The sequence below is a fragment of the Lytechinus variegatus genome, chromosome 10, assembly GCF_018143015.1.
Source record: "Lytechinus variegatus isolate NC3 chromosome 10, Lvar_3.0, whole genome shotgun sequence".
Lineage (NCBI taxonomy): Eukaryota > Metazoa > Echinodermata > Echinoidea > Temnopleuroida > Toxopneustidae > Lytechinus > Lytechinus variegatus.
The window spans coordinates 31,628,445-31,738,450 of record NC_054749.1 but is presented as its reverse complement, the minus strand read 5'-3'; the positions used below and the strand labels follow the sequence as shown (position 1 = coordinate 31,738,450).

Below are 110,006 nucleotides of genomic sequence, written 5' to 3'. Positions count from 1 at the left end.
ATTTGTTCTCCCCCCATATTTTGTAAACAAAGTAGTACTTCAGGTTGATATATTGATTGATCCCTCTTACCATCAGTCTTAGATAATGCATATAGAATGGAATGTACATAATCCAGAGTCCATTCCCAGATGTTATAGTAATAGTAAATGTACATTTGTTCAATTGGCATGTTACCACATCGTCAGTATCAAGTGCTGTATACGATTTGGTTTGATACAACCGAATTTGATACAGCCAGATGTTGGGTTAAAATACAAAATTGAATAATGAAGATGACCTCGTGAAAACCATTTGCAATGAATCGATGCAGAAACTCAAATTGCCTGTTTTGTAATTTATTAATTTTATTTGTACATTCTAAAATAATATGAAATTCTGAATTTGACTTTGAATTTGATTTTGAAGAATTTGAATTTTGATTTTAATTTGACTTATCCAAAATACATGTAGGTCAAAACAAAATTGGATTGCCTATTATTGCCTTATAAATAATTTTCGAAAAAGTTAAATCACATATGAAGTATTCTATGTTTGCAGGAAAGGTTGGGGGATAGTGAATCACATTAAAAAAATGAAAGGAAATAAGATTAGATTTTTAAAACATGAAATGTAGGTGTACTTTTAAAGTTGTAAAATTTGTTTCAGCCTTTAATAGATCAACCTATGATGGCATTGTACTCTTGGATTAAAAAAAATATTTTGTTTTAAAAAAGAAGTGATATGCTGGTCCCCAGATTGAATGTGATCTAGAGAGTTATTTTCATATCAACGGTACAGAGTGAGTGTCAACTTTATACCAATGCTTTTTGCTAACAAGTTTCAATTGAAATAGTGATTCTTGATTGTATTTTCAACTTTTATATACTATTGAAATACAGTAGAACTTCCAAAGATGTAAGTATATTTGTCTAGATGAGCAGGACATGGTCATTGAAATAAATACTAGTAGTTGATTGGTGAAATGATATGTATAAAATGAAATTTAAAAATCGATATCTTTTTAAAGTAAGTAGGTATTTTTTTTTGTAATGGAGCTTTGATATAGATATTGTCTTGTAGAAGAAAAATTTGCTGTTTGATAATGGAAGGTTCTTGGATTATTCCTTCAGCATCTCAGGATAGTAATTGTTTCTTCTTCGCTTTCATTGTACTTGTGCACAACTGTACATTTGACATCCTCTGCACTTTACTCTCATCTGTCCAGTCTCTCTCTAATCTTCATGCCTCTGTATTTACCACCCTATCAGTCTCATATTTGTTTTTTTCTTCTTCACTTTAGCATTTTTCATATGTCTTTCTGTCTGTCTTTAGTTATCTACCCATTTCTTTTGCTCATTTCAGCCTGTTAAATTTCTTGCTTTGTCCTTTCTAACTTTTCAATTTTCTTCACCCTTAACTATGTATTATTTTTTTGTCTTATCTTGAGCATCCTACAATCTTTCAACAGTGTGCTTCAGCAAGTACTGTGTCTATCTTTTCCTCTCTTTGACAGTAACTTCAAAGTTTCATATTCTAAAGGAGGTACTCTCTCATGATTTGTTTTCGATATTGTTTCTGCTTGGCAAGTGATGGAGAAAAATGATGATGCTTCTTAAACAGGGTGCTGTATTTGTCAAGCAACAGTGTGTCCTGTTATTTTATGTATCAGTAGCACATCTTTCAGTGTTTTGTTGGTAAAATCTATGTACTCAGTATTGTTTAGCATTGGTGTTGCTTTATATTGGTATAGTCATTCTCCTTTCCATGTTTATACACATTCTAAGTATCATTTAAATAGCTAGTTTCTTAAATTTATGATTTTACTATCAGTATTATTTCTCTTTTTTTTCAAGAATGAGAAAGTATAATTATAATGATAATGATATTTACGATAATGATCTTGTATAGCACATATACCCACCAAACACTACTCCGTCTTGGGTACCTATTACATGACATGACTCACAACATAGTAGGAATTTCTCTCTGCCTTTAACCACTTCCACCTGGGTGGAGAGTGGCAAATGTAAATGAATGTTTTGCCAAATGACATTGGTGCTGCTGTGTGATATGAATCCCAAACCTTGTGTTTAGGGTCTTATCTACTGAACCATAACACTTCTGGCATATTAAATATTGATCGAGTCATATAATGTATACGAAGAAATGATGAAGAGTCCGATATTTTAATAATGAAAAAGAAAATAACAACTGGATGTTGTGGTATGCGTCTTTACTCCTAGCTATAATGGATAAGTTACAAATTGATACAGAGGTTCAAGATTCAAGCCTTGGTACCATCTATTGGATGGTGACATTAAAGTTCGGTAACATATTTAAATAATCATGATTGATATACCTCTAACAAAGCCCAATCACACACACACACACACAACCTTTATCATGTTTAACAATAAGGAACTCTTTCTGATCCACGTCAGTGTGGATGGCAAAGTTAACCTTTAGGTGTTTTTGAAAATTCAATATTGAATAAGTTGATGATACCCCATATAATGACATTATGTTATACATGTCATGAAAACAGCTACAATATTCACATTTTAGGGATATCCCTTTAAATGTAATTATGAAAATAACACTCATATTTAATTGATTCATTGAAATTTGTGACTGTGTTAAGTAGATCTCCCTCAATAATCATGAAATTAAAGAGATTAATTATGAATACCTGTCTATGTTGGAGGGTACAGTAGTATTTATCAAGTGTTATGTCTAATTTGTTTACTCTTACATCCAATGTATTTCCCTGAATAGAATTCTTATGGTGTTGTATGGCTTCTTTTTGCCCCTGTTTTTCTGTGTTTGAAATGTTGATTCAAAGTTAGCAATGTATATGAATCATGAAATGTGGAGATACACTGCATGTAGAAGATAGTCTTGGCTGTATACAGTCTGTATGGAGGGTTTTTTTTGTCGTTGGTTGTTGTCTATATAATTAGCATTTCATACCAAATGCTGTTTTGTATCAATTAATATACAGTATGTATTCTTACTTACAGATGGATTTATACGTGCATTCTTGTACGCTATTGACTTGGGTAGTTTCTGGTTGAATTTACAAGGTATATTGATGAAATTAATGTTTTATTCAATTCAACTGATCTTACATTTAAAAAAGATGTATAGAAAGTGTATAATATATATGAATATCAGGTTTATCTATGCACTGCTTAATAGATTATCATTGTTCATGAGATAGGCCCCCAATCAAAATACAGGGATGTGAAGATCCCAGTCCCTTTATTATACAAAATGCTTCATTTTCCATAAATCATTGACAACTGGTATATTAGCTATTATTACCTATACAAGGAATTTTAGGAGATAGATTATTCATATTTTGCTCGCTACTTTCAATCAACGATGGTAAACATTTGCCGTATTTTGCTCGCTACTTTCAATCAACGAGGTAAGCATTTGCCATGTTGCCCTCCCTGGGCTTTGCCCATAGGAATACTGTACAAAAACAGAGGGCAATATTGGCCATATTTCTGCTAGTGCAGTAGGAGCAGATTTTGGTTGCTAATTTCAGTATTTCAGAAATCTGGCTGGAACCAGTTTATGAAAGAACGCATTGTAGATAATGCGCGGCGCGGCCAGTGCATACACAAACGTAACCCAAGCGCTAGATTTTTATGCGTTGAGTGTATGCGCGCCATGCATGATGTGCGACTGCAAGATAAAAGTTTAGCAAGGGTTACTTCGCTAAGTTCGTAAATAATCTGAAATCAAAAGTAGTGATAAGCAAATAAATTGTTCCAAATAATAGCTTGAATTACACATTGTACAGCCTTGGGTAATAATGATAATATTAACTGGCTCTTCTTTCGGGAAACATCAAATATGTCACCCTTAAAAGAACCATATTGCCCTTGTCTAAAGACTCGGCCAATATGATTCTTTTGCTGGTGACATATTTGTTCCCTCAAGGCCAGTCAATATTATATAAATGATATAGATGCCAATATAATTGAATGGTTCCTAGCTTAAAATCTTGATTTATATAGCATTGATAACCATTATCCTAACTGCTTATTAATTTTGATTATGTTACATATCAGTTGTTGTATGTAAATTTACTATATTCTAGCATATTGGTTGATCTTTTCTGCTGTTGATTAAACAGTTTATTTTGAAAGGCATGAATAAAATATATTGTTTGGAAGTGTGATCCTAATTAATTCTACATGAAACAAAAGTAATGTTTCAGTTTTAACAATCTCCCTCCCCTTACATTAATGTATTCAATCCAAACACACTTTATACAACTCCATTAGAAACTTTATATCTCGTGCTGTTCCACTGTTTATATATCATATTATTTCCTTTTATCAATTATATACATTGAAGTATCTTGTTGTTTTTGTTATGTATTATACATTTTCCACTACAGGTCTATATTAGAATGGTGGTGTCCCAATGTAATACTCTCTTTACTTTTCTTAAATATATTTTCCTGATAGCTTTGTACTCGATTTCATTCTGTTTGCTTTTTTTATCTCATGTTGTGATATTTAACTGTCCCATTGATGTCCATCACCAGTGTTATATATTTGCTAGATTATGATAATTATCATTTTATGTAATATGCCACCTATAGGCACAGGCTTTAAATGATTTATATAAATTCTATATGTGATCCATTCATAGCAATAAAGCAAATGATAAAACTATATAAAGTCTGAAAATGGCAGAAATATTCTCTGGAATTATAGATTCAATTGAGACCTCCTTTGTAATTTTTTGAAAACTCCTGTTTATGATTACAAATGTGATTTTTTTTTAAATGGAATATGATGTAGATATCGGTCGTTTCCTGCTAAGCAAGTGTGCTATATAGTGTTTATGCATTTTGAATCATTCAATACTGAATTTTTAATAGTGATTGCTGTAATGTACTGCTTGGTTTCATATTTTGTGAAGATAACCTTACTGGCAGTGAACTAAGCAGATAGCAGTTTAAAAATAGCAACTCCTGCCTTGCAGTGGTTTAAATAGTTGGACAAAACAGGCTATGCTTTGATACTATTTGTGTAGCAAAGTTCAAACTGCCCATTGATGATATAAGTGGGTTCATATACTGTATAGTACTCAGTTATGTCTGTTTAATATGACACTTTCTCACTTAATAGCTATGTGATTTATATTTTCTTGTCATTTTCAGTTTCTTTTACCCTGGGATGGTAGCATGGGTGGAGGTAATTTAGAGGGTAATAGAAACCTAAGTTATAGAGCATGTACAATGTATATACATGTATACAGAATTCAACAAGAGTACATGTAATTCTCTGCATATTTAATGAGGTCAATGTAAATGCAATTAAACATTAAATTGAGAATCAAGTAGATATTGATTTTTAGATGAAAAAAGTGCTAGTATGAATAATTAAATAGAACTGTATTTATTTCTGTACTACATACTAGCATAAATTCGAGCTGTGAACCTATTACTCGGGGGGGGGGGGGGGGGGGGGGGTAGTGGATGGTAATTTGTGTCATTCCCAAACTCCAGTAATACGACGACTCATGTAACTGACTATTTCAATTTTAATTACTGTTTAGGTTTTGATGGTGCTTAAATCTGAAGAGGCTTGTTTAAGAACATCCACAGTAAAATAATAAGTACAATAGACTGGTTTGCCAAGGGAATCTTGACATGTCTCAATAGGCAAAGATTATACCAGATTTGACATGTTTGGTCCTGTATTACAAAAAGCACAATACAAAAATGTGACATCCTCAAAATGTATAAGACATCCCTTGTAAACAATAATACCGGTTATCAATCCTGGAAAAGAGTGAAGAAAAAAAAAAAAAAAATATTAGTAAAATTTTAAAATCATTGATTAAATCAGTCTAGAGACAAACATGTAGCATTCATCAAATGTGGTTATATGTAATCAAGGTTACTTCTGTGAATAGGGTTAATTTAAATTTGGTATATTTTTGTGTATGGTTAATTAAGACCAATATTGATTAAAACAAAATGATTGATTTTCAAGTATTTTTTTTCTCATCAGTTCATTATAACCCTATAAATTTTAGTTGATGCTTGTCTCTGTCACAAAAATTGCTATTCAATTGATTTTAAAACAAAATTGCTATTCAAGTTTATTTGAAAACAATTGTAAAACATAATTTGTTGTAAATTGACATTGATGTCTGTATTAATGTTTTCAAGCATGATTATATTTGGTGTTTTTCTTTAGAATGCCAGGAGTTGAGTCAGTGTCTCTGTGATATCCAGGTATTTTTTTTATAGTATAAAGCTAGGATACTTTGTGGCTATGAATGTATTAATTCAAAGTTTGATTATGACTAGGACAGCATTGTATCCCGATTTCCTGTGTTATGATTATTTACCATGCAGTTACTGATCAAATTAACCCTTGATTATTTACATTTATGTGTTTTTATGTTACCAATCATTTTATGTGAAGCTATTCACTCATGTTATTTTGTATTTGAATATATGAAGGAAAGTGTTAAGTGCATACCCCCATCAATTATATTCTATAGGAACATTAAAGAATATTGATGATAATCACAAGTTTCATGGTGGTCAAAACGTCTGATTTCTTTTTTGGGGGGAATATGTCCTTTTCATCCTTGTCTGTATTTTGTTTTTACACTCTCTTTGTGTATTTCATATTTGCGCTCAAGAGACATTTGCTCCAGGCTTTTTTTTCCGTCTAAGATACAGGGGTCTGAGTGGTCACAAATACAAAAGATCTGGAAAAAAGCTGGAGTGTTGAAAAAATCTGAAATAGAAAGAGCTCCCATACTTTTTGTACAGAGGAAAGCCAAAAATAGGCTGAAATTAAGCTGAAAATCAAAACAAAAAAAATCAGATAAAAATGAACTCTCACACCCCTGCTAAGATATAGGGTTAAGATTTTATGTTTAGAATAGGGTAGTGTCAAATCCATGGTTGAATTGAAGGTGGTAATTCTTTTAATGTGTGGAATTCATAGCAGAGCAATTGTTGCCGGAGCAAATGTCTTGGAACCCTATTTAACACCTCGGGTGCCATGGTTCAAAGTTTGAAGTGGCCTGTTGGATAAGCTACATGTATACTCTCTTGGTTGACTTGATTTAAAGCCTGGATGCACCCGCTTTTAGATTTCTGTAGCGCATTTCCGTTACATATAATAGAGATCTTTGCATTCTTTTTTCGCCCTTTTCCCTTTACCTCTCCCATCCACACACAATGCTGAACAGCTCTCTCTCATTCTCTCTCCCAAGAAAATTTGTCAAAAGTCTGTCCTGTGTCTTTTAGCAGGAATCAAATCAGAAGGTCCCCATTGTTTGGTCTATGGTGACTTTGATGATTTGTAATAAAAAGTGGTTTGCAGGATTCCTGCGGGAAAGACATGGCTCCGACATTTAACAAAGTGCCTAAGACAACAATGACAACGTACCAGCACTTATACACACAGGTCATACTGTAAATGTGTCACACAGGAATGACTTCACAGTTCATTTAAATTAACGAGTCTTGTGGTATTTCAAGCGATAACAAGTGAACAAGGTTTATTACATGGGTATATTTCGTATGTCATGAAAATAACCTACACAAGTGATTTACAGTGTGTGACATTACATTCTGGGTACCATGTCATGAAAGGAACTGAAGAAATAAAGATATAAAAATCTTTTCTCATTTTCCCATACATGTCTCTGATAAAGCACTTAATTAATTAAGCACTGCAAAAGATACAGTTTGAATTCACTTACTCGTGACGACAAAGCTTGGAAGACAAGATTCGCTCTTGTTAAGCATATGAAATTCTAGTACAAACTCGGAGCGAATGAAACTGCCACAACCAGTTTGACAAATGGTCCTGTTCACGGATAGGGTCCACTTTAGACTTTTTCCATTTAGAGGCCCCATGCCAAAAAAATAAATGAGTTGGAGAATAACTATCATTGTTGTTAGTTACATACCAATAGGTCCTACCTCCACTAGCTTAACAGGATTCATTCTCTGTTTCCTTTGGGTGGAAAAATATTCAAATGTGACCAAAGTGATCACTTATGGTGTCAACCTCAAAAATGGAATTTAATGTTTAAAGCTGCCAAATTAACAATGATTAGTCCATCAGTTTCAGTTGGTTCTTTTTGTTGAGAGTATTAGTTGTCCTTGAATATCATATATATTTCATATAAACAGGAACCTCTGAAATATGAATTTTAGGCCAATGAAATTTAGTGGCAGGACGTGACATTTTCTGTTCACATTTTAGTGTCATCAAGTCCCTGACCAATAAAAAAAAATAGAAATTGAAATGTTTCATTAACCATGCAAAAATGTTACATAGAACATAGAGATTTAATGTACCGAAAAATCATTGTCCAATGATTAACATTGACAAAGCTGTGCAGGACTTGATCTTTGTTCACAGTTTCCTGTTCACAATTTTGTCACGTCCTGCCATTTTTGCTCGGAGCCTGTTCGTGATAATGCTCGACAATGGATCCATCTGTTATTATTCATGATAAGCACAATTCCTAAGTCTACACAGTCAGGTGTAACTTTATTGGAAATATGCTTGAATGCATTCACAGTACTAGATCTAATTTTTCTGTTCACACGTGTCACGTCCTGCCACATCTGTCATGTCCTTCCCATCTTATGCCTGTATCTACTAGAAAAATATCAGTCTATCATTGCAATTTTAGTATGTTTGCAGTTACTGCATTGGTAAAATGTTGGAATATGTACTTTTAACTTTGTGTTCATTACTTCTGTGAAATATGGAAATAACTGTATTTGAAGTGGCAGGACGTGACAAAACAAATGTGAACAGAAATTTATCCACGTTTTGATATGCTTCTCTTTATTTTTCTATTTTTTCCTGATTATTTGCAAACATTCTTTGTTTTAATGTTGGTCTTCTGTTTTAGATACATTTTCAATAAATGCAATTGCTCTATTTTATTACCTTTAACATAACTTATTGTGCTTATACAGTGCCTATGGGGCTTGTGAACAAAAGTTAATTTGAACACTACTTGTTGTGTAAATATATTTTTTATTTTTTTGTTTTTATTAAATAATGAACAAGGAACTATATACAGAACATTTACACTGCCAAATAAATAATAAAAAAGTGGCCCTGATAGATTGAAATATAAAATTTTTCAGCCAGGACGTGACATAATTGATGTGAACATAAAATCTTGAATTTCGTAATGTCCCCAGTCAGCAGTGTCAAATAAATGCCACAAGGCAAAATATCAGCATGCTTATTTACGCTACACATACATGTACACCCAACCACACACACATACTCACAGGTGCAACCACACACACACCCACACACACATATACTAACCACTGCATCATTATCCAATCCTTTTGACATGCACTTACAGCTGAATCTAAAATTTTAGCTCTGTTAGATTTCACCAAGTTGTAAAGTGACAAGTTTGTTGTGCCAAATCATTTGTCATAAAGCTAATTAATGATTGTGTCAACATAATGTATGACATATATTCAAGGAGAGGGGATTATGGTAGTGATGCGGACAGATACATGATATCTTCTTGTAAATAATAAAATCGGGTATAATTTTTCTGATTTATAGATTATCCAATAGTTACAGATCGGCACAGATTAATCCAGGGTGGTATATTCCTGGAGAATGGAGTTGATAGGTGCTGGCAGTAGATATTACCTTGAGGGCAGAAGGAGCTAATATCTATTAGCCAGTAGGCATATTTCTCAAGCAACGACAAGTAGGAAGAGGTCAAATGCCTGAAGCTTCTTACATACATTCACCAAATAAACTCTCTGACTTGAAAAAGAACCCAGAAGAAACCACATGTACCATGGACCTATAGGCATATCACCAGATAGAAGGGCATCAGGTGACATAGCCTGGATGGCTTTAAACACTAAATCATGAGATGAAACGCAAGAACCAGGACAAAGAACTCGTGCAAGGCGAAAAACTGATCGCCCTGAAAGTGTACTTTCACCTTCACCAGGTACCACACAAGCTCCCACACCAGGCAAGAGACCTCTTCTCTAACAGATGGGAAGGAAGAGAAGGGGCTGAGAAGAAAAGCTTAACTTTACCAGTGGTGGCAGTCTGACTCTGATTCCTGACTAAGAAGAAGCCCTGGAAAGAGGTGAACACCAATATTTCCCCCATCAAGTCAGTCCATGGGTGAATGACAGGGCTTTAATAGAGAAAACAATGACCAGAAGCAGTTGCTACCAGAAGAACACTTTGTGTTAAAGTAGTAAAGTGGTAAAGGTTAGGTGTAGTTTCGAAGACCCTTTTTCCCCTATCACTCCAGAAGGACTCCAAGAGAAGCTAGCTTAAGATAGGCTAGTCATATAAAGAAGATCATCCCAGTAGATCAGAAAGCAGTTGGATAGCCCCGAAAAGTCATTGACATCTTTGGGTATATGTAGCAAAAGCTGAGCGATAGCACAGAATTGAGTTGAAAAGTGTGATGAGGAAAGTGAGAGACATCCTGTTCACTGCATCAGATTGCAAAGACCTCAAATCTGGAGCTGTTAGGAGACCTAGTAGACACTATTTGGTCCTGCATGCTGAAAAATCTGAAGGGTTAATTTGCTCCTCTGCATCCAAGCAATCAAGAGAAGTCTCATCGGAGATGAAGGGTCCCTAAAAGAAGCAGAGATATAATGTGCAACCTCAGAGAAGAGAGGTTTAGGCTTCCTGTCCAAAAACTGGAGAGGCTTCATGTGTGCTCTTGCCTTCATCAATCACCCTCACATGCATGTAGGAGGATGACCCTTGTTTTAAAAAGAACAAGGACTAGGAACAAGATCAGATTGGCTACAAAAGAGAAGAGATGATGGGCAGAGACCTAGTGCAGTGTCATTACCCTGGGTCAGGATGGACTGGAAGCAACTGGAGGTTTGTGACAGGGAAATAACTGGGAGCAAGAACGCTACATTAGCAAGCTTCAGAGAAATCAATGACTCCCATCACTGACAAATGAAAAGAGGAAGGAGTAAAAAGAATATGGGGGTCCTTTTTTCTCATCTCCCCCTTTTTCATACTGTACAGTCACTAACAACTCCCAATCCACTCTGATAATGGGAGTGCACGGGAGTGTGGGACTGAACCAAAATATTTTTCACCAAGAGTGTTGGGGCCAAAATGGCACAGACAAATGTTGAGCTTTGCATGGCCAAGGTTCTGACAGTAAGGGCGCAATTAAGAAAACATGTCCTAGAGAGTAGGTAAGCCTGCTGCCTGTACAAAAAGTGAACAGAAAATTAGGTTGTCAGAGAATCAGGGTCAAGATTGTCAGAAAAGGTGGGGTCATGATGAGAAAATACCTAGAAGTAACAATCCTTATAAAAGAAATAGTGAATAAAGTGCATTATTCAAACTGTCCCTAAAAGTTAAAGATAGGTTTTTGAAAATGATTCCAAAAAGTACTCAGCTTCTGGCTGCATCTGACAGCTAGAGGGGAAGAAAAATGTGAATATAGTGTTTCTCACTGTCAGTATTGTGATTGATGAAGGTACACATACATGCATATGCTAAAATTATAAGTGTTTGTATTCAGTTTAATAGGCAAGTTTTGAATAAACAAAACTACTAAAAGGTGCATACACTGACTATCTAATCATGGATGTACATAAAGATGTATGGAAAAGAAACTGGAAAAAGGAAAATTATGTGACATTTCCGTTCACATGTAACGTCCTGCATGTATATCTGTTCACATGTAACGTCCTGCCAAATACCAAATGCAAAGCCAGACCCTTATTAGGGCAACACAAACATTGAAAATTATACAAATAAAGACTATATAAAACATCTATCAATCTACATGTATGTGATTCTTGTGCAACATTTACTTTGTTCTGCATACTCCAGTACATACATGTACATGTATAGTCTCTCATTAAAAAAAAAGAAGAATGTCAGGTACATGGTAATGTCATTTGTGGAGATGGGGCGTTTTTCGCTTGTCCAATCATAAAATCAGCTAAATAACCCTGTCAAGTTTGTTTAAAAATTTCTTACTAGCTCAGATTTCTGTTCACAATAGTCTGTCACGTCCTGCCAATAAAAACATCAAATCTGTGGTTTTACAAACAGTACAAGAATCAAGCCGATTTTCGTTGTGGGTTATCACTGTGGGAAGGGTAATTCACCAATGACATATTATAGTCTTTTCTTCTGGTCTTGAATGTATAAACAAAACTTTTGCAACTCACATTCACATTTTTTACTGAAATCCTGCCAAAAAGCATTACAAAATTGGTAAATCTTAAGGAAGAACATTCATATTTGAATCTTGGGCAGCAAAAATAATGTGCTTTAATTACTCAGAGAAGAATTGGCATTAGTCTATTCCTTCCGTTGAAAAATGTAATAGAATAAGTACCACTTTTTGGAAAAATATTGCTGTAAGTTCAGGAGATTGGGTTTAGTATGAGGTATAGCAGATGGAATTAAGGTCCAGAATTAATTTTTCATAAAAATTTATAATCCAAAGTTTTAAGAAAAACAACAATTATAATGTTTAATTGGGTTTGAAAATTTGGCCCCTAGGTTGACAAAAAGTGGACCCTATTCGTGAACAGGACCAAATACAAACCATAATTTGCAGCCATTACCTGACTCATTACATTATGAAGCCACAATTTCTATTGCAGGCTAGCTGGTGAAGCTGCCACATGACATCAACACCCAAAGAGGTCTTGCCTCTCCAAATCTTAAGCTTATATCAAGTGACAAATATCAAGACTATAGGCAAATGGAATGTTTCGTGTAGCAGTTTTTCAGTTTCAAGGATTTCAGTAGCTTGTAAAAACAGTGGGTAAAAATCACCTCTTAACTATTGTGGATTCAAAAGTATGGGCATTTCCCAAGAATCTAAAAAGGGGTGTTTTCTAACCCAAATCTTTGTTTAGAATTTAATTTTCTTTCACTTATGTACATACACATGACATCACTCCGAACAAGATTTAAAATTTTAGAAATTTTATTGCTATGTCAGGCAGCGATTAAAAATGTTGGTGCGACAGATCTTTTTAATCCACCCTATTAGCAGATCCATGCAGTTTATATATCTCAAAGTGACAGTAAACTTTTCTTGCTCCTTGTGTACTACACAGATTACACTGGATATCATTTCTATGGTTGGTCTGGGAAGTAAAATCTCTCTGGAAACTGGATTTCAATCATTGGTATTGTCATATATCATATCATAGATTCAATCAATTAATTAAAGCAATCACTTAAAGAGAAATGCCAGTAGCTGAAGTAAACACTGATTTCATGAGGAAGTCTGTAAAACCAGGCTTAATTGTCAGAATATCATCGATGATCTAGATCTGGGGCCCGTTGCAGAAAGAGTTGCGTTTAAACGCAAGCCAACAAATCAATCGCAAGTCCCAAATGCGCGCTGTTGATTGGTTGAAAATCAAGTTGCGCATGATTTTTAGAAATGCAATTGATTGCAACTCTTTCTGCAATGGGCCCCTGGTACAGTTACATAAGCTGAACTTTATGAAATCTTGAAATCTACGCTGAAAACTGTTCACACTGAAGATCACCAACACAGATAGGCACACGTGGGACAGTGTATTAATATTGCTGGAATAAAGACCCGACGGAAGTGACCGAATCCGCGATTATTTTGCTTATTTCTCAGCAATTACACAATTTCTTCCAAAATCCTTTGGCACGTATTTTTTATTCATACAAACAGACACTTGGGTGGTCATTATATTAGATTCTGTCAAAAGTCATTTTGAGATCGTTACCAAAACTGGAATTTATCTTTAACCGACATGAATTTAGACCACATTTTTCATGGAATGCCTGTCGCCAACTCAGTCATCAAATACAGTTCATTTTCACACTGTAGTAGTAGAAGTGTTTGAAAAATCATATCAAACATTATCTGTCTCCGCAGTACTTATTTGAATTTCAAAAAATACCAGTAGGGATAATGTCTAAGTGTTAAGTCCATTTAAGTTCTAATCAGACTTGAAAGTCAGTGTTATCTATTGTCTGGGTACTTGATTTGCCCTAGCTTGAGACCAACGACACATCTCCCGTGTCTCATCTTGTAATCCCCTCGCTTGGGATCCTTGACGTGTCTCATCTCTGTAGTCCCAGGCATAAGGATTACGTGTAAGGAGTTGTGAGGAAGGGCTTCCAGTACTGTGCCTACCCGTTCATCCATCAGGGAAAGTGTCGTCTGAAAGAAGGTTGGTGGGAAAGATACAGAGCAGTCGGGTCATACAAGAGATTAATAGGATTTGCACATGAAAGTTTCTATGGTAATTCGTAACAACATAGTATTTCAGCTTACACTGTAATTGCACAACAATGCTAATCTTACAAAGTTGCAAAGTATTCCTGAATGTCAGGAACATTCCATGAAAATTGATTTTAACATGCAAAGACAACGACAATTATGTTTCCTTGAATTTTAGTTTAATATCCACCATTCTCTCAGAATCCTATTCAAATTCTCTTTGAAAGGCAAATATGGGTCCTTTAACACAAAACATAGTGATTGAACGCAAACCCGAATTTGTATGCTTATTACATTTTTATTACATCAATTGTGTGCCATCAAGTGCATAAATCAGCTATATGATCAATAGCTAAGCTTTGTGAAACAGGTCCTATTCTTGTTTAGAACAGTTTGTATTTAGCCTTGGTGCAATGATCCCTGAAAATTCACATGTTTACACATGGTGAAGGGCTGATCCTATTATCACTATTGGATTTGGATGGGGGCAATGAGGCCTTTGGCTTTGGCTGCAGTAAATCATTTAAAGGGATGGTCCGGGCCAAAAGTATTTATGGCTTAATAGAGTAGAATTCACTAAGCAAAATCGGATAACAGATAACAAAGTTATTGAATTTCAAAGTTTAGCAATATTTTGTGAAAACAGTCGTCATGAATATTCATTAGGTGGGCTGATGATGTCACATCCCCACTTGTTGTTTTGTATTTTATTATATGAAATTAGGTTTATTCAAATTTTTTCCTCCAAGAACTAGACAAATTGGATTGACAACTGATTTAGTGCATTAGATATTTATTGCTGCAACTGGAATGAACTTCCAGTTGCAGCAAATAAGTACATTACAAAAGAGTTTATGTAACTTTATCAGTTACCAATGAAATGGGGCAAAAAAAGAAGATATCTAAATCCTGACACTCACCTCAATATCTACATCATCTACTGTGTTGCCTTGAGTTAGATTGTTATAACCATGGAGTTGCATGCAGACAAAATCTGAACTGGAGAGGGCACTGCAGGCTTTCTTACAAATCTAAGTAAAACAAAAATGAATAAAGATGTAGCTGATGAATGACTTGTTAGCATACATACAATTCCTTGATTGCAGGAATACAGAGATAAACAATATGGATGAAAATTGACTGGAATATGACATATACTGCCCAAATATGATATCATCAAAGCATTTTATTCAAGTGTGATAATAATCAAATGAAGGCAGTGTGTAGAAGAAAAAAAGGTAACTAATTTTGCTATCAATAACATGAAGAGATCTAAAACAATCTACAGGATGACTTCTGTTTTTTTTTCTTGGAATCATATTCAGTGAGTGATGGGTTCACTATAAATTGCGCTTGCTCCATAGGGTTTAAACTCACTGCAAATAAGTTTCCTTTTACCGACATGTCAAAAAATACAGGACAAAAAATATACAGGAGTGAAAGATGTAAAAGAAATAATGCTTTGCCTTGGAATACTGAAGAATATGACATCACCAAAACCACCTTCATTGCTATAATCAATGTTGTCCTCATAATCATCAACAACATCATCATCATCATACCCATTCATAACAGCAGCATAATCATCATCATCATCATCACCACCATCATCATCATTACCTCTTTGTCATTGGAGCACACAACACAGCTAACTGGTTCCTTCTTGAATTTCTTGAGTGTAAATCTAGTGTCGACAGCAGTCACTTTCTTCCCCTGCTCCTCAGCCAGCTCAAATATACTACAATGCTATCTTTACCCGAAAGTAATTTCATCAGATTAAAATGAAAATTGAAGACTGCATTTTCAAATAAAATTTCAGTATCCTTTTTATCATGAGACAGCAAGTGAATTTAAAACAGTAATTTAAAGGGGAGATGTCTCCATGTAGGAGAGTGTGCAGAACATCATCAGTCTTGTTACATAATCTGATCGATGACCAAGGTAATAATAACTGCACGGTAAAAAGCTTAGAAATATATGAATGTAAATATTATTATTGATTACATACCTTCTGAAAAGCCAACAAATAATTAACAAGTGGAATGCCTCTGGCCGTCTCACCTGCATCACGCGTGTGACCTGAAACTCGCACAGGATGTTCAGTGATACTTGATTACTCTTATGTACAAGTTTCATGAATCAGATCCATAAACTTTCAAAGTTATGATGGTAATTCAACACATACACCCAATTCGGCCAAAGTTCATTGACCTTTGACCTTGGTCATGTGACCTGAAACGCGCACAGGATGATCAGAGATACTTGATTACTCTAATGTCCAAGTTTAATGTACTAGACCAATAAACTTTCAAAGTTATGATGGTAATTCAACAGATACCCCCAATTCGGCCAAAGTTCATTGACCCTAAATGACCTTTGACCTTAATCATGAGACCTGAAACTTGCACAAAATGTTCAGTGATGCTTGATTACTATTATGTCCAAGTTTCATGAATCAGATCCATAAACTTTCAAAGTTATGATGGGAATTCAACAGATATCCCCAATTCAGCCAAAGTTCATTGACCCTAAATGACCTTTGAATTTGGTCAAAGTTTCATGAACTAGGTCCATATATTTTCTAAGTTATGATGACATTTCAAAAACTTAACCTCAGGTTAAGATTTCGATGTTGATCCCTCCAACATGGTCTAAGTTCATTGACCCTAAATGACCTTTGACCTTGGTCATGTGACATGAAACTCTAAAAGGATGTTCAGTAATACTTGATTAACCTTATGGCCAAGTTTTATTAACTAGGTCCATATACTTTCTAAGTTATGACGTCATTTCAAAAACTTAACCTCAGGTTAAGATTTGATGTTGACGCCGCCGCCGTCGGAAAAGCGGCGCCTATAGTCTCACTCTGCTTTGCAGGTGAGACAAAAATGACTTTGGGCTTAATAATTATTATGGCCATCTAATGGGAATCAGGGAAGCTTAAAAGCACAATGCAAATAGTTCTTTTTCCTTGGCAACTTGAGATGAGAATGTTGTAAGGATTGACAAATGAATTTGAAATCATTTCTAGAAGACATTGTGAAGTATCCCAGGAAAGATCCCAAGTGAGACAGTTTGAGTGGTTTTGGACTGAAACTGATGCTATTGACAGAGACTTTGGCATACTGCCTTTGAATATTTAGAAAAAACATACAGGTATTGCTCAAGTGATGAGTGAACTTAACTAAAAAAGAAAACAAAATAGAATCACAAAATTGAAGTGAAATATGAATGTCATTCTGTTCTGATCTTCTATAGGAAACAGATAACAATTAAATTAAACCAGACTCTGAGAAAAAAAAACAATGGAAGTCCAAAAAACATATTTGGGGCTCATCTAGTTATCACATACCATCAAATTGGATCACAGACATTTTTTTTTTGCTGAATTGGAAAAAAATTGGGACAAGGATGGAGAAAAAACAACTTTATCAGATGAAGGAAGAAGAATATTCATTATAATAAAATAATGTCTACTGGTCTAAACTTAATTCAAATCTAATGAACTGAGAAACTGTTAATTGATAGGCATGCAAAAGGAATCAAACTCTCCATAATAGATGACACCACCCATCTTGAAAAAGAAAGAAATAAATTGAAATACCTCTCTCTAGCAGCAAAGACTGGTCCTGAACTGCACTCTCTGTAGTAGTTCCTAAGCTGATCTCCCTTAGCTAGTTTGAGCTTGAAGAGATCCATAGAAGCTACTGCATCTTCTATAGAGTCATGACCGGCTGTACTGCACTGAATGTCACGACTAAGAGAAGAGATGAAAGGGTTTTAAGTAACTTTCTGGATGCTTGAATGAATTGTTTTTCTTCTCCTATTTGTGGCACATGGATAGATCAAGAACCAAGAGTATAAAACTTTTGAAGTGAAATCTTTAACATTAAGAGTGACCTGTGATTTTGAGGAGTCATTTTAAAAAAAATCTTTGGAGGCAAATTACAATCTCAAAGTTTAAAACATGAAATAATGATAAAAAAACCCTAAACATTCATTAGAAAAGAGAAAAAAGTCAACAGTCCAAATTACAATTTTTCGGCAGTTTTCTTCATTCGAGTGCATGGCATTTGAGGTTTATCACTTTGTATATTGTCATAACAAAGCATAAAGAAAACAAATTCACAAATCATTCTGCACTGATTAATAATATTCAATTACTACTATAATTATTCCTTACTTGAGGTATTCTTTGGCTAAGAGTTTCAGCTTGACTCTCCGTCCTGATGCAGTAAACATGTTACTAGTATCCACACAATGAGGATGATAGATCTACACAAAGAAAAATGAACAGGGTGGTGTTTCATAAAGATGTTCGTAAAGTTACGCACAACTTTACGAACGACTGGAACATGTTGTTATGCATAAGTCAGCTGCATAGGGATATATCATACAACACAAGAAAGGGTCACCAGTCGTGCGTTAAGTCGTTCGTAACTTACAAACAGCTTTATGAAACGGGCCCCAGTATAAATTTCATAAAATATCATTTCAACAGTCCAATCAACATCATGGTACTTACCAAGATGGAAGAGTTACCTTAATAATAGGTTTTTATGAAATGGGTCCTTTGTAATTAATCTTCAGGCCATTAAAATGTGTCAAAAGGAGGCCAGTAGAAGGTTTTCCATGAGTATTGAGATCTCAACATTTTTTTTTCATTTTATCCCTTTCATAAATATTAATCAGTATTCTGGAAATTGACCGGTCAATTTTTTCTTTCAGTTATTAAAAAAAGTTTAATCCATTGCAAACTAGCATCCTGATATTGTCTCCTGGGGCAAGATTAAAAAAATATCCAGAGGGACGACCATACCTCCAGCTCAATCCAAATTACATTTGTATTGAACTCATTTTAAGGGGGCTATTTTTGACATTCCTGGGAGTCAACCTCACCCTCTGATCTACCCTGTTAATCTTTACCCATGGTGTGCTTACCTTGAGAGCTCTAAGATCATTCTCCAATCCCTGTCAAGGGGGCTATTTTGGACATTCCTGGGAGTCAACCACACCCTCTGAGATCCCCTGTTAATCGTTAGCCATGGTGTGCTTACCTTGAGAGCTCTAAGATCATTCTCCAATCCCTGTTAAGGGGGCTATTTTTGACATTCCTGGGAGTCAACCACACCCTCTGATCTACCCTGTTAATCTTTAGCCATGGTGTGCTTACCTTGAGAGCTCTAAGATCATTCTCCAATCCCTGTTAAGGGGGCTATTTTTGACATTCCTGGGAGTCAACCTCACCCTCTGATCTACCCTGTTAATCTTTACCCATGGTGTGCTTACCTTGAGAGCTCTAAGATCATTCTCCAATCCCTGTTAAGGGGGCTATTTTGGACATTCCTGGGAGTCAACCACACCCTCTGAGATCCCCTGTTAATCGTTAGCCATGGTGTGCTTACCTTGAGAACTCTAAGATCATTCTCCAATCCCTGTTAAGGGGGCTATTTTTGACATTCCTGGGAGTCAACCACACCCTCTGAGATCCCCTGTTAATCTTTAGCCATGGTGTGCTTACCTTGAGAGCTCTAAGATCATTCTCCAATCCCTGTTAAGGGGGCTATTTTGGACATTCCTGGGAGTCAACCACACCCTCTGAGATCCCCTGTTAATCGTTAGCCATGGTGTGCTTACCTTGAGAGCTCTAAGATCATTCTCCAATCCCTGTTAAGGGGGCTATTTTTGACATTCCTGGGAGTCAACCACACCCTTTGAGATCCCCTGTTAATCTTTAGCCAAGGTGTGCTTACCTTGAGAGCTCTAAGATCATTCTCCAATCCCTGTTAAGGGGGCTATTTTTGACATTCCTGGGAGTCAACCTCACCCTCTGATCTACCCTGTTAATCTTTACCCATGGTGTGCTTACCTTGAGAGCTCTAAGATCATTCTCCAATCCCTGTTAAGGGGGCTATTTTGGACATTCCTGGGAGTCAACCACACCCTCTGAGATCCCCTGTTAATCGTTAGCCATGGTGTGCTTACCTTGAGAGCTCTAAGATCATTCTCCAATCCCTGTTAAGGGGGCTATTTTGGACATTCCTGGGAGTCAACCTCACCCTCTGATCTACCCTGTTAATCTTTACCCATGGTGTGCTTACCTTGAGAGCTCTAAGATCATTCTCCAATCCCTGTTAAGGGGGCTATTTTGGACATTCCTGGGAGTCAACCACACCCTCTGAGATCCCCTGTTAATCGTTAGCCATGGTGTGCTTACCTTGAGAGCTCTAAGATCATTCTCCAATCCCTGTTAAGGGGGCTATTTTGGACATTCCTGGGAGTCAACCTCACCCTCTGATCTACCCTGTTAATCTTTACCCATGGTGTGCTTACCTTGAGAGCTCTAAGATCATTCTCCAATCCCTGTTAAGGGGGCTATTTTGGACATTCCTGGGAGTCAACCTCATCCTCTGATCTACCCTGTTAATCTTTAGCCATGGTGTGCTTACCTTGAGAGCTCTAAGATCATTCTCCAATCCCTGTTAAGGGGGCTATTTTTGACATTCCTGGGAGTCAACCTCACCCTCTGATCTACCCTGTTAATCTTTACCCATGGTGTGCTTACCTTGAGAGCTCTAAGATCATTCTCCAATCCCTGTTAAGGGGGCTATTTTGGACATTCCTGGGAGTCAACCACACCCTCTGAGATCCCCTGTTAATCGTTAGCCATGGTGTGCTTACCTTGAGAGCTCAAAGATCATTCTCCAATCCCTGTTAAGGGGGCTATTTTGGACATTCCTGGGAGTCAACCACACCCTCTGAGATCCCCTGTTAATCTTTAGCCATGGTGTGCTTACCTTGAGAGCTCTAAGATCATTCTCCAATCCCTGTTAAGGGGGCTATTTTGGACATTCCTGGGAGTCAACCTCACCCTCTGATCTACCCTGTTAATCTTTACCCATGGTGTGCTTACCTTGAGAGCTCTAAGATCATTCTCCAATCCCTGTTAAGGGGGCTATTTTGGACATTCCTAGGAGTCAACCACACCCTCTGATCTACCCTGTTAATCTTTAGCCATGGTGTGCTTACCTTGAGAGCTCTAAGATCATTCTCCAATCCCTGTTAAGGGGGCTATTTTGGACATTCCTGGGAGTCAACCTCACCCTCTGATCTACCCTGTTAATCTTTACCCATGGTGTGCTTACCTTGAGAGCTCTAAGATCATTCTCCAATCCCTGTTAAGGGGGCTATTTTGGACATTCCTGGGAGTCAACCACACCCTCTGAGATCCCCTGTTAATCGTTAGCCATGGTGTGCTTACCTTGAGAGCTCTAAGATCATTCTCCAATCCCTGTTAAGGGGGCTATTTTGGACATTCCTGGGAGTCAACCTCACCCTCTGATCTACCCTGTTAATCGTTAGCCATGGTGTGCTTACCTTGAGAGCTCTAAGATCATTCTCCAATCCCTGTTAAGAGGGCTATTTTGGACATTCCTGGGAGTCAACCTCACCCTCTGATCTACCCTGTTAATCGTTAGCCATGGTGTGCTTACCTTGAGAGCTCTAAGATCATTCTCCAATCCCTGTTAAGAGGGCTATTTTTGACATTCCTGGGAGTCAACCTCACCCTCTGATCTACCCTGTTAATCTTTACCCATGGTGTGCTTACCTTGAGAGCTCTAAGATCATTCTCCAATCCTTGTCCAACCAAGATGGCATCCTCTGGCAAGACACCAATAACAGCCTTCTGAGCATCAGCAAGACGGGTCTCAACTGGATCCAACAACTTCTTTGTGATTCCACTATACCTGAAGGGATAAAAACAATTAAACATGATAATATAATAATAATGGTATTTATTCATCATCGTAATCTAAATAAAGCAAGCAGATACAATATGATTTACAGAGTACTGTATAAAATGATTAAAATACAAAACATTATTACCATAGCAGAAATTATGACTTGTAGTAACAATGTTTACACAATAGGTGGCCTGTAACAAATTCCAAATATGTATTTTAATTAAATATTAAGAAGTATCAACACAATGTGCACTTAAAAAAAAGAAAAATAAACAGAGAGGGGAAAACAAACGAATGATCGAGAAAGAGAGTCGGGAGAAAATTAATAGGAGAGAGAGAGAGTGGTACTCAGGAGAGGTACTCATAGAGTAGTAACTCAAGTTGTTGGAAAGGTGGAGAAAATATTTCACAGCTTTTCAACTCTTCATGTTACTCAAGGAGATGAGTATATCCAAAATAACCCCAGCTAAGGCGAAGGATTGCTATTCAAATACGCATACCCATCAAAATATGACCCATATCCACTCTCCTACAAATTATTTGGGTAAAGATTGTGGAGTCCCATGCATGCATTCCTGCGTGCAGTGTATGTGACTCTCGCTAATCCTGATTCCTGACATATTTTTGATTAATCAATCCAACTTCACATACTACTTGTATGGTGCATTGTACTTCTTATATGGTGCATTATAAATAAATCTTTCCCAATCACTTTGAAGCACTTTCTAACACAATTCAATCTCACAAACAGATATTTTATCTTTTGTTAAGCTCAGCACACACCATGCGACGTGACTGCACTCAGATGCGATTGCAACAAAATCAGAGTGTACGCCAACCTACAACGCACTACAACTCCGACCCACTTTGTTGCAATATGATCGCAGACCAAATCTCACTCATTGGACATGTCAAATCCTTCTGCAATTTTGCTAATTACAGCCAATCAGATTTGTCATAGACGAAGGTGCCATGGCCAATTTGCTGCGTTGATGCAGCCCATACAACATGAGCGGCACCATGAATATGCAGTGCGTTGCAGAGCTGTTGCGATATGTGTGCTGGCCTGCAATGCGACTGCACTGAGATTCAATTGGCAACTTGATGAAATTGGATCTTGGTGCAATCATGTCGAATACTATGCACTGGGCTTTAGACACACTGGCCCGTATTCTGTAGTCAGGTTTAATTTTGACCACGGTCTAACTCTGTGTTAAAATTATGTGGAGCCAAAAATTCTGTTTATATTGTATATTTCTTATGTTTACCATTTTGTTTCCTTTTGCTTTCATAAGGAAGAAAAATACTTCAATTTATCATTCCCAAACAATTATGAATAATTTGGGTGTCATGTGCGTTAATAAATTAAATGTGTACTGTTAGGGATATGTATCCCAATTGGCTCTCCATAGTTTAACCAAGGTTCAATTTAAACCCGAGTTCAGAATACAGGCAACTGCCTATCTCAATGTTTTACAGTTTTGCAACAATATTATGATCAGTATTACAGCAGGTAGCACAAATTGCTAATATGCCTCAGTTTCTTACTTGGTGAGATAATCCCTCACAGGATTTGTTGGTTTGACTAGTGAGTTGTAGAGCATCTTCCCTTTCTCATCAGTGACAGAGACCCTCGCTAACTCAGAACCAGCAGATGTAAGCACCTGAAAGAAAATTATTACTCTCTTAATCTATTTTGAACAATACTTTCTTTAAAAACGTTATGATCAAATATCTTGAAGACATCACTATGTGTCACAAACATGATTTATATGTTACATGAGGAGCATAAATGGTTCTACATTTTTGGAGGAATAAGTTAATATATTTGGGTTTTCATGTTATGATAAAACAAGATATAAAATTAAACTGAGCTCATAGGATCATCAAATATCTCATTTAGGTATGGTTTGTGATATGAATATAACTGTTTTACCAAAAAAATGAAAAACTATTTTTCTAATTTTTCAAACATTCCCTTAAAAAAAGAAAAAAAAATATTCAATTAATCAAACTGAACTAATTTGGGTAAACCTTGTTTCGTAACATACCATTTCACAATCGATGCCTATAATTGGGCTCTGATCATTGACACACTCTACATGACTGGTGTGAACACATCCTGGGTCATCCGGGCAGGGATATCCCCTGCTCTTCATCTCTTCCCTACTGACCAGGTAATAGGTCTTCCCTGGTTGAGTCTGTCCATTCACGATGACATTCTCTTCCTTTCCCTCAATCAGTTTCAGTTCTTCATTCATCTGATTCTCCTTGACTGCTTTCTCATATTTCATAGCTGTTGGGAACATGAACAAAATGTCAGATTCTTACAACTATCAAGATCACCCATGCAGGGCTCTCTTACAGGAAAATACAGGAAAAACAGTGGGTGAAAAAAATATTCTGCAAACATGAAGTGTTAACCCAACCCATTGCCTACTGGAATGGGTAGTCCCTGTAAAAAGCTAGAGTATTCTGTACTCTAGATCAACTGGTACATGAACAAACACTTGCGTATAGGATTCCAGGGGCCCGTTGCAGAAAGAGTTGCGTTTAAACGCAAGTCAAAAAATCAATCGCAAGTCCCAAATGCGCGCTGTTGATTGGTTGAAAATCAAGTTGCGCATGATTTTTAGAGTTGCGTTTGATTGCAACTCTTTCTGCAATGGGCCCCAGTGCTCAAGAATAAGAGTACTTACAGGTAGGTGATCTTTATGGACAGTTCTTAAAAGTGACAGGGTTTAAGATTAAGCTCTACATGAAATATGTAAAAATACACCCTTTATAGACAAACAGCAAAGTCTTTATTGGTCTATCACATGGATCATAGTTATTTTTAGAACAAGTCACTGACCTCTGTGACCTTTGACCTTCATACTTTACAGTAACAGACCCTATGCATATATGAGGACATAACTTCATAACGCCCTACCATAGAGGATATAGGAATACAAGGGTACATGTAAATATAATTGTCAGAGATGCGCCAGCTGCAAATCACCAAATGCACGCAAGGCAATGGCTTCATCCTTAAAGATGGCAGCACTGGTGTCAATGCATAAGATCTATTATTAGATCACCAGACACAAAATTGCTTGCACCCTTATTTTGAAGGACGAGTCAAGTAAATCATGTCATTAGTCACTTACATTGACATTACATTGATATATCTCTCTGCAGAGGTTGTATCAGAGGCTAAAAATTTGAACATATCAAAATGACATGAGACCACTAACACATTGGTGGAAAATTATCATGGTGACTGGTACGTGGTACACTTTCAAACTCGTCTTACCATGATTTCTTTATGAATTTTGATTCCTTATAATATGCAAACTTTTATTTAAGCAGTCCTTTATAATAAAACTAAATCAATTCTAGGTTGCCTCTGATGAAATCCTTACCTGCTATTATCCTGTGTTTGTGAAGGCTGAATCGAGTGTTGCTTTTCAGGGTGGATAGAACATCTTGAAGCATAGCAAAGTAACTAAGGGCTGGAATGACTTTGGCTGACTGATCATGAGAAAAAATAACAAAACATAAACATGTAAATGACAAAAGTGACTATTATCAAAATATCTAAAATGTTTTTGTACTTAAATAAAACAAGTAATACAAACTGCAAAGGATAATGACCGATATATAATAATGTAGAGGTGTTGTGGCTCAGTGCATAAATCTTCGGACTTCGAACCACAAGGTCCGGGGTTCAAATCGCACCGCAGCACCTTTGGCAAGGCGTTTATCTACATTTGCCACTCTCAAACCAGGTGTAGTAAATGGGTCCCCGGTAGGAAGGAATTCCTTGAATGCTCGTTGCGCCCGATCAGGGTTGCCATGCTAAAGCCGGGCTATATACATGTTGCATATTATTATTATTAATGACCTATAAATAGGTACATTAACAAGAAAATTATTGAGAATAATTCTAATATGTTCGTATCATTAATTTGTGATGAAGGAATTGTGTCACAGGAGAAGCATTACCAAATACAACAACGTAGATATGCAACTCAAAAAATAGTTACCCCATGGCATCAATAAGACTATATACTTATCAGACTTGGTAAAATTGTTAATGTAATAGAAACGAAATGACTGTTTCAGAATAGAGAAATAAACAGTTGAAGCATTTATTTGAATATAAATGGTTACAAACTACACAGAGAAAGAAAAACAGAATATTTTTCTTATTTGACAAATGCATTTTTTTTCAGTTGAAGTGGAAATAGAATTTTCCATAGCTTGTCATACATTAAAAGCTCGATACTCACAAATGACTTGGAAGCAATATTCGGGAAGCAATGTCTCTTTCTCCTGTAAACTCGACTGGTTACACCGTTCAAGATGATGAAAACAACCTTCTTAACCTTGGCAACCCTAATTAGCTTGCACCAGCTGTGGCAATAACAATGATAGGACAACCAGAATCCAATGAATGGGGTAAAAATATCATAAAGCTTACAAACCTCATTCCAGTAATAATAATAATAGGCATTTATATAGCGCCATCTATCTATAAATATTCTACTCCGAGGAGCGTTGTTATTATTATTACCCCGGCTTCAGCTCAAGCTGCCTTTCAGCGCTCATGCATTCAAGGAATTAATCCTGCCGGGTACCCATTCACCTCACCTGGGTCGAGTGCAGCACAACGTGGATAAATTTCTTGCTGAAGGAAATTACGCCATGGCTGGGATTTGAACCCACGACCCTCTGTTTCAAAGTCAGAAGACTTATCCACTGGGCCACAACGCTCCACAGTATGCTAAGTGCTAAAGCAGAATGTTTATATTACATTGGATAGAGCTCTCAGAATGGGATACCAGAGATATTCCTCAAGTTAGGGCCGATATTCCATGAATTTCATGAAAAAAAAGAAGCTTTCCAATATAGTTATTTCCCTACAAGAATTTGATTGAGCAAATCATGTCACCAATCACAATCAGATATTACAGCACCACTTCATAAGATTGATACAGCCAGTAGCGTACGCAGGATTTTTGAAGGGGGGGTTTCAAGCTGAATGAATGTTGACAGCCCCCCCAAAAAAGTCTATATCACAAATTTTATGTTGTTTCGTACCTAAAAAATTGACAAGCAAAAAAAAAAAGGGTCTTTTTTTATTCTTGGGCGGAGGTTTAACCCCTGAACCCCCCCCTGCGTACGCTCTGGATACTGCGACTTATATTTGGCTCTTTATGATGTCATCTAGTATTACTGCACTCTACAATATTTATTGCATTGTAATGATTATTTTGTGTGATGTAAATTGTATACATTCATACATGCGCATTAGACTGTTCATTACGGTACCATAAATTAACAGCAAGTTTTTTACAGTAGCCAATGGGATATTTGTCAGATTTTTTAACTTTGTGCAATACGCTCTTGTATTGCACAAGCAAATGATGCAGACCACGATATGCATTTTTTATGCATTGCTCTGGAAAACACTCTATATAGATACTAATCATATATATTTTTAATTTTTTTCACATCCCAGGTAAAATACCATTCTAGTTTCCACAATTAATAAATAATTAGGTACAAAATCCATCCATTGATGGTTTACTAAATTTTTTAAAAAGTTTACCCATATAAGTTTCCGGTCTCATAATATGCTGAAAAAGTTTACCTCCGACTCTCTCAACCTCACCCCCTCTCCCTCCTTCACTTTCTCCCTTTGTTTGCTGTCTCTATATTTCTTTACCTATAAAGACTGTCACAGTACCATACCTTGGTTGAAAACTTGCAGCATTCCCTAGCAATCCATACTGCAGAAGATATAAGACTTCAGTAAGTGTTACTGGCTCCTTTCTCTTACGTATTGTTGGTATTTTTGTCTTTGGTGAATTTATATTCTTTTCTTTATCACTTCCATTGGGTGAGATGTGACTGCCGTTCATTCTGGGAGTATTCTCAACAAGAAACAACTTTGGTTGTAGCTTAAATAGGATAGAGAGAGAAAGAGTAGGAAAATGATTTGGAGAGGGAACTGCATTTAATGACAAAAAAATGTACAGTAATGATTTTTTTTTTTTGGGGGGGGGGGGCGGTGGAGGTCTAAATCATGGAAAATGTTTCAATATCAATTGAATTTCAAATAATACTGAAATAATAAATAAAAACATGGTTGACATACATGTATAGGCCCCTAAAATACATTTCATGAACTCAAATTTGAGATGTAATACCACTCTCATTGCTCCTTCATCATCATAATGTTCAGTTGACATTATTCCTCTTTATGTCTTTATGATGGTGTGTGACTTGTTATGAAAATATAATCATGGAATGCATAGTCATGGTAAATATATACAGGAATGTAAAGAAATGGAATATGTTTTTTTTTCAGTGGTGAATTTTCAATATCTAAGTTGCAGAATTTTAAAGGGGTTTATTTTAAACTAGGAATAGAGGATGAAACAAATGTCCAGGCATATGGTCATAAGAAATGTTCATATCATCCAAGTTGTATTCGCAGAAATGCTCATGAACTTTAGATTTACACTTATTATTATAATTTTCAACCTGCTATAGGAAACAGGAGAACAAATTTACAGAATGTAAGTGAAAATACATTTATACTGTCTAAATCAATATTTCATTCCTACAAAATACAAGTATATCTATCTGTAACATTCACAGAGGTACTGATAAACATTAAATTCAAACTTCTAATGGCTACTTTTATATTGCCATATGACCCACTCATGAATAGTGAGATATCAAGGTAATTGGTTATATACCAGCTTGGCGTTTACCAGCAAAAAATGCTGTCCTGCCGAGTTCCTACAGGAGTTACCACAAACAGAAAACATATGCGAATGCAGCAAAAGAATATCACTCTATGGAATTTCTTGCTTTCATACCATCTTCTGTTTCTGGAAATAAACTTTTCTCTTCTTAAATTCAGCCACTTGTTCTGCAGAGTACTTTAGCTTGGCTTCAGGTGATGGAACTGAAGCACTATTTGTTCCTTTGTGAACTGTAGCCTGCTGGAACAAACAATAACATAAAAAAATACGTTATAATTAAACTGTTTTATTTTTGTAACCATTTGGATATCTGATTACATGCCATAGCATTTTAAAGGAATTTTTTTTCCTTCTGACATCTGGAAAAAAGTAAACTTGTAGTGGAGTCAGCCGAATAGCCTATAGCTGACTCAACCCCATTTTGTCCTTTCTTTTTACTTGACAGAACTACATTCTGTTAAAAACATACTTTACTTCCCACCCAAGTTAAAATTCAAACTGCACTTGAAGCATATCAATAATAAAATATTTATTACTTATTTTTCAAATATTAATATATCATAAATTGATCAGTCATATCTTAAGAAAAGTAATAGCATGAAATCAATACCTCAGCACCCACTTTTTTGCAATTTTTCTTCTGCTTCTTTGCTAGCTTGTTTCCTGAAGTTGACTCCTCATCCTTTTCAGTTGCAGTCAAACTATCGGCAGATTTACGCTTCCTGCTTGACTTGGTTTGATCCTCTGCTGATCCCATATCACTTGATGCAACAATGTAGGCTAGTTGATAAAACATAATGAAAAGGATCTGAAGATCAAACTTAGTTCTGTTTTTTCAGATTTAAAGGGGAACTGAACTAAGTTAAGTAAAACTCTATGAGTACGCTTTTTGTAACTTTTATTTTTTACATTTTCTGCCTGATTAGTCTGATTATTTTTTCACGAAATGAACCACCTGTTTCCAAGTGAAAAGTGACACTAAATGACTAATTTAAATTCATCAGATATTTTAGAATGTGTGGGCAGAAATTAAGCTAAAACTTGATTGATAAAATGTTATGAACACTTACAATTTATGATATATACATTCCAAATTTCTATAACCTAAAATAATTTGTCAAATGTTTATTCTTGTCTTCATCAAAGTTAACAAGCAAAGTTTCATCAAATGGTGTAAAATCTTTAATAGGCATTACAGAGAACAAATTAAAAAGAGTTACCACTACCGTATTGAATTCATATTTTTTTGTGCAATCTAAAGACAAAAAGAAGGTTTCAAAATTTTAAAGTGTCCAGACACCTAACCTCCATCCTACATCAGATTAGATCTAATCATGATTGTTCATGTTACTTTGTAATATAAACCCCTCAAAAAAGTAAGCAACTCAAGTTTGAAGGGTAATATATTTTTTAGTGTGCCATCATCATATGGTAGACCTACGTGCAGATGAATGGGGAGGAATTCCTGGCACTGTGCAGGTAAGCATATGTTAGTAAATGATTTTACTCTCGCCTCTAGGCACTCATTCCATGAACAAGGTTATGATATAACCTTGTTCTCTGTTACTCCTCCCTGTGAAGTAAAATAAGGTTGGCAATGTTTGGCTTATTTCATCTTTTTATTTGGGACAAATGCTTGATTTTTGGACACTGTCAGGTTCCATTACAGCTATTCATCATATAAATTGGCTCTTAAGTAAATTTGATTCTTTTAATTATTTTTTCTTAATTGAAAATAGAGATTGAAGATCTACAATTGTCTTGCCATATTACTTTCCACTAATAGAGGGCGTACACAAATATGCCAAAAATTCAAGTTTTCAAGTGCTCTGGTGAATAAAAAAATCACCCCCAAGTAACTAATGAAAAATAAATTGAAACTGTACAGAAATTAGTATTTTGGGTCACAAAAGTGATATTTTATTGATTTTTTCAAATTGTGTGCTGTGTACAGCATTGGCATACCATAGTCCTACCTGTAGATTCCCTACGGGCAGGATGGTAATGAACTCTTGGGTGAACTCTAGGAGCCTCCTGGCTACCTTGACTTAGACGAAAAGCTTCGGTCTCGGTAGTGTTATGTTGGTTGTTCAGCTGAACTCCATTGGCTCCACTCATCAAAGTACAGAGACCGAAGTTCTAGCTCGGTCTGTACAGGGGACTCGAGGCCATATGTATTAAGTTCGGATAAAACGGAAGTGAAGTTGCGCAACAGCCAAAGTAAGTCACTGTTCCCCTATTAAGTTTATTTTTCCCTGTTTTGGTGCATTTCAAGCCAATACGGCACTTGTTCACTGCTACCATCTGGCCTGTGGAGAATCTACAGGTAGGACTATGGTATGCCAATGATGTATAGAGCACACACTTTAAAAAATCATTAAAATATCACTTTTGTGACCAAAATTACTAATTTCCATACAGTTTTAATTTATTTATCATTAGTAATGTGGGAATAATTTTTGTATTCACCAGAGCTCTCAAAAACTTGAATTTTGGGCATATTTTTGTGTACGCCCTCTATTGGTGGAAAGTAATATGGCAAGAAAATTTTCATTTTTTGATCTCTAATTTTTAATTAAGAAAAAATGATATAAAGAATCAAATTTAAATGAGAGCCAAGCAGTATGAATTAACAGGTCTAATGGAAACTGTCAGTGTAAAAAAATCAAGCATTTGCCCCAAAGAAAAATAGAAAATAAGCCAAACATTGCCACCCTTATTTTCTCACACATGGAGATATAACTGAGAACAAGGTTATATTATAACCTTGTTCATTGAATGAGTGCCAATACGGAATAATAATCTTTATTTTGTTACAAGTCTTTTTATATAATTAAATTTAAGACAAAAATCGACGAGCCCCGTCCGGGGGATTTTGCATTGTTAACGCCCTAATGGTGGCTGCGAGATAGCGAGCCGTCTGTGTACAAGGAATTTTTTTTTTTTTAATTTAAAATGTTAAAAAACTCCTCGAAACAGATGGCTGCCAGCTGTCTACCTGGCTTGAGCTTGAGTTGACTGAGCCGGCCGTGCCGGCGTAGTCTTGAGGACGCAATGATGATTTTTTTAGATATGTCATATACTTCTTCATCATTGACGTCTTGACACTCTCTCCATAGTGTCTTCAGCGAAGGACCAAAACAAAGATGGATTCCCCCAAAAAATCCATCTTTTTAAACCGAAGTTAAGAGAATTCATTTAATTTTATTAATTCTTACACCTTCCTACGCCTAATGCGTAGGAAGGTTTTATATATTACTATTTAAAAATGTAAAAAATGAAGATTTCTTACCTAACTGATGCCGCGTAGACCCCTCGTTCCACATGTAAACAACGGAAATACAATAGCGTCGACCCTTGAACCGCTTATGTATGACGTACTTCCGGAAAGCAATGCCGTCTTAACGAACAATTTAGAGATAAAAAATCTTATTTAACAAATATTGAAATTTATTTTGTGATCATAAATAATTTATATGTATTGATATGAATTATTTATGATCACGAAATAAATTTTAATATTTGTTAAATAAGATTTTTTATCTCTAAATTGTTCGTTAAGACGGCATTGCTTTCCGGAAGTACGTCATACATAAGCGGTTCAAGGGTCGACGCTATTGTATTTCCGTTGTTTACATGTGGAACGAGGGGTCTACGCGGCATCAGTTAGGTAAGAAATCTTCATTTTTTTACATTTTTAAATAGTAATATTTAAAACCTTCCTACGCCTAATGCGTAGGAAGGTGTAAGAATTAATAAAATTAAATGAATTCTCTTAACTTCGGTTGAAAAAGATGGATTTTTGGGGGGAATCCATCTTTGTTTTGGTCCTTCGCTGAAGACACTATGGAGAGTGTCAAGACGTCAATGATGAAGAAGTATATCTATATGACATATCTAAAAAAATCACATCATCATTGCGTCCTCAAGACTAGTGCCGGCGAGGGTTTATACCGTATATATAAATTTAATTGAACAGCGAACGGCAAAAACTACTCCCTTTGCATATGGGCTGTCTTTGAATTGTGTCACTGTCGTTTAGTTGTTGGCAGATGAAAGATTCTTTCATCTGCCAACAACAAAAAAGTCTCGAAGTTAATTGCAACACATATTTTGCAGTGTATGGGACCAAGGCAAACAAATCTAACTTTCACAAGACATTGCGCTAAATATTTATTCATGACGTGTTTAAGAACAAAGTATCCCTAATAAATACAGTAACTTCGCTTGAACAGATACAAAGCTAGAATGATAATGAATTTGATTGCTTACTTTACTTTTGCTTTGCTTTTACTTTACTTACCAAAATTACAACAAGTTGTCGGCTCACCGACACTGCTCACTCACACGCTTAGCTTTAATGCTTTATGCACATAGTACATGCGCAATGCCGAGTTTGACGAACAGCTATGGACGGCCTTTAGGGCCAGAATATAGAAAAGACATGCGCATGGGGCGCATATATCCCCCGGCCTAGATTATCCCCAAAATGTTAAAAAATAATAAGTGGAAACAAAATTAAACAATAAAAGTTATACAATTTCTTTATAATCTCTAATCAAAGATGAATGCAGTAATAAGAATAAAAGAAAGGAATCAATATAAAAATACACAACTCTATAGGCCAACCCCGGATCGAGGGGGGGGGGGGGTCACTTAAAATTAAAAAGTGACTACCATGTGTGAACAAAGAAACACGTAAAAAAGGACCTCTTTTAAAGATAGGGTACATAATATACATAAGGTATGAGGGTGTCAAAAACACTAAAATAGTGAAAAATGGGTACATTTCGATATAGGATAACTATGTGTTTACAACCCAATTTGCGAGGGTATAAAAAGACTAAAAAATATTTTTGCCTTAACACATGTATAGGGTCCGAGTTGAGCAAGATGTGGGGGAGTACTGAACCCAATGAAAGTAAACCTCAAGCCGGAATGTCTGCATGATCATGACATGTCCATGACAGAACCATTAAGATATCGTTGTACTTGGTTAAGGGGTTAATTCAGGGAATACTTGTCAAAGGTACTGTTTTGTTTCCAGTAGGCCTACTAGTTAAGGGTATAGGGGGCACACACCAATACTTCTTAAGGGGGTGCATTTTCAGAACATGGAAAATACGTGTTTAGGGTGCTTTTTAATTCAAAATCCCATGGTCGACCACACATGGTATCCACTCGTCAATGGAAGTGCCCCCCCCCAAGGCCTGCCCCCATCATGTTTTTCACGACCGAGAAAATAAAAGAGATAAGGAAAGAAAAAGATAGGAGGGTGAAATATGGTATTATTTTCTAAATATTATGTCAGTGTCACAAACTTGGATTTTTAAAATAAAAATGCCAAAATTTATTCTCGCTCCCAACTTCTCATTAATGTTACATGATACGCCATATCGAGCCCCCTAAATTTTTGTTGGCTTATTATGCCACTGAACTTAACTACTGAATTATAGCCTTTTTGCAAATACTATACGACAAACAGACAAGAACACAATTCTAAGGCGTTATTACATGGTGCTTCTATGCACGGCTGATTATCAACAAAGCTGAGTTTTAAAGGTTAAGTCCACCTCAGAAAAATGTTGATTAGAACCAATAGAGCAAAAAGGTAGACAAGCATATAATGCTGAAAATTTCATCAAAATTGAAAGGAACTTAAGGAAGTTATGATATTTTAAAATTTCGCTTATTTTTCACATAATAGTTATGTACACAATTTAGTCACATGCAAATTATGAGAGAATTGATGTCCTTCATTCACTATTTCTTTTGATTTTCATTGTTTGAATTATACAATATATTTCTTACAGATTTGACAATAACTTAAGAACTGGCCTACTTGACTGAACATGTTAATCAAGCAATCATTAATTCCACATGTTCGGGGAGAAATAAAACTTTGTTTCAGTTGACAATGAGCAGAAAATTAGAACATTTCATATTTCATTTAATAAAAAATAAAAGAAATCTAGTGAGTCACCAGTTCCCTCATCTGCATACCGACCAGGATGCGCATATAACTATTTTAGTGAAATTAAGCAAAACTTTAAAATGTCATAACTTTCTTATTCTACATCCGATTTTGATGAAATTTTCAGTTTTATGCTTGTTGGATTTTTCTCTTTTTATTCAAATCAATTTTTTGTTGGGGTGGACTTGTCCAAGCCTGTAACATTAAGTTTTCATTTTCTAGAATTATTAGAATTCAAACATTATTTCAAAGGAACTGTTACAGAGCTTTGCTTTCTCTTCCCCATTTTATTTGATTCAGGTGTCAAATTAAAAGGCAGAAATTGAAATTTTTGGACATGGTCGTTTTTTAAATCAGATACTGCCCCCAAACCCGGACATTTGGTATTCTTTTTACTGACTCATGCGTGAATGAGAAATAATTCTAATTCATATCAGATGAAAGAGATGATTTAAGACTTCAAATGATACATCATGTTGTATTTACTCGTAGACATTGCAGATCTCTAGCTTATAATCATCATACTTTATTTTGGCCTTATTAGCGGTCCATATACCGTACAAAACAAACATGGCGTCCATTAATCAAGCAGCGAGGGCTGCGGCCGTAGCACGGCAAGTGAAACCGTTTATGTCAAAGAATCCAGATGAAGCACGAAGAAGGGTAATACAGCTATATAAAGCTTGGTGGAGAGAAATCCCTCACGCAAGTAAGAATGATTGTTTGAAGTGGATGAATTGTGAAAATCGTTATTTTATGTCATGTCCTGTGCATCGATATCTCACCAACTCCTCTGCCGATGGGAAGGGCGTCTGGCCTGGCTGGCGCGTGGCGCTGTCGGCTGTCGCGGTCTCGGGGCTCACCGGAATGTTTGGCCGGGTCATAACCCAGGGTAGGCAGGACAACAAGAATTTCAAAATGTGTTTGTTGTCCCCAAGAATGATATCAAAAAATTTCTTAATATCTAATTTGTCATGTGAAACCACTTAAAACTTACGTAAAATTCATTTAAACTGCAAAAAATAGCAATTTCATAGCACCAACATGGGTCGAAAAAGTCATAGACATCGCGGGTCCCTGTTAATGCACTGTCGTTACTATCGATAGTTTAAACGATCACGATGTGCTCGCTAAATGCGCGCGCCCGTCGGCGTCTGCTAGCCGTCCTCTGCTGTGACTCTCAAATAGCCCCGCATGTGCGATTTTTAGTCAGATCGTCCCATATGCTGTTTTTCGTGTTAGTACATAGATGCGTGCGCGTTTTTTGCGGACGCAGATCATGTACCCATCTCCGTCGTCTGCTACGGCTCTCTATATCAGTCCCAACTTGTGAAATGTGTTTTCTGGTGTATTTTCATTTGGTCTACATGCAGTTTGCCCACTTGTCATTTGGTCTAATGCCAAATGGGCTAAACCCATTTGGTCAACTAAATTGCCATTTGGTCTACACTTGGTCTAATTCTCATTTAGTGAAATGTCCAGTTGGTCTAATTTCAGCATAACCTACATAATTATATATTTTTTTACTTTGTCAAATACTGGTACATAAAATTGGCTTTATATCATGCAGTTCCACATTGTAAATATGTATATTCATTTGGTTCACATGCAATTTGCCCACTTCTCATTTAGTCTAATGCCGAATGGGCTAAACCCATTTGGTCTACACTTGGTCTAATTCTCATTTTGTGAAATGTCCAGTTGGTCTAATTTCAGCACAACCTAGGCTACTTAATTATATTTTTTTAACTTATATACATATATTTTAGTCTTCAAAAATTCTAATTGCCATTTGGTCTACACTTTGTCTAATTTACATTTGGTCTACACTACACTTGATCTAATTTTGAGTCCAGTCCAGGGTCTAATTTCAACATGACCTACATCATTATGATTTTATACTTTGTGAAATATATATTTTTTTCTTTATATAATTTCATTTCACCTTATAGTTTTAGCATTGGTTTCCAAATAAATAATACTTTAACAGTGGCATAATCATGATAATGGAGCCAAAAGTTTTGAAAGGTGTATCGGGTAAATTTATAAAGTTGTAAGCAGAAGCAAAAAACAAAAAACTGTTGAAGCGGGGGGGGGGGGGGGGGGGGGGGGGGGCGGTGTTAATTAATTTCCTTTTATTTTCCAATGCCAGATCAATCTTTGTTTTTGCTTGCTTAAGTTTTTAAAAATGATATGTTCTGTTCTATCTACAATTTTTACTAATGATCTTTTTTTACTTATTTTTTTCAGACACATTCGCACCCGAACCGACTCTACAAGGGAAGAGAAGGAATTATTGAACCCCTTGAGAATATACAGGTCAAGGGCTGTAATAGTATACAGGGGCACTTCCTGGGAGTTTAATTTCATTTTAATTATGTGTTTTCAGGATTTTTTTTTAGGATATCTAACATTGCAGTGAAAATTATTGCCCCTGCTGATAGTTTTTCAGCTGTGCATGCCCCTCCTTAATTTCAGTGAATAAGGTGTGGCACTGCCCTCTATGATTCATTTTGAATTTTAATGGGCTCCAAAATGCAGTAATTTATAAATGATAGCATAATCTTATTTTGATAAAGCATTTTACTTAACGGGGGGGGGGGGTGAATTTGACTACTAAACCAGCCCCCCCCCCCATGTCAAGGATTAAATTTTTGGAAAAAAAAGCATATATAAAATAGATATAGTTATTGCATATCAGAATATTATTTTTTCTTGATGTTTTCTCAATATCTCTAAGCTGTTATTGATGAATTCTTTCTTGAAACAAAAATAAGCAATTTATCCAAACATGTCAGTTTCATTTTGTAGACATATGCATTGAATTTACCAATTCAGAATATAAGGTATGCAATCTTTCATAAATGTTGATTTTTATCACTGGGGGAGGGCACATCTAGCTCAACCCCCCCCCCCCCTTTGAGAGCTACAGTCAAGATGTAATGAAAATATGCAATTTTCATCAAAGAATGCCCCCCCCCCCCCGTAAGGCCCTTTTTTGCTTGACAAATTTTCATCCTGAAAATGTGCCCCCCCCCAGGATAAATCCTGGATCCACCATCCCTGGTTTTGATTAAGTTTACATGTATTTTCATTTTGAAAAAAAAATTCCTAGAGATTTATAAACAGCATGATTTACACTGAACATTTCATACAATTTGTGCAGAAGAAATATTATCTTGAGAAATTTGGTTATTAAATTATGGAAGATATCTTTTGGAAATGAAATTACTTTATTGCAGTTATGTCTTACATTGTATTGTCATTTTACTTGATAGAAATTCATTATTTTTTATAACCATGACAGTGTTATAAATTCATATTTGCTAAATTGTAATAATCATTTTGATGTTCCTTCATCTTCATGAAAGTATGAATTCTAGTCATCTGCTTCAGTCTGCCCAATGAAATGGTTACAAAGGGCCGAAGCATCCCTTGTCATTTTTCAATAATTAGTTAAGTCAGTAGTCAAGTAAGGGGGTCAGACAGTTTGGCTGTATTATATTTAATTGTCTTACTAGTGTCAATTTACTAAACTTTTTCTGCTTGTGATTGAACCACCAAATTGCCAGATAGTACCATTTTGTTGGGCAGACATTAATATTGACTAGAGGACTTACTTTCCAAACCAACCTAAAGATAATATGATACTTCATGTATTACAGGGGTATATTGCCTCCATTCCATTGTTGGGATGTATGCTATGGGCTGGATAATATCATCTAACTTGTCCTGGAATAATCATTCTCTATAACAAGTTCACAGACAAACGGAGATTCCACTTCAGCAACTCTCAGTTGAACATCAACATTCCTGGCATTGGTGGGGGAAGCCAAAAATTTTAGGGGGGAACCGCCAAAATCTTTTGACCCCCCCCCGAAAAAAAAAGATAGTGACCAAATAATATCTTGGGGGGGGGGACACAGGAAACAAAATTGAAAATTGACAAGCCAAAAAAAATTAAAAAATAAGGTTATCAACAAAAAATTGAGGGGGATGGAATCGTCCCCTCCCCACCTCAAATTTAGGGGGATACTCCCCCCCCCCCCCCCACTTCCGCCGCCTATGATTCCTGGTGCTTGGAGATCTGCGAAAGGCATGCTATAACATCCACTTAAGTTCCATTTCCTTTCATGTTTTTTCCTCTTCTTAGTGAGCATCTCCAAGTGTTCATATTTTTTCAGTGTCCTTTTTTAGATTTATCAAACTCAGTTTTATTACCTGATAAAATTCTATCCCAAGAATTGAACACTTTGATCAAATTTGGAAGTTCAACTTAATGTAACTGACAATATACAACTGAAAATATATAATAAAAGGCAAAATAATAATTATGAGAAAAATAATAAAGAAAAACAGTTACTCAAATCAAATTCACTCAAAACCATACACTAATGTACTCTCCTCAAAAATCAGTTCTCACTTTTAGGTATTGATCATTCATTCAGTCAATAAAATAATAAAAACAGAGACAGGAGGTCCTCCTCAAAATAAACACAAACACAGTGTCTCACATACACACTACACATTAAGAGTAAAATCAGTTTGTATCTTTCGTGGGATTTGTTTTTATGTAAATCTGGATTCTTCTTGTTAGTAGGGCCTTAGGAGGTCACTCTGACTTGAACTTAAAACTTCCAATCTCAAGAAGGCAAGATATCTCAGTAGATAGTCATTGTCAAGATGTTTAGGAGTTCAATCTGGAGGTGAGGTTATTCATGATGGCATCTGATATTCTGGCAGAAAGAATGAGAAATAAAAAAGTGCATAAATACAATTATTTATTTTTTCAATGCAAATTAAATAAACGAGTCATTCAAGATAGTGTGTATTTTTTAGAGGGGGGGGGGGTGATGGCATATTTTAGTCCAAATTATTTTTATCTTCATTTTTTCCACTTTGTATTACCATTTATTCAAAAATTGCAATAAACATATTAATATATAAATGAGTTTTAATCTAGTTGGCAAAAGAAAAACCAGTGGCGGCGGCAGTGCAAAGAAAATGCCAGTAAAACTAAAAGGCAGTAAAGCACTGTGTCTGAGTGACTGACACCACGGCACTGACAGTGAGGTGAATGTTCATTTTCCAGTGCATGCACATTATTGCCCCATCATATTCACTCGTTTTCAGAAAATATTTAGTTATTCCTCATATGACCATGATTATCTCCTTCATGTCATTACTCTGGTGTTTATTCATAATTTTAAATTCAGGAAATCATTTAGCAAACAAAGAAAACAAAGCATTTCTTGACTGTGATTCCGTGTGATTCAAGTTCTATTTCATTTCTGTGTATCACACGTACGCACGTACGTGACGTAATCTTGATCTCTAATCTGCTAATTGTTATGTTAATTAATCATCCCGTGCGCGCGATTAAAATGGCTCGAAATTCGACCAAATTCAAGGGCAGCTCAGCTTGTAAACCTCACTGAGAAGGGCTTCCACAGCCCTTGCGATTCCCCGCGCTGCAATTTAACTGCAAGACACAGAAAGGAAATCAATTCAAGTTTCACAATCAACGGAAAATCCAGAACCCTTCGAGACCCATTTTGCAAGAAATACAACTAAATAAGGTAAGAATTGAGAGCAACTCACGACACTTTTGACTTACCGACACTTTCATGGTTATTTTTGGAAGATTTAATGGAATTTGGGGCACGAAAATGACTTTGGTAGCTCGCGAAAGTCCTATGCATTACGATGACATATTTTTCATCGCACGGGAGGACAATCACAAAGAGAAAATATCATATTCTTCCGCGCTGACAGGGGCTTAATTTTGACGATATCGCATCGCTATGCGATTTCACTCATTGACAAGCGGACGAAACTTACGTACAAATTTTGAGCACTTCCGCGACAGCGCCATCTAGTGACTACGGCCGTGCCTACCCAGGGGCAGGGAGCTGGGGCTGATTGCACGAAAGGGTCTTTTCAAGGACCGTCTTTCGTGTCGCCCATTTTTTATGATGCACCATGTGAAACGCATTTTAGATAAATCATCTGCAATTGCAAACATTTTATTCGTCCGTTAAAATAAGCAAAATATTTGTCTATGAAATGATGTGATATATCATGAAATTGTATAAAATTTTATTTAAAAGCAAGCTAGAGCTAGACTAACAAATCTTATTCTCTATCATAAATTTCAGAAACATACACCCGCTTATAATATATATAGCGTATCATAAAAGAGTGGCGACACGAAAGACGGTCCTTGGGCTTGGAGTTGGAGTTGGAAAGACCCTTTCGTGCAATTGGCCCCTGGAGCCCTAGCCCAGGACTCGTCCGTTTAAGTACACGGCAGACATAGGTCATAGATCTAGTCTTGAGGACTCCATGATGATGTCTTGTATCAATCTGACATATATTTCTTCATCATGGAGTCTTGAGCAGGGCTTCATATACCGTAGACAGGAATAACCGTCGTTTCTGGGGATTTATTCAACAATTTCTGACATTTTACTGTAATCCCCATTCACCGACGGTAAAGTGTCCGTGTGGGCTCCCATTTGTTATAACCCCAGCACCTTTGTCCGACCAGAGTCCAAAGTTTGAGGTTCTTTTACACATCGAGGTTACAATCTAAGGATATTTAAACTAAACATTCTTAATATTTAAATATTCAATTTTACAAAAATTTAAACGATATAGATGAAAATGCATGAAAATTATACTTTACCGATGTTTAGTTGGGTACGACACAGGAAAACAGGTCAGAATTGCAGCCAAACTATGAAATATTTATAAACAAACGCGGAGAGGGCGTCAACAATATACGAATGTGATATCGATATTGCATTCCACCAGCACACCTACAAGGCAATAATACGATACCATACACTCACGAAGACAAACAATTTTTTTTTGTTTTGTAATAGTATTTATTAATCATTGAGTTCAATACAAATCTACGTACAAATACTCATGGTATTAACATAATCATATACAATGGATAAATTCAATAACAAAAATTAACCATTTATAACCAATAACAATTCACAAAATCATAGATAATAGTTATAATCGCGATATATGGAGACATTAACGATAATGACGTCATTCAAGATGGCAACTTGCAAGATAAACCGTCAGGTCAGGAGAAAATGGCTTAGATGACAGATTTCTCAATCATCCAGTGAATTTTTTTATCAATAAATCCAGTCCAAGGTATGCAATTACTTAAATTATTTGTATTTCCCTGAATTTCATAATTAAATTTCGCTCAAAAAACAGTTTTAAATCGCGATCTATAAAACGCTAGTTCACTATACGTTGTCTGTAGTCACGGACCCCCAACCACTTCAGTCTATGTATGGTGAGTGGAGCCAAGCAACGCAGTTCAGCGGAACAACCAAAATACAGAGACTGAAGCTTTTGGTCTACATATACCGGTACATGTAAGAGAACGAAGTACAGTCACAGAGACGGATTTCCGTAGGTCTAGGAATTCCATCTTTTAAACAGAATCACATGAAATCATATACTAACCTCGTACTAGTGTGAGTGACATGAAAATAGGTTTATTTTATTAATTTCTACAACTTCCTACGCATTAAGGTTTTAAAAATGCTCACTTAAAAAATATGAAAAATTAACGTTTCTTACCTGACTGATGTTGCGTAGACCCCTCAATCCACATGTAAACAATGCAAAACAATGGCGTTGGTTGGTTGAGTTTAGTGTGGAGGTGGTGCTATCCATCGATATGCGATGATTTCCGCCAGGCTAAGCGAGAGGGATTCCACCCTCCCCTGTACAGCTCTCGTCATTCGATTTTGCTATTATTTGCACTGTATGTGAGATATAGATTCACAGAGGAAAGGCGTTGTGTAGTATTAAAATCTTACGAGTATTTTGTTTCAACATTGTTTGTTAGATTTAACAATTAGTACTTGTGCTTGTGTTTTCCTTTGAATGGATGTGGGTGTTAGTTTATTGGTTTTAATAATGTGTCTTTTTGAAAGCATTTATCATGTTCCTAAGCGCTCCTTACTTCATACCTTCGGTTTATTAAAAAAACGAGTAAAAATATAGAAACAGAAGAAGAAAGAAAATGGTATCTATATGGAATTCCCAATAGAATCTCCAGATATAAATGTTTTTTTTAGATTCTCCCCCCTTCCTATTTACATATATACATTATAATGCGACATACTACTACAAAATCAGCCTAAAAAAATAAGCCTGAATATAAATACACACCACAACAAAATAGAAACCAGCCTCATATATAGGTATTCACATGTATTAGTACATGCATAATATGTATGTTTATATATTCTCTACAGTTGGTTATATTTTCCGCTGCCTTTTATAAAGGCTACAATGGCCGGAAAATTTTCTTCTTTGGCGAATAATGCCGTTATTCGCCAAATGGCCTCGACCCTTGAACCGCTTATATATTACAAACTTCCGATATGCAATGCCGTTTTGAGAAACAATTTAAAGATAAAAAATATTTCACAAATATTGAAATTTATTACGTGTTTATAAATAATTAGCAGTATCATGTTTATTATTTATAATCACGTAATAAATTGTAATATTTGTAAAATAATATTTTTTATCTATAAATTGTTCTTCAAAACGGCATTTCGTATACTCCCACTTCAATAACATCCAACAGTCATCATGCCCATGGTCACACTTAATGCTGATGAAATTTCCTTCATCAGTATGTCCCAATCTGAAGTACTTGATTTGATTATGTGATATTCCTTCATTTCTCACTTCAACAATATCAGCTGGATATAACTTTTATAGAAGGGAGAATGATCCCTATTTTTTCTATATTTTGAAATGTACAGTGCTATGCGATATTCCTTTTATTTTACAGTTCAACAATATCAGCTGGATATAACTGTTAAAGAAGGAAGAAGTAAAGTGAAGGAAATGTTCATGAAAAACGCACACATCAGGGATTACAGAGTCGTCGATATGCTAGTGATAAAGGTATGTGTTTGCTCTAGATATTTGTTAACAAAGTAGTATTTCTTTCCTTAAGAACATCAATAAAAAACTTTTGTCATAAAGTAAAGCCCTTGCAAACCATCTACTGGATTAAAGATAGAGTTTAGTTCTGGTTGTAAATTTGGCTAATGGAGAAAACTCAGGTAATTATGAAAACTAAAAGCTGTTTATGATGCACCTTGGAATCACATGCATTTGCTTTACCGCTGATCACATAGATGAAAACAAATTTACTCAATATTTCTGAAGGTCACAAGTTTTGCATACAGATATAGGACAACATCTAAATTGTTGGTCCACAGTTTCAGCTGTTATTTCTATATTTTGAATGTTGGGATATTTGAGAAGTAATAACAAGTGGACCGATCTATCTTCCTAAATATCACCCCTCCCCCAAAAATGGTTCTATGGCATACAGTGATTTTTTTTTTAACTGAAGCTTTTGCTTATAATCCTTCATAGCATGTGAAATTATAATGTAGCAATTTCTGACTTACAAAATTAGTAAAAATAAAAGTACGTACTGCAAAAATGTCTGCTTCTTCATTATTTATGGACACTGTTGACACTGTGGATATGTTTTATTTCAATTTTGTTTACTTTGTCATTGACTGTCACTGTAAATTCTCTTTTATGCATCCCACTCAGATTTTATCCTTGGAAGATTTTAATATTGTGATGTAGATGCCATCAAAATATGCATTGATTGATAAACAAAAAGATAAATGATTCATGTAATTAAAGTTTTGTATGTGATTTTTTCTTTATTGACTTTTGATCTGTATTCATTTTTGTATTTTGTTTGGGAAGCCTGTCTGAACAGGTACATACAAATATTAATTTGGGCTTGTATGGCATTGATACCCATTTGTACTTCTGTTGTGCTATTAACTGGGGAGATATCAACTCAGATTTTATTTTAGCAGTTTATCAGTATAAAGAAACATCCATGTTAATTGATATTAGGCTTTATTAAACTTTATCAATGTTCATTTTCATAAATCATACATTAATTAAAAAAGTGGCTTGTATCTATCATCCTGTCAACTCTCTTTCCCACTTGATTCAATGTTTACCTTTTTCTGAACCCTGACCCTGTCATGATTCTTCACCCTTCCTCTCCCACTTTGACCTTTGACCTACAGGGAAAGATGGAATTAGAAGAAACGATCAAAGTGTGGAAGCAGAGGACACATGTCATGCGTTACTTCCATGAATCAGAAAGGCCGCAACAAACAGACTTCCTCAGCAAGTTCTATGGAGGGATGGAATGACAGCATATATATTTAGTTTTGTTCTTTTATTTCAGAGTTATTATTGTTGGCCATGTGGACAAAGGCTTGTAGAGCCATTTGAAATGCATGGTATTTAGGGCATTTGTCTACATGACCGATGCCATGTATGATACTAATTTGAAATATACTTGATATTCTTTGAAAGGCTTTGACAGTCTGGATTGCCTCAATTTGATTGGATGCATTTAAACTTCTTGCTCAGATCAAATCCTTCAGTGATCTTATAAAGCAGTTATGATGCAGGTGGTTCACCATGGTTGAAAACATTATTTCCTTGATGTTTTCCTGCAGAAAATGCATTTTCTTAGAAGCAATGGTCATTGGTAAAAATCACAAACTGGTACATGAAGTTAGGTATTCTTATGATCACTAGAAACATAAACAATCACAGGTTACAAGAAGAAACCAAAGAGCAATGTCGTCTAAAAATTCACAGTTGATTGATATTCCTTGTTTTGTGTCATTCACTTATTGATACATGGGAATAATCCTGCTTAGTTCGGTAGTTGAATGCACATTCCTAGAACATCTGGTTAAATTCACATACTCATCTCTTGGCAGATGTGTAGATGTTGGTTTTTATAGAACAGGAGAAACTCTTGTCCAAGAAGAATATGTGAGAAATAAGCTGTATAATAATAATCAAAATTATCAAAATGGATCCATTAGCCACAGAATATTTATTTGAAGTAACTGGGAAGCATATAATTTTGATAATTCTAATTTTGATCACATAGATGTACTGACATACACTGATTTTTAAGAGTGGAATGTTTACATCTGACGTTAATATTTCATGAAACCAATGTGCACTAATGTTATTCTATGACTCACTGCAGTCAGATCATCATCAGTTGGATTGTGTCACTTTGCCACATGGGGCCATTTTCATGGAGATTTTCAAGTCTATGTTCAAGAGTGACATCCATCAAAGACAAGCTCATTGATGTATGGGTTGTCCAAGAAGTTAGAACTACTGATGTACTGTGAAACTGACCCCTGCCGCATTGGACAGGGGCAGCCTTTATTGGGAGAAATGTGATCTCAAGTGTATTTCTGTGATGCAATTGTGAAAATATATAAATTTTCAAAAAGTTGAATAATTGACTTTGTATCCTTATTTTTACTTTCGTGTGTGCTAAATTTATGAAAAGGAAAAATGGATAGGTGAGACAGAACTTGTGGTGATAAACAACAGAAACATTATTGTAGATATTTAGTGACAAGAACAATTACAATATCTGTGCTGGAAATCTGATTGGAGAACAGGGGTAGGGATTTTGACATAGGTTAGATAAAAAGGAGACAGATAAAAAGGAGATGGAGGGAGGAGGCTGTGAAGAAAGAGAGATGAATGAGAACAGTAAGATGAAGAGTAAGGGCCCTGTATGCAAGGCAGGTGCGTGAAATGACTGTTTACTCTTAACTGATTGATTGGCTTGTAAAGATGTTGAAAGACCACACTGGTTGTTCAAGTGGACTATTCCAACATCCGACACCTTTCAAAGAATTTTGAGATGAGGCAGAAGATGTAGAATGACAGCAGTATGTGGCACAGCCTTAAAAAGTGGCTGAAGCTTCCCAAACAAGTTAGCTTGTGTGAAAACAGAAGAAAAGAGGAAGAAGATGAACAAAAATTTGAGTAAAAATTGGACAATAAGAAAGGAGTATTTGAATGATGGGAACACTAATGAAATCCGAACAAGATATGTGATGTCACACATGTGAATCTCCCCTCCTTGAGACTGAAAATCTATACAAAACATCTCTTTTTGCTTTTTCTGACCGTAATATCTTGAGGTACACTGAGTCATATAGAAAATCTTGGTAAAGTGTGTAGTGTACTAAATGAATGGGGAGGTACTACATGTGTGACACCACAAACCTTGGTTGCATTGTCAATGGGAGGAAGTAAAATTAGTATTTGCAAGCTCCCTTAAAGTTTTCTTTGAAACTACATATAGCTTGTACCCTTAAAGAAAAAAAACTTTCCTTGATCATGTATCTCACCATTAACACAAATAAAAGCAAATAAATAAAACTGCTTTGATATTAGATTTATTTTTTTCAGAAAGAGCGGGATGCAAGACATTTTATAACCTTCAATCAGTCAAAGTATAAAAAGATAGATACATCCTTATGTACACATATTTTTTTATGACAAAAGTATATACCTGCATACAGATGTATATTTCCAAATCTGTAGGCCTATATCCCACAATCCATTCATAAATCTATATTTGGTAATACTGTATGCTGCCTGAAGAATTATATTACAATGGGTGATTTCAAGTCCGGTGTTGGCCTTGGTGTTGAAATTTTGTTTGCTTCCCCTTGCTCCAAAACTTACTCAAGAGTTTGTAAAACTGATCCAGATCATATTGACATTGACATCTCAACAACTAGTGAGTGACTTTTCCGGACCAACTTGAATTTATGTTTGGTGTTATAATCGTGTAAAAATTGACCTAACACCAAGACCAAAAGGTCAACTACGAACTTGAAATCACCCAATGTACAGTTTAATGCTGTGAATTTTCACAAAGTGCTGTGAAATCACTGGAAATGTCATAATACACCTGATAATGGTCCAACTTAGGTCCTAGTAGGGTTGGGTAAAGAACATGTTGTTATTAGAAGTCAATACCAGTGTATAGAAAATATTAACTACTGTTTCCCCCATTGAACAAAATTATTGATGCTAGTTCCTTTGAAGATATATTGAAGTAAAAAATTGCTAGTTCCTTTGAATATATGTTGAAGTAAAAAAAATGTGCGGAAGGTGGAGGCATTACTGCACATTTTATATTTGCTATTATGGCAACTACCATGCTATTAAACGGGGCTCAGCAGCCAATCACAATTAAGATTTCCATGGTAGTATAATGGCAAAGTTGGACAGTGGTTTATGAAACTGACTCCAAGCCTGTTTAGGGTCCAAACCATTTTTGAATGATTTTTTTTTTAATCGCTGCTCTCCATCTTCTCTTATCAAACTCAAAGTTATATACATCTTTGAAAAAAATATATTTAGCATCATTAAAGGGGAAGTTCACCCTGAGAAAAAGTTTATTGTAAAAATAGCAGAAAAAATAATAAAAAATATTGCCGAAGGTTTGAGATAAATTCATCAAATAATTAAAAAGTTATTAGAATATCAATTATTTGATTTGTGACGTCATATGCGAGCAGCATTCCTAGCGAATGGTAAAAAATCGATGAGATGTCATTTTTTCAGAAAATTGAGAATGGTTTTCAATGTACCTTTTGTATATCAATAGACAAATCATTTCACACCCGATCATGAATAGAAAACAAAATTAAGTTATCAGGAACCATACAAAATTTGAAATTCATGAATTTTATATTACATAACACATGGGGCAGCTGCTCGTTTATGACGTCACAAATCCAAAATTTTGAACTCTAATAACTTTTTTACTCTTTAACGGATTTTCCTCAAACCTTCACCAATATTTTTTAATATTTTTTTCTGCTATTTTTACAACAAAGTTTTCTTCAGGGTGAACTTCCCCTTTAAGTCGAATAGTATATTCCAATTTTCAAAAGAAAAGAAATAATCTGAAGATAGTAATACGTACATACAAAGATGCATTTCATATATTACACATAAAAGAACAAACAAAATGAAATACATGTAGTTATATCTAAATTCCAGAAATTAACAAAAATAAAATATGAATAGTACAAAATAACAAATCATAATGCAGTACAGAACAATTGAAAAAGTGGACAAAGATAAAAAGTCAACAAAGGATGAGGTCCAAAAGCAAATAATCAGTATCTCGTTCATTCAGTACAAAGACATGATTCAATGAAATAAATAATGCTTTCATACGCCATATACACTACTCACCACAGCTGCCATTTGACTATTTTAAAGGTAAACATACAATTAAAATATGCAAGCACATGGAAAAACATGTATAATGTCTGTACTCTATACAGGCCCCATAATACAAAGTTATATAATGATCTTGAAATGCAATCAATGAATCATAGAAATACACCCAACAATCATTCAATAAGCTTCATGTAAGGAGGCCTAATTGAACGTTTCTTGTATCTTGACTACTAGACATTACACAATACGTAAATGTACAAATTCAATATTTTAATATAAATACTGAAATTCATCAATTGCCACTGAATGCACATAACATCATCTTAGAATTATATTAGGTGGAAAATTTACAACAAATCTAAAAATATATTTCTTTACTGAAGAGAAAGACAAAGATGCTTCAATCATTTCTACAAAATACAGATACAGTATTACATGTAAGAGGAGTCTAAAGTGACTCTTCTGGGTCAACCACACAATGTTTGAAAGAAGGCCAGATGAAAAAAAAAGCAAAATCAAATCCACTTTTATAATTTTCCAAGCAAGCCCTCGTCTGTGTGATGAAAATTCAACAAATTGTCATTTACAATATTCTACCTGTGCATAAAAAAAAAATCATGAAATAACAAAATTACAATTGAGGGAGCACTCTGCTAGTGATTTGACAAAATGAATTTAAAGCTTAACATTTTACATTGATATCTCTAGAATAACTTTTAATGGATTTCCATCAAACTTTCAATGTATGTACTACAATTGGTGATTTCTAGTACAGTGTTCGTTGTTGGTGTTGGGAGCGTGCAAGGCTGCTGAACCACTGGGTTCAGAGGAGTGATACCGACTGCATTATCGATAGCATATGACATCACGCCTCTGCGCTGCTGATCATCTCAACTTTACGCAAGAAATTCTTGACGACAAAAGTGAAATCTGGGAGAAATTGCAATACAATCTTATCATACAGCAAAGGTTAAAATCACTGCAAGAATCAGAAATTATAAATATTATTTTTCATTAAAATGTATAAAATCTAATGATTTGCGCTCATCTTAAGAAGATTCTTTTATGGGGGATGTTTCATTGTGTTTGCCGCCTGTACGTGAGCTACATTTCAACACCAAACTTGAAATCATGATTTTCACAATCCCTGGGGTTGATGAATGGAGAAATTACACATAAATCGTCAACACCAGCTGTAATGCTCGGGTTCAGCAGATGACACTCAACACGAACTGCCAGAAATACGTCATATTTTCAGAGGTCATTCCCAACACCAGCATGATTCCAAGTACGTTGTTATGGCTGGTGTTGTCACAACACCAACACCAGATTTTAACACCGTACTTGAAATTACCCAATATACTTCAATTTTTTTCTTTAAATACTTTTTAAATAACTGGGTGGACTTCTCCATTCTTCAAATTCCAAATAAAACAGTTTCATAAAACTGGACATCACAAGAAGTATTGATTAAAAAAAATGGCCATCAGAATTCAGATCCCGAATTAATATCAAGATTATCAAGGTAATAATAACTCTAAATCAGAATAATTTACCATTATACAAATTCTATTCCTTCATATTTAATGTCCGCAAATTTCTTATCAGGCATGAGGATCTTTCCGTCGATGTTGAAAGCGGTGATGTAGGTAGCAATCTTGCCTGCATCTTCTTCCGTTTTCAGTGCAACGATCACCTGTTCGTTTGTACCGGGAACAAACTTAAATGATGAAAACCCGCGGATGTTGTTGAGAGAGCCAATCTTAATGAAGCGGACATCTGTGAAGTCTTCATTGCACATGAAGAGAAGGTTGGTCGCGCGATGCTCATCTGCAGTCTCCTCGTACTTTTCGGTGCTCGCACGTCTTGGCAGGAAGAACCATCTTTTGTGGACGTTGCTCCAAACTCCGGATTCATGGATCATGTACCCTAATACAATGAAATGAATGAAAATCATACTGCAATTAATAATATACTATGAGCAAAGCGGAAACAGTATGCAACAATGCTGTAAAAATACTGCCTATTTGATTGTCGTGTTTTCCCCAGAATGTTGTTGATTTTGTAATTCACATAAGGTTGAAATACACTGCAATTATCCATAACCATGTATTTAAAAGGGAAATGAAACACAGTTTCGAGGATAACAATATCAAATGCTTATGGGGGCACCCTACAAAAAAAAGACTTAAAAATATAGGAGTGAACAATTAATTCACCTGAAAAAGTGCATCTTTATTTACTTGACAATTAAAACAAAGTATGCATTTGAGACTACCTGTCAAGAAGAAAAAGAACTGTAAGGTTAAATGATGACTGGGAATTGAAAACAAGTTGTATGGCTTTTGAATATACTGGTAAGAGGTTTCTATCTTTTGTTAAGTTTTTCTATGTTTAGGGGCTGTGCCAGGATTATTTGATTTTAATTTTTTTTTAAATTTATCTATGAATATTTATTTATCATTAATTAATTAATTTTTTTTTTTATTTATTAATTTATTTTTACATACTTATTTATTTTTTATTTTTTTTGAGGGGGGGTGGGGGGTTAAGCCCTTAAGTTGATAACATACATATCACCTAAACATACATTGCTCTTAATCAAATTAAAGGGTAACATAGATCTACACAGCCCAGAGTCAGACATACCCTTTTAATTTTATTCTTTTCTCCCTTCTCCCCCTTTTGATTCTCCTTTTATTCAACACTACTTGAATATCGGGGGGGGGGGGGGGAGGGGGGGCAGTGACTGGCAATCATTCCCCTCTTGTGGTGTCACCCCATGGTTCTGATACCTGAGATGTACATTTGTTAGTTTGTTGTCATTTATAGTGCCAGTTGAGGGAATGTTTCTGCCAATTCCTTTAACAATAACACATGCCGACTGCCAAGTATTAAATTTCAGCCTTGATAAAGTCTTCCTGATCAGTGGTTATTACATGTACATGTCTAGAAAATATTACTATTCCAGTGTATATAATTTTTGGCTAAAGCACTTACACATCAACTGATCAAGGATGAACAAAAACATTGTTTTGAATTACATGTACCAGTACCTTGCCAATTGAGTTGTTTTTGGTTGACTTAATAATCTTAATAAAGAGACAAACTAAAACACTAATAGCAACAATAAATTACAAGTAGTTTTCCATTTTAAAACCACTTCCATATAAAATGTAATTTTTAAGGTCCACCCATTAAATGAGATATCACAAGATGATTGGAGATACATCAGAAGATTTCTGTACAATATTAAGTTTCATACACATGAACCAATAAAATCATACAGGTACACTGTACATGTATTTCAGAGTGAAGTTTGTTAACATTACTTGCACACTAAACAGCCTACAGGTAAATCTAGAATACATGTACATGTTTGCATACTGCACTACATGTAACTACCACTAAGGATGCTTTCCATAAACAACTGGCAAGAAAAAAAATCCCTACTTTGCCTGATGATCATGCAGGTACCCTCATACTCTAACTGTTGAATAATTTTTTTCTGAATTATATAACAAGAAAGTAAACATGTTTATCAAGATTATCCTTCATTTGAAAAATTTAATTATACAGGTACACTGTAAAGTACTGTATTAGGCATGGGCTTTGAAATATAAATTTGTTTTTTGAAACAATAACTATACACATAATCTTATCTCCATCATTTTGTTGCCTGGGTTCTCTTCGCCTGAAGGTAACCAACTCTTCATTGAGGGCATGCATTAATTTGTTCACATTGTCATCATAGCCTGATGTAATTTTTGGTGATATCAATCCTTTTTGGAGGGGAGGGGGGGAGTAATTGCAAACATGAACAAATCAATATGTGACTGTTAAACACACTAAAATGCATTAATAAATCATTGAAATCTGGCAGTTTCTTCCAATATCATCATCTTTTTCCATGACATGTATGTCATAATAACTGCATGCCAAATAATGAGAGAATTAGGGAATTTTTAAATTGCTGTGAACCCTAAAATGCAGGTTAAAGTGTAATGTGCTTGTTACTTTGATCTGATTTCTAAAAAAAATACCCCCAAAAAATTAAAAAGCCTCTGACAAATGTAGTCCTTAAAAGTGTTATTCAGTATTGCAGGGATGTGGTTGTCCTACATGTACAAGCGTTATATGAAATAAAATCTATATATTTCAATGGATGTACTTGTATTGTCAGAGCAAATGTCATGGAATGTAATAATTACCTGGGTAAGGGAATCCACCCTTGTTTCTCATTGCGTTGTAATTGCCGACCCAATTAACATGGTGGACAGCACCAAGATGACTGATAACCTTGACCCACTGCGGATTGAGATTCTGTAGTTCTCCTGTAATGGTTGTCCATTCCTTACCGAGTCCACCAACATACAGGTGCTCATCCTTTACAGCCATCCACTCACCTTTCAAACCTGCTCCAGGATTTGATAGGAACAAATGACATGTATGATAAATTAATGCAATGGAAAGTAGCTTCATTGTTAACATTATATGATTAAGAATTTTCTTTGTTCATGCTTGTTCTTCCTTTCTTACCCTTCCTTTTCTCTTTTAGCTCGACCATTCTCCTCTTCTTCAAATTTACTTTCTCCCTCTTTTCTCTATTTCTTTTATCTTTCCTCATTTCATAATTCTTCTTCTCTTTCTTTTTTGCCTATTTTTTCAGTTAATCCTCTAATCATCTCATGTTACAAAAAAGTTTGGCTATTTGATTTCTGGAAGAAGTTGTCTCAAAATCAAGAGGTAAGAAATATATGACTCAATGAACCTGTTCAAAGCAATTTCCTAAAACCAAAAATTATACCAGATTAGACTTTATTTATGAATATTGATGTAAATCCAAATTCGATTACTTGCTTAAGCCATATCTTACAAAAGGAAGTGTCTTTGAATACCGAAAAACAATTAAATATATAGTTACAAAACTTTTCAATTTTTATTTTTTAGATTATTTTTCTTTAGCATAACTGTACCTTTCGTATTCTTTCCATCTCCATCTGGAAGAATAACCCAGGGATAAACTTTGTCCCCTGCTACCTCGTATATGACTCCGGTCCTATCGTCCACTGTGTACAACTTTCCATTGAATGTTATCAACTCCGAGAGTTCCATGCCACGCCCACCTTGAGAAAGCTGTGATTTCAACGTCACAGGTTTATCATCCAAGTTCACTGAAATCTTGTCTCCATAAGAGCTGATAGACAATGATCCCTTTATTAAGTAACTCATCCATTGGTTCTCTTTATTAGGATCTTTATTTGTAGTGTCTGGATCTGAAATTACAGCAATCTTGTATTTTCTACCATCGACAGTTCTCTCCACTCCTGAAATTGGATATGTTTTGTTGTATACAAACGCTGCCTGGTCGACTTGAAAAGGCACATTGCAGCTGTAACTTTGGGCCTTTGCTGGCGAGTTCGGTAAAAGGAGATAAAATAGAAATAAAAGCATGATTGCGCCAATTACAAGTACAAATTTGGGTCGCATCAATAGAGGAGAAAATATGCGGCTCCCGCCGATCGACACACTGCCGCTGCTGCCTGAACTTCCCCGAGAGTCAAATACCGGAGTCTTGACGTAACCACCACCGTTAGGCATGCTCAGTTAAAATACTTCTAAGCTTAGATAATGTATTATTGTCAATGACAATGCGTTATCTGATCAAGGAAAATAGATGGGTTGATATTTGCAGTCAAAGGTTATTTCCTATATGAGATTCGCACTTTGATATTTTAATCCCGAGCGAGCTTTCCCCGACTGTCGACTGCCTGTCTTGCATACGTGGACATCGCGACACTGCACAATACACGTTGTTTACCTTGCGGATCTTCCCGACGAGGTCCCAATATTAGCTTGTTTCAAGACTTTTTGTAAAGTTACCATATCATTTCAGGAATGGCGACACATCTTTTCTTACATTTACGGTTATAAGTAAACTATTGGTATAATTTAAAACAATAATTGATTGATGAATTTTATTGATTTAAACAATCTGGAGTTTTACACAACGCGAAACTGAGAGGTTGATTATCTTGCTTTCTGGAATTTAGCCTAATCAATTGAACCTATTGTTTACCATGGCATATAAAGAGGTGGATAAAAATAAGCAGTGTCTTACTTTCAAAACTAAGTAAACAAAAACAACATGAAACCAATAGAATGGGAAAAGAATATGTTTTGGGCGGCAAAAACAAACAAGTTTGCATAAATATTTGTCAAACTCGAAGTGAATTATTTGATGGATGAATAAATGAATGAATGAGTGGAAAAAGGCTGGACACATGAAAATCATATAAAACGGATTATAACGTACATACCCAGGAAATAACAAAGCACTGAAATGCACCGTCTTTGAAATTATAGGATAAGAAACATATCACATGTAGGCTACTGTACTTTTCCATGTACCCATGAATTCATTAACTAATTCATGAAGCAAGACCAGTTACTGCAGGAAATTGGTCCCATCTCAAGTCAGCTTAATTGAATTTGATTAATCCCAGGAGTTTTCAACAGCTTGATTGTAATATTCGCCAAACTAGGATACATTTCATGTTTTAACTATCTTCATTTTCTGACAGGGATTAGTGCCTGATAAATGTTTGATTTTGAATTTAGTTTGTCAAATGCAGATTGAAGGGTTGACGGGTGGGGGAGGGGGGGGGGGGTATTTCATAAAATTCCACTCAAAATCAAAGGACAAGTCCACCCCAACAAAAACTTGATTTGAAAAAAAAAATGAAAAATTCAACAAGCATAACACTGAAAATTTCATCAAAATCGGATGTAAAATAAGAAAGTTATGACATTTTAAAGTTTCGCTTCATTTCACAAAACAGTTACTGTCGGTATGCAAATGAGGGAACTGATGACATCACTCACTCACTATTTATTTTGTATTTCATTATATGAAATATGAAATATTTTGATTTTCTCGTCATTGTCATGTGAAATGAAGTTTCATTCCTCCCTGAACACGTGGAATTCCATTATTTTAACATTTTGTGCTTCAGGCAAGGAGGTCCTAATCATCAAAGTCGTAAAAATTGAAATATTGTATAATTCAAACAATAAAAAACAAAAGAAATATTGAGTGAGTGACATCATCGACTCTCTGATTTGGATGTAACTGGCTCGTTCATATAACTATTTTGTTTAAAATAAGCGAAATGTTGAAATGTCTTTCTTATTTTACATCCGATTTTGATGAAATTTTCAGCATTGTGCTTGTCTGATTTTTCTCTATTGATTCAAATCAACATTTTTCTGAGATGGACTTGACCTTTAACTGCTACAAAGGGCCTCATGAAACACTCTATTAATTTCCATTTTTCACTTTCTTTCCTCACCTTCACTATCACTTTCTCAATTTAACCCTTTTCTCATTCTGTGAAATGTATCACACAGTCTTCAATTTCACAAACACTCTCAGCAATCATTTAAGGTCTAGTCCACCCAAATAGATCGTTACAAATTCTACCAAAATCTGTGTAAAATAAGAAAGTTATATGACATTTTTGAAAATTTAATTTCCCTTAAATTCACAAAACACTATTCACATCATATTCAAATGAGGGGACATAATGTATGCATGAGTAGGCCAATATTGAGTTCAATTGTGTAGAGATAAGTATTGTAATCTGTAGCTGCATTGATATTCGCTTTGTTTACCATCACCTTTCTAACTTTTTAACGTACTGTTAAAGTTGTACCTTATTCTGTATACGTGTAACATTTTAAATATGTCTATTGTATACATAAGTTTGTATTTATAAATTTGTTATATCTGTATATATTATGTGTATCTACTTTGTAATGAAAGGGTCCCAACGAAAACCAGTATTTGTACTGATTGGGCCACCCTTTTTAAATATGTGAAATAAATAAATAATAAATCGAAATTTGCGAGCGCTCAGTGTGAGCAGAAAATGCCAAATATTCAAACGATAAAGCTGTCATTTTTACAGAGCACTAAAAAAATCTATTTGTAAATCACACAAAATAATGAAAGTTCGATTTCCGAGGTGAAATGTACGGGACTTCCAAACTTTATATTAAAGCTCCATATTGAACAATCACCTAACAGGCAATGCGAGCGCGAAGCGTGAGCGAAAATTTTATATAGTGACATGAAAGATTTTTTTTTCATTTTCCAAGTCTTCCCTTCATCTTATTTTATTCACTCTGGAAAATTTGACATGCAAAAAAAGGGGTTTCACCCAAAAAGTAAGATCATTTAGTCCCCCCCCCCGTAGTACCAGGGGCGTAGATAGCGGGGGGGATGGGGGATGCATCCCCCCCAGAATTTTAGGTGGGGGGGATGGTGTGTACAATCATCCCCCCCAGGTTTCTGTGGGGGAAGAAGCAAAACTATACAGTAATAAAGCAATGAATGCTAGTTAAAATCAATCAATAATAATAGCAGTAATAATCATAACGTACAGCAATGACAAACATGATCAAAATTGGACTTTTATTCAGAGTCAATCATCTTATATGCATTTACAACTTGCAAGTTTTAAGTAATAACAACTGTCTTGCGTCGTCATATACATTTAAGGATCGTTATTCAGAGTTTCACCAAGTACATTTCCTTATAATAATTATGTATTTGCAAAGGAGATAAGTTCAAATATTTCATTACAGATTTAAGAAAGTGTCGCTTAATCACTCCCTTTCAGAGCAATTGCTTTCATAACACATTAACACTGTTCAAACGAATTAATAAGAAATTACCTATACACATACACTGACCCTTTTCCCTGCTGGCCATGTCCTCAACCCCTACTTTGCAAAGGAAAGGTGAAAATTTTCAGTCTCTAAGGAGCGAATTAGTAAATGAATGATTTTGGAATGAAAGTGCAAATTTTGGATGGCCTCAGTGATATCCGAGGTTTTTTTCACTCAATATTTTTGGCGCAATGTATTTTGGAATTACTTATACCAGTGATTTCTGTACGTGCGCAGTCTTCTAGGTTTGAAGGTTATAAACTGTTACATTTCCTTACCTATGTTTTTATCATAATCATCACAACTAGGTACATAATAAGAAATGAATCGAAATTATAACAAGTTACTATCTATACAGTTTACTTCCGACAACCCGGTGAGGTTTATTTCATTTCCATACTTAATTCAATCAAGCCTTTGTAATCATGGTAATTTTAAACAGAGTACATGTGCTTATCATTTTAGTGTCCGCATATCTGCACGTGGATAAGAAATATAATGTTGAGCTTTTTTTTTACCCCTATTACTATAATTTTAATTGATATTTTTTTAGTTATTTGGCTGTTTATTTGTTTATTCCTTTAGTTGTTGATTCATTCGTTTGATCATTAACAATATCGCTACTTTTAAAAGAGTATACTACTATACTAGTAAAATAAGGAGTACTAGTTATTCTAGATAATGTTTAGAAGGACTGTCATGACCAAGATGATAACTAGACATCCGACAAATGACATTTCTCTTATGATCATCTTTACTCATTGTCATTAATCAAACAAAAGATTACTGCCATGAAAAATGTGCAAGGAAGTTTGTTTATTACTGGATGCCCTGTTTATTGCTGAAAGCAAAGTGATTTAAATACACACGAGATAATCCATGAGGCAGATCGTGTTATTTTGTTATCTTTAACTCGTCTGCTTTGGCCCATGATATTTTGTTTTTATCGAGTACGTTATCTCCTTCATTCTTTATATTTATATATCAATTATATATATATATATATATGTATATATGTATAAATAAATATATATATGTATATATAAATATATATTATATATATATATATATATATATATATATATATATATATATATATATATATATATATATATATATATATATAAAGTATGATCCAGCTAGGGATCATCCCCCCCAGGTCTAAGGACCTGTCTACGCCACTGCGTAGTACTATTTGGTAGGGGGGCATGTTCCCCCTGAGATTTCCGCCCATGATTATAAGAAGAACTTTTGTACATTTGAATAAGACCCCCGGATAAGACCTCTATTAAGATTTTGTTTAAGGGTATATTATTCGCCCTATCTTAGAGTATGGCCACGCCGCTGCGTGGTCTATAAGCTGGGTGAGCAGAGGCGTTTTTTTTATAGAGTGTCCAACGTAGAGCTACTAAATTGATCCCAGGTCAGTCAGACCGCAGGTCCCTATGCTAATGAGCAAAAAGGCCAGATTCATCCAAATCATCTCGTGGCTGAATCCTCCTCCTTGCAAAATCTCGTGATTCGTGAGATTTTCTTTCACTAAGAATTTACCTGTTTTAACCTCAAGTTAAATGAAATATTATTGCACCATCAGATAGAGTAAAAGTTACTCTTTCATATTGGTCATTTATTTTGTATACAATATTTTGTTAAATAAGTAAATATCTTGCCTGAAAATGTGCCTCAAACCTGAATTTTCTTCCTCTGTTTTCTTTTGCAAATTGTGCAAAGCTTTTTATTTTGAGCCTCAATGATATCTATATCACCATAAAGCTGAACTTCTGTACTTTGTCACAATGCCACTCTTGATATGCGGCACCTTTTAATCGGGTCAAGATCACACTTTTCCCACCAAGGTACAAGACGAGATTTCTGAAATTTTGTACTTGCATGAAATCCAGAGTTCTGATTGGCTGGATAAGGTTCACAGAAAAACAGGCGCGGGGTATTTGAGGAGATTACCACATGGGAAGTGTGACCTTCCCACGAACCCAGGCACTGGGACCGTTGGAATTTGCCATTGTGTGGTCTCTTTGACCAATCAGAGTGCAGTATTCTTGCTTTCAAACTGCTTTATGTACTTGGCAAATGAAAAGTGTGATCTTGACCCGATTAAACCAATTCTTATTTTGAAACCTATATCATTTCAAAGCATACATATTCAGCTTTATCATGATATAAAAATCATTTGGGCTCAAACAGAAATAAAGTGTGAAAATAGCAGCTTTTGTCAGGTGAAAATATTTATTTTTTAGCATATTTTAGATCAAACTTTTAACCTATATTACAAAATCTTTGAATAAATCCAAACACATGACATGAAAGAATGATTCTTTGTCTTTACAATGATACCAAATTCATGAAATTCGATGCACAATGAGAGCAGCAATGACCGAATGAAAAGAGGTGTTTTGGTCCGCATCAAGCTCATTAAATATGCAAAACATCTCAAGTCATGAATATCACTTGGATGAAAGAAGCCACTTTTTGGGGACCTGCAGTCTGACTGAGGTATTAAAGGGGAAGTTCACCCTGACAAAAAGTTTATTGTAAAAATAGCAGAAAAAATAATAAAAAATATTGCCGAAAGTTTGAGAGAAATTCATCATATGATTAAAAAGTTATTAGAATTTCAATTATTTGATTTGTGACGTCATATGCGAGCAGCATTCCTACATAGCGAATGGTAAAAAATCAATGAAATGTCATTTTCTCAGAAAATTGAAAATGTTTTTCACTGTACCTTTTGTATATCAATAGACAAATCCCTTCACACTCGATCATGAATAGAAAACAAAAATAAGTCATCAGGAACCATACAAAATTTGAAATTCATGCATTTTATTTTACATAACACATGGGGCAGCTGCTCGTTTATGACGTCACAAATCCAAAACTTTGAACTCTAATAACTGTCTTACTCTTTAACGGATTTTCCTCAAACCTTCACCAATATTTTTTATTATTTTTTCTGCTATTTTTACAACAAAGTTTTCTTCAGGGTGAACTTCCCCTTTAAGCACTTATCATACTCTGAACGTCTTCGCCTCCTGAAATTGCCATCACCCACCCAGTCACCGAAGTAAAAGAGGTGACATGATTGACGTGTACAAATATATGCATGGTTTAATACTATGATTCAAGTTCTGAGCTTTTCTATCTGAGACGTGGTGGTAAAATACGTGGTCATTCCTTAAAGCTAGAGAAAAGATATTCGCGTCTTGATGTGCGTAAATTTTTCTTTGCTAACCGAGTGATAGATGTGTGGAACAGTCTCCCAGAAGATGTAGTTACTGCTTGTTCAGTGATTGCTTTTAAGAATAGACTCGATAAGCATTGGGAGAAGATTGCCCATGATGACTTTGAGTATTTTTTGTTTCTTGTGTGTTTCCATGGAATTTTTCACTGTCTACGATACCCCTGCCACCCCTCCATGCCAACATAAGTAGCGCATCTAATTTTGTCTGAAGGAAAGCAGCAATTACATTTCTACTGTGATCGATGAAATTGGAGTAAACTATTACGGTAAACTAATACTGGAGTATGAGACGCTACCGCAGTACCGCTAATTATTTGGCATTTCATAGTTTTCGTCACAAATCGAAATTATGACGGTACGCGTATTGCTAGGCAAAAGACAAATCAGGAAGCGAAAAACGGGCCCAAACATCCTATCGTCAAACAGACCGCAGACAGTTTAAAACCCGAGATGAGTTGTATAGCAACACGTTTAAATCTTCGACTGATGTTTCGAATGGTATCGGTAAGATTAAGCGCCGGATCACCGGCCGCTAGACCAATCGGTTTCTGTGGAGTGTCAGTGTGGCTGTTCGGCTACCATGGGCATGATGGGCATGGCATGGCCTGGTCATGGTCATGGACCTAACCCAGGCCCGGCCCGGCCCAGGGAGCGCCGGCCCGCGTAGCGGGCCGCCGCCCAGGAGCTCACCGTGTATTTACCCATACTCACGGGACAAGGGTAGATTATGGTCAAAATATCTAGCAAGATAAATTGTGAAAACAGAAATTATGCACTTACCACGATTTTATGGATGATGCTAATGAATGGACATGGTATAACCTTGTTCTCAGTTATATCTCCAGGTGTGACAAAATAAGGGTGGCAATGTTTGGCTTATTTTCTCTTTTTCTTTGGGGCAAATGCTTGATTTTTTTACACTGACAGTTTCCATTAGACCTGTTAATTCATACTGCTTGGCTCTTATTTAAATTTGATTCTTTATATAATTTTTTTTAATTAAAAATAGAGATCAAAAATGAAAATTTTCTTGCCATATTACTTTCCACCAATAGAGGGCGTACACAAAAATATGCCCAAAATTCAAGTTTTGGAGCGCTCTGGTGAAAACAAAAATTATTCCCACATTACTAATGATAAATAAATTAAAACTATGGAAATTAGTAATTTTGGTAACAAAAGTGATATTTTAATGATTTTTTAAAGTGTGTGCTCTATACAGCATTGGCATACCATACTCCTCCCTGTAGATTCTCCACAGGCCAGATGGTAGCAGTGAACAAGTGGGCTAGGCCTAGTACTAGTTCTACTAGACCAAAAAAGCTTCGGTCTCTGTTATGTTGGTTGTTCAGCTGAACTCCGTTGGCTTCACTCACCAAATACAGAGACCGAAGTTCTAGCATGATCTGTACAGGGACTCAATGGCCATATGAATTAGGCCTATGTACTTGAGATAGGATAAAACGGGGAAGTGAATTTGCGCGACAGCCGATGTAATTGTAAGTCACTGTTTTTGTTCCTTTTAACTTGATTTTTCTCTGTTTTGGGGCAATGAATGCCAAGAGGGAATATTCATTTGCATTTTGGTCGCGTTAAATTTCAAAATTTTTATTCATTAAAGACAAAAATTGAAGAGCCCCAACGGGGGGATTTTGCATTGGTGGTGGCTGCACGATAGCGAGCCGTCTGTGTACAAGGAGAAATTTAAAAAGTTAAAAAAACTCGAAACAGACAGCTGCCAGCTGTCTAAGTTCTACCTAGCCAGGATCAGGAGGCTTTCTAGAGAGTAAAAATCATTTACTAACGTAAGGTTACTCTCAACGAAGCCAGGAATCCTTAGCCTTTCACATGCGTGTAGGAAGCCAAAACCTGAAAATTTCGCCCCCGAGATTTATACTTTCCGTCTAAAACTAAAAGATCTAGCCCTAAATCATATGGGATGCAACTTCATTTCCGACATTTCTGCGCCATCAATTTTATTTTTAAAGAAGAATTCATTTAAAAAATGAGACAAGATGGAAGAAACTTGCCCGATGTTGACGGAGCCATCTTGTTTCCTATTGTTCTTCGCCAACGTTACAGACGCGTGCGTCTGGTTACTGGTAATGGAAGCCTCCTGGCTACTTCTACCCCATTCTCGATCGGCCATTTTGTTATGATTCATAACAAAAATGGCCGATCGAGACTGGGGTAGAAGGAGAGAACTTTTCGTTTTTTTGAGGTTCCAGTCTGTGCCTTGATGTCAGGATACTACCACTCGTTAGAGCATCATCCATATAATCGTGGACTCGTGGTAAGTGCATAATTTCAATTTTCACAATTTATCTTGCTAGATATTTTGACCATAATCTACCCTTGTCCCGTGAGTATGGGTAAATACATGGTGAGCTCCTGGGCGCTGGCCTGCTCACGGGCCGGCGCTCCCTGGGTTACCATGGACCTAACCCAGGGAGCTCCCGTCCGCTTCCCGCCGGCGAAGCGGGCGCGAGCTCTCTGGGTTTCCATGGACCATGCTGCTCTGCTGGGGATGTGGCCGATTGCACGAAAGTGTCTTTGCAAGAACTGTCTTTCGTGTCGCCCATTTATTATGATGCGCCATGTGAAACGCATTTTAAATGAATTACCTGCAAACATGTTTTATTCATCTGTTAAAGTAAACAAAATCTTTGTTTATGAAATGATGTGATAATTTTTTGTATTAATATTATTTCAGAAATATTCCGCATAATCAATACAGTGCATCATGGGCGACACGAAAGATGGTCCTTGTGGAAAGACCCTTTCGTGCAATTGGCCCCTGAATTCCGTCGCTTTGGCTCCACTCACCAATTACAATGTCAAAATTAATTACCGGTAGTTACATCAGTGTTTATTTCAGACAAGGGTCTCTTTCTTTGAAATATCAATGAAACTAAGGTGTCTCTAAAAGGGCACCGTGTTATAAGGGAAATGATTAAAATTTCGATTTTATCCAGTTATGTTTGTGAATCTTTGAAGTTTCTTCTCTTTTTACCTCATAAAGCGATCTCCATACATCAATTCTACAATCAGTAACACATGGAAATTATTTTCTCCATTGAGATTGTGACTGATTATTGTGTACAAATATTTTAAAAGTTAGTTAATGAATTTGATTTGTTTATCAGAAATTTCAGAAACTTCTTGCAATCTTGCATGCCAGAGATCTACAGTGCATATTTACCAAATATTTTGAAGTCTTTCATCTGCAACTGACAAAAGGCAACAGCAGCTAGATCCATTGCTATTAAATACAACACTCAACAGTGTTGTATAATTAATATCAATAGATTGAGGGCAGTATTGCTTTTGTTGTATTATTAGTATCAATAAATTGATGGCAGTATTGCATAAAATTATTTTACAGGCGTTAAAGAAAATTACAATGTTTCAACTTACCCCGCGTTCCAACTAACCCCGATCTCCCCTACCTATGTTTACTTGCACCATGTATTTGGCACATGCTCTTTACTCTTGTGACACACACTTCATCAAGTTCTGCAAGAATCTTCAGGATTGAAGGAAGCCGTCTTGAGTCTACACATAAGGAGATTTCAAGAATATGCTTGTCATTTGATTATTTCTAGCAATGATTTTTACGCAAATTTCGATGATATAAACTATCTTTGAAGACATGATTTGATTTTTATTTCTTTCAGCACTCATACCCCAAACCAGCAAGCACATGCTCTCTATGCAGTGGTACTGGTATAACTGTTTCCAGTAGCGTCCCCGTACTTCCTGCAGAAGACAGCAAAGGGGATGAGTCAAAGAAAGATGTCGGCTATCTTGATACAACTCAGACACTAGTAGACCAGGATGCAAATCTTATCAATTTGTTAAACAACTTGCCTGAATCTGACCTGAAGATGCTGAAGTACATCAACTCTCGAATGGCTACCAACATCATTGCTCATAGAGAAGCGAAAGGACAGTTCAGAAAACTTGAAGAGCTGTTGTCAATTCCAGGAGTTGGGAGGTGAGAGAGGTTCAACAGATCTTATCAACAATATTTCTATTATACCGAATTAGTTTAATGGTGGATACCTTTTTGAACACATCTGTCTCATGATCATAAGATGAAAAACTTGTTACACAAGGAAGCAATAATGATAATTTTTCATTCGTAAGGGAAAGGATTACACTTTGCTGACCCAAGAATTTCTCTTCATTTCTCCATTCACAGAAGAACCCTTGAGAAACTTCAATCAAATTTTGCCAATGGAAACCTGGAGAAGACTAGCACAAGAATAGATCCTCAGAGTGCATCCCTTGCAGTTCTATCAAATGAAAGGTTATTGGTGAGTCATGATGGACTGATTATAATCATGTTATTGGGAATATAGTTTTGTACAGCACATACTTAGGTCTAAATGACAAGGTGACATTCATGCTTATGGTTTCAAATTGTTATTTTGACCTGAAATTTATATGTATCGAATAAGGAGTGTCAAAGTAAATTAGTATTGAAAATTTAATTGGAGAAAGAAAGTTCTATTGTTTTAGTTCCGCATTATTTCACTCTTGAAATGAAATTATTTAGTGGAACAATTGAATATTTATAATGGATGTGCAGTAAGTAAGCAGATGTTATAATGATATGATGTTATGTTATATTCACCCTTTTTTCATCTGATTATGATTATGTGATTGATAAATGTGATACAGAATTGGTTTAAAAATGTTTTATGCTGCTATGTTTGCTGTCCATATGCATTCATGAAAAAGTAGAATTAAAAAAAAATAAAATTGAAGATGTTTAAAAAAAATGTGTGGAGGTGACATTAGTTAACGTCTCATTGTATTTGCAGACAATTATTTTACTGTAAGTGAATGTAAGTCTTAAAATATCTTAAATTTAATGATTTTTATCATATTTCTACAAAATTTTCATTGCATTGCTATAGCTTTCATTTGGTTGTGTGTTTGAGTCATCAGTGATTTTTCCTTCTTATCTCTATTGCAGGGATTGAAGGACATTGTAGCCGTAGATGTTGGTCTGAAACACATAGCATGGCTGCACATGGATAAAGACAGATGGGTTCATAGCTGGCAATGCAAGATGATCGAAGGCGTTTCTCCTGGAAAATGGGATCCAGTCAATTACCTCACTCTTGTAAGTTCTCCATCATTATGATGGAAATAACCTTGGTGAGGTTAATGGGTATTTGATAGGATTTAAGGGAAATCTAACCCTGATGAAAACAGTTTTTAAAGGAAAGGAGAAAATTAATAAATGCAGAATTGATAAAGTGTGATAGAAAGTTGATGAGGATTTAGACCTCTGTTACACCAGATTTCCTACCCGAGACCAGTCTCGGGGCGCCATGAGACTGGTTTTGAAAAAGTTGACCTAAATTTTTTACCCTCTGTTACACCGAAAGCCCCCCAAGACAGCTTTCTGTCTTTCCACGTTAAGCGGATCAACCTGTCTTGGACAGGTTTGCGTTTACACTGAATTCAAAGCAGTCTCGGGGCACCCTGAGACCCGTCTCCGAACACATTACGAGGTGGTCCGAGATAGTTTTGCTCAGAAGGGGTCTGGGGTAGGTTTGTGGATTAGAAACCTGCCCGAGACTGGTCTCGGGGTGCCCTGAGACAACTTAGGAAATCCGGTGTAACAGGGGTCTTAAAGTATTCTGGCTCTTTGAAAAATGAGAGCCCCGAGACATTGTAAATCACAAATTTTTATATTTCTTAGTAGAATGTGACAACTAGTAGAGACTTTTCTCTGGGTTTATTTTTGTTCTATTAGGAATAAAAAAATAATGCTCCTCTAAGCACCCCTTTTCAGGGGGGGGGATTCAAATATCAGATACATGTAGACAGTAAAGGTGCCATGGCTGATTGGTCAAAAGCGCCTGACTTGACATGTGAAAGTCAGGGTTAAATTCCCAGCAATGGAACCTATTCTTGCTAGCAAGTCCTTCAATGCTCTTAATATAAATTTAAATAAATACAAATGCTAGGTCCTTGGTACCTACATGTATGTGTACGCTTTAAAAAAATATATTGTTAAGTCCCTTCAAAGTAAAAAGTAATCATTCTTCATGTAAGGTTTTGACAAAGATGTAATTTGAAATGATCTCCGGTCATGCTTAACTCAAACAATCGTAAGGGTGTTTCAGAAATATTTAAATAATGCCTCACTGCAAAGGTCAGATTGTGCTTTAATAGAGGGAATTCACTAATAACTAAAGAGATACTGTAAGCAGATTGATTTTTTTGAGGAACAACCACCTGATGTATCCCTTTACAAAAAAAAAAAAGAATTATCAGAATTTGAATTGAAATGATTGAATAATGGTCCATTTGTCCTGTCCACACAGATATCAGATACTGTGGAAGAGATGCCTAGACCAGATCTATATATCCTTGAGCACAAGTCCTTCACTTCTCTCAACAAGGGCACCTTCCAGACGATGCTCTTCGTTCGTTGCCTCGAGTCCATGCTCTATACCTACTTGAACTCTGACCTCATCGAATCTGGCCAGGTCAAGGCCATATCATTACCACAGAACGTTGTTGGAAGGCATTTCAATCTGCTGGTAGGGACCCAACGCAAGAGTGGGCAGGCCCTTGCAGGGGCGCTGCTGGAGGAAGGCTTTGGAAGGAGAAATGCTTGGTACCCAGTTCGGATTGGATATGAGAACCTGGCAGTGTTTAGAGATGTTAATAGATACAAGAGGGAACATTTAGCGAACTGTCTTCTACTGGCCACAGCTTTCTATGACATCCATGTTGATAAGAAGCCTGGTTTTAAAATGAAATGATGGGGTTTGAAATGACCTTCATACTATCTTCTCCCTTTTCTGGTAAACCACAGTCCACCGACTGGTATATTATCATACTATAGATCATATAGAATATTTCATACCTTGAATTGTCACTTTTCAACTTGGGGCTGTTTCATTAATGTTATTTTGAAAGTTATGCATGACTGAGTTCTCTCAAATTTTCCAGTGATTCAACAAACTCGAAATGGATTTCCTATAACCCTCATTGAATTTTGACAAATGTTTTCAATGTGGTTGAGAATGTGCTTTGGTCATTTGTGAAGTGTATCAACAAATTTATGAAACACCCCAGCTATTATATCCCATATTACTCCACATAACTAAATCCAGCCCATATGATTGGTCATCTCTAAATTATGTAATGAGGTGCAATTTGACCCATTACTCTGTCTCAATGTTTTTGTTGTAACCACTTTAAAATAAGGTTCTATTTTTTGCCAATCTCTTCATTCTAAAGCTTTGTTCACTTGTTTCAATTTACATAACATTATAGCACTAATCAGTATATTCTCTTTTATTTTGATGGACATACCCATCCTTGACAACCTAATTTCTTGAGTGCAAGTATTTATAGGTGCAGGATATGACAATACATTATTTCGTAGTCTTTTAATTCATATATTTTTAGGGGGATTTTTGAGAACCTTCTCAAAGTTAATCGATCCCTTTAAGAAAAAAGAAAAAAAAAGACATCAGTGACATATTCGTCAAATATAAATGGAGTAATAATTTTGTGACTTTCTGATTCTGTGATGTCACAGGAGATCAGAGCTGCTATCCCATTCAATGTGGGTCAATATTCCATATTTTTTTATGGTTTTATGATGGATGAATAGATTTCCATAGAAGCAATGTTTGAAATAATTTTATGAGCATGTTAATTACCCAGGTAAAAATCATCCATTTCTTTTTAAAAAATATTTGATAGAATATACTGCTCATGTACATGCCACACAGGAGATCAGCTTGTGTGTGACATTACAGAAATGAAAAAAAAACACTACTCTGGTATCTCAGATTCTTTTTGGTCAAATTTTATTACATTTCTCTGGTTTTTTGTTTCAGTTAAAAATCAGGGTGGATTCAAGATGCAATGAAATTTAGATAAATTTAATAATTTAGTCAATATTCTTTTATTTATGTAAGGAGTTTTTAGGAAATTAATAGGTCTGCATCATAATGAATTTTTGAATAAGATATACTGTTATCTATTGATATCATTAAATGGAAAGATCATGGAAAGGTTTTCAACAAGCTATCAATTATACAACTTGGGAACTGATTATCTGAGGAAAAAAAATATTTTGTGAAAGGCTATGATGAAGTAAAGTTGAATATCTGTATAATGTGGTAGTTTTTATAGATGAAATTAACAGATTATCATGAAACAGATGTAAAAGATGCATCTGAAATAAATATATGGAAAAAAGAAGAAAGCCAACTGTTCTAAGGTAGTCATTGTATGAGTGTCTTGGTTTTGGTATTATACAGTGTGTCCCAGAAAAAAGAAAACCAGGATTCCCATGTCTTTATTCTTCTAAGGCAAATGAATTATGTTTTGATTACATAATCATTTAATTCAATTATTGCTCTTTATTTTGATACCTAATATGATACAAAGACTTCATGGCTTTTCATGCAGTAATGAGCAAGATGAGTTTGAAATTTCAATGTCAAATTCAGGTTGCACAAAAAAATTAGACAAGATTGGTTCTTGAAACAACGATCGTGCTTATTCGACGATTGGCTCATTAGCATTTCTTTGGTATTTTCTCTCACTGATCCCTGAAATGAGAGTGGATTCAGATTCATATGCAAGTTTCTGCGTAAATAGTTTCTGATATATCTCAATATTTATTTGTTATCTGCCATACGTGAATGATTTGCTAAGCCGTTGGTTTCAAATTAGTGATAGGATTCGCATCTTGCCATTGAGTATCAAATTAATAGTAAAAACATGATTGTGAAATCTATCTCTGAAAACAGGTTTTGTTTTATGTGGGATGCACTGTCCATGTATACTACATGTAGATCCCTATGTTTCATTAGACACTACTAAATCAAGACAAAATAAACTTTTATGAATTTATACATTTCAAAATTTTTATTAAATATATTCTATAGACATAGTGCATGCTCTGGAGTTACATATAAAGCATTCCAAAGTTGATAGATGATTTATCACCGTAGCCATAGGAGATAATAGTACATGCACCTGGAAAACAATTCATGAGAGAAATCCTATAGCATGTACTATATATAAAGAGGGGAAAGTGCTTGCAAGAGGTCAACAAACTATTTAGACCTAGGAATATCATGTATTGCTACATTTTGCTTCACAAAGGCAGTCCAAAATTTCATGCCATGCAAGAGTCAGATTTTATTGCACGATTTGAAATCTCTAAGGTCCCTTCTTAACTTTGTGGAGTTTTAAAATAAAAGATAGAAAAATTATTGTAACATCCAATGTAATTTCATCAGTCTAGGACAGGGTATTCAAAAGAATGATGAATTTGATTTGTGTATAAACTGGTTTTAATAATTTTAGGCCATTTTCTACTTGTGACAATATTTAGGGTGCACATTTTGATGCTGACTTGCCTTGCCATTTACCTGATGTTCTTTGAAATTATAAGCCAAATATACAGAGAGTCTGGTAAACTGGACACAACTTTTCGGGATTTAGGGGGCACTTTTCTCAAATTGACAGGTTACGCGATTGCCCAACCAGACATGACAAGCCAATGTGATGGCAAAAGCCATAAGACACATGCTTGGTGCTCAAATATAACCATGTGCACTGGTGATTATACGCAATGAAATTGTCCTGCACCAATCCAACCACTCGGTCTAATTCTATGGAGTATGTCACAGAAATGTGACTGTAAAACTCAATGTGTATAATGTATAGTCCGACATATTCAGGCTGATGTCATGAATAAGAGGATGAGTGGTTTACATCATTTTCGTGGTCCCACATAATCAGTCCGATGTCATGAATTAGGGGTTGATGATCCAGCTCCTTTATCTCCAAGATCTGAAAATCCAAGTTTGGACAATGGTTCTCTCTTCATCAAATCCCTGAAAGCGATTATTCAATATTATCAATAATCAATATATTATCAACAATCAATTTTATGAATATAAATGTCAATTATGGTACTGATAATATGTTGATGACAATAGCCATTTATTAAATGATGTCTTTGTAACATTATTAGCCCAATCCAACTAAAACATCTGAGGGAGATTTGTGAAGCTATATGAATAACTGGAATATATTGATTCTTTATCATCCTCTCCCGGGGCCCTCTCGTATTAAAGTTACTACTGTTGTAACTACCATGGAACAATGCTCAATGGCCAACTAGAATCCAGATGTACGGGACTAAGTTACTATTTGATAGCTATGATAATAACTTTTATGCACAGTTTCAAGATCTGACCATATATTAAAGCCAGGTAAAAATTGAAGGCATACATGTAACATATCCATCATTCCACATTTAGACAAAATAAATAAAACACAAAAGAAAGCAGAAGAAAAGATGAAATGAGGAGAATCTGGAGATGGAAGAATAATTGGCAGGATAATACAAGTTTGCTGGTATGTTACAACGGAGCAATTCATACTAAAATACAATTTTCATCCCAAACAAATGACACCTTTGATTAGGCATGTAAGCATGAAAGAAATAGATTACTGATTTAATTGATTGGAATAATGGTCCTCTGTTGTAGCATGCAAACTTTTGTTTGCTTTGTACTTAAATAATACAGACCCATGTTAATATTATCCACAATGGCCATGGTTGTTAAAGATTAAAAGAAACCTACACATTATTATTAAATTTGAAATAACCTAAGATAAGAAGATTGATGTGAGGACTATACCTTTCCATTCTACATTCCAAATAATTCTTGGATTCCAGTCTGCATTTGTGATTATCCTGATTATTTTCTCTCAGACAGTCCATGAACAGTTCTTTGAATTTTCGGCATTCTCCTATCATGAAAATAATGACATCAGGTTAAAAAGAAACTCCTGGTGTAGGAAATCAAATCGGATATTTGTGAATACATAGCTAAAGAAATGATATGTGAATTAAAAATTTCTGTTTCCCAAAAGGCTGACAATGACCTCTCCCCCACCCAGGGCTACAAAAACAACAATGACAGCATCAACCACAAATAATTAATCCATGTGTTGGATATAGATGAAGAGACAATGTAGAGAAAACAAAACTTTAATGGGGCGTAAACTTACGATCAATTGCAAGTCTAATTCTGTTCCCGAAATCAAGCATATGCCATGCTATTAATTGCAAATTTGCAATTGATTGCTAATCTGCTCCATGTAACAAGGAGTGTAATCCGATTTGCTAAAGTTAAAAGTGATCCATCAACTGTAAAATTGTAACAGGATAATTGGGATTGATTGCAAATATTTTCTTGCAACACCCCCTATGTCTTGTTCCTTGAAGAACACCTGAGTTTGCATTGAAAAGTAAAAATATCTGAATGTACTCTATATACATGTGTATATACATATATATATTTAAATCTACATATATATATATATATATATATATATATGGGCTATTCCACGGTTACTCACGTTACATTTGGAGACACCTTGATTCATACTTGGAGCTGTAACTCCATTATTATTAATAGGAACTAAACATCTCCTTATCACAACAAAGTACACAGTCTGACTATCCTTCGGATAAAAACAAAACTTGGGAAATTCTATTATGCTCCTGGCAAATCTTTGGAATGTGTCGGTTACTCACGTTACATGATTTGGACATGCATAAAATGAAAAGTCAACATAAGTGAAAAGTCTCCTTATACAAGGCTTTTATGAAAGTTGATTATATCCATTTCAAAGAAGTATATTAGGGAGACAAACTTTGTATATAATTAAAAAATAAAGAACACATGGTTTTTACTTGGGGTGCAGATAATATGGTTACTCACGTTACGGTTACTCACGTTACATTTTGTCCATGTATGGTTAACAACACACATGTCATTAAAAATTCAATAATGTGTGTAAAATTCATTGCTAGGAGCATCTAAAAGAGATTTTATACCAAAAATTGGAACAATTGGAGCTTTATTAGGGAGTAGGAGGGAAAAGTATGATTTCGCTTACTAATTATGCATAAATTAGCATAATCGCTAAATACCAATTTGCATGAAATAAATTACTATATAGTATTGTAGATTATGTCCAAGACAACCTGCACACAAATTTTCGACGTGATTGTGCGGCCAATGGCCGAGATCTCAAGGGGGGCCTGGGAGCCCCCCCCTCCCCCCACCCCCCGGGCCATATCAACTCCCAAAATACCCCGGCCTAGATAGGGTTACAGGTAAGGGCATTCAATGTGTTGTTCAAACACTCTTTAAAGTTAGGTTAATCAAAACCAAGTCTTACTAATGCACTCTCGCATTGTGAATACTTCTACTACTAGTACTAGTAATATTCATTTTTTTTGTGCGATTGTATGACCACTGATATTTTGATGAACAAAGAGTCGCATCAAACAGATGTACCCTCATTTTGCTTTTAATTAATTAATCAATAATAACTTCACAACTCACCATGAGACTTAAAACTTGACATCCCACAGAAAATGTTACCGAAATGAATAATTTTTATTGGTTACTCACATTACATGATGGTTACTCACGTTACAAAGTTACTCACGTTACAGTTTTTCTTTATCAATTTTATCAAAAAATTGTACTTTTCAATGATTTTGATAGTCATCACTGTGTCAAAGATTGTTTGAAGGAAGAGAATTTAAAATCCCACCAATTAACTGTGAAGAATTTTTCTCTCAGAAAACAAAGTCATTTTTTTCGGTTACTCACGTTACATCACCTGAGCAGGTTGCAATATTTATTTTTGAATGAGTACTAAAAATTTACTTGAAAAGCGGTTGTGTATTTTAAGTAATTTGACTCTTCTAAACTTCAGAAATATATAAAGTGGTATGTTGTTGCAACAACAAAATGGTAATAAGGCATATTTCATTTTTCACTATTTTTCTTGTATTTTGGTACACAATGGAAGACACAACTTTTGACCATTTTTTCCAAAGTATACATATGAAAATAAACTTTTTATTTCTTGTTCCTGAAAATATCATGTATGAAGGACTTAAAGTATTATAAAATTCAAGAAAATATTGAATTTGAATTTTTAAGCTCATGTCCACCAACCTGTGGAATTGCCCATATGCATTCATATACTGTATACATATTGTTAGGGGGTTAAGGCATTCATGCTCATGGGCACACGTGTAGTATTTCCTAATGGTTATATGTTTTAAGTGTCAACACAATCGATGCAGAAATAAAGAAATGAAAGCAATTTGAACAAAAAAAATATAAAAAATACTAGGCCTATTTGGAAAACATTAGTGATGTCTTTTAATATCTTTGCTAGCTGCATGCAATATATTCTTAAATCTGCCTCAACTTGAACTGTTTATTTTTTCCCTATTATGATGCGGATTATTTCCATTGCATGTGTTTGCTTATTCTCATTTACATGACGTAGGTACAGGCTTTCCATCCAAAGGCATTGAAATTATTATGAGCAACCATACTCAAAATTCAAACTATCAATTCGAGCAGTTAATTAAGATAGAACTCACAGCTTCATCTTTCCCTTCCCCATTTCTTAATTTTTCTAGTTGATTTGTAATAAAAGCCCCCAAACTTTTTTTTTTGGAGGAAGGGGGTATTATAAATCAAGGGGTGGGATTACTTTCAATCATTGAAAATTGTTGGATTGATGTTAAGGTGATTAATGAAAAAAAATGCAGTAACAAAATGATTAAATGAATACCTGAAAAATAAAATAACTTCCCTTGTTCAGTTGCACATGCAGCCTTTCATATTTTTTCTTCTTAATCTCATACAGTCAGACACATTGATTTTGTTTATTCCATTCAAACCCAATTTTTACCTCACAAAATAACATTTAAAGCATAATTTGCAAAACTATTTGAAATTAACATTCAATAAAATTCAGGATATTAAAATACACTGTAATATGTTGAAATTACTTAGTTAATTCAAATTATCATGTTTCGGACAAACGTCTCTTTCAATGAAATATCAGTGAAAGGTGTCCTTAAGAGGCAATAATGAAAATTTCCATTTTATCCAGTTATGTTTATGAGTCTTTAAAACTGTTTCTCATTTTACTTCATAAAGTAAGCTCCATACATCAATGCTATAAACTGTAATAAATTTATTTAAAAAATGATTTGAATGCATACAGTATGATTTTATGAAAAGTTTTCATTCCGTAATAAAAGGTTCAGGTGACAATGGAGACTAAATATTTTGACGATGCTATCGATATCAAACAATGTTGCGGACTTGGAAAACAGGATTGCCTTCATGAAATGGATCGCACCAATTTGTCACCAATCTTTCTTTCTAGAAAGAATGGTCAGACTCAGACGTTCCTACATCTTGCTCATCTCGTCCGGAAACAGGCCCTTGGTGTTAAGAACTCAGTCAAAGTTAGAAAAACTATTATTAGTACTATGGTAACTTAATGGAGTTTCCTACTAGGAAAGTTTTGTCACAACGCAGTACATGGTAGTCTAGTGCTGCAGCCGAACCGCCGAACCAAACGGAAGTTCGCCGAACTTGGCACTTCCGAACCGGACCGAACCGAACGCCAAGGCCTGGTTCGGAAGTTCGGTAAAAAAGAAAAAATTTTAATATGCGTAAGTGCGATGACTACATAGATTTAAGTATAAAATTAAACAAAAGAATATTGGTTAGTGATTGTGCACAAAGAGAATTCCACTCAATATATTTTTAAAATCCACTATGATAGCTCCCATCATGTCTTTGATTGATCTGTTATCAACTTAAGAATATTTTATTAACATAAATATATTTTTTCTTGATAAAATGAGGGGACATTTTGAAGCTAAACTCGGTATAAAAGTGTGGTGTAATTACGTATTGCCATAATCGATCGTGATCGTAATCGGACCTAATCGTTTTGTATTTAATAAAGAAAAAGAACCAGACATAAATTCATTCCTCGTAAATGACAAAGTATGACAGTTTCGGTCTTGTGTTTGATTAAATTTTTATCATTTTCAATTTTTTTATAAACATGAATATATTTTTTTCCTTATAAAATGTGGGGACATTTTAAAGCTTAGCTCAGTTAAAAAGTGTAGTTGAATTACGTATTGCTGTAATCGGACGTACATTTAATTGTTTGGTATCTAAAAAAAAGAAAAAGACAAGACAAATTAATTCCTTGTGACTGACAAAGTAATGGTAAAGTATATATATTCCACCTTCTGAAATTTCCATATTAATATAAAAGATAAATAAATAGGAGATGAAGGAATGAGGGTGAAAAAACCGGAAAATATAAAAATTCAATCCAAATCAACGCATGTTCCCTGATCGATGTTCCGGAAATGGTTGGTAAGGAAAGTTGAAACAGGAAGTCCAAACAACCTGCTCTCGGTTGCTGTTATACAGGTAAAATTCGTATTTCGAACTTGAAACGTTTTTCCATTGTCAATATTTTCTTAAAAGTGGTTTAATCTGGTCAATTACTGAAATGAACTGATAAATTATCAGTTCCGTCTTGGTTCTGACGATCAACGCCGGGTGATTTCACAACACTAAAATACAGTGTACAGTCCCATGTACTCATTTTTGTGTTGGAAATATGTTTGAAGTCACGTAGCGTCGAACTTTCTGGACCAAGTCATTGACCAGATTTCACCACTTTTCAGAAAATAGCGACTTTCTAAAACACTCATATTCTTTGGAATGTGAATTTTACCGGTATAATAGTTGAGTGGAGGTTGTTTGTCTACTGTTTCGACATTCCCGATCAACACTTTCCAATTTGAGAAGCTGCGTTGGCAATGACATCGTAATTAGGCCTGGGACGATTGTCATTTTCACCATTCGATTATTTCCTGAAAAAATAATCGAATGATTCGATTGTTCGTTTTAAGTCACAATAGGTGACCTAATTTATGGTGACCCCCCCATGAAGAAATCTCCAAAGTCACATGTTTGGCATAAATGAAAGTAGGCCCTTTTCCCCCTTTTCCATGATTTTTATATCAAAAGAAACTACATGAAATGAGATTAAATCTTTCAGTATATTGTTCCAATGAAAATCTTTCCTAAATCAATGCTGTTACTCTGGCATCATGCATGCATCCCTCCAAGTGCCACACCCCTGCATATGAATGAATCAGCCCAGATCAGCAAAGCCCAAAGACGTAAACAACTCATTCATGAAGTATTCTTTGAGATTGACCCCAAGTGGAGCATTTCACTTGAAAAATTTCATCCCTTGCCCACACCATGTCTCCGCCCCCACTTGTGGCACTGCCCACGATGCTACACATGTATTTCAAAAAAAGTATTTTGCAAAATATTTCATTTGAAATACCTTCAAAATTCTGATTGTTTTTATCATTTGAACCTACATGTATAACTGGGTCTATTTTTGGAGACTAGTCGAGAAAGTACTGGTGAAGACGGGCGCGTGTTGGAATGTCGTTTTCATTGTGTGAGGGGGATATAAAAAAGGTTGCATTGTTTAGAAACATGAAAGGAATTGTCCGGCTCCCACCCTATCTTTCTCTCTCTCCCTCTCCCTCACACACACACAGATGGGGAGGGGTCAATTCATTTCTGAAGTCATGACCTTTCCTGATAAGGGAACCACTGCCTTCTTCTTTTGTTTCCCAAAGTTTCATTGGCTATCCGAAGGTCCAATCAGCTCAAGTGAGCTGGTTGTGTGTTTACTTATTGTTTTGTGCACGCAGACAATGACTGATTTTTGTGTATCGACGGCAAGGTCGGGTGGGATTAAAATTTTCGGAGCGCTTTCAGGTTGGTGTGTAACTGTGAATGTGATACAATCATTGATAATTTTTGAAAAATTACCTCGGTAACATAATTTTTAAACCTGTATGAAGTATTAAAAAACCGTTGTCATCGCTGTTTTCTTGTTTTTGTTATTATTACTTGGGTATTCGAGTTATCCTGATGTCATAATCAGGATCTACCGAACATTTGATTAGTGTAAATTTTTCTAATCGATTGGTGATTGGCGGCATGCCAATCGAACCATTCGATCAATCGATGTTTACTCCCAGGCCTAATCGTAATCGATCATGATCATAGCTACATGAAATAATCATGATCATAGCTACATGAAATAATCATGAAAAAAATATTCTGATCTTTGTAATTCTGTTTCTGTCCTGATTCTCTCATTATCAATATTTTTTCTTTTTTTTTAATTTTCATTTAAAAAAAGAAAGTAGAAATGACTGTTATTTTTTGTTTAAAGATTAAAACAAAGGAAAGGTTCAACAATTTTCATAACTATTCTTTTTAGAAACAAAATTTATTATAAATATATGACAGATCATCTTGTAAATCACTTGTTTGTGGATCGGCAATCTTTATTTTTTATATGTTAAATTTAATTTGGTATTTATTGCCGAACCCCGAACCAAAGTTCGGAAAAAATTTGCCGAACCCTGCCGAACCGAACCCGAACATGCCGCCTGACTTGCAGCACTACTACATGGTCATGGCAGGCTCGAATCCCACTGGTTCCAATTTTTTTCTGACTTATTAGAAATCAAGCATGCGACCTTAAAGTAGGAGTAATGCCAAAAATTTGTTCACCAAATTATGATTTCCTCCTATTACTAAGTATTAGACCCTCTTTATTTACATTTTCTTCTCAGCTTCATTTTCACCAAAGGCAATATTACAAAATTTTTATTATTTTTTTCTATCTTTAACAAATAGACTCTAATATCTTTTAGTTTAATTTTTCATCAAGCTGTACTTCCCCTTTAAGGTATCACGATTATACCCTTTACTTTAACGAATGTCTAACGTAATAACAAGTCACTAACGTTAGAGACTAGACGGCAGACCTATGTCATGTGGAATAAAACTATGATGGTGGGCCCCAAGTCTGCGCACCTAACAATTTGAGTTAAGATTTAACATGAATTTCTTCTTATTCCACAAAATCTTTTGATTAATAGTGTTCCTTATATCATTAAAAGTAAGTATACCAAATTTCTCATTAAAAAGTGAAAGGAAATATAGGATTTTCTTGAAAAAACCTCGGGCAGTCATTTTCAGATTGAAAAAAAAATGGTACCCCATGTCTGCGCACTCATTCACTTTGCACATGATTCGGGGATTTTGATGACAAAGGCTGCATTTGCCCTGAATTCATTATTTTTCCACCATTTTGAGTCGGATTTTTTATGAATACTTGTCTATGTAGTGCATGTGTAAAGTTCGTGCTCGTTGCGTATCTTCTGTAACTAAAATCGCGCAGATACGCGGGTGCGCAGACTTGGGAGACCGCGCAGACATGGGCCTTTTTTTGATGGGGGAACTGACCATACTATAGTTAAGTAGTATAACGTTAGAAATCAATACGTGGGACCGAAGCCAGAGAGGGATAGAGAAAGACAGAGGGGAGGGCATGTGGGTTCCGGGAAGAGGTAGATGACACGAATAATTACTATTCCATGATGAGAAAGAGCCGTGAAATTCGGAAAGCCTTACCCTCGTGATCCAAAGGGAAACTTCCTTTGTCTGGCGGTTTTGGTTTAAAGCTTTTCACACCAAAGTTCATAGCAGTCGACATGATTATGAAGGTAAATAGCAGCTTTTTGTGACAATTAGGAACGTAGAGGGCGTTGACCAACGAATCGTTTGATCTTCATAAGTTGGAAAATTACAAATATATAGGCCTGAATAGACCTAGACCTTGCAAAAAAACGCGGGGAAAATCGACATACCCCGACAGTGACCATATTTATACTTGTTTCAAGTTCGATTTTCTTAAACCGATCTTTTTAAAAATATATATATTATAACTAAATATACAAATTCAAAACAAATAAATGAAGGGGGGGGGGGGGAGGTGGCCAGGGTTTGCCAGGTTTGGTTTGGAGAGTGGACCCATGTACTTGTATAATTCAAATTTAACAAGATGATAAGTTCTTCTATTCACTAGCTCAAATGTAACACGATTGTGTCCTATCCTTCTTTTACTTCTTTCTCCTTCCTCGTATTTCTTGCCTCCTCTTTGATATTACTTTTTTTTCTTCTTCTTCTTATTATTTTAGCTTCCTCTGCCTCTCCTTCACTCTAACTTACTTTCAGCACTGTCTTGTACAATACAAGGGGTACAAGTGTTATTGTATTATATTTGGTCTACATTTATTGCGTTTGAAATTCAATGATGAATATTTTTCGCATATAATACCTATAGGAGTAAGGGGGGGGGGGTGTTATAGCAGCAATGAAGCATATATAGACCTTAATATCATCGTCCACATGCATTATGAATTTTAGTGGTATTAAAGTACTTGCAGATAGTTATTGATAATCTATTTTCATTTCATTTTTTATTTGTATCTTCTTTTGGTAGATTTGCGTTGATGCAGACAAATTGGTAGATGATCCGAAATGTCAGAATAGACGAGTCCTCGTTTGAAACATATAGCAGAATTAGTAAGGATGTTATAAATATTATAGTGTTTGTGCAACGAGTTGGTTTTGTTATTAATGGTAATAACCCATGGGAAAATATAATAAAAAAATTAACAGTTTTATTATCAGAGTCATATTTTAGCAGGTTTATGTTAAAATCACCAAGAAGATAAAGATCTATTTTCTCACAATGGATATCACCAAGACATTTATCAACTCTATCCTGGCAATAAGTGATGTCTGATTCAAGAGCTTTATATTGTACACAGTATAAGAACACTGTTTAAGATTTTTTAAAACGCTGTTTACTATATGAACCTTACTATATTGTTTAATCGTTTAAACAATCATGTTTAATTTATTGAAGATTAGATATTGAAAATTAAAATTTGTTGCTTCAGTAAGATTTAAACACTTGTTTAAACTGTTTAAAAAATTACTGTAAGGTTCATATATAGTAAACAGCGTTGTATACTTTTTTCTGTGTATATATAGGGTTTCCCGCGGTATCTTGCTTGAGTTCAGTGATAAGGATTCACATATCATGTCATTGACAGACTGTATAGTACATTGAAATTACGGTAGTCTTTAATATAAAATGCTGAACCTCCACCATATTCTCTGTTCCTGCAAATGTGAATGAAAATTGTAACCATCAATATTTATATAAGATTAAGAACAGTATTAGCTCTGAACAATGATTCAGATATTGCAATAATAGAAAAACTGAATTCCGAAGATTTCAAGAATTTCGTCAAAGTTACGGGGAAGACTTTGTGCATTGAGATGGAGGAAAGAAAGCCCTTTGTTCATATCATGATCTTAAAGTGAAGTTATCAATAGACAAATATTCACAATTAATGCAATGACAGGTTGTGTACCATCCTCATTATCAATGCATTAAAAATTTGCATAATTGACAATATTGAAGAAATCCGCAGGCAAAGTCAATCACACAAACAATGATACAAATGCAGTAAGTATCTTAAGTACAACTTTAAAAAGAAAAAGTCTGCAACTTTAGATCACTAGATATCATCTTAATTCTGTTAAATGTAGATCAAGAAATTGACAAAATATGATTAAGAGGTGCATTTAAGTGGCAAGAAGAACATCAATGGGAAGGCACTACAAATTCATGAATGAATTTTAGCAAAGAGAACACTCAAAAATTCGAATGTTAAATCAACATTTGAAAGGTTGGAGGAGTGACAACAGGTTCTAAATTTTGCATTACCACTATATACCCAACAATTAAAAATTTATGTTGGATTCAGTCACTCCTCCAACCTTTCAAATGTTGAATTAACATTCGAATTTTCAGAAAATCTCCCAAGTCCAAGATGCCTGTGACAGCTGCTTGGTAATACAATCAGATTGCTAGTTTCAGAAGGTCATCACTACTATATAGGCCTAATCACTATACCCGGGATCACTACACTTTATCAGATGTTTTCAGAGGTATAGCATTTTGATTGTTAATGTAAAGTATTTCAATATTGTAATGATATTTTGTCCTTCTCATTTATTTGTGTATACTTGTAATAATTGTCAAAGCAATTTGGACCAAAATTTCTTTGGATGCATACATTGAATCATGAATATTGTGAATAGGGTCCCAATTACAAAAAAGGTGAAAAATTTAACATACCTCATCAATCAAAGGTCTTCAAGTTTTAGGAGCGGGGAGCGGGACAGTTGTGACTCGTCAGTGGGGGGGGGGATTCGTCCCTTGCATGGGTTGTGACTCGTCAGGGGGGCAGTCTACCCCCTCTGCCCCCCCCCGTAGGTACGCTAATGCAGGGGCGTCGATCCATTTTTCAGATTGGGGGGGCAAAATCATTAACGTTCCAAAGGCACTCGATCGTACAAAACACCCACCCACACACACACACACATATATAATGATATATATATATATATATATGACTCATGAGACACAGACACGTATCTCACCAACAAATTAATACGAGCGCGAAGCGCGAGCTGATTTTTTTTTTAGTATACTGACAGGAAGAAAAGCGTGCCTGTTTACATGGTTTAGGACTGCTTGTAGTAACTCATGAGGAGGATACATATCTCACTACACAGATAATGCGAGTGCCTAGAGTGAGCTGAAATTTATTCATATTCTGACCTGAAAACTTGATATTCTAAGCATTTTTGGTATCAATGTTTAAGATTTGTATTTAAAAGAAGAATAGATGCGAGTGCGAAGCGCGAGCTGAAAATTTTGATATTTCGATCTGAAAAAAATGACAGTAATGGACGTTTTTGATAAAGAACAAGATATATATCCAAGAAAAGATGATTGCAAATTGAAGGAGGAGTTCTTTTGAGGTTTAGAACTGAAAACGGGACATTTACATTCACCTATTTAATCATGAAAAGTATGGGTTTTTGCTACAGAAATGATGCGAGCGCGAAGCGCGAGCTGAAAATTTTTATATTCCAATCTGAAAAGCGGAAATTTTGAGCACGATATTAAATAAAGAACGAGTTGTGTATCTCATTCTCGCTTGCTGAACATTACAATCTTGTTTTTTTTATGCATATCCGGAATTATTGGGGGGGCAAAATGATATGTTTGCCCCCCCAATATTTTCATTGGTGGGGCGATCGCCCCCCCTGCCCCCCCAGGATCGACGCCTCTGCGCTAATGCTTTTCGGACGAAAAAATGTTTATGAAAATGCTGGGCAGCAGTACAGTGGGCAGGGCAGGTCGTAGTCCACGTCCTGGACGATTTTTACTGATTGGGCAAACCATAACCAACACACACACGCCCGGGCCCGCGCCCTCCACTGATTCACTTACCCCCAGTGATTCACCTTACCCACTGATTCACTTGACTATTCAGGGTGTGTGTATGCGTGTTATGGGGTTGTAGCGTGTTGGGTGTTTGGTAGTCGTGTCGTACAAAATTAACAACAGTCCAGGAGGTGGACTAGGCAGGTCGAGGCCAGGGTGCCGGATTACATGATTAAGAGTACCCGAAATCACACCTTATTTGGGACACGCCCACTATATCCGAGGGGGTAGCATGATGTGTGCGGCGGCGCGGCGCGGGGCTGCTGCCGCGCCTGCGAGCTGCTGCATATGCAGCAACATCCATCAGCTCCAACATTAACACCGTGTCCGTTCGAAAATCTGTATCGAAACTACGAATCTACTTGTACCGGTACTAGGCCTAAGTACTAGCCGTTCGCAAGGCCTAAGTCAAAGAAAGCCGAGTTTTCCTTCCTTTTACACCAATGGATCGAAATCCAAGCGAGATTAATATGGAAGATGAAAGTGATAACCGATATGCGTGCATTCCAAAATTAGATGATTACAGTGCTTCACCGACATTTGGATTCGTCGAGGAATCGCCTTCGGTAAGTTCATTTCTTTTTCGCCTGAACTGTCGGCAGGGAATGCAGGGGAGCTCCGATAAAGTGCAGCTAGGTAGCTGGCCTGTTTGATACCACAGTGGCACTGACTCAGTGACTGACATTCACCGTGTGAGGGTTGTGGGTGCGTGCAGATGATTATTGCCACAGGCATATTCTTTATTATTGCAGTAGGTTAACTTTAATAAGTCTAGTATCAGTCAGCAGCTTCAATACAATAGGCCCTAATTAAATGCACGATGCTAAAATGCATTTCTTGTGAAAAACTTGATTGCTTTTTTGGTGACAGTGCCAGTGGTGCAGTAGGCCTACTGTAAAATGTAGCATAGAAAAGATTTATGAATTTAATTAGTTATCTAGTGACTAGAGTCGAGAGTCTGGTCTATGTATTGGTATTTGAATTAATTGTCCCTCTCTTCTTGTGCATGTGTATGTATTGGGAGTGGAAGGATGTCACCAGCAATGATGAAAATGAAATAAATGGTGCTCAGAATGGTGAGTTAAGTGGAGAAGGAGAGAGCATAGCCAAAGGATCTTATTTCATAAGTAGTACTCGGTCTGCTACTAGTACTATTCGTCTACCAGAATAACTAAAACTCAAGCTGAAATATTAACCTCAGGACATCTTTGGCTGGACTGTCAAGGGTGAAAACCGATAAATGCTGCCTCAGTAATCTAATTAAGAAAATAGGAAATGTAAGGAAATACTGATCATGAAATGTACGTTGATATTTTCATATATTGTCCAGATGTTCACTGTACCACCCTGTACATCTTAAAGGGATGGTCCGGGCTGAAAGTATTCAGAGCTTAATAAATAGAGTAGAATTCACTGAGCAAAATGCCAAAAATTTCATCGAATCGGATAACAAATAACAAAGTTATTGACTTTTAAGGTTTAGCAATATTCTGTGAAAACAGTTGTCATGAATATTCGTTATGTGGGCTGATGATGTCACATCCCCACTTTTTCTGTTGTATTTTATTATAAGAAATGAGGTTTATTCACATTTTTTCCTCCAAGAATTAGAAAAATGGATTGACAACTGATTTAGTGCATTAGATATTTATTTCTGCAACTTATTTATTATACGGGAAACATTATTCACACACAAGTATGAAAAAAAGAAAAAATAATAATTACCGGTATATGTAATCACATTTAACAAAACGGAAAGTGGGGATGTGATATCATTTGCTCACCTAATGAATATTCATGACAACTGTTTTCACAAAATACTGCTTAACTTTAAACTTCAATAATTTTATTATAAATTTGTTATCTGATTTTGACGAATTTTCAGCATTTTGCTCAGTGAATTCTACTCTATGTAGATATAAATATTTTCAGCCCAGACCATCCCATGAAGTACAGTGCGTCCCAGAAAAAACGAAACCGAGATTTAGCGATCATTTATCATAACTTATCCATAAATAGAATAGACAAATGACCTACCAATTCAAAGCTTAGAATCTCCTCTTTCATCTGATATCACTTAGATTACTTCTCATTCACGCATGAGTGAGCAAAAACAATTTGAAGAAAGGATACCAAAAACTCATTTGGCGGGGGGTATCTGGGTTTCAATCAGAAAACCACACTTCTGAAAAGTTCAATATCTGCTCTTTAATTTGATACCCCAATTACAGAAAATGGTTAAGAAATAAAAAAGTTCTGTTCATTTGAAATAAGGCTTGCATTTCCATAATATCATTCGATAAACGTGTTTTCACCAGTTTCCCACAGAAGCTATCGCATGGTGAACAAAAGATTTAATGCTTGGCTGATCGTCAACAAAACGGAGTGTCAAGTGAGTTTGAACGCTAGCCTGGAGAACCTCTTCATTTTATGAAATTATTGAAATTAAAGCCTTATTTCAAATGACCAGAACTTTGTTAATTCTTGACCATTTTCTGTAATTGAGGTATCAAACTTAAGATCAGATATTGAACTTTTCAAAAATGTGGTTTTCTTTCTGAAACCCAGATACCCCCCGACAAATGAGTTTTTGGTATCCTTTCTTCAAATTGTTTTTGCTCACTCATGCGTGAATGAGAAATAATTCTAAGTAATCTCAGATGAAAGAGGAGATTCTAAGCTTTAAATTGGTAGGTCATTTGTCTGTTTTATTTATGATTAAGTTATGATAAATGATCACTAAATCTCGGTTTCGTTTTTTGTGGGACGCACTGTATAGTGAGTTATTTTATTACCGTACTAACCGGCCCTATATTAACGAACTTGCGCATCGTACACGTCAGAAAATAATTTCGTTTACTCAAAACATTGCACCTGCACAACAGTACGACAATACGCCAGACGGTGACCTGTACTTGAAGAAGAAGAAGAGGAAGAAGAAGAGGAAGAGGAGGAACAGGAAGAAGAAGAAGAATTTACAACATCCTTCCAAGGGAAATTCAATAGAAAGATGATGAAAAATGGTCAAAAACACATTTTTAAAGTCTTAATATTCTATAAAAATAAAATATGGTCAAAATAGCTCATCATTGATTTTGTTGTTTTCTCAACTTTTCCAATAGAAAACGCATGTTCGGTAAATACGATACCTTTTTCAAGTGACCAGAATATTTCACATGCGAAGAGGGGTCTGATTGGAAGCTATTATCGTAAAAAGGAAAAACGATTTCAGAAAAAGTGTTAACAATTACATATTTATATATTGTAGGTGATTGTGTATTTATGGTGAAAGTTTGGTGAATTTTATGAGAATAATGTGTTTGATATGATTGAATTCATGAAAAGTGTTTGATCCCAAGAGTATAAAGAAAGGAATAATATTCTCTTGGTTCATTTCCTAGTCTTTGGACTAGATACGATCCACTACCATATAATGTTTACATGCATGTATCGTGTGATCTTTGTGTGTATGATAGACATTCTAAATTCTATTGTGTGAACAAAAATGAATTTCCATTTGTGCATATGGTCAATAAACACATCTTGATCTGAATAATATCCAGGCATTTGCAAGATTTCATTAGTATTTCCCACCTGGGATGAAAATACATATACCTAAATTCTCCAGGAAAGTGCCAACCCTGTATCTGGATGTCTCTAAAAGAAGTAATGTTTTATAGTAGCCTATAGGATACGTAAAAACAAATTCTATCATCTTGTAAATAAATTGGCAGGCAACAATAAGAAAAAAGCTTTGTTTTTTGCACTGCCACTATCAAACTACTGACTTCTGGGGCCCGTTGCATAAAACTTTTTACCTGAGAAAACTCAGGTTGTTTTTACCGGAGTTTGCCCTGTGTTAAAATCAATGGCAGAAATCAGACTAACCTTTTCAGTTTTTACCAGAGTTTTCTCAGGTAAAAAGTTTTATGCAACAGGCCCCTGGTATTCTGTTAACTTATTTTCTGTACATAGTTTTAAGGTGATTAAATTAAAAAGCTGTGAAATCCCTTGTGCTGTACATGCACAAATCCCAGAAAAAGGGAAATTACCGGTATGTTCAAAATTCATCACAAATATTATTATCAAGTAAAGCTCAGACTCGCCTCTTCCATTGGTGTGATTTTGATGTTTCAGTGACTTCATACATGAGTGATTAAAATCAATTTTAAAAAGGATATACAAAGAGTTATTTGGAGGATGGTATCTGAATTTAATAACATCAGGGCCCCATCTTACGAAGAGTTACGTTTGATCCAATCAATCGAACTCTATGGAAATCCATCAATGTCATGATTTTATCTACAGGAAATTTGCAAAATGTCCTTTGTGAACAAGGAGAACACCCCAAATTGTCAAGAAATCAATGAATTTATGGATACACATTCATATGTAAAGAATTTTTTAGCAAACATGTATTTCATATGTTGACATTGCTGGCTTTCCATACATCAGATTGATTGGATCAATCACAACTCTTTGTAAGGCGGGCCCCAGGTTTACAATTTCTGCTGTTAAAGGGATGGTCCAGCTGAAAGTATTTATATCTGAATAAAATATAATAAAATTCACTAAGCAAAATGCTGAAAATTTCATCAAAATTGAATTAGAGAAATTATTGAATTTAAAGTAAATTTTATGAAAACGGTTGTATGCACATCATCATGAATATTCATTAGGTGGGCTGATGATATCACATCTCCACTCTCTTGTTTTCTTTATAAAAAGGCCTGTTATAATGTTATATGAAATCATAGATATGTTCATTTTTTTCATATGTGTGTAAATAATGTGTCTCTATTATAATAAGTTGTGGCAATAAATAACTAATGCATTTTAATAATCAGGTGTCAATCCATTTCCTTTAGTTCTTGGTAGAAAAAAAATAGAATAAACCAAATATCCTGTTATAAAATACAAAAGAACAAGTGGGGAAATGACATCATCAGCCCACCTAATGAATGTTTATAAAGACTTGCCTAGAAGTGTTTCACTGTAATAATGCAAATATTTAAAATTCAATAACTTTGTTATTTGCTATTCAATTTTTATCAAATTTTCAGCATTGAGATATAAATATCTCCAGCTTGAACCATCCCTTAAATTGATTTCTGCTTTAGTTTCTAGTTCAGTAGACTGTGTGCTCTTTAATTTGATTTGTCAATGCAAGAAATAACCCAAGAATAACAAGTTAGATGACTTAGGCCAATATTTATTCTTTGGCTTAATTCTGGAATTTAAAATGTTTTATTTTTTTGAAGTGAAGTCGATTCAACAGGCTCCATGTCCCTACATATAGCTGTTGGGATTGCTTAATCTCCATCAACAATGCACAAATCCTGTTTTAAACTATGCTACATGTAATGCTATTGCAGCAATAGGCATTGATCAGTGAAAACAAATTTCTTTAATGTAATTATAGAAATTCAAGCCTTCTTTTGAATGAAATATATCTTTTTTATTCTGTGTTTTTTCCCTATTGCTCTAGGTATCATATTGAGAGTAGATATAGAACTTTCAATACCTTTTTTAAATTGAGGTACCTTTTATTCGCTAGTTGTTAGTGTACATTTTGTATAATAATTGATTATAAAATCATGAATGAGGCTTCACATGAATAAAGAGATTCTAAGCTTTACACTGGTACTTGACTGTATGTCATATATTTGTTTTGTGATTATTTAAGTTTTAATAATTTTTGTGTTTATTATGGGATGCACTGTAAATTGAATTGCATTGTAATATTCTTAAGTATGCAATGTAAAATGTATCTGGGTTTTATTGTTTCAGCTTGATCTTCCTGAATACTTTCAGCCATGGGTTGAACTGGCCACCCATGTTGAAGAACTTATAAGGAATGGCCAGATCAGGAGAGAGATACAACAGGTAGGTGAATAAAAGGTGTTTGCTTAAAAAAAAAGAAAATTACTGCACATACATGTCATTGCACATCAGGAGAAAATTAATCTAAAAAAAATAATCAACAAAGAAACAATAGTATCAAAATATTAAAGTATCGGCAATGTAGGCAAAAGAAAATACAAGACAATGGGATGTTGCTGATAACAAAAAATTTATCATTTGGTTGATCCTGTGATAAATTTGTGGTTTTCAGCAATCTATCATCTTGTATTTTTTTCGTCGATAGAAGTTTTTTATTGGGGAAATAAATAAGCATTTCCGTATCATTTCAGAACACTGGGCATGATCTAGATTTGAAGACGTTATTCATGAAGGTTTCTCCAGATTGATAACTTGTCTTTTCTTTCCAATTCAAAAGGGTTTCAACTGAAGGTTTATCTATTAAATCCACAAGGTTTCATCTTTCTTTAAGTAGGTTTCAAATAGATTCATTGAAGGTCAGCAACATTTGCTCTCACAGAAAAATACTACACAGTAGGCGAAGGTCTAAAGCCTAACCTTGGAATGTGAATACTATATAATCCATATTCTCAGTCTCACATGTTGTTACATTAACCTTATCAACAATGCTTCTTTGACAACTATAGCCATAGTACATCCCCCTATCCTCTTTCTTTCATTACATATTTTAGATGTCTTTTGGCACGTTTAAGCTCATTCGCTAGGAACAGAATGTTTTGAAATGGGTAAACACACTTTCAGGAAGTACATTTCTTAGCATGCTACATTGATGAGGGTGACAGCCCTGAGAGGTCAAGTGCTGGGGGGGGGGGCATGCTTTTTCAAAATGAGTATTGTGTTGTGATATATATATATTGATATAACCAGAAACACACATTGACATCATTTAAATGCATACAATTGGGGGAGGGGGTATGGCCTGGGGCTCACTCCCATTAGATAAAGCACCCTGAACAAGGATTGAAGGGCAGGAAGCAGAAAAGAATATTACCATCTAATGTATAAGTACTACTAAGTTTATTGTCTGATAATGGCAATTGTCTGATTTTGGCCGACACACATATTTGTCAGCCTGATTCTAATTCACATCAAATGGGATTAAAAAGAGTGTTGCTCATTCACCCTCTAGACAGGGTTACACCCAGTGGCTCGTATTCTGAAGTCGGGTTTAACTTAAACTCAGTTTTAAAGTTGTGGTTTATGTTTGGCGAGCCAATTGTTACATAAATCACTAATAGTAGAGATATCATACTTCAGCTCATTTGGCTCTCAAATCATTCATAATTGTGTAGGAAGTATAAAAAGATTATTGGCTTCACCATCGATGAATCAGGAAAGAGCACAGAAAACATAAGAAACATACAACTTAAGAACAAATTTGATACTTTTGGCTTCCCATACTTAAACCACAACTTTAAACCTGAGTTTAACTTAAACCCGACTTCAGAATACGGGCCAGTTGCTCAACTTGATCACAATTTATCTCAGTTTTTTTACACCAGATTATGTAAAACATACTTTTCGCGGTCGAATTTCACCTCAGTCAAGCAGATTTCTTTGTTCCCAAAATATTTTGCTTGAACAGAGGTTACTGATTTCTCGCTCACTATGTCACTTGCATAATAAGCATGGATCATCAAACTCAACAGCAAAATAATGAAGAATGTTGATTTGAGAAACAAACAATATGTACACAATAGTTCTCAATAGCTATCACCCCCACTGCTTGGACAGGGTTTGTTTCTTTGTTTGTTTTATTTCACCGTGTAAAATATGAAATATTCACATTGACATACATTTGCAGACAAAGCAAGTAGAAGATAATTGGACCATCGAATCCATTAAAAGCATAGAAGAAAATTAATTAGTTGAAGTAAAACAAGGCATGAAATAAAGCATTTAAAACTAATAAAATAAAGCAAAAATGAAATCATGCCCCTGAATTTATGCCGCTATATTGACTAGATTATGCAAACAAACTCTTCTAAATATAATTTCCCCTTCAAGTCAAATTGATTGTGATCCCAAACTAGGACACATATGGCCTCGAAGCTTAAATCACTCAATAACATGTTTCAGGCAAAAAAAATTAAAGGACAAGTCCACCCCAACAAAAAGTGATTTGAATAAATAGAGAATAATCCAACAAGCATAACACTTAAAATTTCATAAAAATCAGATGTAAAATAAGAAAGTTATGATATTTTAAAGTTTTGCTTAATTTCACAAAATAGTTATATGCACATCCCTGTTTGTATGCAACTGAGGGAACTGATGACATCACTCACTATTCATTTTGTATTCTATTATATGAATTATGAAATATTCTAACTTTCTCCTCATTGTCCTGTGAAACAAAATGTTATTTCTCCCTGAACATGTGGATAACCATTGTTTAACATTATGGTTCAGTCAAGATGGTCCCTATTGTCAAATGATATAAAAATTGAAATATTGTACAATTCAAACAATAAAAAGGAAAAGAAATAGTGAGAGACATCATCGATTCTCTCATTTTGCATGTGAGTAAATTGTGCATATGTAATCATTTTGTGAACAATAAACAAAACTTTGAAATGTCATATCTTTCTTATTTTACATCCGATTATGATAAAATTTTCAGCATTGTTCTTTTCTGATTTGTCTCTATTGATTCAAATCAACAATTTTATGAGGTGGACTTTACCTTTAACAAACTTTCCAGGCTACTTTTTGTGTTCACCAGCCAAAATTTTGTACATTGTTTTGAAGTTTTTATTTGCTTTTCAATGGATAGTGATCATTATAGATCATTATGCGAACTCTGATTAAAATTTTATGAAAAAGTAAAATACATTTTCTTGAAATTTAATAAATCATTTTGATCTTTTCTAGCTCCCTATTCTGGATCACACCCGACTACAGAGCCCCCAGGCCTACAAAGCAGCAATGGTGTGTTTAGTGGCCATTACACATGCGTATGTATGGTGTGAAGGGGAAGATGGAATTCCAGAGGTTTGTACACTTAATTACTTTTCAAGATATTGTATGAGGTGCGTGCGGGTTGATCTCTCATGTGCTTTCAATCTGTAATAAAATTGTAATCTGTAATTTGAAACGAGTGTGAGTTATTCCACGTGCCTCGTTATTTATGAATTATTTACGGAAGTGATGTTGGTAGACTCTCCTTGGTCTATGTTAGACTGGGATATTGGGGGAGCATTTTCAGCATCATTGGAATGGGGATGGGAGATTGAGGAGGTTGGATATAATTAAGTTTGGTTATTTAAGAGAGGTAGATGTGGATTTAGGAAAGGGGTGTTCCCTCTTTAAATGCATCGTGAATTCTATAATTTGCAATGAAACTCATGAATAATCAAAATAGACTACTTTGTATCATTGCCCTTGGAGTGAGGATGGGGGGGGGGGGGGTGTCAAGGGAAATGGGGAGCAGATGGAGAGTGTTGATCTTACTAAGGGTGGGGGATGTAGAGAAAGGATTCTATAGATTGCCTGGTTACTATTCTTTCAGCTAAGAAGCTGTTATTTGCTAAAAATTTAGTATTTCATTGAGATGAATGAGATTGTTGGAGGAAAGATGTAGATCCGTGTAAACTGGTGATTTTACTGTCGATATTATCCAATTCCAAAGTTCATACACTTGAATGATTTTATGTAAAAAATATTGTAATGTACATGTATCATTGCGACAAGGTATTGCCAAGATGTGTTGCAGTCCCTCTTTCAGCTGTTGCAGAACGTCTCCAAATACCTCCAACTCTCAACGTGTTCACCTTCATGCTCACTAATTGGAAACTCATAGATCCTGAAGGAAATTTAGATCTTGAGTATGTACCCGAATATCTTGAGGGGTATGGTCACTATGGTGCATACTAAGATTAATTTGATTGATAAAATGTTCCTTTGCCCTCAAGGTTGTAGCGCACATTACCATTAAAGTGGCCAACACAAAGTTTTAGCAAAAACTTGTGATACTGCAACAAGACACATTTGAGCAGAAACGATAATGATTGCTTGAAGAATGAATATAAAGCATTGGCTTTTTTAATAAAGAAAATGATGGGAAAGGAGGGTTTGACCATGGACCTATTCATGGTTTGACCATGCAATAAAATTTCACAATCAGACCAAGGACCTGTAGGTCCATGATCAGACAGATGTTATTTTTGCAGTAATTATTGAAAAAAGTGGGGAAACTCACCTCCCAGCCTGTGAAATACATAGATACAATCATGATATTTCAAGCTCTAGTATATTTGGTCTTCAAGGTGACGGGAATACTACTGAAGGTCATTAATTTAGTATTTTGTTAGCAAATGAATGTGTTATTGTCCCTTTGTGAAAAAATTCATCTTAAGTAGTTGTTTTCTAAGTCACCTCTGCTGCTAATGAAAGGCAGGCCAGACATAAATACAGGTAAATTTTGTCAGTACATTTTACATAGTGTGTATGAAAAAAAAAATGTTTTTAATTTTCATTTGTTACAATATATTCAAAGTTAGATTTTATAATATATACTCTATATATTGGGACAAGCTGCATATTTAGAGGTAATGGGAATTTTTGTTATTTCTCTCTCCATATGTTGTGTACGTAACTAATTATTTGGAATGTTGATTTTTTTTACAAATTATCTGTTCCCTTTGTTTGGTACTGGATCCATATAAAATATGTTTTAGATATTACCTTTAGCTATTTTGTGACACACAGCAAGAGGAATATGTTTCGACAATCAATACATTTCACATTGTTCGTCCAACATTTTACCTACATGACACAGTATATTTTGGAATTTTGCTTATTTTTCACAAAATAGTTATGCACATAAAGTGATATTCAATATTAAGAGAGTTCACAATGCAACATGCTAACAAATTACTTCTTATTTTGTATTGTATGAATTGTATAATGTTTTTCATTTTCAGGGTTTTGACATTAAAGGAAACCAAAACCCAAGAAGAGAAGCAATCTTATTGGAAGGAGTAAAATGAGAGGAACAATAAAAAAAAAATCAAAATCGGTTCTGAAATAAGCAAGTTATGGACGATTAAAAAGACTTGTTGTACTTACTATGTGGATCCTCAAATTGGCAAACGTGCTTCAAAATGGCTGATTTGGTGGACAACTCTCCATTTGTTTTGTACACATATTTTCAGATTTTCCCCTTTATTTTACATATTTCATATTATCTCCTCCTGACCTTGACATATATGGTATGGATTATATTTTCCCATGACATATGTTGTGCTCAGAAGGAGGCAAGATGCAATTTGAAAACTAATGAAGAAAATCTGAAAATATGTGTACAAAACAAATAGAGAGTTGTCCACAAAATCAGCCATTTTGAAGCACTCATGTTTGCCAATTTGAGGATGCCCATAGAAAGTACAACAAGAGTTTTCAAAGTCCCATAACTTGCTTATTTCATAACCGGTTTTAATGAAACTGTTTTTAAATTGTTCCTCTCATTTTACTCTTTCCAATAAGATTACTTCTCTTCTTGGGTTTTGGTTTCCTTTAAAGGAAAAGTCCACCCCAACAAAAATTGATTTGAATAAAAAGAGAAAAATTCAAGCATATTAAACACTGAAAATTTCATTAAAGGACAAGTCCACCCCAACAAAAACTTGAATTGAATAAAAAAAGAAAAATTCAACAAGCACAACACTGAAAATTTCATCTAAATCGGATGTAAAATAAAAAAGTTATGGCATTTTAAAGTTTCGCTTATTTTCAACAAAATAGTTATATGAACGAGCCAGCTACATCCAAATGAGAGAGTTGATGACATCACTCACTCACTATTTCTTTTGTATTTTATCATATGAAATATGAAATATTTTGATTTTCTCGTCATTGTCATGTAAAATGAAGTTTCATTCCTCCCTAAACACGTGGAATTCCATTTTTTTTAACATTTTGTGCTTCAGGCAAGGAGGCCCTAATTGTCAAATTCGTAAAAAATTGAAATATTGTATAATTCAAACAATAAAAAACAAAAGAAATAGTGAGTGAGTGACATCATTGACTCTCTCATTTGAATGTAACTGGCTTGTTCATATACCTGTAACTATTTTGTTGAAAATAAGTGAAACTTTGAAATGTCATAACTTTCTTATTTTACATCCGATTTTGATGAAATTTTCAGCATTGTGCTTGTCTGATTTTTCTCTCTTGATTCAAATCAACATTTTTCTGAGGTGGACTTGACCTTTAACTATAGTCCGTCCATGAAAACACAGTACTGGTATGTTGGTCCAGTGTGGTCCAGTGGTTAGAGCATTGGACTCATAATTGCAAGGTTGTGAATTTGAATCCCCATTCTGCCATTGCCTACACTTTGATATAAAGACCCGAGAGTAATATCTGTCCGTCTATAACGTCAGCCACTACGACTGATTAACCTAGACATAAAATGTATCCTAGGTAATTGGTTATACCAGCTTGGCGATTACCAGCTGTTCTGTCCTGCCGAGTTCCTACAAGAGTTGCCATAAACAGAACAGAACAGAAAAACAAAGGCAATTTCACACAGAAGAATCTGAAAACTTTGTTTCACATCAATTAAGAATTTAAAGGGGCGAGACTACTTTTCAAAAGTGTTCGTAGAGGAAAAGGAAGGCTTTGCTCACCTTAGGAAGCATCCAATGCCTTCAATAAAAGAGGGCATCAATATTAAAATGTACTTTTCAATCCAAAAGACACATGCACTGGATTACTACAAGTACAAGGGACCAAGACCATGGGGAAAAAGACTTATGTCGGCCTTTATACCCCTTTCATAAACCTAATTATGCAGATAATAGCCGCATAATTTGGTCGTAAAATCGAAGGACCAGAGTTATCCGCATTATTTCGATGCTGGTATTATGTGCATAATAGCAGCATCGGGACCAGATTTTGACTTTATGAACGCATTTCCAAAGTAATGCGGATAATTGCCATGGTGCGGTCACAAGGTCACCCTTTTCCAACGCAACCGCATCGGAGGGGGCGTGTGCAATTGCCTTGACAATTATCCTCCTTTTTAAGGTCGGGCACTCGTAAAAAAAAGTTTTGATTATATTCGGAGTTTGTGAACACAATTTTTATTGAATTATCCGCATTATTCTAGGCGGATAATTGGAGGATGGGTTTATGAAAGGGGTAAATTAGTCTACCAATATTTGGAAGGGCATCATCAAGGCCATTTCTGAAGGTATGATGAGGTACCATGGTCTTGAATTGCCTTTGATTAATTTGAGCCCTGACACATGGAGCAAATCATACTATTTCATATATATATTGAAATACAATAGAAACTTGTGAGTGGGTGAAATCATCTGTTCTCTCAATTTTATACTGATTAGGATGTGCATATAATTTATAACTGTGTGTGAAAATAATCAAAACTTTGAAATATTATAATTTTCTTAGTTTACGCCAGATTTTGATGAAATTTTGAGTTGTATGCGAGATTGATTTTTCCCATTTTATTCAAATCAACAATTTGTTGGGGTAGAATTCCCCTTTAAATACACATAGTTGAGAATACATGATTATTTAATTTCAATTTTAATTTAATTCAATTGACTCAATCCTCTTGAAAGGTCCTGCCAAGATGTATTGCAGTCCCCTTCACAGCTGTTGCAGACTATCTTCGCATACCTCCATCTCTCACCTCTTATGGTTTTGGGCTCATTAATTGGAAACTTCAAGATCAAAAAGGAAAAGTGGAACTTGAGTACGTAAGCGTACCTGTCAAAGCAAAGTCCCCAGTTTTCTTTGATGTAGAAAAACGAAAAACTGCAGGATTCAGGAAAAAGGGAATTTATTGAGGTTTACAGAAAAACACAATTTCAGGGAAATGATTTTGACCTATTATGAAAATCAAAACGAAATCCAATGCAACTAAACCATGCATGAGTGGAAAATCTGCGGATTGAAGTTAATTTCTGTAAGCAGTATAGTTTCATGTGTGTGTATACTAGTAATTTGAAGCTTATTTTTTTATAAATTGCTTTATCAAAATTTTGCATGTGTATCCTATGAACACAGAATTAATTATGAGAATACAGGAGAAGACATGATTTTCATTTTAGAATACAGAAAATTGGGGACTTTACTGTTAAGGCATCTTCTGACATTATGCTATAAAACTCAGCAACAAATTAAATCTTAGCAACAAAGCTCACCAGCTAAACTTTGCAATGAAGCTTAGCAGCAAATCTCAGCAACAAACCTCAGTGAAAAAAAATCAACTTTAAGCTCAGTAAATAAAAAGCCCAGCAATACTGCTCAGCAAATAAACTTTGCAGCAAAGCTCAGCAACAAATGTTAGCAACAAAGCTCACCATAAGGCTCAGCCACAATCAACCTAATTGGCAAAAGTCTCAGCAACAAATTTTAGCAACAAAGTCAAGAAACAAAGCTTAGTAATAAAGCTAATGGCCCATAATGCTTGAACACCATTTAAATGTTGCTATATTTTTTTCACCATATGTTAGCATTTCATAACTCTTGCTCAGTGTTAAGTCATGCACTGAAATAATTTACTGCCGTTTTCTCATAAATCTCTTCACCTTTCTGTCTTTCTCTAAAAGCTTGTTTTTTGTTAGGAGGAAAACGGTCTCAAAGTTGCTTGATGATTTTATGTGTGAAGTGTCATGTTTCTAGAAAAAGGTTTTGATTGCATTGTAGAGGTCATCATTAGGTGGTTTCAAATCGCCTCGATCACAAGAATCCCCGTCAAATTCCGAGAACTTTTTAAGGCTAAAAAATACCCGTTAATTATTCCTGCATTCACACCGCCCCGAAACACATCCTTCGGGATAAGTTCCCGAAGTTACGAGCATGCGCAGTATGGTCTGATAAGCAGGCAAGGCGCGAGATTCAAAATCACTAGCCCAGCAGCCACCCACGCCGCCGCGCCCAACGACACGCTGGGATAAAAGTTCCCGTAATTTGCTTTCACATTGCCAAAATACCTGCGACCTTGGAAAAATCCCCACGAAAGTTCTCGTAATTTCGCCAAGTACCTACTATTTAGCGGGTATTTTCTTTCGGGGAAATTACGTGTAGTTTGCTTTCACATTACCAAAATACCTGGTATTTTCTGATCGGGGTAAATTTCCCGATCAGAGAATACCTGGAACTGGCGAACTTCGAGGCGGTCTGAAACCACCTTATGCATGCTAGAAAGTGGTACCACTGTTCTAGACGAGGCTTGGGCATATTAAGACTGAAAAACTATATACATTAGTCATGTGACCAGATAATTGCAGTTCAATGCGCTGGTAAAGTTAATAATTATCACTAATCTGGAACAAAAATATGTAAGAAAAAATCACACATTTTACCTTTACTAGTTGGATATTAAGTTGAAAGACAAAAGATGGGATGAAATTGAAATCAAGATGAAGTGCTACCTTGGCTATAAAAGATAACAGAACAAATTATTACTCCAGCTCTTCATATTAATAGCATTAGCATTGCTTTTCTCTACTGCTACATTCTTTTTTTACAGTTACAAAGTATATACTGGTACCTGAAATAAACTCAGATAGATTAAGAATAAGTTTTGAACTTTGAAGTTTAAGGCTTTGGCAATTTACATGAAGAGACAGTTATTTTTGCCTACTTTAGTGATAACTTCTTTTGAAACCTTTTTAGCATCAACAAAAGATACTAATGGAAAAAAAGACAAATATGTGAAGAATTTGCAACTATTTCTTCTCTTTTTATTGTATGTTTGGGGGTTTTAGTAAAAAATTACTTGATAAAACCAGGAAGTATGCCAGTTTTTATCCAATGTAGGTTAACTCGTTACGCTTCCCTTTTCCCCCTGTAGTAATATAGAAACGCTTATTCAAATCTGTGGAGGTCAAGATGAGTCCTGGTTCTTCTGCACAGCTACACAGGTGGAATTAGACTTTGCTCCAGCCTTGTGCAGTATACTAGAAGCACAAAAGGTAAGGGAAACATGCATTTAATACTACCGAAATGAGGATCTTTTTCCTTTATTGGTGGATTTATTAGAAATCATACACATTTATGTTGCGCATCAAACTGTTGATCATGAATGCAACGGTCATAATAATAACTACATTTGCAAAATTGGTCCAAGCTTACTGAATAAATCTTGATAAATCTTTAGGTAATTTGTCTATTATTTTGATCCTCTTATCTATCAGTCCTATAATATATTTTTTTTCTACCCTTGTCTTGTTCCAGTTCAAAATAATAGTATTCATACACCAAACTTAAACCATCTCAAATAAATTTGTTTTACTTTGACAAGTTGACATAATTTTCTATTTCAGCTGCTTAATCTCATAACAAAATAAGGACAATACTTACCACAGAGGTTCAGTGATTCCAATGCTTTTAAACAAAATCCTCTTTTTCTAATTTGATATAAATTGAAATTCTAATGACTTGACCTTTTTGGATCAAACTTTAAATGCATTGTCGCCTATCAAAGCTCCAAATGTGAAAGTTTGATGAGAAACTCTGATGCTATCAATCAAATATTCAGTGATGGGATGATCTGATCGCTATCCTCCACTGTGATATTGTATTGGCAATGCTGTAGGCAATCAGATGAACTATGGAGAATAGAAAGGGGAGGTATTCTTTTATGCTTTTCACACTACATTTCCTAAACCCCATACTATCCTTAACCCCGGACTATCCTTAACCCCATACTATCTTTTTTTTCAATTCACACTGTCTTTCTTAACCCCATACTATCTGCTCAACCATGGTTAATGCCCTAACCCTGGACTATCCCTCAGCTCATGAATACTGATGATTTTACCATACAGAGCGTGATTAATGTGCAATTCCACTTCTGTGATTGGCTAATGCTTAGCATTTCATTTTCACACTGCATCTCTTACATGTAGCACCGCAATTGTGGTGCTAGCACCGCAATAAGCCGGCTAACCCTGCTTTTTTTCAGGGCCAGATAGTACCGTACTATTTACCGTGCTAGCCCACTTTGCTAAAACATAATGTGAAAACGAAGTGGGCTAAGCTTAACCCCGGGAAATTGGTGGGGCTAAGACCCCCCCTTAGCCCCACCAATTTAGGGCAAAAAGTGCAGTGTGAAAAGCATATTTCTGGGTATCATTTTTTTTATAATTAAATTAGAAAATAATGTTTAGAAATAGAATAGATCTATTTGAAGCATGATGAAAAAAATATTGGTTGAAAGTGCAATTGTTTATTTAATCATCATAGATTGGGATGACGAATTATTATTTTAAGTTTTATTCATCAGTGCTTCTTCAAATTGGCAATATTAGTATTTATCTATGATTGATGAATTGTGGCACTATTCATTTCAAAGTTTTTTGTTTCTTAAAGGTCATTCCATGCCAAGTGGAAAGATTATTGGGAAGAAAAAAAATAAAGAATTTAGCTATTGTCTGCCAAATTATATTTTTTTATTTCCTTCTTTCAAATAGTTTTTACCAACTTCTTAGTAAAGTATGTATCATATGACTTGTTATTTAATATGTCAGAAGAAATGTATTTTTTTTTGTTAACCAAATTTTTTGTTATTAAGTTGTGCTAAAGAGCTCTTCAGAAATTGTTGGATTCTTTTTTTCCCCTCTTATTGCAAATATGATTCACAATCCACACAAACATTTCATCGGAAGTAAAGCTCTTCTCTATATTTTTGTTCATAGGCTGTCATTGACAGAGATGTGGGAAAGATGATCAAAGAATTGCAGACAATTGAGGAGGCTATATACAAAATGAAAAACAGTCTTTGCAGGATAACAGGTAATTAATGACTGATTTTGATGAAAAGGAGTGATGTAAATAATAATAATTCATATAGCACAAAAACTATATATATTCTATTGTGCTGCAAGAGCTTCCTAGGTGCTATACATACTATTGGAATAGATAGGTTTTTAATTTTAACTTGAAATTAAGTAAATTTGTTGAATTCCTAATGTTGAGGGGAAAAATAAGAACTACAATGCATATCAAAAGAAGTTAAAATAATCCTATAAAATGATATATTTGTAATATCTCAAAGCTTTTCTCACATTCATTTATTGCTACAGCTTTCTTAAGCAAATTTTACAACAGTAAAGATAACCCAGGTGAGGTTAAAGGGGACCCGAATATTGTTATTTAGTTCAGCACAAAGTCATTGGGCAGTACAGGTTGAAGATTGTTGAGTTGCAATTCATTATACTGTTTCATCATCATTAGTTTTATGTATTTTGTCTGAAGGAAGAGATTTGAATGAAGGAAGAATCACAATCATAATAATCAGTCTTCTCCTTCACCTTTACACTGGAGTCGCCTCTTATGGTTTTGGGCTCATTAAAATTAAAATAAATGTGTATGCTTCTTGGGTAAGATAAAGACAATAATCAGATTTACCAATGGTAAAATATGGAAATATAGTTTCAAGTAAAATATCTTAACAACCATCAATATTATTCCCCAGCATTAATTCACCATGCAGAGTTAAAATAACAATTCTGTTCGAGAGGGAAATAAAAGGAAAGAAGAAAACAGAAGGAGTATGGGTAGCAAATACACTATGATACATGTAGCCATCCCATGGCCTAATCACTGGCTCACAGCAGTTTGGATATTGTTTAAAGATAGCATCATTATATATTACACTAAAAAAAGAGACCTTATAACCTTTCGTTGACTGATGAATCCAAGTAATCTTGATTCTTTTCACACCTCACATCTGATGATGGATAATGTTTTCTTGATTTAAGACTGGAAAATGCATCATCTTTGCTTTCTATGTGGATACCATATATATCATTTTGTGTTCTCGAAATGGGGTCTCAGACTGCAGCGGTAATAAAAGTGATAATGAGACACTCAATCATTGTATTCTTGCTCTTTAGGGGTTGTCATTGGTGAATTGAACGGTGGGTATGATATAAAAGGTGATTAAAAGAGAAGAGTGGTGTTATTGGAAGGAAGAGAGAATCGAAAGTAGAAATAGGAAGATTACTTGTAAATTGCTACCAGTTTCAATGAAAAATTATATCAACAGGGAACCAAAAATAGTGAAGAAAAACAAATGATTTGTTAAATTTTAATTCCATTATTTTTTTAGGTTGACCAAGGATTGATTTTTGGAGTTAAAGAAGATTGATTAAAGATTTGAGGGGGAGGGGTAGAGGAAGTTGGGATCTTCAAAAAATTACCTATTACCCCAAATATATTTTGCTACAAGAGTTTTGTGGAAAGGGGAGCGTTGATGGATCGCCTTATTATCTCTGGCATGTAATTATAACCAGGGGTATGGGAAGATTACAACAAATGATGGCTTTGGAGGTGGGGAAGAAGGGAAGGGTAATATGAAGAAGAAGAGAGAGAGAGGGAGATAGATTGATAGATATATACATAGATAGTTAGATAGATAGATAGATAGATAGAGAGACATAGATGGATAGATGGATGGATAGATGGATAGATAAAGAGATGGATAGATAAAGAGATGGATGGACAGATAGATAGATAGATGGATATATAAAGGGATGGATGGATAGATAGATGGATGGACAGATAGATGGATGGACAGATAGATAGATGGATAGATAAAGGGATGGATGGATAGATGGATGGATGGACGGACGGACAGACAGACAGACGGACAGATAGATAGATGAATAGATAGATAGATAGAGATAGAGAGATAGATGGAGGGAATGACAGAGAGTTGGCAGCAATGGCAAGTATGGAAAACAAAAGAAGAATGATGAGAAAATGAAAATAAAAATATATTTATAAAAAAGAAGAGGAGAAGAGATAAGGGAGGAAGATAGGTATGGAGGGACTGATTGAGGAAAGATACAGATATGGTATCTGATGAAAAAAGATATCTGCATATTGTGTTTTTTATAGGAGAATGGGCCCTAGATAATTAATAATTTAAAATTCAAATTTTCTAGAAGAATCAACAACTGAAAAAATATTCAACAACCACAAAAATATGTATAAGATTGGAATATTTGATGATAAATTAGTCCAATTCGCATTATTGACTCTTTACCCATTGCTTTAGAAAGGCTACTATTCGTAAGTATTTTCTGTACCACTTCTTTGTGTTGGTCAGTTGTATATGAAATGTTGCATAACTTTACACTTTTTCTTTTTATTCATACACAGATGGATGTAGGCCTCATGTATTCTACAATGTATTCAGACCATTTCTAGCTGGGTAAGAAAGAAGAACTGATAAGTTATCTATTCATTTCATGTCATTTCAATATATGAATTGAATATTTCACCATAATTCTCAATGATTATCAATAATTCTCATTGTATTTTAATTCAAATATAAATTCCCCTTTTTAATTTAATTGATAAGAAGCAAGACTGACCTAGGGGTGTTTCACAAAGATTTAAGTGTGATGTGACTTAGAGTCTGTCCCTGAAAAATGTTGATTTGAATCAATAAAGAAAAATCAGACAAGTATGATACCATAGCATAGTACCAATTCATGATTTTTTTTTACCGCATGCAACTAGGCATTTAAGTGTGACTTTAAGTGTGAAATACCCCCTCCCCTGGATGAGGAATTTAAGTTAACATGAATGTCATACCAACAGGGTCAATCCAACCCTTTCATACTCCATGGAATTTGTCTGCAATTTCATTAAAAAAGCAATCATTACATATTTTTATGTGTTTATCTTCATTTTTCAAACTTATCCACAGTTGGGATGCCCCTGCCTTTAAGAAGAAAGGGCTCAAAGGATTAATCTATGAGGGGGTCAGTGAGGAGCCTCTCTCAGTGAGTATTTTGAAGTCTTGAGTCTGTAATGCTCTGACTGATGTTATATCATTGGAAATAATGTAATAGCTTTGGTAGGTCTGGGGCCCGTAACACAAAGCTTAGCAATGATCATAGAACATTTTTCTACGACTGATTTCATTGACTGCAATGTACAAACAATCGTAAAAATCAAGCGTAAGATTAATCGCCAACCTTTGTGTTACGGGACCCTGGAGTTGGTTTCACTGATATGACTGCACATGACACAAAAAATGGTTTTAGTTTTTATGATTGATTTGTGAAGATATTAAGTAAAGGAGATGGGTATGCAATATACAGTGGATATTGGGGGGGGGTCAAAAAGTTGTTTTTAAAGATCTGTGTGACTGAATTGAATGGAATATGAAGTGCCATGTCTGTATTAAAGAGAATTTATTCATATCAACGCAAAAAAAACAACTATAGTCTTTGTCTTATTAAGAAGATCTGTTTTTGGATGAATAATGGGTATCATGCATATCTCTTCCTAGTGTGCATGTATAATTAACAATACGTGAACTTTTGACTTTCCAGTTTTTATTTATCCCTTAGCTTGGCACAGACACATTTTTGTGCAATTGTGTTTATTATCCATGCAATCGTAATAATTAGTTTTCTCTTTAGCGCTGGCAGAATAGGCTTTGCAAACTAATAATACTCCTTGTATTGTCTCTGTGGATTAATTTTAAATCATTTACACCAAGGCTTTTCATATTATCTTAGATTAAGAAAGAAATATATATTATTTTTAAGTTTTATTAATGTTGCATTTTAAGAGTTTATTGTTTTGACATCACATTTGTAAACCACTTAAGGAAGTAACCTCCTTTTCTCTTTAGCTTGGATGGTGACATGGTATTTTGATGATGTGAAAGGGACTTATGGTTGCATTATGCTTCTCTATTCCTCCCAATTAAACTGTTTTTCTATTTGACATACCGGGTATTTTCCATATTTTAACCAATATGACTGCTTACTCGCACCCTTTTTAGCTTATCTTTAGCTTATGCCATGGCGTGGTGTCCGTCGTCTGTCGTCCGTCCACAAATTAAAAATGCTTCTTCTTCGCCATTTCAAGTCCGATTTCAATTCTGTTTGCTTTATATGATAGCACTAGGTGGGGTATTCAAAACTACTTTACAGAATTTTGAAATTCATTAAATATGCTAATTTATGCGCATTTTTCAAAATTCACAAAAAATGCTTCTTCTTTATTTGTAGACCGATTTTGAATTTTTTGCTTCCATCTGGTAGAGCTTCATGAGGTTCACCAAACTTCTACACAGAATTTGTAAATTTGGAGTAGAAAATTATTTATGCTAATTTAAGCGAAATTTATTCATAAATCACAGAAAATGCCTCTTATTTTTTGACCGATTTTGATTTTTTTCCCTCCATCTGGTAGAGCTGCATGAAGTCCACCAAACTTGTACACAAAATTTTGAAATTTAGTAAGGAAATTATTTCATGCTAATTTATGCAAAATTTATTCATAAATCACAAAGAATGTTATTTCTTCTTTATTTGTTGATCAATTTAAATTTTGTTTGCTTTATACGATAGCTCGAGGTGGTGATACAAAATTTCAACACAGAATTTTAAACTCATTAAATATGTTAATTTATTCATATATTTTCTAAACTCACAAAAAATACTTATTTATTTGTTGATTGATTTCGATTATTTTTTTTCCATCTGAGAGCTACATGAGGTTCACCAAGGTTCTACACAGAGTTAAGATTTTTTTACTAGAAAATTATTTATGCTTACTTTATTTGAAATTCATTCATAGATCACAAAAAATGCTTCTATGTCATTTCTTCATCAATTTCAATTCTATATCCTCAATTTATGTCACCAATATAATTCACTACAGTGTCAACTTGGCTGAAATCAAAATTGTCTTAAATTTCGTTGCGAGATGCCGGATGAGCTCCACATCATTGACGTGCTAGTTTATAAAATGCATTTACAACAGGTCTTTTCTGTAATTTGTTGGACCCCAAACTACTTTCACTTCATTCATTTGTTCATTTAAATTCTGTTACACAAGCATATCTTACGCCATATCTTTATTTTCCGGACCCTTTAAGCTGATGTGATCTCAAGATACTATCAGGAACAAAATTTTTGCAGCCCTGACAAAGCATTGCGATTTATTTAAAAGGAATTCTCTTTGAGATTGGTCCCAGTTTCTATCTCTTAAGTGGAATCAATTGCAATATGAGTTAATTTATATCAAATGAGGCTTTATCGAGTACATTGTTTCTTTTTTTTTTAATAGTATACTGGAGGCAGTGCTGCTCAGAGCTCTACATTGCCATGTCTTGATGCTGCTTTAGGTATTACCCACCAAGGTTCAGAAGGTATGTTTTGTTGTAGGTACCTTGTTAAAGGTCAGAGCCGTGTACTCCAAACGGCCTTCCATTACCAATACTCACACTTTCTTACAGACGATGGGGATGCAGGAAATCTGTTGTGACAACAAGATTCCTGCAAAAAGATGCGATACACAGACTTTTGACAAGGTATCCTAAACATATGACATGTCTGTTTAGCTGATGGTAAGGGATGGGGGGGGGGGGTGGTGGAGGGAGGGAGTGGGATGGTGAAGCCTTGTCTTAATTGTGGATAAATCCACCCTAGATTGTTATGTTACTATTCCAGATAAATACCACCAAAACCATACATCTTAGTTGGTACAAGACTGCTATTCATGAACATTGGCAATGAAATATGTGTAGGGTACTAGTATATTAATTTTGCTTGGTCTCTCAGCATATATTAGGATTCGCTACACTTCGGAATTTGGAAGGGTTCTTTATTCCAAAGGTTCGTAATTCAAAACACGTAAATTGCCTCTACCTTGATGTTTGTTAATCCGAACACGTAAAAGGGTTCATTAATCTGAACATTTGTGGCATTATTCTGAAGGTTCGTTATTCCGAAGGTTGAATAATCCGAAAACGAAATGAGGTTCGATGTTCCGAAGGTTCGTTAAGCCGGAAACGAAATAAGGTTCGTTGTTCTAAAGGTTCGTTAATCTGAAAACTAAATATGGTTTGTTGTTCTGAAGATTCGTTAGTCTGAAAACGAAATTCCTATGAAGTTTTAAGGTCTATTCCTTATACATTTGGACTTTTGAAAAGTATCTTCCATAATGGAATCTTGCAACCAGAACTGAAGCTTATCTGGGATGCACCTATATTCACACATATAATGGTTATAAATCATTCAAACTTAATTATATTGTAAATGAACAGTATAGATTTCTCAGCTTGACTATGAATAGTGCATGGAATACACAAATATTGAGGGAAAAAAATCAGACCCAAACCAGCCTTCTTATTCATGTTGCAGCTTTTGTACATGTTATTTTCAAGAACATTATCACAATTACTACTCTAAATAATTGTAAATGTATGATAATTTTTTTTATCTTGATCATAGCTAAACTTTGCAAGTCATTCCAGCAGTACATGCCAAAGCCACACAGAGATCTCATAAAAGCAATACAAGATGGGCCATCTATTAAAGGATTCGGTAAGAAATAGAACTTTACTTTTCCAGGTTTTATGCAAGTTAAATCCTATCAGATTATTCAAAATGTTTTAATGTCGAGAACAACAATGAGAAACAAACTTAAATTTCTATTTCGCAAAGATGATCTTGAAAACTTGGAAGCTGTGATTTTTGTTTTGCTATGGTAAAAATTTTTGTATTTTTTGTTAAAGTTACATAAGATGCCCATGCAAAACAAATGCATTTTTGCTAAATTCATGAAATTGTGTAGATGGCTGTGCAAGATCTGGCAAATAAATACTTTTTTTTTACAAATTTACATTAGATGACCATGCAGAGTTTGGATCACAAATACATTTGTTTGCTAGAGTAATAAAATAGCATATATGCCCATGCAAAACATTTTCAATAGATTCAGTAGTTTGGGGGAAATGAGGTTTTGCTTTAAATCATGCATTCCTCCCTCTGTAAATCTCCCCTTCCAGTCCATGAATGCGGATCGTTGGAAGCGGTTGAGAGCTTCAACAAGTGCCTCATGGCAGTCAAAGCTTTTAGAGATTTCCACATCCAGGTTGTGACAAGGTAAGTTATGAATCAGATGAATTTTTTATGTTGGCTTGGTAATTTCATCTCTAAGATAAATAACTTTGAAGAACATGAATATCATCCTATACTCGCCCACATGGCAGAAGTATGAAATACAAATGCGAAAGTACTTTTGTTGATTCGAATAACTAGAGAAAGTTCATTCAATCAGTACACGTGCTTTCCCCTACTTCAAAATGAAAGTCACTGTTTATAAAATGTTGATGATTGTTTTCATGTATATCAGGTACATCGTTGCCATGTCACAGCAGAATGATGTTAATAAGAAGTATTCGACACAACATGAAGCTGGAACTGGAGGATCAGGTATGTCAAAATATACAATCAAAACATCCAATCGCAATCAGAGTATACAATCAATCAAAAGATACAATAAATCAAAAGATATAATCAATCAAAAGATACAATCATTCAAAAGATACAATCATTCAAAAGATACAATCATTCAAAAGATACAATCATTCAAAAGATACAATCATTCAAAAGATGCAATCAATCAAAAGATACAATCAATCAAATGATACAATCAATCAAATGATACAATCATTCAAAAGATACAATCAATCAAAAGATACAATCAATCAAAAAATACAATCATTCAAAAGATACAATCAGTCAAATGATACAATCATTCAAAAGATACAATCAATCAAAAGATACAATCAATCAAAAGATACAATCAATCAAAAGATACAATCAATCAAAAGATACAATCAATCAAATTATACAATCCTTCAAAATATACAATCTTTCAAAGTATACATTCAATAAAAAAACAATCAAAATATTCAATCAACAAGACAATCAATCAGTATATACAATGAATAAAAATATACAATCAAAGTATACAATGAATTCAAAAAAATAATCAAATTTTACAATGTATTGTTATTTTCTGTATGTGTTTTTTTTTAATGACCTATACTGGCAGGATTCATTTTACTGTTGTTTATTCCTTTGTCTGGTGTACAAGTGGTTGTTAGGGGCATTGTGTCATGTATGGGGTTGTCCGTATGTCCTGTTTTTGTCTTGCTTACAGTTCTACTTATTTTTCGAAGATCTTTCCTATGCTTCAGGGGGGGTGTATCATGAAAGGACTTGTCGGACGTTTTATCCGACAAGTCCCATTTTATCCGACAGTTACCATAGGAACAGTGCCTCTCAGCCAATCAAAATCATGGAAAGATGTCAGATCTGGCAACTTGTTGGATGAAATTATTGATGAAACGCTCCCTAGATATATTGTTGAATTAAATCATTCATTCTTTTTTTCCATTGTCACTTGAGGAACATGCTATATTGTCTTGTATGGTTCTTGTATGTATGTAAAAAATTTATTGACCTCATGAATTAACCACTCCCTACTCTCACTGGTAGAATTAGGCATAACAAAAAAATAATTCCTTATAGTTCTATGTACCCCCTTAGTAAATACTTGTAAGTTTTAATGAATCAAACATTGCGACTGATCAATACTTTCATCTTATTTATCTGTGATCAGGATAAAATCATCCAAACCACTGAGATTTTGTCTGTCTTTATCTCAGGTTTTATGATGTTCCTAAAGGGACTACGGGATACCACCACCTACAACCTTCTGGGTAGAGATCTCAATGATAACACTGTAACAACGGATGGAGTTACCAAGGCAACGTATGGTGATGTCAGTAAAGATGATGGATGGATGGGTTGGAAGAGATTCATTGGACCTCTAACTATCTGTGTAGTAGTTGCGCTTTTTACTATTTTGATCATGTGATGCTTCCTCAAAACTGTGTCCTATAGGATTTTTTATCAGCATTATTTTTAAAATTGTATGCAGCTGTTTTTGTCTCAAATGCATAGCAGAGTGAGACTATAGCCGCCGCTTTTCCGACGGCGGCGGCGTCAACACCAAATCTTAACCAAAGGTTAAGTTTTTTAAATGACAGCATAAATTAGAAATATATTGACCTAGTTCATGGAACTTGGCCATAAGGTAATCAGTAATCAAGTATTACTGAACATTCTGCCTGAGTTTCATGTCACATGACCAAGGTCAAAGGTCATTTAGGGTCAATGAACTTTGGTCAGATTGGGGGTATTTGTTGAATTACCATCATAACTTTGAAAGTATATTGGTC

The 110,006-nt window shown here is 35.1% G+C and overlaps 5 protein-coding genes across 11 annotated transcripts; 3 read left to right on the top strand and 2 right to left on the bottom strand.

Moving 5' to 3' along the window:
- Positions 1-13,764: 13,764 nt before the first annotated feature.
- Positions 13,765-33,163, bottom strand: LOC121422955 (RNA exonuclease 5-like). Of its 6 annotated transcripts, none has more exons than XM_041618201.1 (14): positions 33,082-33,163; positions 29,389-29,558; positions 28,893-29,018; positions 27,757-27,965; positions 26,292-26,415; positions 25,422-25,530; positions 24,069-24,313; positions 23,566-23,681; positions 21,882-22,020; positions 18,456-18,547; positions 17,877-18,029; positions 15,893-16,010; positions 15,193-15,303; positions 13,765-14,212 (listed from the first exon to the last, which is right to left on the bottom strand). In XM_041618201.1, exons 2-14 carry the CDS (start codon positions 29,533-29,535, stop codon positions 14,012-14,014), a joined length of 1,890 nt encoding a protein of 629 aa, XP_041474135.1. In that variant the 5' UTR covers positions 29,536-29,558; positions 33,082-33,163; the 3' UTR covers positions 13,765-14,011. The 6 variants fall into 6 exon arrangements, with proteins under 6 accessions (XP_041474135.1, XP_041474137.1, XP_041474131.1 ...); XM_041618203.1 differs by having other exon boundaries at positions 29,389-29,561; positions 33,082-33,133; XM_041618197.1 differs by lacking the exon at positions 33,082-33,163 and adding an exon at positions 30,755-30,999.
- A 2,134-nt stretch (positions 33,164-35,297) lies between these two features.
- Positions 35,298-48,071, top strand: LOC121423147 (NADH dehydrogenase [ubiquinone] 1 alpha subcomplex subunit 6-like). The gene is made up of 3 exons (XM_041618451.1): positions 35,298-35,461; positions 43,598-43,713; positions 44,877-48,071. The coding sequence occupies exons 1-3, from the start codon at positions 35,323-35,325 to the stop codon at positions 45,003-45,005; spliced, it is 384 nt and encodes a 127-aa protein (XP_041474385.1). The 5' UTR covers positions 35,298-35,322; the 3' UTR covers positions 45,006-48,071.
- A 2,229-nt stretch (positions 48,072-50,300) lies between these two features.
- Positions 50,301-54,708, bottom strand: LOC121423146 (soluble calcium-activated nucleotidase 1-like). Its single transcript, XM_041618450.1, has 3 exons — positions 53,868-54,708; positions 53,103-53,306; positions 50,301-50,820 (listed from the first exon to the last, which is right to left on the bottom strand). Exons 1-3 carry the CDS (start codon positions 54,490-54,492, stop codon positions 50,450-50,452), a joined length of 1,200 nt encoding a protein of 399 aa, XP_041474384.1. The 5' UTR covers positions 54,493-54,708; the 3' UTR covers positions 50,301-50,449.
- A 6,528-nt stretch (positions 54,709-61,236) lies between these two features.
- On the top strand, positions 61,237-68,980 carry LOC121422710 (transcription elongation factor, mitochondrial-like). 2 transcript variants are annotated; one of them, XM_041617882.1, is made up of 5 exons: positions 61,237-61,381; positions 64,561-64,880; positions 65,088-65,202; positions 65,868-66,017; positions 67,231-68,980. In XM_041617882.1, exons 1-5 carry the CDS (start codon positions 61,334-61,336, stop codon positions 67,672-67,674), a joined length of 1,077 nt encoding a protein of 358 aa, XP_041473816.1. In that variant the 5' UTR covers positions 61,237-61,333; the 3' UTR covers positions 67,675-68,980. The 2 variants fall into 2 exon arrangements, with proteins under 2 accessions (XP_041473816.1, XP_041473815.1); XM_041617881.1 differs by having other exon boundaries at positions 61,241-61,387.
- Positions 68,981-83,471: 14,491 nt separating this feature from the next.
- Positions 83,472-109,798, top strand: LOC121423102 (indoleamine 2,3-dioxygenase 2-like). The gene is made up of 13 exons (XM_041618391.1): positions 83,472-83,643; positions 88,868-88,963; positions 91,835-91,954; positions 96,550-96,683; positions 98,790-98,910; positions 100,636-100,732; positions 103,106-103,157; positions 103,659-103,734; positions 106,040-106,121; positions 107,206-107,298; positions 107,763-107,859; positions 108,110-108,189; positions 109,431-109,798. Exons 1-13 carry the CDS (start codon positions 83,521-83,523, stop codon positions 109,640-109,642), a joined length of 1,383 nt encoding a protein of 460 aa, XP_041474325.1. The 5' UTR covers positions 83,472-83,520; the 3' UTR covers positions 109,643-109,798.
- Positions 109,799-110,006: the final 208 nt, after the last annotated feature.

Coding starts and splice junctions, on each gene's coding strand:
- LOC121422955 (XM_041618197.1), bottom strand. CDS start 30,896: ATGAGTGGAGCCAATGGAGTTCAGCTGAACAACCAACATAACACTACC. Junction 18,030..18,455: donor TTAGCCAAAGAATACCTCAA/GTAAGGAATAAT, acceptor CTCTTCTCTTAG/TCGTGACATTCAGTGCAGTA. Junction 14,213..15,192: donor TAGATGATGTAGATATTGAG/GTGAGTGTCAGG, acceptor ACCTTCTTTCAG/ACGACACTTTCCCTGATGGA.
- LOC121423147 (XM_041618451.1), top strand. CDS start 35,323: ATGGCGTCCATTAATCAAGCAGCGAGGGCTGCGGCCGTAGCACGGCAA. Junction 35,462..43,597: donor GAGAGAAATCCCTCACGCAA/GTAAGAATGATT, acceptor TTTATTTTACAG/TTCAACAATATCAGCTGGAT. Junction 43,714..44,876: donor TCGATATGCTAGTGATAAAG/GTATGTGTTTGC, acceptor TTTGACCTACAG/GGAAAGATGGAATTAGAAGA.
- LOC121423146 (XM_041618450.1), bottom strand. CDS start 54,492: ATGCCTAACGGTGGTGGTTACGTCAAGACTCCGGTATTTGACTCTCGG. Junction 53,307..53,867: donor AGATGGAAAGAATACGAAAG/GTACAGTTATGC, acceptor ATCCTGGAGCAG/GTTTGAAAGGTGAGTGGATG. Junction 50,821..53,102: donor GGGTGGATTCCCTTACCCAG/GTAATTATTACA, acceptor TCATTGTATTAG/GGTACATGATCCATGAATCC.
- LOC121422710 (XM_041617881.1), top strand. CDS start 61,334: ATGAGTTGTATAGCAACACGTTTAAATCTTCGACTGATGTTTCGAATG. Junction 65,203..65,867: donor TATCAAATGAAAGGTTATTG/GTGAGTCATGAT, acceptor TCTCTATTGCAG/GGATTGAAGGACATTGTAGC. Junction 66,018..67,230: donor CAGTCAATTACCTCACTCTT/GTAAGTTCTCCA, acceptor CTGTCCACACAG/ATATCAGATACTGTGGAAGA.
- LOC121423102 (XM_041618391.1), top strand. CDS start 83,521: ATGGATCGAAATCCAAGCGAGATTAATATGGAAGATGAAAGTGATAAC. Junction 100,733..103,105: donor CAGTCTTTGCAGGATAACAG/GTAATTAATGAC, acceptor ATTCATACACAG/ATGGATGTAGGCCTCATGTA. Junction 106,122..107,205: donor TACCCACCAAGGTTCAGAAG/GTATGTTTTGTT, acceptor TCTTGATCATAG/CTAAACTTTGCAAGTCATTC.